This window comes from Sarcophilus harrisii, chromosome 1, assembly GCF_902635505.1.
Source record: "Sarcophilus harrisii chromosome 1, mSarHar1.11, whole genome shotgun sequence".
Taxonomy (NCBI): Eukaryota; Metazoa; Chordata; class Mammalia; order Dasyuromorphia; family Dasyuridae; genus Sarcophilus; species Sarcophilus harrisii.
The window spans coordinates 132763378-132907206 of NC_045426.1; the positions used below are offsets into that span (position 1 = coordinate 132763378).

Sequence of the window (143829 nt, forward strand, 5' to 3'; positions counted from 1 at the left end):
GAGAGCTGAAGACTTTGGTTTAAATTCTTTCTCCAACTCTTACTTGTTGTGGGCTCACTGGCACATCATTTAAGATTTCTAAGCCTCAATTTTTCATAAGTAGGAAGGGGATAATAATATTTATGATATAATGTATATAAACTTTGAAAACTTTAAAGTGAGAAATAAACATTCGCTATTATTAAAAAGCAGACTGTCTATTTAGTCTCATTTATGTAGGCAACAACTGAGTAAACAGTAGGTTATCTTAATCAAGTGTAGGGTCTCACTCCCTTAATGGAGCTCAGAAAGATTTGGCTGTATCAAAAGAAGTGAATTTCCCAATCCCGATTTCAAGTACTAGATTAAGAGAGTGTTGGTCCTCTAGGTTTTGAATAATTGCTTAGAGCAGAGTTTCAAGATGATGATGATAATGGTGGTGGGATATCTGTGTAAGGATGGGGTGGAGAGAGAAGTCATATCTGTTTCATTGAATGTAAGTTAAATATGCTATGGAGTATGCTTTTATCTATGGCAATGAATACTTTATGAATATAATTTTCCTGCATTATAGTCTATAATATGCTGGCTTAAAGCTGAAGTCAAATGTACTTTATATTATAATGTAATTGGAAAATATTTAATAAAACAAATAAAAATATAGTAGAAAACAGATAATGTTAATATGTAGTTTTCCTAGTCAGTATGTAGTCTCTAGGGATCCTTATACATGATTTAGTAGTCCTGTTTCTATTTGATTTGACATCATTGATCTATAATATGGTTCCAACTTCTTTTTCAGTGTTTCTAGACTTTGGTAGACCATAGGCATAGTTCCAGTTTGCTCTCTAGAATGGATATATCATTTCACAACTCTACCAACAATGCATTAGTGCCCCAATTTTCCCATATCCCTTCCAACATTTATCATTATCTTTTCCTGTCATCTTAGCCAATCTGAGAGATGTGAGTTGATACTTCAGAGTTGTTTTAATTTGCTGTTTTTAATGATGATTGTTTTTAATGATTTCAAATAAATATTTGAAATCAGGCAAGTCACAAAACAAGTAGTTGATACTATCATAGAGACTATCTAATACAGAATTTTAATGGAAAAAACATTCTCTATATAGTTGTGAGGTCCTCTTATGGTTATATTTGAGGATACCATACTGAAGACCCCTCTAAGTGAAATTTATAATCATTCAAAATAATTTGAGTCAATCATCCCCACAGGAAAAATCAAATTAATGGATATTTGGGGTCTAGTCTATGATATGTAGTTGGATGGACAACTCATTGGATTGATTTAGTAGCATATATTACTTGGAAAGACAATTTTTATCTTCAATAAAGTGGTATAGAATTTAATTGGAGAAAGTAGAATGGATTGTTTTTGGGAAATTGTACATTGTATATGACTAGGATTTTCTCTTTAAAAATTCATTTTTTATTATCTGTGTTTTTCTAGTAATTTTTATAGCTGTTAAAGAGAGATATATGATAAACATAAGCTACATCATATCACCAATGAATAATTTTTCAGAAAGAAAAACTATGTAAAGGATTCATTAGACACATTTATGGCCTAAAAAGGAAATGAGGCAGTAGATTTTTCTTAACTGGAAGTCATCAAGCTGGATGATCACTTGACATCAATATTGGATAAAGGTTTTTTTTTTTTTTTTTTTTTTTTTTTTTTGTTTTGTTTTTAGTTATGGGTTGGCTTAGATGTCTTTTAAGGTTCTAAGTCTTAAGATTTTGTGATTCTACGACACAGATTTTCCTTCTCTGTAACAAGATAAAATTGTCTACTCTAGATTATCATCTATGAAAATCTCCCTTTTGATATACACTCAATAGATGCATTCTCATGAAGATTTTAGAGAGATGAGGAAGTAGGTATGTGTGGGGTAATTACCACTTTATTTTCAGTTTCCTTTTGGTGCAGTAATATTATCCCTTTTCCTTTTTTGTTTATATTTTTCCCCTGTGAGGCTTAGAAAATTAGTCACTAATTACCACTGAGATTATGCTCTCTTAAAACATGGATTTCTTTTGTTTCCTTTTTTGTCAATTCCAAATTTTCTCCATGATTTAATTTTCTTGGGTGCCATTTCTACTTATTCATATTTGTAGCAAATTTCATACTCAGATATTAGTCTCTAAATATCCTTTCATCACTCTTTGTTAAGAATAGATCACTAGAGGAAATGGCAACTCTGGTTTAATATACATTTACTTGTGGTTCTTCTTGGGTTACCTGTACTTTGGATTCTATGTAAATCATGATTCATAATACTGAGATTCATGCTAAGATTCTTATAAACTCTTTCCTTTTTTTAGTCCTTTGAGATGAATATTAATCTTTTTTGATTTTTTTACTCGTCAGCCGATTCACAGAGCTGATTCTAAAGTAACTCATCTTAGAAATAAGCTATTCCTTGACTGTAAAGCTATAGTAAATTTCACTTTTGTGTACATTTTTATTCAGATCCTTTGCACTCTTTTCCTGAAGAAAATCCCCCTAATATATAAACATAATGTTTCTGAGTAAGTTTCAAGATTTTAGTTCTTTTTCTTAATTCTGATTCATATTTTCCAATATGTTTTTCCTTGTGCACATCTTCTAATTGATGTCACTGAATATCAATAAAATTGCATGTTGTATTGATTTGAAGGACTTTATCAAACTTTTGTAAGTGTTTTTTCCACTTATTCCCCTTTTGTAATCAGTCTTGATCTATTAACTGTATTCACTGTTGCCCCTTTATGTATGCTCATCATCAGTGCTACAAGGAGAGGACTAAATACTCTATGTAGTAGTGTTTATTCTAGTCCTTTCTTCTCCCTAGAGAATCTGTGAACCCTTCTTTTACACACACACACACACACACACACACACATATGCACATATTTTTTTTCCCTTATGTCCTCTGGTTTCACTTATAAGGAATGCTAATGTGGATAGACTAAGCTGACTTGCTAAGTTGTTGGAAAAGGGTATCATATTTAGACTATCAACTAATGTTGATAGGTTGTTAATTTCTACAACAGGGTAGTCAAGAGCCCAGAAACACCTTTTCTACTCTACCACCATCATTAGTAAAATAAAATGGGATCACACTAGATCAAAAGACATTTTTAATAAACTTTTTCATGGATCATAATGTCCATCATGTATTGGTCAACTTGTTGAAAACGAGCCTTTTCATACTTAACCTGGAGGAAGACTTGAAAACCAGAATCTTTTTAAGACTGTATTTTCTGAACATGTCAAGTGCAGAACATAAATTCTCTTCCCTTTACCATCGACTATCAAATCCTCATTCACTTTTTCTCCTTCCCTTCCCCTTCTCTTTCCCAAATGTGAAAGAATTTGGTTTGGGGTCATTTATAAAGTTGTTTCCTCTATAGCTAACATTTATATAGTATTTTAGGATTGTTTCAATACAATTTCTAATATTAACTTCCAAATAGGATCAATCATGGAATTCCATAAGTAGAAATTGGAGAAGATCCCTAAGGAAGATTAATGGCAAACCACTCCAATATTTTTACCAAGAAAATCCAAAATGGGGTCATAAAGAGTCAGACGTGACTGAAATGACTGAACAACAAAGAGGAATAAATAAGGCTGGAGAAGCAAGAGATGGAAAAGACATGAAGACTTCCAAATTCTAAGCTGGCCCTGGTTTTAGATGGAATTTTTTGTTCTTTACTAGCTCTTAGTTCTGTGTGTTTCCCTTGTCTCTTTTCATTAAAGTTTAAGACTATTAACAAAAATATATGTAAATTAGTAGCAAAGGAGAAAAAAAAACCCCAATAACAAGAAGTGAACATCTTTAGTTAATTGTACACTTGTTAGGGTGATACCCTTCTTTTAGGGTTTTTGATAGCTTCAAGTCATATCTTGTGCTTAACAATTCCTTCTAGCTCTAAGAACTATAGATACAGTGGAGTGAAGTATGGGTCAAATAAAGCTATCTGGAAATCTTTATCTGTAGACCCATTCTAAGCTTCTGCATTAGTCATCAGAAAAGGTTCATTTTCATTTTATTTGAAAACGATGGAAAATGTGTGTATAAGGCCAATTAAGCAATAGTTCTCATTTTTTTCTCTGACCTTTGGCTCCTCTTTGCTGCCAGAGTTGCCTTTTGAGCTAGGTCAGCCAAACCAAATGCTTGTGATTTACCAGAAGGCTCCTATCTCTCACTGTGGGGGTTAAAGGACAGGGTGCAAGATTGCAAAATAATATGAGGATAGAGATCTCTGAGGTTGTGCTGGACTTGTAAGTTGTCTGAGCACAAAGAACACAGCAAATACAATCTAAATATTACTTATAAACTCATTAAAAGGCTAAATAAGATGACAAACTCTAATAAGAGACTGAAAGACATGTGGCTGCTCTTCAGGAATAGGTTACTCTATAAATTTCAGCAAAATTCCTATAAAATTCTTACTTATATTATGATCCTGGAGGACAAATAGTGTTTTTCAGATGACTGTGGCCTAAAAGTCTGCTATTATTTTGGGGGGAGGTATCTTTATTTTGTTTTTAATTGTCCTTATCCTTGGGGTAGTTTTTCCACTGGGCAGTTCATAAAGTTGTTACCTGTCCCTACTTGCAAGCAGGCAGGCTATTTTCATTAAGACAAAGAGAAATGAACAAGTCATTTCTATTTAAAAACACTGGAGTTAGAGGTACAAGAACTTGGGCTTGAGTTCTGGTTCTGACTTTACTAGCTGTATGACCACAACCAAATTAATATCTCTGAATTTTACTTTTATCATCTGGAAAATAGGGATAATATTATTTGGATCACTTACCTTTTGTGAGAAAAGTATATGAAAACCTTAAAAACATACCTGAAGATATTTTAATCCTGTAAGTATAATCTCACTTGAACTCACTGTCAATATTTTCAGTGTCACCATACAGTATTTATATCACTTCTCTGAAATTCAGTCCTCTGTGCTAATCCCATGAGGTCTGCTGTGCTTCCTGCTGCCATTGACTTTTTTTTTTTAATTATATAGCTTTTAATTTACAAGATATATTCATGGGTAATTTTTCAGCATTGACACTTGCAAAACCTTTTGTTCTAACTTTTCCCCTCCTTCCCCCCCCTCCCCCAGATGGCAGGTTGATCAATACACATTAAATATGTTAAAGTATAAGTCAAATACAATATATGTATACATGTCCATAGTTATTTTGCTGTACAAAAAGAATCAGACTCTGAATTAGTGTACAATTAGCCTGTGAAGGAACTCAAAAATGCAGATGGACAAAAATAGAGGGATTGGGAATTCTATGTAGTGGTTGATAGTCATCTCCCAGAGTTCTTTCGCTAGTTTATTACTTCTCCATTGGAACTGATTTGGTTCATCTCATTGTTGAAGATGGCCAGGTCCATCAGAATTGATCATCATACAGTATTGTTGTTGAAGTATACAATGATCTCCTGATCCTGCTCATTTCACTCAGCATCAGTTCATGTCATTCCAGGCCTTTCTGAAATCATCCTGCTGGTCATTTCTTAAAGAGCAGTAATATTCCATATTATTCATATACTACAATTTACTCAACCATTCTCCAGTTGATCAACATCCACTCAGTTTCCAGCTTCTGGCCACTACAAACAGGGCTGCCACAAACATTCATGCACATACAGGTCCCTTTTCCTTCTTTAAGATCTCTTTGGGATATAAGCCCAGTAGAAACACTGCTGGATCAAAGGGTATGCACAATTTGATAACTTTTTGGGTATAGTTCCAAATCGCTCCCCAGAATGGCTGGATGTATTCACAATTCCATCAACAATGTATCAGTGTCCCAGTTTTCCCCACATCCCCTCCAACATTCCACATTATCTTTCCCTGTCATTCTAGCCAATCTGACAGGTGTTTAGTGGTATCTCAGAGTTGTCTTAATTTGCATTTCTGATTAATAATGACTTGGAGCATTTTTTCATATGCCATTGACTTTCAAATCCTCATTTGCTTCCTCTCCTGTCTGCTGCCAGGTATTGGCCTCCTCTTTCAAACACAGGCATCTGAGTAACCCAGGTACTAGTAGAGGGAATCTATGAGTTTCTTTCCCAGTTTTCCTGGAATTATAGCTACTCCTTATAGAGTGCACAGAACCTACTGTATGGTGGCTAAGAGAAACTATTATCTGTACCCTTTTTTGATCTCTACACACTTATTTTCAGGATTGCTTCCAAGACAACCCATTAAAGACATATTAAACCCATATTAATGATCTTGAGCTCACATATAATTTGCCTTCCAGGTAGTTGTAAGGGCTGTGGGAAGTATTAAAGAAGTACTCTCATGGAAAAAAAGTTAAGAGTCCAAGATGATTTTAATTTTCAGATCTTGGTAAATTGAGAAAATAGCGGTATCATTAAAAGAAATAGAAAACTCAGGAAAGAGCTGGTTTCAGGGGAGAGATATATAGTTTTAGACATATTGAGCCGGAAGTAACAGTATAAACAAAACAGGTAGTTAATATTTGCTCTTTTCTCTCTTTGTACTCCCACTACCATCCTTCATCCCCAAAGAGTTCCCTTCTCCATTTTGTAAGGTTTGTCTTCAGTTCTCAACTCACTTTTCATTTAGATATTTCCCTTAGCATAGCTTGGGTCCAAGTGCCCTCATGTCTCTCAGTCATTGACACAATGACTCAGCAGGATCTTTTTTCTTGACAGAATTGTCAGCATCATAACTGGAATTTTCCATTTTACTTCTCCTATTCTCAAGAAGGCAATATTACTTTTCAAAACTTTAGTTATTTTAGGTAGATATTGAGAGATATAATGTCTAAGGTTTCCTGATTGGCTTTGAGGAGAAAACTTGTACCTGAGAGAAGGGAGCATGTATAGAGATTATGGTAGCTTTTTTAATAGCTTTAACTGATATGTCTTTTACTTCTTTGGTCATGAATAAGGATTACATATAGCTTAAAAATATTTTATTGATACTTTTTCACAACTCCTTCCTGAAAGCCACAGCAAGTTTGGTGGTGTCTCCAGGAGCCTCAAAGGTTGAATGCCAGGGGAAGGAGATTAAACAAGTGTGTTATCATCACATGGTTAGCCTTTGATCACTACAAAGAACACCTACCTAGAATGGACACTTTCATAAGTGGTATTTTCTGCTAAACTATGGTATTTTCTGCTATCTCAGAGGCTTAACCCAAATGCCCCAAAGAAGCAGTGATATGAGCAAATTATTAGGAAATTAAGAGCAATAGCTTAAAACTAATGATCTTGCTTCTACATGCAAGAATATATTTCATCCCTACCATTCAAAAGACGTTTTGTGCTTTTGAGAGGAGTAGTACATTGTATATATTTTTCTGTGCTCAAATTTGTGAGCTAAAGCAAGTGGGTTTGTGATGGGTCTAATTAAGGATCTGAATTTTTGTCCTGGGTCTGTTGCAAACTAATTTTGTGATTTTGAGGGAAAGTTCTGCAGCCTTTCTGGGTCTTAGATTTTTTTTTCACCTGCAAAAGGAAAAGATTGGACCAGATGATCTCTAAAGTCTATTCCAACTTTAAAACTCAGTGATTCTGGGTTTTAACTATTAGTTATTCTATATATTCTATTATAAACTATTAGTGATTCTAATAGTGTCCAGCACTGTGTCGGGCAGATTGTGGTAAAAAGTTAATTTTCTACATTGTCTTTGATGGCCCATTTGGCTACTTTTCAAGAATCTGTGAAGTCCTACAGCAGTGGTATAAAACAAATAGAACAGGGTCATTAATCTATCCATGAGGATCCCTGTGGCTGAATATTAGCTTAGTTTTAAAATATATTATCTAGGTTTTAGTTTATTTTTATTTATTTTATTAAATATTTCCAAATTACATTTTAATCTGGATTAAACCACGCCAGGAGTGTTTTGGGAAGCCTCCATGCCTTATGTTTGACACCTCTGATCAAGTATACTTTACCTAGAAGAGTGGATTAAATGGAATAGTAGTAGTTCAGGATAAAATGATCACATACAATGGCTGTGCAAAAGAAAACAAATAGTTATTTGGCTCAAGTCCATTTAAATTCTACTATGTCCCCCAAATCCTAAAATCAAACGAATGGGTAGGCAACACAGCACTTCCTAATGTTCAATAAATACTAAATGGAATTAAAATCTATAGGGAAAGTATTACTAAATCCTGGACTACTAGAACAGCCTTTGATTTAACTGGATGGGAGGATAAACTGACCAGACAGGCAATTATTATTAATTGAGCAGTTATGTACACAAGACTGTGCGACACCATGGCAAGGCTTACTAAAGAAATTTAAGTCATGGAACATGTCATTGAATTGCTTCTAATCTTACTAGGTTTATCTTGTTATATGAGATGGTTGAATATAATCACATAAAGAGCTTTCACATTGTATCTTGTCATTCCTAAAAGTCATCTAACTGAAGGCAACCTGTGAGGCAGATCAGCTAAACTTTTATGCCCTGCCTCCAGTGCTCAGATGAGTCCCACTTATGGGGTCTTACTTGGTCCACTGAAGGGTCTGGGAGGCCAAACATATTCCCAGGGTTAGATGATTAGGTAGGGTTCAAACTAATAACAGAGTATAGGAAGAACATTAGGACAAAATAGAAAGGGAATCATCAATGATTTGGGGGGAAGAGTAGAGGAAAGATTGTATAGTCTTGGAGGCTTAGAAAAAAATAACAATACCACCATCACCACCCCCAATCCCTTACCACACTCTAGAATATATAGAAGCATAAGTTTTGGGATGCAAATGAGGTTATTGAGAACAAAGACCCTTTCCCCTTGTTTTGTACCCCCAGTACTTAATACAGTGCCTGGCACATAATAGACGTTTAATAAATGCGTACTGAATGACTCTTAGAGCAAAAAGTTTCTTTCACAGAAAACAAGTGATAAATCTTAGCTTATAAATTACATTTGAGAAGATAGAATGATATGCCCAAGTTGGTAGTCAGGAAGATGTGAGTTCAAATCTTATTACTTACATAGCTTGGTTTGAAACAAATAAGCTTTACCTTGGAAAATTGTTTGAGTTCTCTGAGTCCCAGGCAAATCTGTTCTTTTAAGGTATACTTTGTTGCTATCTTGGTCATCGCAGGAAGATCACATGATGACAGAATCACAAATCCTTTAGCTACTGAAGACTTGGGCAAATTAATAGTGATTGTAAGACTACTTGTTAAATGAGAGAGAGGTGTCTGGGTCACGCTGCTTCCAGTGGGGACAAAGATGGAAGAGGAAAAGATAATATGTGGAGAATGATCATGACTTCCACTTGATAAACTTAAAAACAATACCTTAATAGGCTTTTCTGAAATTTTCTGGAATTTGAAATTTCTGGGAGCAAGGACAAATCTGACAAAAACTTGTGGGAGAGGAGGTGCTACCAGATGAGTCAAAGAAGTGCTCCAGAAATGAAATGCTGGGGGCACTAATTGTACCAGAATTCAGACTGGCATGGTAGTGTCTGAATCTGGAGAAGAGTAAGCTACTATTGTGACAAGATTGCCAGCTCTCATGTGCTAGCCCTTTCCTGGGACACTGCAGAATTATGAGGGATTAGGATGAAGACTAGATTCAGTCATATAAAAAGCCCAGCAGTTTATTTCCTGACAGTTTATGAACGGTTGCCTATCTCTCTACATCTTCTCAAGAAGGTCTGCATGGCGGCTTCAGCAGCTCTCTGGACACTGACACAGGGATCTTCCCTAAGTGCCTGGAGACCTGAAATAGAAGAGAAAGGAAAAGTCAATGAATGAGGAGGCATTTAGAGATCATAACTGGAGAGGCAACAAAAAATCAGAGAAGCAAGTGTTGCCTTGTAGGGCCAATTCCCCAACTCAGGTCATAGGTATTAATGACAGCAATTCACGTTTATATAATGCTTTTAAGTTTTGAAAAATACTTTCCTCACCACAACCCTTTGGTAGGTACTAAAAGAATATTCTCTCTTTTATGGAAGAGAAAATTGAAGCACAAAATTATTCCTGAAGGAGTACTAGAAAGGAGATTCGAACCTAAGATAGTTCTCTTCCTCTTTCCTTTCCTTCATTCTTCCCTTCCTGTCTTCTTTCTTTTTTCCTCCTCTACTTTGCCTTCTTCCCTTCTTCCTTTCCTTCCTACTTTTCTTGCCTTTCCTTCTTCTTCCTTTCCTTTCTCCTCTCTTCTTTTCCTCCTTTCCTTCTTCCCTTCTTCCTCCCCTTCTCTCCCTCCTGTGATGACCGCATGTTTTAAAATCAGCTGGAGTTGGGAATTCAGGTTAGGGGAAAATATTCAATCTTTATTCTCAGTAGAGATGAAGAAAGATTGGAGGTAGAAGGAAATCGGCAATAGCAATGTGTGCAGCTGAGTCAAGAAGCTAGCCAGATCAGAAGCCACAAAACCAGCAGCCACTAGAACAGAACCCAGCCAGCCGTCTCTCCCAACCTCTCTTCCTGCCCCTCTGCCTCCACCCACCAAAATCATCATTTCCTATACAACACATCAGGACTTGCATAGAGAGTGGGCGGGGGCCATTCTTTCTCCAAGCATATATATTAATAGAGTATAGTCCAATTACTATTTAGCCTCATGTGCTTGGGACCTCAGTGCATCAACTCAAGCCTCAGCCCATTACACCCTCCTTTGCTTTTTTCCTCCCTTTCATTTCTTTTTTCTTGTGTCTATATCACTCCTTTCCTCCCTCCTTTCTTCCAATGTTTTTTATAGATATCTCTGTTATTTGCAATGCTCTCTTCCTCTACCAAAAAGAATCTTCCTTTAGAATAGAGAAGGTACAGCATAACAAATCCATCTGGAACACAAAGAATGCTTGGCTCTGGGTTTGTCATTCTTCCCCTGTATTCTTCTGCCATCTTTCTGGGGCAGGCATATTGATTGTAGCTATTTTGAGAAGTCAAGAATTAACATTGTATTGATCTGAGTTTAGATGTTTCAGTGTTGCTTTCTTTTACCTTATTATATTGTGTATCATCCTGCCTCCCTAATAGCCACCATAGCTCACAATGATGCACCACTTTAAGGTTTGCAGAGCAGTCATTATTTTATTAGTTTCTCACAACTCTGTAAAATAGGTGTTATTATTATCCCCACTCTACAGATGAGATCCATTACCTCACTTAACCTGTAGCAAGTGGGAGAAAGGATCCTCTGTTTATGGGTTGTGGGGAAGAAAAGAACCTGGCCTTAGATCTCAGTAATCTTGTAGGAAATTAGAAAGTAGAAGCAGGTTGACACTGACTGGTGGGAGTGGGGCTCAGTAATTGGTATTGGACTCTAATCTGAGTTTGGAGTTCTTGAGAAATTTCTCTCTCTACTTTCTCTAACTTTGATTCAAGTGCCTCAAGCAGTGCTATCAAAGCTTTCAGGTTCACCCAGAGCTCAAGTAAGTATAATATTACTTTTTTTTTTGGATACAGCTCTGAGCTAGGCAAAAATTGTATTTGGTACTTACATGAGTCCAATTGTTCTCGGTCCAGCATCTCCAAGAACTGAGGTGTCACATTTTGAATAATGGCATCTAAATTCAAGAGGATGAGGGAACATTTACTTCAATACTAGAGGTAACAAATGTTAAGATGTGGTGGTAGTAGGGGAGGAGGAAGAGGAAATGGGATCTTATTAAAAACTGAGCTATGATGTTGGTTGTATACATGGAAGGTAAATCTTCACTTTGGACGTTCCTTCTTAAGGAGATGTGAGGATTGATGCTCTAGCTGGAATCATAATAAATACTGAGTGGCTTCTATACGTCCAGTACTATGCAAGGAGCCAGGGAGAGGAGAGGTGTGTAATCAAGAAGAGTAATATAAAAAGGTGTCAATTGATTAGACTAATACCTATGGAACTATTAAGTATTAAAAAAGTTGTGGGAATTCAGATAAGGAATTATCAGTGTGGACTGGGATAATTGATGCAGATTAAGTAGAAAAAAAATGTGGAACCTGAACCTAGAGTATTAGAACCATCGGAGACTCTAAAAAAATCATTTCCTACATTTCACAGAGAAGGAAACTGAGATCAAAGTTATTTAAGCAATTTTTCCAAGATAATATAACAAGTGCTAAGTAATTCTTAGAGAACCCAGATATCCCGTTGGTTAATCAGTCCATAAGCATTTATTAAATGTCTGCTTATATGCTAGGCATTGTTCTAAGTGCTAGGGATACAAAGATCTCAAGAAGTTCACAGTCTAATGGGGGTGAAAGCTTGAAGATGACTATTATACAAATGAATTGTATACAGGATGAATTAGAGATAATCAACACAAGGAATCCATGAGCAATTAGAGAAATCAGGAAAGCTTCTTATAGAAACAGGGACTTGAAACCAGAAGTTTGGATGCAGTGATGAGGAGAAAGAGTAATCCAGATATAGATAATAGTAGTTATTGAAAATGCTCAAAAGTTGTAAGATTTTCTTATATGAGAAATAGTAAGGAGGCCAACGTCACTGAATTGTAGAGTATATGCTGTGGAGTAAGGTATAAAGTTGGAAAGGGACCAGGTTATGATGAACTTTGAATGCCAAACATAAGATTTTATACTGGATCCTGGAGACAGGACATGATTGCTGTTTACTGAGTATGGTAATGACAGGATCAGTCTGTGCTTTGGGAACAACAGTTTGGCAGTTGAGTGAAGGATGGGTTAGACTGGGGAGAGGCTTATGGATAGACGACAACCAGCAGATTATTGCAGTTAGTCCAGACATGACGTGATGAGGACTTGTATCAGAATAGTGGTAATGTCAGTGGCAATTAGAGCAGATGTTCATTGGAAAGATGTATCTTGGAAGTAAGGATTAAAACCACGGTTCTGGGAAACAAGTTGGATATGAGGTGGGGGAAAAGCTGAGGATAACACCTATGTTATCTTCCAGGTTCCCACTATGGTGGTCCTTCCATAATTGAGAGGGGAAGTCTTAAGAAAGGAAGGTATTTTAGTTTATAGGAGGGTTTGAGCATGTGTAGACAACATTCTCAAAAGACAGGGAGTTTGTATTGAACCTGGTATATCAGATGGACAGTGGAGAAAGAGATCTAACTTGAACTTGGAGTATAAAGTGGAGAATAAGAACACATATGTACATTTGAATTATAGCATAAGAAACAAGCCCCTCTATAGGGAACTATGGGTGGACAGTACATAAATACAATTCTAGTTGTGATGTAGGAAAGTTTCCTAATCATTGGAGCCAGCCCAAAGAGAAATGCATTGCCTCCAGGGGTTGCCTATCATTAGCAATTTTCTAGCAAAGAGAGATCAGTTACTTGTCAGGTACACTGAAGGGTATGGTGAAGATTCTTGTTTTGAGTCGAAATAAACTGCCTTCATGATCCCTTCCAGCTCTAAGCTTCTGGGATTCTCTGCTTTGGAGACATACTAAGGCAGTGGTCCTCAAACTTTTGTTCTCAATATCTTTATCCTATTAAAAATTGATTGAGGATCTGTCCAAAGAGTTTTTGTTTATGTGGTTTATAGTTATAGATATTGACCACATTAAAAATAAAAAAAACTAATTATGAATTTATAGACTCTCTGAAAGGATTTCAGAGATTCCCAGGATGCTTTGGACCAGACTTTGAGAACCAAGGGTACTTGCAAAGAAAGGCAGCCAGGAACTCTTTGTTGGGAAAGATCTTGCCTATTTTTCTGGGATACTTTATCATGGTAGGATTTCATTGGGACAGATTCCAGGAAAGGAAGGCTTTAGAAGCGAGGAACAAGAGAGTAACAGAGGAGACTTGACCTGACCTGTTAATTTGGCTGCACCACTTCGGATTCCTTCCCAGGAACTACTGAAATAGGCAAACGTGTGTGTGTGAAGGATCCAGAGGAGATCCTGGTTTTTCTTTGCCTAGGAGAAATGAACATTAAACTGGTAGGAGCTGGAAGAGGGATTAATTGGCTCTTTTCCTCTCTCAAATCCTGCAAGCAAAGATTTAAAAGGGAATGAAGAAATGTGAACCCTTATATAGCCTCTATTTGGCACATAAAGCTCCTCCTTCACTACTTCTTCCCTTCCTATCTTTTTAGTCTTCTTACACTTTTCCCCTTCACACATTCTGGGATGAGGCTGCACTTAAATTTCCAGGTGCTCTTGTAAAATCTTCTAAGACTATAAGCTGCAGAGAAGGTGACATCCTTCATTAATATGGAGATTGTGCTTCATCCAGTAAACCCTTATATCAGTGAAATCACAGGTATAGATCCTATCCTATACTGTCCTGAATTCAGTAGTGGCATTCTGGGGCTGGAGAGGTAAAAAACACTAACTTTAATTTAGCTAGGGTGTTAGAGTGGAATGGTAATGATGGCAAGAGTTCTCACTGTATGTGGTCAGTGTTCATTTATTCCATTTGCCTAGCTCTGATTTTCCCAAACCATTCTGGAGAAGAATGTAACTGGTCACCCTGATGGACTTTTTTTCTTTTCTTAGAACCTGAGACTTTCATTGGTACACCTGCCCCTTACTCACCAGCTTCATGCATAGATCTCTATAGAATTCCTTGTTCTTTGGCATCTCCTGGCAGTCAACAAAGCGGTCCAGTAGTGCATGTAAATCTTGGACACCAAGAAATGGGATACAGGCAGCCAAGGCATCACGACAGGCCTAGAAAACAAAATTTTCTGCTCTACTCTCTGACTTCCAACAATTAAGAAAATCTCCATCCCAGCCAGGAGAGAATCCTGAGAGGCAATGGGAATCAGGAACAGGAAGTGTCAATGACTCTAGGAGACTTAAGATCATTCAAATATCAAATATCATATCCAAAGGAGATTTGGAGAGACCATCAATATTCCAGAAATGACTTTTAGAGACCATGCCACCTGAGCAGAAGTATCATAGTTAGTTTTTCAATTGAGTGGGTTAGGGGGTCTGCAAGTTCTCTGTTCTCTCTCAGGAGGGAGGGGAGTAAAGAGGGTTGGGCTTTCGTGCTATTTCACTTACCGTACCTATCTTTGGGTTGGGATCCCAGAGGTGGAGAACGAATGAAATCATGCTCTTTTTAATTTCTTCAGTAAAAAACATTTTCCACCTTTTTCCTGTTAGAGATGCCAGATCTTCAAACAAGAAGAATGCAGTCAGCCTGACATCATCCTGCTCCTGTAGCCACAAACACATCCTCTAGGTAAATGAGACTTTCAACTCCTGGGCCCTCCTGTCTCTACAATTTGCAAAGGAGGTAATAGTCTAGGGATTCTAATCATTTGTGAGACATAGACCCTTCTGAAAGTCTAGTGAAGGCTATGACCCTTCTCAGGATGTTTTCAAAAGCCCAAAAAAAAAAATACATAGAAGTACTTAGGAAGACAATTATATATATACCTCTATATCTCCATCTTATATTTTCTTATATTTTTATTTTTTTATCATCTATCTATCTATCTATCTATCTATCTATCTATCTATATATCTACAGCAAATTCATGGACCACAGATTAAGAACCCCTGGCATAGAAATGAACTGTTTTCTCTCCACATCCATAACCTTGCTCCATGTGAATTTTAAAAAACTGGATCTGTTGGGTTTAGAGAATTAGAAATGTGAGGAAATGAGTGGAAAAGGGTGATATGAGACAGAAGGCATCGTTTTTGCCTTTGAGGAAGTAAGGAAAAAATTGACCATAGTGATGGCAATCTATTGCCACATGTGAAGCAAGAATCTGGGTTGGAACTATTGAATACTCATGGACTGTTCTGGTGTTGTAATTGGTCCTGATTTATCTGCTTTTACTATATTAGATTAGGGTTGATGTGAACTAGTGACCAAAGTTGTTCCAACAAATATGATCCTAAATATTCTCTAACAGTTGTCCAAGAAACTCAGAGATGATTTGTAAGGTCTCAGAGTGAAAGAAGAATTCAGTCAGTTAGAAATCTATGCCTTTCTGGAATGGGATTCTATGGAGCTGCATAAATAATAAATTATTCTATGGTCTTCTGTGTAACACTTCAGCCAATAATTAGAGCAAACTTTAACAGAATGAGGAAGGGGGTGGGGATAAGGGAAGAGCTGTTGGAGTTACAATTGAGATTTTCATTTTGTCAGAAAAATATGTTGTAGTCAAGAGTTCAGAGTCCTAAAAAGAGGGAAAAGTCAGAAAAATACATTTGAAAGATTTTTTTTCAGATTTTGAGATTTAAATGACACATTTATTGGAAGGAAGAGACAAAAATGGTCAGAGAGCATCGGCCATTTTTAAAGGAAATTATTAAAAGTACAATAAAAATTGTAGTAGTCTTTTGTTTTGCTTTTTTTTGGGGGGGGGATCTAATTTTCTTGAAATAGGCTTTCCTGGTTATAGTTATAACCTATTCCTGCCTAAAGCTCCTTTCATTTCTGAAATCTTTTATTTCTGGATCCTTCCAAGTTAGAAATTTTCAGCTCCACCCTATTTAGCATTTTCCTGTCAATGAGGTATACCTGCTAAAGAACCTGTTCCTCCTATAAAATACATAACTTTGTTCAGGGTCCCTAAGCTGCCCTGATGCATATATTGATGGACCTAAACGCACTAACCACTTAATCTGGGAAGGTTTGGAGTTTAGCAGCAACATTGTACCCAGTGGAAACAGTGACTCTTTAAGTTGGTGGCTGCTGCCCTTGCTTGAGGGTGGGTACTGCCCTGATATCCTTTTCTTGTTGCTTGTTATCCAGATGTTGCCCTTGCCTAACCCTCCATGTTCCCATATTTGGATAGCTTAAGTTCTTCTGTATGAGTTGAAATGTACCAAATAAAGGTCTATTGCTTTGCATTGAATGACAGGTCTAATTTTTCCACAAGGTATGCGTTAAATCTCAGTGCTCTCACATTAGATTGGGACAATACAAATACTACCTCATAATCATTGATGATTATTCCTATTGATATAAAAGATATACAAAGGAATAAAAAAATAGTAAAAAGCAGAAAACTAAAGGAGGAATTAGAGATTGTACAAGTTACAGTATAAAGGGGAAATAGGATAAAAAGAAACTGCCCCTTATTATTACAAGAAAAAAGAAAACAGTAGGGCAGCTAAGTGGTGCAGTGGATAGAGCACCAGCCCTGAAGTAAGGAATACCTGAGTTCAAATCTGGCCTCAAGACACAACTCTTCCTAGCTGTGTGACCCTGGGCAAGTCACTTAACCCCAATTGTCTCAGCCAAAAAAAAAAAAAAAAAAAAAAAGAAAAAGAAAAAAGAAAAAAAAACAAATAATTATACAAGAAAAAGCAGAGTCATTTAATCCAACAAATTCTATGGTTTCAAAATGGACAAAATCATCTAGGTTGGTCTACTGCACATAATTCTTCCTGTTGTCTTCTACTTTCTCCAGTCTGTTTCTCTGCCTTCCTATTTAACCAAAATCAATTCCTAATTCTAGATGATTTACACAGTTACAATTTTAGAGAAATCCTAGAGTGTTGGGGATATAGGTATTGAGGAAGGAACAGAGGGCATCATGTCTGGAAATTAGAAATGAATAATGTAGTATTTCTATTTTGAAAAGAAAGGCAATGATTCAAAATTACAGATTGTATTCCAGCAACATAACACAGTGAAAAATATAGGATGAAACAAATCACAAAATAAATTTGTAAACTCTTTGAAGAAAACAGGCTACATGCATAATAAACAAAATGGCTCTGTAAAAGCCCAAGACTTATCAAACTAATCCAATTTCCTCCTGTGGCAAACTGACAGCCTAGGTAGATGTAAGCAAAATGATAGGCTATAATTTAACTTGACTTCAATGATTCTTTAGAGTCTGTTTTCTACAATGATACTAAGAACATATCTATTCTAGAGTACACAACTATTATGTAAATTTGTGATAGGAAGGTCAGATTCAGAGAATTGTTATCAAGGATCAGTGTCAAATGGGGAGGAGGGGATGGGAGGAGAAGAGGAGGGAAGAGTATAACAAGTGGTTCTTTGTAAGAGTCATTTTTAGGCCCTGGATTAAGCTGATCATTAATTATCTATGTGAAGGAAGAATAGAAACATGTTCATTCATTTTGAAGAACATAGCATAGTGGATGGGATGTGGGCCACTTATTCTGGAGAACAGGATTCTAATCCAACTGATCATAAATCAGGATTGTAACACAATACCCACAAAAACAAACCAGAAATTAGGATGAGAAAGGATCCTTTCATTCTTCACACATGTAGCCCTATTGCTTAGCAGAGTGCCTGGAACATGGCTGGTGCTTTAAATAGAGACGTGTTGATTGACCGATAAATGAGAAAAAAATTGGAATTATGAAAGAATTTTTACCTTATAATATATTCAGTTCCACTTCAATCTTATCTAGATTGTTTTGTCTAATTCTGGGCTATAGAAACTTAGAAATTTAGAGAAGGCTCAGAGAACTACAAAAGACTGGGCAATTGGTGCTAGTAGGAAAATAGAAGATGAAACTTTTTAGTCTGCAAAGTAGGCTGATGCTTTAATTATACTTTTCAAATACTTCAAATCTTATATAGAGACATGACTAGCTATTTTCCATCTCCATTGATACCAGAACAAGAGGAAGAAACAGGATTTGAGTTGACAAATATATGATTTCCTGATTTTGAGGAAGGATAAATATTGGAATGCATTACTGAGAGAAGTTATTGAATCTTTTCCTCTGGCAGAATTTAAATATAGAATGATTCTCGCCTGTCTGGGATGTTTTTCAGTGATATTTCCTGAAGGCAGAACATGGAGTAGATGAACATTTCCCATCTGACAAAAATTTAGGAGAAGGAAGAGCTAGGATAAATAAAATAGGAGGAGGGATACCTTCCATCAGACCCCTCACTTAGGACTTAGCACCTCTGTGCTAGGTTTCCACACTTGTAAACTCTTTTTGTTGGGGAGGATTCCTGGATCTGAATCACTTACATCTTCAAAGAAGGTTCTCGTTTGCAGCACGATTTCTTTGAAGTAGAAGCTCACATCTTTGTCAGTGAGCAATTCTAGGATTTTTTTCAATGCCTTTAAGCTTTCACAGATGACTTCTGTGCGAGTCAAGTGGTAGAGGCCTCTGATGACTGTTTCTAATAGCATTTGCTTGTTTTTCTTCACCTGTTGAGAAAATAGGCCTCTTAATGATAATAATTGATGCAGAAAATAGGAAGTAGGGAGCAAGAAACCCAGAATTCTCTGTGGGATCACATAGATTCATGAATACCCATTTCAGTTTCATTTGGTAGTATCTTTACTTAAATTTTTGATAATCAAGTGGATACATTTGAGAAAAATAACAAAAATCTCAGCTTAAAAATGTGACATTTATTTATTTTAATACTCATAAATTCTTTTACCTTTTGTGGGGCTCCTATGGCCACATTCCCAAGTCCTCTGATTGCCATTTGTCTCAAAGTAGTGTTGGTGTCCCAAGCACTCTGATCGATTACAAACAGAACTTCTCTTAGATTCCCCTGTTTCCAAAGAAATGGCTCTTTCATGAGCTGAAATGAACATAATTACAATTAGTCTTAGAATTAGAGTTTTCCCTTTTTCAGAAGTCAAGAAGGCAAAGGAGCCAATTAACACATAATTTAGAAATGGGTTCTAAGTATTTTTGGGAGACAGGAGAGAGAATAACTGGACCTAGATGTTGGTGGCTGTTGACAGAAGTCAGGTTTCTGGATATGGACAGTCCCGAGGATGAATCTTCATTCAGAATTCTTTTCAGAACTTTGCAATACGGTAAGATTTGCTAGCAATTTTAGATTTAACAGCAAATTTAGAGCCTTTTTATCCTTTCCCCACCATGTACCATTGTCAGAATTCATAGAATCTTGAAAGACAGTCTAATTGTGAAGATAAGGTTTGGGAAATAGTAGTTTTTGTCTTTGACTTGGCCACAGTAATCTGAATCTAAGTCTTATGGTCTGAAAAGTAACTCCAAGGGGGAGAATAAAATTCTGTGAGCCGTGTTGGGCCTTGCCTCAGAGAAGAATGCTGTGCCCATTATTCGGAAGGTCTCTGAGGTTGAAGAAAGCGATGGGAACATGTGCTCCATGATGCCTATCATGATCTCCTGTTGCCAGATGATCAAACTCCTAGGAAAAGGCAAGGCCAAAATATTGACACAGAAAATGCATTTCTAAACATTTAGGACAGAGCATTTTAACTTTGGGTCCATGGACCCCTGAGAAGTTTGTTGATAGGTTTCAGGAGATGGGAGAAAATAGTATATTTTTCCTGACCTCTATTGGGAATTTCTTATTTCCTTTAACTAGTGGGTCTATAGGAATCACCAGAATGTCACCTATGATGTAAAAAAAGGCTAAGAAATACCTTGAATTAGAGAAAGCATTAGATACTTTGATGGAGACAAACTTTCCAGGAAAAAAAAAACTTAAAGGAAAGGGATGTCAGAATGGAACTTCTAAATGAGCTATCTTCTAGAATTTAAACCAACTTTGTAAAAAAAAAAATTGCCCATAAGTAACAACTTTTATTTTTACTGGATGAGTGAATAGGTTTTTGCTTTTCTGTTTCTTCCCAGTCCTTTCATTATTCTCCCTCAATTATTCTTTCTTGATCCTGAGTGAGGCAATCAATATAAATAAAGCTAATTGAGAGCCCTAATTGAGAGCCCAAGTTTATTAAGTTTTTCTTGTTTTATTTATTCATGTGCTTAACATTCATTCAGCAACACTGTGTGTAAAGCAATGTGGAATTAATAGGAAGCTTATAATTACTTCTTGTTCCTCCCCAGTACCAACCCTAGAGTCTCTAACCATTACCTGGCCAGCACACACACTCCTATGTGGTATGAATGGGGACTACTCAGAAGATTCCACAAGTTGTCTCCTTCTTCAGACTCTTTAGCCAGGCCCTCTTTTATAGCTTGGTTCTGCACACATTTGAGGGTGGTAGCTGAAAGCCTGAAGACAACAGGCAGAATTAGAGAAATGAGCTAGCTTAGGCTCAATTCTTTTCACAAATATAATTTGTCATCCAAATTAGTAAGAGATATGTGGTAGAAAATAGGAGACTCATCCAGATGGACCTGCTGAGATTAGTGGAGGCAACAAACCACATCACAATTTCTCATCAGCTTTAGAGGTCACCAAAGCTCCAAAGATGGAATGAAAAAAGTATTATCTTTCTCTTTCCCTTGGAATTCTTGGTTAGCAGTGAAATTTAACAGATCTGGAAAGTGGAAGCAAAAGGAAATGCCAAGTGCAATTCCATGGAGAAAAAGTTTGATAAGAATATTTTGAGTTCAAGTAAAAGAAAGGAGTGGGAGTGGGCAAGGGGGAAAGGAGAAAGAGGAAGTGAAAGCTAACTATAGATTTAATAATAATAAGGGGAAAAGGATGGACTAAGCCCATCGAAATAAAAGGAAAGGTGATAAGAGAAACCAGATGAGTTTGCACCAAGTTGCAAGTTTGCATCAGCCTTAGAGAAGAGAAAGACAGGACATATTGTTGCACAGGTTGGATTGAGCAAAGGGCCAGAGGCTATTTGTGGTCACTGACAAGGCAATTAAAATTATATGAACCCATAATTCATATAATTATATATACACATATAAATTCAATTATATGGATAAATATGTAATTTAGCTCATATATGTATTTGGAGGCCACTAGGTGGTGCAGTGGTTAGAACATTGGGCATAAACTCAGGATTGCCTGAATTCAAATCTGGTCTCAGACACTTATTAGCTCTGTGAGTCTAGGCAGATCACTTAATTGTTGTTTGCTTCAATTTTCTTATCTGTGAAGTGAAGATAATAATAGCACCTATCTTCCAGAGTTGTTGTAAGAATTAAATGAAATAATACATACAAAGTGCTTAGCATAGTTTATAAATGTTAGCTGTTGCTATATGTGTAGGATATTGTAGCTCTAGTTAGTAATTAGTAAAGATAATTATGATCTTTTCAATTAGGAGCATAAAGAATGATTTAATGTATCTTTATACACATCTACGTCTGTATATATGTATGCACGTATATACATATATGTATATTATAACATATATAAATACACATATACTATATATGTATATATATATATATATATGTATGTATATTACACAAAATAGAACTACAATGTAGATAGGGTGGTCAAAAAGGCTTAAGAATGGAGTATAAACCTTTCTTGGGGATCATTCTCTCTTCTTGAAACACAGTAAAACATCAAAGTAAACCCTTGCAAGAGAAGCAGCAGAAGTTTCTGCAGATATGAAACAAATTCACTGGGTGATAGGATTATAGTATGGGCATCAGAGGTCATCTAGTTTAATCCCCTCATTTTACAGATGAGAAAGGAATTTAAGTGACAGACATGTAGGTAGTATGTGGCAGAGATGGGATTTGAACACTATAACCACTGATGTTTCCATTCCTGGCCACAGAGGGATGAGTTCATCATTGCTGGAACCTAGAATCCACCTCATCCTGTGATCAGACATCACTTAATTTAAAGAGTGAATGAGTACTCCTTGGAAGTCACAGGGCAGAGAGGAATGAAAGGGAGCAATAAGAGCTGCTAGGAAAGTTCTAAGTTATTGTGGGACCATGTGCCTTATAGCCCTGGAGCAGAAATGAATTATTCCATGAAGAATATCTACTGTATCAGCTCCTCAGGACAGAGATAGTCAGAGATCATACACCCTTCTCTATCTTCTAAAAATCCAGTTATCTTTTAGTCACTTCTCTGCAGGGGTTCTGTGTAGACATTCTAGCATATAAAGAAACTGGTGGGGTCCTAGCTAATTTTATGATATTTATAAAGTGCCTATTTTGTATAAGGCACTTTGCTTTGCTGAAACAAGGACAAAATTAAAGCAGTCCCTGGAACTCCCATACTGTTGGAGCTGGTGGCGACTGTATAGTAGAACAGAGTCAAGAAAAACAAGAGATAATTATGATAATGTGGGCTAGAGACAATGAGACCCTGAATTAGATCTATGTGGCTGTGAGAGATGCTAGAGGGATGGATAGGAGAGATGGTATGTGTACACAATCTGTTTATAGAGAATCTGGTCTCTCTTGCTGAACTACTGAGGTCATGATTAATATGCTTGCTCAATAGACAGGTCCTTATATTTGTTCTGTTTCATGACAGGGACAAGGCCATCATCTAATACTCTAGAAAGAGCAACAAATTGGATATCAGACTTGTGTTTGAATCTGAGCTTTGCTATTTTACTGCCTATGGGACTTTGGGCTAATCAGGAAGCTTCAATTTCCTCATCCACAAAGTGAAGGGTTGTATGAGCTAATCTAAGATCTCCAAGTTCTTAATCTCTTCCAATTCTTCCAGTTCTTAATCTCTTGATTCTGTGATGTGAAGTCACCACTTATAGGAGCACCCCCTCCATATCTGCCATTTACCTGCAAGGATCTCCCTCTGGAAATCTCTGTGCCTGCTGCAAGACCCTTCTTCTCTCACTCAAGGTTGGGGTTGGCATTGGCATTTTCTGACCCAATGTGTAGCTAATGAGCTTCAAGAGCAGGTACAAAAGCTCAGCATATGAATCTCTGATAGGGATGCCTATTGATACCACCTCATATATAGCACAGGCCACCTAAGGGGAGAGAAGAGGTGGGTGAGTTCTGCTGGGGAATTCTGAGGAAAAGAACAACAGATATTATTGTGGTTCCTACTTATCAAGGGCTTTGGAAACTTTCTAATGATCTTCAGACCTCCCTATACACCTTGTACTAAAAATGGTTTAACTAAGATAGGCTTTGGTATTTTTCTTTCTCAAAACGGTCTAATCAATACCAGGGGTTCTTCCCATTTTTTTATAAATTTAAAAAGAGGAGGATTTTTGATGTTGCTATTGTTGTTTGTTTTTATAAGTTTGTAGACAAAGCAGAAAACTCAGGCTTTCTTTGGTCTGATGGACAAATTGGCTTCTCAATTTGAATTGCAAGGAGGCTTTATCCAAGTGAATCATCCACAGACAAAATTATTGCTGTACTCGTCCCATAGACATTGTTGCTGAAATGATATCAGCACTCAAGAAAGGGTATGAATAACAACAGGCTTCAAGCAGACAGAACTGGGGAGATTATTGAGCTTGGGTACTCATTCAACTTAGTGATGAGTAGTCTAACTTACTGCAATTGTCTCTGTTTCTGCTATGTCATTCTCCAGCCCACTCTCCAGTTTATCCATTAAGGCTTTTAAGAGCTGGATGTTGGGGGAACTATCCTCAGCCAGCGCCTTCCACAGTGCTTTTATGTCCCTAGAATTGTGAGGAAGTGGAAAATCCATGAGGTAGTTCCTGAGTACCACAAAACCTACCATTAAGTTACTAATTACATTGTTTAAATTAAATTTTATTTTTAAAATTATTGTTATTTTTATTTTTTAATTCCTTCTCACTTTTCCCTAGGGAAAGGGGAAGAAAAACCAAACTCTTATAACATATAAGCACAGTCAAAACAAAATTAATTCTTATATTGGCCAATGTGTGTCTCATTCTATATATTAGTTTATCACTTCTTTGTTAGGAGGTAGGTAGTATTCATTATTGGTCCTCTGGAATCTTGATTAATTTTAGAATTAATCAGAATTCATTAGCCTTTAAATTTTTTTTGATGTTATAAATAGTTCTTCTGGTTCTGCTCAATTCACTCTGCATCCATCTATATAAGAATTTCCAAATTCCTCTTTTATTTCAAACAGTATATAATAGTAATTTATTACTTTAATATATAATCAATCCTCAACTTTATCAGGGTAATGTTCCTAGAAAGTGGTGCAAAAATGAAAAAAAAATGCAAATGTTGATACATTGAACCTATGGAAAATAGGGGGTTAAGTTCTTATGACCACCAAAAAATGGTAAACTTTCCCTAGAGAATAATGAAAATACATAACTATATTTATAACAAAACATTAATTCTGGTATATATTTTCCCTAACAAAGTAACCATGAAATATCCCATAAGATGCAGTTCACAAAATAAAATTGGTTAATATGTAAAACATTTTTCTCAACAGTAATTTCCTAAAATTCTGTGACTTTTTGGGCTAATTTTCAATAAAAGCAACATTGATTTTAGACAATTTTCACACAAGAAATCTACATACTGTACAACAAATAAAATTCTTAAAACTAAACAGTTTTTTAAACCTGAATCTTACCTTTCAGTATGTCAGATGGTGATGTGAGGGCATTGTATTTTATTGCTGGAAAGCTCTCTACCTTGGCCACCCTCTGAAAACCAAGGAAGAGGTTGCTGGGACTTTAATTGCTGCTTTTAGAAGATATTGAGACTGATGAGGTCTCAATATTACCTTAGAAACCGAAGGACTTGCACTATGTTTTGGGGGGAGCATCACAAAATTTGAATTTTAAAGGCAAAAAATGAAAATATGAAACAACTGCACATGCAGATTTTTACTTTTAAAACAGCAAGGTGAATGAGACCAGTGAAGTATCTAGAAGTATACCTACCACTTCATAAACTTGTGCACATTATTACATCTCTCATTTTTTCCCCTCATAGCTACAAATATGCACAGTTGTCAATTTGAAAGTGAAATGAGGTTACAAATAAAATCACACAAATGCTTGAAGGAGCAAAAGTTAAATGTGTGAATGCTGAAGACTGAATGTATCATAATTTGTTCCACCATTCCCCAATTGATGGGTATCTCCCCATTTTCTAGTTCTTTGCCACTACAAAAAGAGCTGCTATAAATCCTTTGATATCCTCAGTGTACAAGCCCAGTCATGTTAGCACCCAATCAAAGGGCACATATGATATATTAATGACATTTTGAGGAGATGAACCATTCTCTCCAGATGGGAGATATTGACGATTTTTATTTAATTAAATAAAGTGTTCCCAAGAATTTATTGACAAGAGATGATTATCAGATCTAAATGTATGCCCTTAAATTCTCTTTTGATGTACAATTATGAATCACTAATTGCTTTTTCCAAAACTTGAACTGGATTTTCCATAGGCATCTTAAACTCAGCATGTCAAAAATGGAATCCTCTCAGCCTCTGGGATGGCTTTTACTTCACCTCATCCCATAGGCCCAATCTTTCTAAATTTTTTTCATTTCTACTTTTGCAACATCTCTCATTTACATGTCTCCTTCTTTCCACTCATATAGTCACCACCTTAATTTAGGTCCTCATTATCTTCTAGATTTTAATTACTGATCTAATTGTTGTAGAATGATTTTTTCCCCCCATCTGTATTTATCTGTCCACTAAGTTACCAAGATGATTTCTTTTTGGAAAGAGTGTCATTCTAATCACGTTACCCCACTGTTCAACGAACTCCAGTGAATGATTGCCTTTCAGTGACTCTAGGATCAAATAAACTCCTTTGTTTAATATTTAGAGCTCTTAATAATCTGGCTCCTTCCCATCTTTCTAGTCCTCTTCTCCTTATGCACTCTATGATCTAATTACACTGGCCTCCTTTTCTTCAAACATAACTGTCCATTTCCTATCTCCTTGTGTTTGCCTTACCTATCTAAATTTCTTGGAATGCTTTGCCCTCTCATATATGCCACTTGGTTTCCTGGCTTTCTCTCAGTTCACTTTTAAAGCCCATCATCTTTTCAAGACTTCCAGCTGCTAGTACCTTCCTTTTCATCTCTTTCATTTACTGTTCTGTATCTTCTCTATAATTACCTATTTACATGCTCTCTACTCCATTAAAATGTAAGCTCCTGGAAGGTAGGGAATGATTCTTTTTTTTTTTTTTGCCTTCATTTATATCCCAAGTACTTGGTACAATCCCTGGCACATAGTGAATGCTTAATAGATTGTTAATTGTATTTTTGGAGTGGCAAGGATGATACCCACAGTTCAAGGTATAGAAAGACACATCCCAGCTCAAAACAAGAACTTCCTAAGAATTAAAAAAACATTTAGTTCCCAACTGTTCAAAAGTGGCGTGGTCTGCCTTAGAAGGCAGTCAATTCTCCATCATTGGAAGTCTTCAAGAAGAGGCTAGATGGTCATCGGTTTGGCAATGTTGTGGAAGGCTTCAGGAAGGAGTTGTACTAGATGAATCATGAGGTCACTCCTAACCCTAAGATTTTATGACAAAAATCTTTATCAAGCATGGCACTAAGAAGGAGGAGGAATACATACTGCTAAAGATAAATCTTTAGGCTGTTTTTTTATATTACATTATATCTTATCCTAATTAGCATGTATAGGAATTCCCTCAGGAAAGTGTATTTGTATAAATAATACTGATGAGATATTTTCATCTAATGACTGAAGTTTTCCCACATTTTATATCTATTATTTGCCTTTTCTCAAATAATTTATTCTTTTTATCTTGAGGAAGTAGATGTCCATTACTTGGACAAAAGGTCAGGAATTAACTGATACCTACCTGTCAAAGGGTAGAGGTTTATTCAGGAGATTGCAAACAACTGCCTCAAGGTGAAAATTTGCTATCTGGGTGATAGCCTGTAGAACAAAATTGAAGTTTTGCTCCTTAAGTCTGAGGACGGGCATGTGATGATAAATTAAGCTCAAGATATCCAACAACTGCAAGGAAAAAAATAAAACTAATTACCATTTTTAATGAATGTCATTTTTGCACATAAACTTTGTTTTTTGCTGGATTTTAAAGGTACCACCCATTTTATGGATCCTATAATCTATAGGTTGTTAATTATCCCTATACATGCTAATGTATCTCTCAGTCATGAATCTTTCTTCTGAACCAACAGTTTGCACTCCAGACATAGACACCTGAAATAACTGAGATCATGACCCACTTAAAAATCCTACTATTCTTTACAAAGTTTTCGAATATAAGTTCACTATATCGTAACATTCTTGTGAAATCATCTGTGCTGATTGTGATTTGCAGCTAACTTTGGAGGATAGTTGTTATGTCATGCTAACCATTGGCACTTTTTTGGTCATTCCCATCACAAATCTCATTTGTCTGTTTCTAAGATGGCACTGCGACATAATGAAGGGCTGGTCCATTGTCAAGGACCTTACCTGTTTACTTGGTATTTCTTTTTTTTTATTTACAAATAAGGGGAAAATCTTTAGGGATCTTAAAGCTCAAAATGAATTGATAGATTATACCTCATTTCTGAATAATGATCACTATTTATGTATGCCTATAGCTGGGAACTGGAGATCCTTTCTACTGCTAGGAAAAAAGTCCTGAGTATCTGATTATGTAAATCTCTGGGAGATGCCAAAATGGCACATCTTAAAGGGACAATGTAACTTTCCTCTTACCATGGAGGATAGGATCTCTTGAAAGCTAGGTTGTGCACAGAAGTGTGGTGGTGAGAAGAGATTTGGGGTTCATGATTTGAGTAAATGATTGAGAGAAATGGGAGGGGTGTCTAGAAATCAGTTGACACTGCTGCCATGAATCACCAGAGGAGGAAGATGGCTTTCAGATTTGTCAGTTCTTGGAATTCTCTGTCCCATTCTAGATATATTTCAGATGACAATAGACTTCTCTGTTACTCAACAAGTAGCTGCCTGGGTATCCCCAACAGGGAGTCCCAGTCACTCCCACTTCTGCCTGCTATTGAATATTTCACTTACTGACAAGGCACAAGTAACTGCATCTTTCAAAAAGGTCCAATTCACTGAAAGGAATATAGTAGCCTCCCCAACCTTATCTGTATCTACATTTTTTTTTCTCTTCTTGATTCTTTCCTTGAAATCCTAGGAAAACTCAGAAAGCTGAGTCATGCTGTCAGAATAAGACCAGCAGTAATGACACACTGCCCCTTCCCATCTCCCCATTCCCCTTTCATTGGGAGTTTGAATCTCTACTAGCCTCTAGTTCCCCTGGGGTTGGGAGTAGAGAAGTCATCCCTTTTTATTACTACTATGAATTAACACCAGTCTTCAGGTCCAAGCTCCTTATTCCCTTCTCCCAATGCTCAGTGCTGTTAAACCAAAGAAAAACCCCATAAAAATTTATCAGGTTTGGGAGAGGGTACCCAATCCTTCCCAAGATTCACTAGGGTGTCTAATACAACCCAGGACTTCTCAGGGCATAATATGTTTTCATTTCCTCCCTTGACAGTCCCTCATTTTATATCCTTCCTCAAGAAAACTAAGTTTTCATTACTATCTTGTGAGTTCTATACTTCTTTGTATTGGACATTGGTATTCTAAACCTTTATAAATATGCATTAAGACCTACTTCCTGAAAGCAGTCTGGTAGAAATGAGGCATACCTCAACATCTCACACTGTATTCCAAGATAAGCTCAAGATGGTTTAGACAAACATTTTGACATAAAGGGTTATGTCATAAATAGATAAGTGGAGGAAGGAAAATTTTCCTGTCAGAACTATAGATAGGGTAAGAGTTCATGACTAGAGATAGGGAAGTTCACAGGAAGTGAAATGGATAATTTTGATTATACCAAAAAACAAACAAATGCAGCTAAAATTAGAAGAAAGTAGGAAAGTAGGGGAAAATGCATAAAAGTCTAATTTCTCAGGGAACAGTCAAATTTATAAAAATAAGAGTCATTTCCCAATTAGTAAATAATCAAGGACATAAATAGTTTTAGAGAAAGAAATTAAAATTATCAATAGCCATATGTAAAAAAGTCCAAGTCACTAATAATCAGAAAAATGCAAATTAAAACAATTTCAAGCTACCACTTTACACTCATTTAAATAAGTTGAGATAACAAAAAAGAAAGAAAAATTCCAAGTGCTGGTAGGGATGTGGGGAAATAGGTATACTATTGTTCTGTTGGTGAGGTGGTGAACTAATGCAACCATTCTGGAGAGCAATTTGTAACTATGATTCAAAACATATGCATACCCAGTGATACTACTACTAGATCTATGTCTCAAAGAAAGTAGAAAAATGCCAGTATATAGAAAAAATACTTATAGCAGTTCTTTTTGTGATGGTAGAGAATCAGTAACTGAAGGGATGTCCCTCTTTTGGTGGAATGGCTGACCAAGTTGTGGAATGTGAATATAAGGAAATACTATTATGCTGCGAGAAAAGATAAAGGTGATGGTTTCAGAAAAGCCTGGAAAGACTTGTATGCACTGATGTGAAGTGAGCAGAACCAGGAGAACAATTTATATAGTAAAAACAGTATTGTTCCTAGACAAAGATTATAGGATCATAAATTTAGTGCTGGAAGAGATAATGGAGCTAAATTCAACCTCTCATTTTACAGATTCTCTCTCTCTCTCTCTCTCTCTCTCTCTCTCTCTCTCTCTCTCTCTCTCTCTCTCTTTCTCTCTCTCTCTCCCCAATCTCTTCCTCTCTTCCTTTCTTCCTTTTCCTCCTTTCTACCACTTTCTTCTGCCCTTCTCCCACAACAGCCTTCACACTTACCTCATTTTCCAAGGCAGCTCCTTTTTCCTTTAGAATAGTGATTACCCACAAACCACATGCCTTTGAACACTCAGCATTGAGGTTCTCCATGCCATCTAGTGATTCTTCTAGGAATGCTTGGATTTCTTCATTGGGGATATATTTGCTAAGCATCTAAGATTTTAGTCAGAGATATTGGTGTTATTACTCATGCTTTCTCCCTAAATTCAATTTGACATTGCTTTGCTACCATAACATTTTTGTGATTTTTCTAAGCCTAGCCTTTCCTAGCCTACAAGTATAATACTTTGCAATTTAAATAGTATTTTGCACACAGTATACCCTTTGATTCTCATAAGAGGACTGAAATAAACAGGGCATTGTTATACTCATTTTACAGATGAAAAAACTGAGGTTCGGGGTTATTGGTCTCTGGCTCAGGCTCAGGAGCAGTGAAAGAACTGACAGATATCCTTCAATTGCAACTGATTTTTCTAAGTAGCTTTTTAATAGAATCATACAGGACCAGAAGAGGACTTACAGATCATATAATCTATCCCTTTATTTTTGAAATGGGGAAAGTGAGATCCAGAGATGTTAAATAATATATCCAACACAACACAGTAGTACATGGCAAAGTTTGGCTTCAAGACAGAGGTCTTATGTTTCCAAATCCAGCACTTAAGAAAATCAGGGAAATAAATTCCTTTTTTTTTTTTTTCAGAAAAAGCATAAAAACATTTTAAATCCTAATAATAAATAAGGTAAAGGGAAAGAAGAGTGGGGTTTTACATTGCAACTTAACTAAGAAGAAAAAAGGAAATAAATAGCAATATTAGAGGAGAAATAGAATTAAGTTTAAAATACTCGAGAATAAGAAAACAGGAGAGAAATAAGAGGGAGTAGTATTTGAAGGGGGACTTGAAGAGCCAGTGGGAATAAGTTGAACTAAAGTAGATTAAGCAAAGATAAAGAGTTGATACATTGTCTTTACAAAGAAGAACAAGAATAAGTTCTAATTTTGAAAAAAAATAGACATAAATGGAAGAAAATTAAAACCTTACTCTCATAACTTTTGACATGAATGGATAGAACAATACAATAAAATGAAAAAGTGACAGACTGGATAAAGTATATTCCATATGGACCAGGGGAACATATTTATGTGTTCTTTAAGATTTTGTCTTTGACAGATGAAAGCAAAATTCTGTGAACCTTTTAGGAGTCATATCCAACTAGAGATGAAACAAAATTTTCTTTAGGAGAACTGAGAACACCTATTGAAATATAAGATTTGATTATGCAAGGTTGACAACTTTAACTTTACCCTAATAATAAAATCAAAGCCAGTGTTGGGGTGGTTTTCACCCCACCTTTGCATTAGCATTTATACAACTCTTAGTTTGAAAAGCAACTAACATAGATCTCATTTGATACATATAACAACCCTGAGAGTTAGATATTATTTTTCATTTCCATTTTACATATGAGAAACCTGAAACTTAAAAAGGTTAAGTAACTGGGTCAGAGTCACACAGATAGTGTCTGAGACAAGATTTTAACTAATATTTTCCTGACTCCAAGCCTGGTATTCTATTCACTATACCACCTAGATCTCTTTATTTCTGTTTGTTTCAGTCATTAGCCATTCAAAACCAAAGCAGTTGAATTGTGTGTATAGAGGACATTAAAGACTACTTGTTCCCCAATCACTTATATGAGTACAAAGTACAATATTTCTTGGCAAGTTTTATAGATGAGGAAACAGTTTCACAGCAATTAGCATCTAACACTGGGTTAAGAGTAAGGATAGAGAGATATCATTAATATAACTCTGAACAACTTTCCAGAAGATCAGAGAATCATAGATTAAGAGCTGGCAGAGACCTTTATGGTCATTGGGTCTGATCCTTGAATTTTGTAGATGAAAGAAATACAAAACTAAGAGGGTGATGATATCCACAGTTGGATTTTTCAATGAAGAAAAGTTCTTTTCAAATCTGACTTCTTCCAGGCAAGGGACTGTTAGCTTTTAAGTAACCAAAAATCTTTTATAGACTTAACTAGGAATAGTATTTTAGGACTCAAAAATTATTTTTCAATTGGCAAATGCTCAAAGTATATAAACAGGCAGTTTTCAAAACAATGATCTACAACAATTCAAAGGAGTTTATGATGAAAGAAGCTATTCATGTTGCAAGAGAGTGCTGATAAGACTCAAAATGTATATTGAAGCATATTTTTCTTTCTTTTTTTTCTCCCTCACCCACTTTTTGGGAACATGGCTAATGTGGAATGTTGTTTTGCAGGACTCTAAATATATTTATAATGGGTTTTTGTTTTTCTTGCCTTCTCAATGGGTGAAGGATATGAAGGAAGGAGGAGAGTTTTGGAACTCCAAATTGAATAAAAATGCAAAACAATCCATCATATTTAACAGTTAGGAAGTATTACACCTCCCATACTTTACCATTTTTTATATTTACTATTATATTTGCTCACTGATCTGGAGATATTTATCAGTTTTGTACAGCAGTTAACCCTTGGGCACCACCTAATCATTAAATTGGCCTTCTTTGTGGCCTTCTGGTTTCCTGCATATGACATCTTATCCTCTTTCCTTTATACCTTTGTACAAATGTTCCCCATTTTAAGGGCTCCTGAGCCTCATTGATCTGCAGTTTTATTCAAAATACAGATAAAAATCTGTATTATATATGAAGTTTTTCTTTGTCACTCTAGTTATGAGTATTCTTTCCTTCTTAAAATAATTTTATCTCTATTTGTCTTTATTTAGTTTTGTGTGAACTATATCCTCTATACTATCCCCCATCCCAGTTGCATGTAGAATATAGGCTTTTTGAGGGTAGAGGCTATTTTGCTTTTGTCTTTATATCCATAACTCTTAACATTTTGTCTTGCATATCATAGGCATATAATAAATATATATAGAATGAGTGAATTTTGCTTCCATTTATTGGTGGTCATTGTAAATATCCCCTCTTAATCCAGTAGATCATCTAGATTTGTGGAATGATTACTAATAAATCTGTGTTTTAGTTCCGTCAGAAACACAATTTAAAAGTGACTGTGGGTTAAAAAAATATTTTGTGACCTAAGGAAGAATTCACTTTGTTCTCTAGCTCTCTCTTCCCCCAAAGTTACCTTAGCCATATTAGATATAATCCAGAGCTGGACATGGCTATCAGTAGACTGCAGTCCTTCCTGCAAATGTCTTAGTTTCTCCATCTCCTGGGGAAGGTCTAAAATCACCAGAGGAAAAACTGGATCAGAATAAAAGACTGTTAAAGTGGAGGAAGAGTTCTTAACTTTTTGTGTGTGTATATCATGGGCCCTCTTGGCAATCTGATGAAGTTTACACACCCCTTTCTCAGAATCATGTTTTGAAATGCATAAAACAAAATACCTCAAATTGCGAGGGAAACAATTTTATTGTAAAACAGTTATTAGGATATTAAAAAAAGTTTATTGACCCCAGATTAAGAACCCATGGGGTTAAAGGGACTATTCATAATGTGATTTCTCAGCATATCAACTATAGCAAGATTTTGGCATCTAAGCTTAGGGCTGGTTTCTGTGTTTATTATCTCTGCTGGACACAGTGGGACACATGAGATCTATTTCAAAAGCAATTGATAAACAGGCAAAGGTCATTATGATACTTGGTTTCCCAGAAAATTTAAAAAAATTGAGTACCATGAAGCAAATTAGTGTCTTGCTAATTATCTAAAATATTCTACTCTAGTCAAGACCAATTGAGATTTCAACTTTTCTCTTGATGAGTCCTTCAAAGATCTCTCTTTGCTATAACATTGACCAAGTGTGTTTCTATTCTCCTTTCTTTCTTGACTCAGAAAAACCATTTCTTCAATAAGTAAATAATAATAGCCCCATTTTCAAAGGGAATTTTGAATTTTATCTGTTTATTCTCTTTCACTTTTTACCCTACTCTCTCAGATTGTGTAGGCTGAAACTTCTAAGTAGACTATCAATACCTCTGAGCGATCAATCCCACTTAGAGGTACAAGATCACTGGTGTTTGTTTTTTCCATTTAAATGTCAGAAATGTGTACTCTTTGCCTGCCTGTCTGTCTGTTGTCTGTTTCCATATATACACAAAAATGTGTACATATACTCATATATTTATATATTGTATATGTAAACTGAAATATATATTTATTGAAATCTCTTGCCTCCCCCCTGTATGCATACATGTATGTATATACTCAATGACACACATGTGTTTGTATATATGTAAATTTATGTATATTTACATACATATGTATATATATATGCATACAAACATATATATTGTGAGATTTCAATTAAATGGAGAAACTTGTATTTTTCCCCAACTTCTCACTTCTTGATCTAAATAAATGGTGAAATATGCACATCCCAGTGTATACTGAGAAATTGAAAGCAGAAGGCCTTTCTCTTTAATATGGCTAGACTCAATAGTAAAACTCTACTTGACTGTTGGATTCTTCATCTGGCTTCTGTCCAGTGCCATATTTTGTTAATTTTTGACTGAGTACATTCAGTGATGTATGTAGGGTCATGCTATTCAAATAAAAAAAAATCAACAAAGACATTTTTTTCCAAATTTACCTTTGAAATAAATTTAGTCTTTGAAAAGTTATGCAGTTTTCAACTTAAAAACCATGTGGCAGAGGAAGTTATGATATGACCAACTGCATTGTGCTTTAATGTGAAATTCAACATTTAATATAGAAATTTGCAATGCTTGCTTAGAAAAGAAAGGAGATGGGAGGAAAGGAGGAGGAAAAGAGGAGGAGAGACAGAACATTTGACAGCAGAAGAAAATAGTTTTTTTTTTTAATAGAGTAGTTCTCTCATGTTTTTTTTCTCACCTTTGAAAAAGAACAGACCAATAACAGCATCAGCAGCCCATAGACGGATGGTGGCTAGGGTATCGCAGCAGTGAGGTGCAAAAAGTCCAAGAAGAGGACCAATTCTAAATCTCTCCGGTGACTTTAGAGAAAGAACAAAAATAACCTTAAGATTTCTCACACAGGAGAAGTGACATTCCATCATATCTTGGACATCATATTTAATTCCACTAACTTCTTTTGTACAAACTCAAGGATTAAAATGAGATTCAAATTTTTCCTTAAAAAGAGTTAGTGGTTTCCTATTATAGCAAAAATCATTTAATGTTCATGGGGAAAAATCATCATTTTGTGTCTATGTTTGTAATTCTTGAGTTCATGAGTTTGGGGAAATTTCCTCTACAGTAAAAAAAAAAAAATGGAGATTAAGGCTTTAATAAGTAAGAAAAAAAAACTTGCTAAAGCATTTTATATTTCCCTAAAGATTCTTTGGCTAAATTTTCTTCAGATTCATTCACCTAAAATATTTAGAATACTTACTTCATTACTATTGGTCAACACCTTTGAACAGATCTGCAAGGCTCTTTCTCGTTCCCATTCTTTTGATGAAGCAAGCCAGATTCGCAGAAGCTATTGGTAATTAAGAAAAAGAAGTATATTCTTTAGTAGTTTTTCTTTTCTTCATCATGGAACTCTTTTTCTTCCTCTCTCTTTCTGTCTCTCTGCTTCTTTCTTTTCCCTTCTTCTGTCATTACCCTCTATCAAATTATAACCAAAGGGAAAAATTCTGCAATGTTAAGTGTTTAAGTAATGAGATACTTAATTTTTTTTGAATGTGTGGAAGGAATTTTCTGCTCCTTTAGCACTGGAGAGAGAAGGTTGTTCTTTGTATGAATGTGTTTTCTTCTCTTTTAGGTTGTAACAATTGAGGACAAGAACTATGTTGTTTAATTCCTCTTTCTCCATTATATCCCAACATCATGCTGAGCCCTGAGCTTAAAATAGGGACTTAAAAGTTTTTCAGACAGATTAGTGGAGTGGCAGGAGCTGTAACATAATATAAAAGGAGGATGATATTATTTCCCCCTTTTCCTACAAGTCAAGAAAGCCTGTGAAATTAGTGATATGGAACAGGAAGAGACAGAGTTTTGGACAGAGGGGGATCATAAAAGAAATAGAATAAGTTTGGGTTAGTGGGTGAAGAGTCAGAAAGAAAATGAAAGAGAATAACCATCAACTGCAATGGGGACAACTTACATTAAACATTTCTTGACATTCTTCTGGTTCTTGGCATCTCCACACCAGAGTTTTCATAAGTTTCCCAAGAGCATCCATAGATCTTCCATAGAGAAACTGAAACCAGAAATGAATCTGTGAGGCTCAGTTTGAATTAAGGTAGCTGTGTTACCATGATTTTTTTCAGAAAATGCTAAAGATTATAAAAGCAAGACTACTGGGCTTATAATTGGAAGATTTGAGTTCAAACCCTATTTCATTTTACTGTCTATATGACCTTGTAAAAGTCACCTAAGATCTCTGGGGTCTCAATTTTCTCTTTTGTAAGACAGTGGGTTGAATTAGAAATCAAGAGGTTCTTAACCTGGGATCCATGAAGTTTTTAAAAATTTATAACTTTTAATTAAAATTAATTTTTCTTTGTAATTCTGTGAATTTTATTTTATGAATTTAAAAACCTTAAGAAGTTTATAATCTCCTTGAGGTTGACAAAGGAATTGATAACACACACACACAAAAGATGAAGAATCACTGGACTAGAAGATTTCTAAAACCCTTCCTTCCCAAGATCAGTCCTGTGATGCTACTGTCCTGGTATGGGAACCCAGACCTCTTTCCTTCATACTTGGATGTGTGCTTTGTCTTCATCAGTTTGTCCATCTTCTATGATTCGGGTTAAGTGAGGAAGGAGAATAAGACTCCGAAGACTCTCTTCAAGGATATTTAGATTGTCATTTATAGGTAATTGAGGTTTCAGTTTGCTGAAATGAGAAAGATGTAGGGGAATGCATGTCAGATCAAGAATTATTAAAATCAGGAAGTTGAGATAAGTGGTATACAAGAGTCATTGCTCTGATCTTAAGAAGAAAGAATATTATTTTCTTACAGATGGGAATGGGGAAGAAAGTTATAAGGACAGGAATAAATATATAAATTGGGTGATAATTGTGGCAAGAGACCTCAGATGATAATAAAGAGAGGGCTACACCTAATCCTTTTGCATTTTTCAACAAATTTTTGTTACAGTTCATATTTCTTTTACTGCTAATTTGTCTCTGTATATTTTTTTAAACAGTTACAATCTTAGAAACAAGGATCCTTATTTGTTTTGTATCACCAACTGTGCTTAGACCAGTATTATGTATATTATAAGTAATTAACATAATGCAATGAATGATAACATTTAGACTAGTTTTCTTTTTTAGGTAAACAGAAGTGAAAGGAATGAGATCAGGGCAAACACCTTTTAACCTAGAAGATTAAAGTTTGCTCCTGAGGAGATCATATTAAGAATGTGTATTTGTACTCTGTACTTCATTAAAGCTGACTCTTCTGACTGGCTGTTTGCTTCTTGATAGTTATGCCATACATATAGTTTGCTACCCTTCTGGAAAGACAAGCAGTTTCCAATCTAAACAAATCACATTTATAGGATTTTGATTTTTTTGTCAAAGTTATCAAGGATCTAGGATGACAAAGGAGGACAAGAGCAATAATAGTGGGTTCTATACCTTAGACATTGAATAGCAATTACTGCTTTCCATCGGACAGGGCTAGCTAAGGAATCCAGGGGTTCTTCTCTGATTAAATCCTGAAACACAAAGAGGTGAAATGGGCTGTAAGGAATATATTTTGGGGGGACTCATCCCCTTGATTCCTACTTCAACCATCTTGGTATCCCAGATGCTGCTGCCTCCTTGAAAACCCAAGGAGGAAATCTTAGTGGGAACTGATACACTCATCAAATGAAATAATGTTTATAAAGTACAGTGCCTGGGACACAGTGAGAACTTAACAAATGCTTTCCCCCCCCCCCCCTTTTCTCTGTCTTTCCTTGGGGTTGATCAATTTCAGTGTTTCATATTTGTTAATTTTTAGAAGGGAACCCTGAATTTTTGTCAAACAAAAACAACAATAACAAACAAAAATCTAAGAGATTATCCAGTGCACCTTTGTACACTCACCAACATATGTCCAAGGAGTACTTCCTTACTGGTAAAATTAAAATTCAGTAGTTCTTCAGTGTCCCGAATAGCAATGCAAATTTCAGTGACGCTTTTTGTGAAGGTCATTTGCAAATCCACGTTCTAAAGGGAAATGAAGGTACTCATAAAGGGGAGGTAATCTAAAGGGAAATGAAGTCCCTTTGATATCTTTGATATCTGTCCCAAGAAAATCGAACCCACCCCTTTCACATAGTGGATTTGTTGCCTTGTTTCTACATAGAAGAGTCCAACTTTCAAACTCTACTAAAAAGTTGTGAAGTCCTTTGCATTGCTTTAGAGCAGCCTCAGGTTCCATGACTCCAGAATAGGAGACATCCCTAATCTGATGATCCTATTGTTGGGAACCAAATCAAGATGATATATAATTTTGAATGATTTTTTATAATAGACCTTAAAATAGATAGAACAACAAAAGTATTGAAATATAACTCACCTTGTTTAAAACAGTTATTCCCAAAACCTGAAAAGTTAAAGATGAAAGCAAAAACTCAGTAAGTGGTTATGGAATAATCAAGTCTTCTTGAAACTAGCTCATTTGCCTGACAGAGAACACTGACACATGATTCTATAACCTATCAGTGGCTTTTCTCAATCCTCTCAAATTTGTGGTCTTTGAGAGCCAAAATACCAAACTACCATTCTCAGAGTAGTTCTTGACTAACTAACTAACCAGTGAAATGCAAGTCAGAAAACTATCCCAGAATTTCAGTTTCTGGCGTCACATGATTAATCTAAAAATTATTTTGTATAATCTGAGAAAAAAGGGTATTACTATATGGGAGGAAAAATGGATCTGGAAATTTATGAAATTTAATGCAATTGGGCAAATGAGCAAAAGAGAAACAAACAAAACTGAAGCTTTGAGTTACAAAGTTACATTAATTCAAAGAAGCGATATGAAAATATCTCTGCCTTCTTTGCAGAAGTGGATAGGATGGTCCATGGTTATGGCACAGTTAGTGTAAAGTTAAATTTGATTGATGAGCTGGTTTTGTTTAATTTTTCCCATTTTTTGTTATAAAAATGACTTTTCAGTGAGAAACTATTTTTTGTTTTTTAATTTAGAGCTATAAGGTAGTAGACAACTTTAGGATTTTCTTTTGGAGCAATTTGCGATTGTGACTTGCTCAGGACCACATATCTACTAAGTGTCAAATGTCTGAGGTAAGATTTAAATTCAGGTCCTCCTGACTCCAGAGCCTGTGTTCTATCCACTGTGCCATCTAGCTGACCCAAATTCAATATTATTGATTACTATAAAATTTAAACTGAAATTTTTCAGAGAGAGAGAGAGAGAGAGAGAGAGAGAGAGAAAGAGAGAGAGAGAGACACAGAGAGAGACAGACAGAGAGAGAGAGAGAGAGAGAGAGAGAGAGAGAGAGAAAGAGAGAGAGAGAGAGTGTTTGTATTGGGGCATGATTATTTGTAACAACAACTTTTTCCTTTCACAATTTTCAAATAATATTTACCATGTCTATATTTTCACTTTTTCACTATAAACAAAAAAATTCACAGATAGTGATTAGTGTACTGTGCTGTTCTAAGGAATAAAACATAGTTTTTGTCCTCAAAGAGCTTAGAATGCAGTTGGGTGAACAAGACATAGATGACTGAGATAAGTTTTTTAAAAAGCTCACAATATAAGATATATCAATAAAAGACTCTTTGCTGAAGGAATTATATGCACATAATAAGTGCTGAGATCAGAGTAAGATTAGATCAACGTGAGTTAAATTTCTTTGGGAGAGCATCATGGGTAAAATCTGGTTTTTGAAGGAGTTGAGTAACCTTCAACATTTTTTACAGAATATTTTCTTATGTTTTTCCCATTCTCTTAGGTTCTTGATTCCTTGAGGCTTAGTCATCAGGACTCACAGCCTGAACAATCCTCCTTTGATTCTTAGGAATGCCTGTGAATTAAAAATCCTTGAACTTTATGTGGAAAAACACTGAATTAGACCCCATAAGCATCCTGATGTTTCTGATTGTTACCTGACAGCTGGAAGTATAGAGATTCAAGACTGGGGTCACAATCTCTTTTTCCACAATGGGGAGAAGTAGTCTTTTAGGAGATTGGAGAGCTATATTTCCATAAACTGCAATGAGGTCAATCTTGGTCAATATCTTCTTTCCATACAAGATAGTCTAAATATTAGAAAAGGAGAATATGAAAAAGATTATGGTCAGTTTCTTTTTTCTCAGGCTATTTTCTAATTTAGAAATCCTCTTTTCCAAGTAACTATAAAAGAGTTCCCCAAACAAAGAATGAGGGTGATAACATTATTATCCTATTTATAGTACCTATTTAGGGTGAGGTAGCTTATGTACAGGTAATACCTGGAAATTAATAATAATTATGCTGGTTAGGATACTCAAAACCTTTTTCAAATTGGATTTCATGGTTCCTGAAAATCTCAGAAAAGACAGACATATCAGTCTCATTTATCCTTTTTTCCCACTAGTATCAGTAATAGAAATGAAAGGAAAATTTGTTATTTGTCATATAATTTTATATAATATCACTGGAAGAATACCAGTATTTGGAACAGTGGGAAAAACATTGGACAACAGAAAGACAGTCAGCATAAGTAGGTTCCATGTTATCAATCATTTTTTGTGAGGGGGAGTTCTCTCAATATTGTTTTTATGATATATATGATTGGAAAAGAGAGTAGTTCTCCTACTATAAATGAGAGAATTTATTCTAATAGATATTTACATTAGTGCCTACAAGTATCCTAGGCAGTGGATAGGAAGCAACATTTAGATAAGAAACAGTCCCTACTCTCAAGGGTCTTATAGTCTGGCAGGAGAATAAGAAGCATAAAGAGATAACTATAATATGAAATCTTTAAAGGAAGTACATTGTTAGTACATAAATCATATTAATCACGTGCTACATTGAGACTTAAGTGTGCTACTCATTTACCTAACAAGGATTATCAGGAAAGATAGCACAAAATATGAGGGATTTGAGTTGGGTTTTAAAGAATAAAGAGAAATTTTTAAGAAAAGGAGGAGGGAGGACACTCCTGGAAATTCCACTAAAAGACAGCATAAGCCATGAGAATAAAAGATAGAGAATAGGATAATTTCACTGAAGTGTGGCATTCATGGATTTTAAAAGATGGAGAAAAAATCTCTAGCAGATTAGATGGACTCTCTGTAGAGTCTATATGGAAGGACATTATCAAAGATGGCATAGAATGAGAAGTTTTAGAGATGAGAAGTTTCAGAGAACTTTAATCTGCATTGATGAATTTATGATTGTACCCAGACACTAAGATACCATCATCCAAAAATTAGAAGAAATGTTAGAGGATATCTATTACTTGATTCAGGCATCCTCTTTTATATTTTCTAGCAGATAGCCTTCTATTCCCTATCTGAACACCTTGGTGGTGGAGAACACACTACTACTCCCTGAGGCCATCCATTTCATGTTGATAGCATTTGTGTTGTTAAATTCTTCCTTATAAATAAACCTAGAGGTGATGCATGTATTTTCAGACCATTGATTTTTGTTAATAATAGCTGACATGTAGATTCCATTTAGCATTCTATCTATTCTCAGCCCTCTGCAATCTGGCTTCAGATTCCATTCTTAAACTGCTTTATTTATTTATTTAATTTTTACTTAAGTTTTTTTTTAATTGCTAAATCTGGTAGACTTCTTAGCCATGATTATTGATCTCTGCATCTTCCAATACTGCTAATTACCCTCCTTTTCTACTGAATACTCACTACTCTCTGGATTTTTGTGACATTGTTTTCTTCTGGTGGTACTTATATATTTGACAATTGTTTTTCAATTTTTGTTTTTTGTTTTTTCTTTATCATTTTTTTCCTCTGAATCATCATCCATGTGCTTTCTCCTTATGCACTAGTATATCTTAAAGATCTGTTCTTCCTCAGCCAGTCAGTCAAGTAAATCAATAGACATTTATTAAACACTAAGTGCCAGATACCATAGTAAGTGTTATTACAAAGAAGGGCTAAAAAAAGTCCCTACCTTCAGGGAGCCATATTTTAGTGGAAGAAATGTGTAACTATTAGGTTTAAAAAAACTTTAGAAATTTATATGTTTTGTTTTTACATAGCAAACATTTACAGACAAACCTGAGACACACATTGTTGCACATATAAGACCTTTTCCTATTTCTTTGATCTCTTTTCAATGTAGAACTAATAGTGGTATAATTGGGTCAATGGATGTACTGTTTAGTAACATTTTTTGTGTATAATTCCAAATTTCTTTTCGAATAATTACACACTCACAGGTCCACTAACAATGTAGCAATGTGCCTATTTCTCTGCAGTCCCACATGCAGTTATTCTTTTCCTTTATTGTCATCTTTGCCAATTAGATGGATATGAAGCAGAATCACAAAATTGCCTTAATTTTCATTTTCCTAATTAGTAGGGATTTGGAACATTTTTTTTTATATGACTAGAAATAAACCTTAATTTCTTTCGTTGAGAGCTGCTTGTTTATATTCTTGGATTATTTATTAATTGGGAATGGCTTTTAGTGTTGTAAATTTGACTCAGTCCTCTATATATCTTAGTCATGAAAACTTTATCAGAGAAACTTTATGCAAATATTTCCCCAGTTGTTTCCTTTTTGAAATCTTAATTAATTTTAATTTAATTTTCTATAATTTTACTAATGGATTTGTAAAAAAAATTGTAAAAATTGCCTATTTTATCTTTTGTCTCTTTTTTGGTCATAAACTTTTCCCGATCCATTAATATAACAGGCAATTTCCTACCACACTTCTCAATTTGTTTCTTATTTGACCTTTTATATTTAGGTCACGTATACAAATGGAGTCTGTCTTGATATGTGGTCTAAAATATTATTATAATTCTAATTTCTTCAATACTGCTTCTAATTTCCCCAATAATCTTTGCTAAATAGTAAGTCCTTATCCTAGTAATTGATTTTTGTGATTTGTAAACATTACGGTACCAGATACATTTGTTTCTGTATATTGTCTTTTCCTTTAAACCTTCTTTTCTTTCTAATTTCCCTATTACTATTCCCTATTACATCCTTCCAGTCACCTAGGCTCCCAATTAAAAATGTTTCATCCTCAATTTCTCAGTCTCTCTTTTCCCTCTTTTCCAATTTGTTGCCACAGCCAATTAACTTTATTTTCATAACAGCTCTCATTTATTTCTCCTTCTCTCCTCTGATACTACTGGTTGTCCTAGGTAGACCTCAAGTGTAGACTATTACAATTACTTGCTGATTTTTTTTCTCATGTCACAAGTCTCTCTCTACTCTAGTCCATTCTCTACTCAATTGTCAGTGATATTTCTAAAGTATATGTTTGACCATGTCATCCTGAACCTTATACTTTATTGCTTGAAAGGTGGTGATGGGGAGAGCTCATGGTCTTCTGGCTTCTAGTATCTAAAAAGATGATTCAGTTCCAGAGAGATTCTCTACACGGAGAATTCCCTGGAGAAAGAGAGAGAGAGAAAAAAGAAGAGACAGAGGGAGAAAGAGAGCGAGAGAGAAAGAGTTTGTGTTTAGGAATAAGTTGACATGTAGAGGAGCTTGCACCTTAATTATGTCCTCATCTTCAGTGTATTACAGTAGAAACTTTAGGGCATTTCCCTGTAGGTAAGATCTGGGACTCTCTCCTAGTTAAGCCAAGATATTTCACTCCCAATGGAGAGCTCATTGTTGGACATATTATCATTTACACATATTCTCTGAATTCTTGTTAATTGGTTTGTATAAGTAAGTTTATTTGCTATTTGCTCTGTGTAATCATTGTGGAGCTGGCAATTTGTTATCTAGAGAGTCAAGCACTGGGTATATAGCTTGGGACACTCCTTCCTCTTTAAATCATAGTGATTAGGACCTCAATTTGCAAAAAGTTATCGTTTCTTAATTTTTAATTGAATTTAAGTGCTTTTTGATACCATTACCATCATGCTCTTACAATGGATACCTTCTACCCCAACTGTCTTTTGTGTGTGTTCTTTCCCCAATATATTGCAAGCTTCTTGAAGAGATTATCTTTCTTTTTTTCATTTGTTTCCTCAACACTTGACACATAGTAGACATTTAATAAATGTTTATTGAATTGTACTGTAATATGAAATCACCAGAGTTTAATAAATAAGGGGGTGACATGATCATACTTATATTTTAGGAAAATCCCTATGGCAGCTGAACAGAAGAGAGATTGAAGTGGGGAGAAACTTAAGGCAGGAAGACCAATTAGAAGGCTACCTCAGTAGTCCAGGGGAGAAATGATGAGAGCCTGAGCTAGGCTTGTGGCTGTGTGAGTAGAGAAAAGGGGTTGCAGGCTAGGACATTAGTGGAAGTGGAGAAACTTTAGTTAATCATCTATATTACTAACAGGGGCAGTTATGAGCTAAGAAACTATAGAGTAGACCTGACAAAATTTGAGTTACATTTGCACCCAGTTTAGATTGATTTGGACCAAGGTTTGACTCATTTAGATAGGGAAAATATAAAAGTAGTTTTTAGGACTTTGATGGAGGAAATCTAGGTGACTGGGAAGATGGTGGAGACATTGACATAGTAGGGACATTTAGAAAAGAGGATATGTGTGTTTGTGTTTGTGTGTGTGTGTGTGTGTGTGTGTGTGTGTGTCTAGAAAATGGATTGTGTTTTTCTGGTTATTTCCACATGGATATTTCATAAACATCTTAATTATAACAGCCAAAATGAAAGTCATTTTCTCCCAATTCCACATAAACACATTCATGCTTCTACTTCCCTTTTTCTGTCAGGGTACTACCATCCTTCTAATTAGCCAGTTTTGCAGTCCTGGAGATATTTTCTTCTCTTCATTTTCTTTTGCTTCATACCTACTCAATGTAATCAGATGCCCATCTTTGTTGACATCTTTCATATATACCCTTTTCTCTCTCCTCACATATCTATTACTTATTTCAGTCCCTAATTACCTCTTATCTGGACTATTTAATAGCCTCCTAAAAACAGTATCATTACATCAAGATTTTCTTCTCTCCAATCAATCACACAGTTGCTGAAATAATATTCCTAAAGTTTAGCTATTATTATATTACTATTATATTAGAATTTTTGAAGTTCCTTTTATGTTTAAGAGGGAAAATAGTAACTAATATGTAGGTCATTTAAAGACTTTCATTTAAAAGATTTCATATGATTTCAAATTATCTTTCTTGATTGATTTGACATCACTTCTCATATACTCTATGTTCTAGCTAAATTATCATTTGCTATTGTACATAACATCTCATTTCCTTCCTGCTTCTATACTTTTGTCCAAATTTCCCCCAACTTTTTGATCTTCTTCCCTCCTGATAAATCCCTCTCCTTCCCCTTTTTGACTCTGGGAATCCTTAGTTCCCTTCAGCTTAAGTGCTTCCCCATAAGTATCCTAGAAGCCAATTTTGGCTCCTACTTTGGTAAAGTGTTCTCCCCACTCCCACCTACTTTTACATTTATTTTCCGTATAATTTGCATCTATTTCTGCACCACTGTTGTCTCTTCCCCTCCTGACCCTGTTCCTTGAGGACGGGAATAATATATACAAGAGCCAATATGGTGCCTTGTACAAAATAAGAACTTACCAAATACTTGTGAAATTGATAATAGACTTAGATAGACTTAATAGACTAAAAATAGCCTTACCAAATACTTGTGAAATTTCTTCATCATTAATGTGAACATTAAAATTATGTTCACATTAATGATGAAGAAATTGAAGTTCAGATAGTTAAGATAACTATTATCAGAAATAGGATTGATGCATAGATCTGGAAGTTGCCATAAGGACCATTTAGTCCTATTGTTTTCTTTTGCAAATGAGGACATTTGAAGTCCAGGTTATCTTTAAGCATGATGGCCAAAATTATATAGGAAGGAAGTTTGATACAATCTCATCATTGACTCCTTCCCTCCTGAAATATGGTGCCCAGAAGGGAATGCAACACTGGCCAATATAGAATACAGTAGGAATATTTCCTTCATTATATTAGACTTCTTTTTTTTTATAACACAAGATCATATTAATTTCACAATGTTAATTCTTATTAGTTACAGTCAACTCACATGAACTCTGTTCTTTTTGACATGAACTCTGATTTAGCCACATCTCCTTTATTCTGTACTCACACTTGGGACTTTTGAAGTTCATTTGGGATACCTATTCTGTCACTCAATGATTTAAGCATACTACCCAGCTTCACATTACCCACAAATCTCAATGTATGTCAACCATGCTTTCTTGAAAGTTAAAGGCAAACCAAAAAAAAAAAAAAAAAAAAGGAAAAAGGACAAAGGACAGAGTCTTACAATAAGCCCCTAGAAATTTCTGTCTAGGTCAGGAATTCTTGTTTTTGTGACATGGATCCCTTTGGTAGTCATGTGAATAAAAATAAAAAGATAGAATTCTATCAATGAAACCAATTTATTGAAATATAATTATCAGAATAATTTTTTAAAAACCTAAAAGTTCACAGATCCCAAGTTAAGAACTCTTGCTCTAGACAATAGTGATTCATAAGTCAAAACACTTTGACTTAGATCATTTAACTGGTTACCCATCTAAATTGACTGTACAGTTTAATATTCCCCTATCTTGACCACAAGTATATAATGATGCTAACCAGAGAATGTACATTCTTATTTCACATTCTCATTTCCAGACTACTTGTTTTTGGCTATGTCTCTGATATGGTGTAAGAACTTAGATGCTAGGCTAGGAAACAGTTATGGTATATGCCTGACATTACAAAATAGTTAAATGGAAAATTATGTCTTTTACCTTACAGCGATTTGAGAAGGACTTTCGATCCACTTGGAATTCTTTAAGAACCTTTAGAACAACATCCATATGATTCTTGGCACAATATCCCAGAACAGAAACAGTTGCCTAGGAATTGAGTCAAAGAATATTTACTGTTACTAAATGCACAACAGATTTTACATGGGGGGATGGGAGGTGTTTCTTCTTATACTTGATAAATCTTTTTGCACTTATCTCTGACTTCCCTTGGACCTTGTTGTCTCATCTCCATACTTGCCATTTTTTGCTCTCCTGCTGACAGTTCATCCTCTAAATTGGACCTCTAAAGACCATACCACAGGGATTTAATATCCTCAGCTCTGAACTGCCTGGTTCTATGCAGTCTGCTATTTACTTTATTCTTACCTTTTCCTTTTGTGGTTCTCTCAAAAATATAATCTGGTCAACATTATCATGGTCTCTGGAGAGGCCATGTCAATGGATTCACTGATCTTTTGCTGGTCACCACTTGCCTATAAAAGTCCTTTCTATTAGAAGTCATATTCTTTCATCATTATTCCAGAGGACTGGTGAGGAAATATGCTGACCAGTTCTTGACAGAGAGATAATAGACTCAGAATGCAGAAGACAGAAATGTTCTGACACAGCTGATATGAGAATATGCTTTATTTGTGTATCTATGTTTGTTAATGAGTGTTTTATTGTTATTTTCCACTGGGCGTTGAAGTGGGGGGCAAGGAAGATAGGGATAGTTCTGCAATAACGAGGAAAGGAAAGAAAAAGATAAAAAGAGAGAAAATGGGAGCATTGAGGAATATATATATATATGTATATATATACATATATATATATATATATATATATATATATATATATACATTTAAAGCAGAGATAAGAAGGAAGTCTGGAAAGAAACAGAGACAAGCAGAGCAGCTTTGAAACTTTAATATATTTAAACAGAACAATGAACTGTACATATGAGAAAGCAACATTTTCATGTACAACTCTCATACCATTCTACTATGTTTATGGAAATACTCATTGGATTTGATGTTTAAGTTCAGAAAAAAAGAATTAAAAGTCATTAGTATTAAAAAAAAAGTGCAAGCTTCTCACTGAGAGCAGAGAGCATTTTACTTTACGATTTTAATGGGCTTAGTTATCTAGCTTCCCAATTCAGCAGATTAGCAACAGCAAATTAGGTGAGGTTCTGCTTTAGACAGGTACACCAACAATGGTAAAAAAAGTAAGAACTGCCAGTCTATTAATAATAGAGGAAGCAGGAAAAAAACTATGAAAAAGCAGGTACAACTCAAAAAGCATTACACTGGGGTTTCATGGAGAAGAAAAAGAGTTCTCCAAACTTCACTAGTTTTTGAAGGCATCACTGTATTACAATAAGTAACAGTAGTTATATTCTTTAGGACTGAATGATCAAGATACAGTTTATCACCATATCCTATTGAGGGCAGAAAGATGTGCAATATCATTTTGTGCCATTCCCATGAAAACTGGAAATGTTGTACAAAGTGGTATGCTTCAGCTTTCTGGAAAATTCCCTAATATACAATAGCTTGAAGTATGAGATTTTATTGTCATTTCAGTGTGAGGTTTGGAAGATATGACTCAAACCCACAAAAATAAGCTAGTGGTGGGAAAGAGAGAGAAGGTTACTCTACCTCTCTCTGGTCCCCCATCTGGTTGGCATTGATTAAGGTGTCCTTCAACTGTGCAGTTACAAAGTTCACATCCTGGCAGCATGCTAAAGTAGTTCCCAAAGCTTTCCAAAGGAATTTCTGAGGGGAAAAAAAGAAAAGACAAGTATTAAGATGTCAAATGCTTCTGCTCCTTTTAATTGTTATTCTGTTCTCCTTATGCCTTTCATTGCTTTGTTTTAACTCTGTAAGTCATCTCTAATGTATTTTTGGAAGAAGGTGGGGGATTATGCATGAAAGAATAATCATTTTTGAGGATGAAAAAAGTTGTCAGGGGAAAAGCAAAGAATTAGAATTATCATTTGAAGAGAAAAGCTGTGGTTTAATTTAATAAATGTTCGACAATAGGATTATTTTAAGCAGAATTTTTACCAGCTGTTCTCCATATTTACTGAGGATGAATAAAAATAGTAATCTGAGCCTAATTTGGGGCAGGAAAGATTTTGTTTGCTCTAGCCTTGATGATCATAGCTGAATTCTGACGGCTCCACATCCATCTCTACCCCAGGAAGGGAATAAGACAGCTGGAAATGTTAGGAGTTGATGCTACCAGAGTCTAGCCTGTGCCACATGCCAACTATCTTTCTAGTTTTTAAGCTACTTTGTTCTTCATAATGACAGACATTACTAAGAGAAAAGTTCATAGCAGAGGAAAAACTGAGGGTGAGGAAATGATATGAAACATTCCTGTTAGTTCCACTCTCTTTAGAATTGACTGTAGGTTTGAAGAGAATGGTTCCATCTGCCCCATCTGCTTCAGCCCCTTCCTGACTTTGTCCCAGATCCTTCTGCAAGTTTCTAAAGGGAAAGAAGCCAAATTTTCTTTTTCTCTTCTACCAGAAGACATGAAGTATTCAAAGATAAAGCATAAGAAACCAAAGCAAGACTTGGCTTTTGCTAATAAGGTCCTGTCATAGGTTAAAAAGTTATTTTCTTGATGATGTTAGAGATGCAGAACTTCTTCATAGGATCATATTTTTAGAACTAAAAGGGAAATTAGGGATCAGCCCCTTATTTTACAGATAAGGAAACTGAGGGACAGAAAAGCCAAATGAGTTGTCCAGCATTAAATAGCTGATGTGCCAAAAAGCAATTTTTGATACCCAGGTCTTTCTGATTCTCAGCTCAGTGCCTTATCCATTACACCATGTTGCCTTTCAAAAACCTTAGCAGAGGAGGATTCCTCACAAAAATGCTTATGGAATTTAGGAAATGTTCTTTGGTGGAATTTTTCAGTAATACGGTGAGAGTCCAAGATAGTTTAGGCACAGGTGTTTTTGGATACTCAGAGCTAAAATTGATGGCTTCTTATTTTTTAATTAAGGCTTAAGAGTCTATGAATTTATTTCAATTATATTGAAAAACAATCCTTCTTGGAGCTAGTCCATTTAAATCTGAGGACGACCCATCTTAAACTGGAATGATGAAAAACAGAGGTTGTCAAAAGAGTTTTACTTACTGGTTTGACAACATAACTGGAAACAATAATTTTATATTCCAAATAAAATGCTGATCTCATTGCAACTACTTTCTTGAATACTAACTTGCTAGCATCAGGAGTTAATTTGGGAATTTTAGTTGAGAACTGACCTTCTCAAGTGAGGTATTGTAATAGGCCCCCATCTGTTGGATGAATTCATGGGTCAGTTGAATGCTCCAATTTTTGTCATTGATCTTCCACAAAGTTTCCCTTAAAATCTGTTAAAGGAAATCAGTTAGAAATAAAAGTTTATTGCCATGCTCTATTTTCATCTTTCTGGTACCTTTGGTTTTAAAAATTATAAATATAAGAAATGAGAGATATAAATAATTCTACTGAAATAAAGTGTCATTTTGGAGCTCTTTTCTGCCAATTTCCCAGAGTCTTCCTTGCTAAGATTTCATTTTCTACAGAGAGAAAAAAATGAAAAAGAGACCTCATATTTTGACTGTGCTTCTTTTGGGAGAAGTCAGCAAATGGATTAGAAATAATATTTATCTGAATTTCTGAATCAAGTTGAATTTCTTCAAAGCTGGAAATAATTTTGGGAAAATGGTTTTCTTGATGTTAAGATTTTTTTTCTTACTAACATGTAAAAAAATTTCTGAATTATAATAGTAATAGCAATAGGTTTACTAAACACTTTATATAAATAATTTTCCTTACCAATTAAGAGTCCTCATTACTCATCTTTTAAAAATAGAGGAATTTATTTCACTAAATGTTTCCCAATTACATATAAAACTTTTAAATTCATTTTTAGAAATCACACATGAAATACAGAACCTACTTTTCATATTATCCATGTTGCCAAAGAAAGCACACACATACCTACGAAAATAAAGTAAAATAATTCCTTATTACTTATCTAATGATAATTGTCCTGTTCTTTTCACCATTTTTGTGAAATCCCAGGTCATGCCAACTTTCCCTGGTCACACTACTCTTCTGTGTGTGTCCTTTCCTTAGTAAGAGGGTAATCTCTAATGTTCTAGTTTTCTATTTTTATTCCCAGTGTTTAGCATAGTACTTGACACATAGTAAGTGATTAATAAATGCTACTTATTCATTCATTTATGGTACAATTGAATTCAATGATCAATGCATTTGACATAAATATATTAGGTGTTGGGTATAAAAAGACAAAAACAAAATACCCCTTAGGCTCAAAAGAGCTTATCCTTTTATTACATTTAGGGATAAAAAAAATCATTTGTATTTTCCAAAATCTTTGATTCTTCATTTTTAAAAAATTCAATCTAAATTCAGAAAAAAAAACCTGTTACAAAATGGGGAATATTTCCAGATTAAAATCTCTGCTTACGAAGATAACTTGATTAGGAAGCTATTTTATAGACAGTTAAGAAAAATTATTTACTATGAAGATTAAAAAAGAAAATGTTTGACAAAAAATTCCCTCTATGGTAAAATATTGATATTTAGATAAAGCAAGCTAAGAATTTTCCATAAAAGAAGAAATAGGATGAAATGAACTGTGGAGGTTACAGAACCATTTTTAGATGCCACAGAATGAGAAGTTGTTTGGAAGTGAGAATCCTCTCTTGACTTACCACAGAATTATCAAATCTGTTTTAGACAAAACATCCTTTTGCTGTCACCAATCATTTTTGGTTTATTATACTTTTCCAAAAGACCATTTTGAGGACTGTGATTGAAAGATTATTCTATGTTAGGAGTTTTGATTTGTGATTCTCTGTGATTCTTGATTGTTGCTGAGAATTGATTAAGAGTTTAAGCTCCTTTAGGAAAAGAATTGCTTCATTTTTATTTGCATTTCCTATTTTTTATATATACTTATACAAAAACATTTGTTGTTGCTGTCCAGTTGTTTTAATCCAGTCCAACTCTTTGTGACCCCATTTGGAATTTTCCTGGCAAAGATACAGGAATGGTTTGCCATTTCCTTTTCCAGCTTATTTTACAGATGAGGAGCAGAAATAAACAGTATTTGTAAAGTATCTGAGGCCAGATTTGAACTCAGGAAAGTGAATCTTTTATATTTCAGAGCTGGTACTCTTATCATGTCACCTGGCAAGCATATATATATATATATATATATATATATATATATGCAATATACATATGTATACATATACATATATTTGTATATCATAAAATATTTGTACCTATTTCTTTTCTTTTTGTGAATGGATAAAGAATGTGTATGTAATGAGGAAAAAGCTAGAAAAAAGAGGAAAGACAACAAAAATATATAGGGAGCAAATTAACATTAAACTTCAAGAGTCACTATATCAATGTGAAGGTTTTAAGTTGTTGTACAAGTTGTATAAGTCTGTATCAACTGGGAGAATCCTTAAACAAACAAGTAGACCCCAAAGGCAATATGACTGATAGTGTGATAAGACTTCCAAGCAAGCTAGCATGATAAGTTGCATTCAGAGAGGCAATATCCAGAAGCAGGAAGGTGATTGTTTTTAGTACTCTTCCTTGGTCAGACAGTATGTGGGATAAATACTCTGTTCAATTTTAAGTGTCATATTTTAGGAAGGACATGAAACAATGGGAGATGAAACAATAGTTAATGATCCAGAAGAAAACAACTAGTTCTGGGAATGACTTTGGGGTTGTGCCATGCAAAGTTAAAAGAATGGAATTAAACTTGATCTGCTTTGATGATTTTTCTGTAGAGAAGATTCTTGATCATCAGATTATACAATCTTTTGGGGTCCTTCCAAATAAAAGATTCTGTGAAAGACTTGATATCACATCCTATGGATTACATTTGTTTTAGACAGGAGGTTTATCCATTCTTTGCCCTGTGGGTTTGAATTCCCTTGTGTAAATATTAATCTCTACCTGACTTGACTTGAAATCTCTAGCATTCTAACTAAAATCCCCTCTTACCTCCAACAGCATGTTCTCCCACAGTCTGACTTTATAACAGTTTCCTAGAAAAAGAAGTTGATTTGATGAATGCAAGGTAATTAACAATTAGATCAGATTCACAATTTACAGTTTCTCATAATAAGGATTCCTTTATATTTAACAAAGTTAGAGGAAACAGATATATTCATTGATGTTAAAACAAAGGACAAAAAGATTTTGGCATAGTTTGTGACAACCTAGTTTCCCTTTGTTCAAAGAAAATTTGGACTAACCATAGTACCTAGGAAGCCCAAGCAGAATCTGTTCAGTTTGTTAAGATTCTATGCTGACTTGAGTAATTTTTCAATGTTGTCATAATTGGGGGCATGGAAAATTCATTTGTATTTTGCAGCATTTATGTTTCTTTTTTCCTTCTTTTTTAATTTAACTTAAACTCAGGGAGAAAAAGAATCTATTATAATAGTCAGTGAAATTGGATCCCCCATTCCCCCTCTATGATTTAGTATATCTGGAACCTTTTGTAAATGCATTATTCTAAAGCAAGCTGACCTTAGAGAATCTTTGAATATATCTATCATGACTAAGTTTGTTATGGTTATAAATAGAGGTAAGTAAAATTCTTTTTGGTGCTCAGGAATTCTACTTATTAAGTCATCAGCCATTTTGTCTTGTTTTTGTCTATGTATCTCTGCTCTTCTCTTTGGTGGAAGAAGCCTTGACTAGCTAGGTGGCTTCACTCATTGAGTATAATTTATTCTAAACCTTCCTCCAATTTAAGAACAACTTCTCAAATCATATCAATTTGGGAATCCGTGGTTTTCATATTTTCTTATTTTCTATATTGACCATAAAATGACTCTCTGTATAATGATAAGAGTGCTTTATTAAAACCATGACTTCTGTCTCCTTAAATTACCATTTCCTGAATACTGAAATCAAGAATCCTCTTCTTGTGAGTAGGCAATTATCTCCAGAGAAAGATATATGTGAAACTATTAGTAGAAACAATTGGATTTATTCAGCCCACATAAAAATCCATTGATATTATTATCTAAAAGTAATAAGATTATTTTAGTCTTGAACTCATGATGTCACTGAATTCCCCTGAGTTCTTTTTTCCTTTGTACCTTCCAAAGGGAGAAGCAGACGAGGGATGAGATCTTTCCACAATTCTATCAGGTTTGGATGGATTATACTGGACAGATTCTTTAGAAGACCTATTGCTCCAGTTCCACATGGTAGTCCCTCACTGGCCAGGACAGAAATCACCTGTATTTGGGAAAAGAAAATGGTTGCAATTGTTCTCCTCTAGAATGCCCATCTCATTTTCATCATAAATTCTACTTAGGATATTTTTAAATTGTAATATCTGATCTTTCCTCTTGTCAAAGAATTAATTGAAGGAGAAAGATCAACCAACTCACAATCTATTTTTGCCTTCCCTTCTTTTTTCCCTCCCAAGAGGATTATGAAAGTTTTTAGTAAGATATAGACAATTTGAAAGCAGGAATTTTTTTTTGTCTTTCTTTTTGTCTTCAAATTTCTAATGCCCAGCATAGACTTTTCCTTTAAAAGTACTGTTGAATGACTTGAACTACTAGAATCAAAAAAGGTAAAATGCAAATGTAAAATACTCTGAGAGTTGTCATCACATAAGTACTTTTATACTTGGAAAAAGAGTATCTGAGAAATTAATTCTAGAAACACAACAGAAAACACATTCTTCAATGGAAGAGTTAACCAACAGCAGTGGGGAGTCAGTTATCAGCTTATGCAGATATTGATTTATTTTATTTTTGGAATTTTTATTTTATTTTTAAAAATTAATAATGTATTTTCTCTCATCCCTTTGCCCTCATACTGGACCTGGAGTCAGAAATTTTTGAGTTCAAATTCAGTCTCAGGAATTTTTTAGCTATGTGACCCTGGGCAAGTCACTTAACTTCTGTCTGCCTTAGTGTCCTCAACTGTAAAACAGAACAATAATAATGCCTTCTCATAAGGTTGTTGTGAGAGTGCCTGGCAAAAAGTAGATGTTTAACAAATGGTTGTTCCCTTCCTTTCCTATTACTTCTTCACAACCACATTGAAAAATAACTTGCAATAAATACGTATAGTTTGATAAAGTAAAATTAGCTATTTCCCAGAAAGTGTCTCATTTTGCATCTTGAGCCAGTTACTTGTCAGTAGGTGGGTCTCATTTTTCATCATCAATCCTTTGGTCACATGATTAGCCACATCATGGTTAAAGTTCTTAACTGATTTATTTATTTTTGGGTTTTTTATATTTTCTTTTTTGTTTTTATTATTTTATTTTTCTATTTCTTAATTTCTACTTTATTATTTTTATATTATATTTTATTCTTTTAGCTGAAATAAAATGGAAGAGTCCTCAGAGATTAATTGATTTAATTTAATAGTCATCCTGCAACTGTTCACTACTAATTCATCACTTAAAAAATTTATAATTTAATTGGTGTGGATCATTTTTCCATAGATTCATATCTATGCCTTAGGAGAAAGTCTTCATGAGCTACTATGACTGCATCCATCTCCCACTTTGATGACCAATCCTCGATAAACCTAGCTCATCTAGGCTCAATTAGCTGAATACAATGATGGCAGCCTTTCAAGTTTAGTGGGACTAGGTGGGGTTTGCACCCTACTGATAAAAGGCTGAGGCCTGAGTAACCATAATGACAACTTCAAGTAAGACATATGGAACAATTTATTTCAAGTATATTTAATTAGGTATGTTTATATACTAATATAATATAACATAACAATATAATATAATATAAATATACCTATATATAAATCGGGTATAATTAAGTAGATGAAAGAAAGGTTCCATCACTCTTGACAAGACTATAGATATAACAATGCTTAATCAGTGTGATTGGTACAAATGATGATTCTGCTTATGTAACACTGAACAGAGATAATTTAGCACAGACTTGCCTGGATCCTGAGGTCATGGAATTAAAACTGAGATAGAGATCATTTAATTTTTTTCCTTTATTCTTCAGGGGGACAAATGATTTCTTCCAATGGAGTCAAGATGATGGAGAGAAGTCAGGGCATTGCTGGAGTTCTCCCCAGTTTTCCTCAGAATTAATCTCTGAATGGATTTTGCAGTGACAGACCCCACAAACGTTCAGGATGAAAGAATTTTCCAGCTTAAGATATCTTGGAAGGACTTCAGGAAAATCTGTCTTGCTTGGACAGGGGGAATGTGATCCAGCACAGGTGCAGCATGGGGAATCTAGAGGAAGGCTTTTAGGCAAAGTACTGGCCAATAGTGTTGACTCTTCTGGCCTGGTTCACAGTGTCAGTGGCTTAGCAAGCCAGCTGTGAGATCTTCAACACAAGCACAGAAGTCAAATTGTGAACCTTTGAAACTAGGCACAACAAGCTGGACTAAGCCAGGACAACTCAGCACAGTGGAAAACTGGCAACACCTTAGGCCCCAGCACAGATAGTCAATAAGAGGTTCCTGTCTCCCTATAAAAGATGATTGAGAAAATCTCCCCTGTGCCCTAGGAGCAAAGCTTATCTTTTAAAAATGTGCAAAAAAAAATCGACAATAGAAAAAGCTACTATGGTGATAGGGAAAATCAGAACACAAACCCAGAAGAGGACAGCAATGGCAAAATGTTTACATATGAAGTCTCAAAGGGACATATGAACTGATATCAAGCTCAAAAAAGTTCTCAAAAAAGATCTCAAAAAGAATTTTTAAAAAACCAAGTAAGAAGAAAAATTGGGAAAAGAAAAGAGAGCTATGCTGGAGAATTTTGAAAAAAAAAAAGTCAACATCTTAAGGAAAAAGCCAATGGCTTGGGAAAAGAAGCGCAGAAATTGATTTAAGAAAGAAACTTAAAAATTAGATCTAGTGAAATGGGAAAAATACATTGACTCTTTAAAAATAGATTTGATGAAATGGGGAAAATGTATGTACTGAAGAAAACAACTCTTTAAAAATAGATTTGTCAAAATGGAAAAAAAAATATACTGAACAAAGCAACTCCTTAAAAAATATAATTGACCAATTGGAGAAGGAGATAAAAAAAACTAGTCAAAGAAAACAATTAATTAAAAATTAGAATTGAAATAATGGAAGCAAATGAGTCAATGAGATATCAAGAATCAGTCAAACAAAACAAAACAAATAACAAAACAGAAGGGAGAAGGAGAAAGAGAGGAAGAGGGAGAGGGAGAAAAAGGTGAAGGAGGAGAAGAAGAAAAGAAGAAAAAACCTGGATAGTGTCTTTCAAAAAATCAATAAGGAAAACTGCTCTGATATCTTATAACCAGAGGGTAAAATAGCCATTGAAAGAATTCACTTATCACTTCCTGGAAAAGATCCCCAAAATTAAAACTTCAAGGAATATTGTAACCAAATCCTGGATCAGATCAAAGAGAAAATACTGTAATCAGCCAGAAATAAACAAATCAAATAAGGCAATCAGGATTACCCAAGAGCTTGCAGCTTCCACATTAAAAAAATTGGAGGGCTTGGAAAACAATATTCAGAATCACAAGAAAGCTTAAACTTCAACCAAGAATCAACTACCCAGCATAATTGAACATTATCTTTTAGGGGGAAAGATGCACATCCATTAAATAAGGCATTTTATAATGATTTCTGATGAAAAGACCAGAGTTGAACAGAAAAGTTGATCTTCAAATACTCAAAGAGAAGCATATAAAGATAAACAAGAAGGGAAAAATGTATAATTTAAAAGTTAAAATGTGTATATCCCTACATAGGAAGATGATAGTGTAATTCTTGAGAATTGTAACTTTGTGAGGGCAGTTAGAAAGGTTATATACATTGTAGTGTGCTTTCTAGGGCCCTCAAATTGGGGTGCCAAATGTACTACGGTTTCTAGAGTCCTCACGCTGGGATGACAAAATATGCCATCTGGACTAGCTCTGTGGAGTCTTAGTGGAGGAGTGATTGCAGGGGGCCCATGAGGCTGATCAAAGATGGAGTCCATTTATTTCAAGTCCTCTCAGCCCCTAAATACTTTAGTACGATTACATCCCTCCAGCACACTGATCATATGCTAACTATAGTACCATTATATCACCACAGCACACTACACAAGTGCTAATTATAAGCACCCTGCCATAAATATGTAAATGCTTCTTTACTGTAAGTATCCCTTGTTTCAAGTGGAACACAGGTGGTCAAGCCCTCCTTGACTTCTCAGGAAGGATGAGATGTCCCAAAGGGAGATGGGGAGCTGAACCAGACATTGTCAGCAGGTTCCCTCTTTGATGAAGGTCTTATACCTTACCCAGAATCCTCCCCCACTATCTGTGGTCCTCTACAGTACATAGATAGAAGTAGAAAGAGGAGGCAAAATGGGGTAAATTACATGACATGAAGAGGCACAAAAAACCTATTACAGTAGAGAGAAAAAAGGAAAGGGCATTGGCGTTGTTTGAACCTTAATCTCAGATTTGGCTGAAAGAGGAATTAACATATGCACTTAGTTTGGCATGGAAATTTGTCTTATCTAATAGAGAAGGAGGGAGAGAAAGGGGAAAGAAAAGGGGTGGCTGATAGAAAGGAGAGCAGATTGAGGGAAGTGGGGATCAGAAGAAAAATACTAATGAGAAGGGAAAGAGTAAAAGGAAAGAGAAAACTATATGCAGGGAAAAATAAGACAGAGAAATACAGAGTTGATATTCATAACTGTGAATGTGAATGTGAATGTGATGCACTCTCCCATAAAATAGAAATGGATAGCAGAATGGATTAAAAGAAACACATTTGAAGCAGAGATACATACACAGAATAAAGGTAAAAGGTAGTAGCAGAATATATTATGTTTCAGTTGAAGTTAAAAAGAAAAGCAGGGGTAGCTGTCTGATCTCAGACCAAATAAAGGAAAAATAGAACTAATTAAAAGAAATAAGGAAGGAAACTACATCTTCCTAAACAGTATCATAGATAATAAAGTACTATTAGTATTAAATATATATGCATCAAGTAGCATAGCATCTAAATTCTTAGAGAAGTTAAGAGAGTTGCAGGAAGAAATAGCAAAACTGTAATAGTGGGTATCCCATTCTTCCTCTCTCAAAACTAGATAAATGTAACCACAAAATAAACAAGAAGTTAAGGAGATGAATAGAATTTTAGAAAAGTTAAGGTTTGATAACCCTTGGAGGCTACTGGATGGGATTAGAAAGGAAGACACTTTCTCAATGGTACAAGGCATTTACACAAAATTGACAGTATATTAGGATATAAAAACAACACAATCAAATGCAGAAAACAGAAATATTAAATTCATGCTTTTTAAATAATGATGAAATAAAAATTATATGTAATAAAGAGCCATGGAATAAATAAAAATTTATTTGGAAACTAAATGATCTAATCCTAGAAAAATGTGTGGGCCAAACAACAAATCATAGAAACAATAACTTCATCCAAGAGAATGAGATAACATTTTTATGTTATCTCAAAACTTAAGCATGGGATGCAACCAAAGCAGTTCTTAAGGAACATTTTATATCTCTAGATGCTTACATAAATAAAATAGATGAAGGGGAGATCAATGAAAATTGGGCAGGCAAAAAAAAAAAAAGCTAGAAAAAGAACAAATTAAAAACTCCCATTAAATACTAAATTAGAAACTTTGAAAATCAGAGATATTAATAAAATTAAAACAAAACTATTGAATAAATAAAAGTTTTATTTTTTATGAAAAAATCAACAAAATAAATAAATCAATTTGATTAGAAGAAAAAGAAAAAAGAAAACCAAATTGCCAGTATCAAAAATGGAAATGGTGAATTCCAAAAATGGAAACCAATGAAGAGGAAATTAAGACAATAATTAGGAGTGATTTTCCCCAACTGTAAATATGACAATCTAAGTGAAATGGATATTTACAAAATTATAAATTTCAGATTAACAGAAGAGGAAATGAAATACTTAAATACCCCCATATTAGAAAAAGAAATTGAATAAGCCATCAATGAATTCCTTTAGAAAAAAATCTCCAGAGCTAGATACATTAAACATTTGGTAGAATTCATTTGTAAAAGAGAAATTAATTTCAATATCATATAAACTATTTGGGAAAATAGGGGAAGAAGGAGTTCTAACAAAATCCTTTTATGACACAGATATGGTGCTGATACCTAAACCATGAAGTGCCAAAACAGTCAAAAAATTATAGATTGATACAAAAATTTTCAATTAAAATATTAGTAAAGAGATTATAGCAATTTATAATCAAGATAATACATTATGACCAAGTGAGATTTATACCAAGAATTCAGGGGTGGTTCACTATAAGGAAAACTATCACCATAATTGACCATATCAATAACAAATAGCAGAAATTTGATTGACTGTCATCTAAATAGATGCAGGAAAAGAATTTGACAAAATTTAAAACACATTCCTAATTAAAAAAAAAACACTAGAGAACATAGGATAAATGATCTATCCAAAACCATCAACAAGCATTATATGTAATAGGGATAAGCTAGAAACATTTCCTGCAAGATCAGGGTGAAACAAGGATGCCCATTATCACTACTATTATTCAACATTGTACTAGAAAATTTAGTTTTAGTACTAAGAGAAGAAAAAGAAATTGAAATAATTAGAACAGGCAATGAAGAAAGAAAACTATCATTCTCTGCAGATAACATGGTGGTTATTTTAGAGAATGCTAGAGAATCCACTAAAAACAACTTGAAGCAGTTAACGACTTTATTTGGAAATTAACAACTTTTATTTGGAAAAAATAAAATACTACTGAGAATAAAAAAGATATTCCCCCAAGGTCCCACACATATGTACAAGCCACAAACCTGGGATTTAAAGCTGCTTTCTCAATTTCATTGCAGTGTTTTTCCCCACATACTCCTCCCCTGCTTTATTAAACCATACTCACCAGAAGTCTGGCCAGTAGCTGTTGAGCCGAAGGAAGTTTCACTAGAAAGAGAAGTTAAATAGTAATATTAGTCGAACTGGAATGATTCTGTTTAGATTCAGAACATGTTTTCACTTCAATCTAGTTGGATAGCATGAAGGAACCGTGCTTTATATGGGAATATGTCCATGACAAGAAAAACAGTAGGGTTTTTTAAAAGTACAAACCTGGTCCAGCAGAGATGACAAGAGCTGTTGACTCATCAGCATACTGCTTCTTCTCCTCTGCCATCAGCAGAATCCTAAGGATATTAAACAGATAGGGCAGAACTCCAGTATATTCCACTGGTACCACAAAAGTTAGGAGTTTTGGCCATAGCACCTGTTGAAAATATAGTGTAAGAGATCAAGGCTGGGTTATACCTTTCCATTTTTCTCTATTTATGGTTTTCTTCTTTTACTATTAGAAAGCTCCATTAGTATTTTTTCCCCTTCTATATCTCTGTTTTGTCTCCCTGTGTCTGTCTTTCTCTCTGTGTGTTTCTGACTCTCATCTCAGATGCATAAGGAATTTGTGGCATAGAAGTATAGATCAATAACTATTTTCATGAATTATAGTTTTGGAGAGTTGCCTCGATGGAAAGGAGAGATTAAGTGATTTATCCACAGTGCCTCAGTCAGGGTGTGTTAGAGGTAAAATTAGAATTCATGTCTTTCTGACTCCAAGCCCAGTTTCTATTTATTATGCCATAATACAATCTGTTTTTGGATATACAAGTCAAATCCTGTTACTAGCAAATACTATAAAATGTCTCTATAATTAAAAAAAAAATTTAAACAAGGGATCCTCGTATGAAAACTAGGTAGATGGAATCATTAATAGAAGTCTTAGTATTATTTCATTCTTGATGTTCCTAAGGGAAACCACCAGGTGTATGGGTTACCTTAACTATCAGCTTAGCCTCAATCTTTTTCAATTACTGAAAAACAGTAATAATTCAAATTCACAACTGGTTCTATTTAAACTTTCAACTTTGTTTTCATTTGGAATGGCTTTGTTTCCAGTCTTCCATATCTGATGTTACAGTCTAAACAATTCTTTCTTCTAATGTCTTTTTAATGAGTCATTTCTTTTTTAATTTCCTCATAATCCTACCAGTGTAGTCCAATGTCTCATAATTTCTTGCTGAAACTTGCTTGAATCTAGGTTACCATAGTAGTTCTTTCTTAGGATCCCCAATTCTAATTCTTTCTCTATCCATATTTCACTTAACAAAATATCCTTCTCAAACATAAATTTGTATTGAGTGAGACAAAGAGTTGTTTTAATTTGCATTCGAAACATTTTTTATTGTGGTCATTTATAGTTTTCAATTATTTGGAAAACTTCTTTTCATGTGGCTATATATCATTTAAGGATGTATACACAGTTTCGTCATTTTTATTTGCATTACTTCAAAATTGAAATTCAGAACAGTTAAGCTACTTCATAGATTTACTGCTAATGCATTAGTATATTTATTTTTCCATAATCCTTCTGACACAAACTGTTTTTTTTAAATCTAAACAATCAAAGAGGATAGAATCAGAAAAAAATGCGAGAGGGAAAATCATCAATTCTGTCATCCAAAGTATGTTCTAAATTGAATTGTTCTAAAAATATACAGTGAATTGACATTAACAGCCATTCTCAATAAGTTATTGATTCAGTTAACCCTTTAAATTTAAGATTGTTCATTCTAATTCTTTCAGTACCAAGTGCAGTACCTTGCAAATTAGACCCATATTAAATTGTTTCAAGCACAAAGTATGAGACATGTTCTTTTTCTCTATAGAATTGCATACTACAAGCAAAGTCCTTAAGAAAGGTTTAAGAAATAGTCAGTAAGGAACTTGCATAAACTCTTCCAAATTCACTTCCAAACTACTGTAATATCTCAAAATGAATTATAGAAGTGCAGAACTAATAAAAGGATGGATGAAAATTCAGAAGATTAACATGAAAAGTTTATCTCACTCAAGTAAAGGCGAAGTGCATACAATGCAGGTGATGTCCAGGTAGGCCAGCAGCCAGCCATGCCCCAGCAAGTTAGTTGTGAAGACCTGGTTGGCACAGGTCTGGAAAAGGCCTTGTACCTCTAGCACAATAGGTCAGTAGCAAGGGCTCATATCCTTTGTACAAGAAGCTTGGGATAGTGTCTCCTTTCCCTCAGGAGCAGAGCCCAACTTTGATATAAAAATTAAAGTCATGAAGTATGCTAGAAAAGTGAGCAAAAAATACAAACAAAAAAGAATTTGACTACAGAAAGTGACAGGAAGATCAAAACACAGTCAGAAGAATATAACAAAGTTAAACATCTCCATGTAAAGTCTCAAAGAAAAATTTGAATTGTTCTCAGTCATAAAAAGAACTTCTGGTAAAGCTCAAAAAAGTACTTTTAAGAATCAAATAAAAGATGGAAAAATAAAAATTTGGAAAAGAAATGAAAGTGAAAGCAGAATAAAAATGTTTCAAGGTCAGTGATAAATTGCTAATATAAGTATTATTTAAAAACAATCCCTTTTGTAAACAGTCATATTACTCTGTTAAAAAGTAGATTTTTTTTGAAGCTTATTTTCCATTGTGAACCACAATGAAAACCATATTCTAACTTCCTATTAGATCCTCCAAATTGGCTGCTTTTGTAAGTGTTTAAAAATAAAACACACTTGGAAGAGGTTTTTTAAAGAGAAAAATGTGCTCAATTAAAATAAACAATCATTTATTTATAAATATTTTATTTAGAAAATTTGTGTCAGATTCTGTTAAATACAGTTACAACATTGCTTCAAGAGAATGTCAATATCTTTTTGTTCTATAGTTGTGCTATATGGAATATTTCAATAATCTAATGGATTTGATCTCATCAACAACAATCCTATGGGATTCTTATCAATAAATACGTGCATTGTGGCTACTAGTACACAACTATTGAACTATCCTTTACTGTTCATGCGATTCTTTACTTTTCTTGCTAGAGATCTTTGGCAATATCTTTCATGTCACATCTCATACATAAGTTATTTTTTAATATTACAACTTACTTATGCCCAATATAGATCTGCTCTTGTACTTAGGCTACTTTTGATTTTTTTGTTTTTGAGATGATAGTATTTCATAATTTTGGGCCATCTTAAATGTCACCAGAAAAATATTCATATTATAAAGATGAACTCTGTCCCTCTTGGAGTGGAAATTGTCCTTTTGTATCCACAAAATTTATGTTAGCATGTTTGAAAACAGAGTTAAATTATCTGATTACTTTTTTGCAAGTGGTCCCATATTAACTCTCATTGACTATAGATAACTGATTTAATACTTTGATAAGCTGAGATTTCTCATTTGGCAAAATTTTGGAGTCACTTGCAAAATATGGATCAGTCCCAGCTGCAAAGATACTAAAATCCCTTTTCTTAAGATCTTTTTCATCTCTCAGAGTTTAAAAACTCCAAAGACAAGGGCCAGAATTCTGACAATACCATCACACAGATTAAAAAGTAGGTGAGGATAATATATAATAAAGGTTACAGGAGTTGAGAAAAAGGAGATATAGTTATGGTCTGGGTGACTTGGGAAAGCTTCATAAAACAAGAAGGGATTTAGATCTTGAATCTTGAAACTTTGCAATTGTCTTTTGTTCCTATCTTTTTGTTTTCCCTTATCCAGTTAGTGACAAAATTCCTATTGCTTTCTCTTCTGAAATATTACAATTTGTCCATCCTTTTCTATCTTACTTTTTTGTTTTGCTTTATGTGTTTATTTTTTTACAAAGTGTTTTTTGAAGGGGGTGGTGTATATATATATGAGAGAGATACTAATAATAATGGTGCCCAAAAAGGGGAATTATTGAAGCTATTCCCAAGTGGAATAGGGTATCTTTGGAGTAATTTTCCTTTTATTCCAGATTTGATAGGAAAGCCTAAATGAACACTAGATTAAGAGAAATTTGTAAAGGTTTTTGATAAAGATATAGACAGCTATAGCTTTAGGAAATGTCAAAGAACTAGAAGGAGGAAGAGGAAGAGCCATTGAAAACAGAAAAACAAACATCTAGAATATAAGGAGAATTTGGAGGATGTATTGTTATGGAAGACAGAGAGGACAGAGTATGAAGAAGAAAGAGTATTATAAAGTTGCAAATGTTCTGGTCGGTGAAGGGATTATTGATGCCATCACACACACACAAAAAATTTATTAATTTCTGATTGTGCCAGGCACTATGCTAAGAACTATAGCATGCATGTAAATTAGACATTTTCTGACATCAAGGAGTTTATTTTTTAAGGAAGAAAGATAAAACATAAATGGAAGATGGGAAGGGGTGGAGCATGATGACTGGGAAATAAAAGTAGAAGCTTGACTTTAGGGAATATAAGATGAGAGCTCACCAATTAGAGCCCAAGATGGTTCTAGGAGCAAAGTTCATGATCTCAGTGGAATGGGAGAGGAGATTTTGTGGTCTAAATACAGGGGGGACATGGTGCAAAGATGGCTAGAAAATGCTATTAGAAAGAACAGCCTTAATGGAGAGTAGAAAGGAACAGTGGATTGGGCTGAAGAATGGTGAGAAGGAGTAATCATTAGGGATTGGTCTACTTTTTTCAAGAAGTTTGGGAGAGAAGAGACTAAAAAAACTTCAAAAAGTGTTATATACACACAAAAAATGCTGAAATATTGAATGGTGAATTATCTGCTAATTAATATCTATTTTGACTAAATAAGTAATCTCAGCTTGTCAAAGTATTAAATCAATTATCTATAGTCAACAAGAAGGATCTAGATGATGTAAGTAAGGGAAAGAAAAAGGCTATGAGTGGGTAGGACACAGAGAAGACCTTGGGGCCTTGAACTAAGGCAAATTAGGACCTAACTTGCCTAGGTCACTAAACTGCTGTTATTCCCTCTAAAAACAAATCTAAGATTCCTGCAACAATGTGACCACTTACTTCATGATAGAGGCTCAGATAATGGCTCACCAAATAGAGATGAAATGTTTGTATATTTCCAGCTGAGATAAATTCTACCCAAAGTTCAATCCACAGGAAAGGGGTATGCCCACGAAATATTTTATCTCTAGCTCAAGGGCAACAAAGATAAGATTACTTACTTGGGGCATTCCATTAACTAGTGGGTCCAATCCCCGTAGGACTTGGAGAGAAATTTCTAGGACAGAATTTTCTGCCACCAAGTACTCCTGGTTGATGGGCCTTATTGGATCCACCTTTAAGAAAGACAAAACTGGTTACTTCCTAAGAATCAGATTCTTTAACTCTGTCTTTCACTTTGGCAAATCTTTGGTGGAGAATATATACTTGGTCAAGAATTTAGACTAGGTTTAAAAGGGTTGGAGATTCATGGGTAGTTCTGTAGACATAGAACCTTGTCTCCAATGTCAGGCTCCCCACTTGATTAAAAAATACTACCATTATTTGATACTTACTTTTTATGTTGATCCTTCTCTATTGGAAATTTTGTGACATTTCTCCATAGAATAAGAGCATTATATAATCCCAGAATTGAAAGGGACTTTGGAGGTCGTCTAGTCCAACCTGAAGAATAAATTCCTCCTACAGTATCCCTGACAAATCATTAATCTTAGATTTATCTCATAAAAAATGGGCATAGAGAAGTAGTTAAATTACATATATAAGTATATGCATATATATGTATGTGTATATTTGTGTATGTACATATATATATATGTCTGTTTGTATGTATACATTATTCTCTGTGATACTCGAACTAAATAGAATTTTTATATAGTTTAATGATGCCAGAGGAAGTGGGTGTTACTCAGCTATTTTTATAATGGCCTAGAAGATTCTGTCAATCTATACAACCAAGGACAAGATGGTTTTCTTGACCTTTTGTTTATGTGGTGAAAATATGCTAGAGAGAATAAAAGAAGATGGTTTTTATTGAAATAGAGAAAAACCTGAGTTTAAATTATTTTGACTCTGGTCTTTCTTACATAGCACTTATACCAAAGAGTCATCAATCAGCCAGGGTTCAGTTATAATCTCAGAGAGCTTATAGTAAGCTTCAGTTATTTTACTGAGACAATTCCTTTCAGTATGGTGGTGGTGGAGAGTCAGATATAAATGATGAATATTACTGGCATAAGCTCTGGACCAGTAATAGTCTGAAAACATAGTACTCAGAATCCTACCAAATTCCTCCTGGAAAATGCAAACTGGAAGAAGATATATTCAATCAGTTGCCACCCTTCACTTGCTTCCAGGTAGCCCTTTTCACACATGCTCTGGATGAGGAGGAGAATAGAAGTCCTCACCTAGAATAATGAAAATGTGTATATGATATATGATGTTAAATGGAACAAAACTTGATTTCTTTTACTTTCCTGAGTCACTAAAATAAAATATTCTTCAAAAGTAATGTAATGAGAAAATATTACTTCCTATTCCTTGAACATGAACCTCTATATCTCACCTCAGGCCCTTTTTGTTTGTCTTTCATACCTGGGATGCTCTTTTTCCTCATCTTCACTTCCTAGCTTCTCTGCATTCCATCAAAACCTACCTCAAAATTAGTCTCCTATAGGAGCCCTTTCCTGCTCCCTCCAGTTACTTTCATCCATTTTGTGCATTTCAAACTTTTCCTCCATTAGAATTCTATTTGAGAGCAAGGCCTATTTGTATCACCAAAACTAACTCCCTCCTGCCATATCATTTGGAATTTTATAGCTAGAAAATAACTTTTTTGTAGGTAAAATATTACTTCTTTTTAACAAAAGCTCAGAATAGTAGAAGTATGCTCAAATATTATTAGTAATTTACTACATAATAGTGGATTAGTTGATTTGATTGGTATTCTCTCAATCGGAAGACAGCAGAAGAATATCTGAACACAAGACATTGACAAGGGAAGGCAAGGTCAGGCAAGATACCACAGTAGGCAGCATAAGCATGGCATCCTCAGAAAGGAAGTACAAAGGTATCCTATCCCTTACAAATTTTCCTTGGCCCAGCACTTTGCCTTTAAGGATTCAGTGAATTTTCCTTTGGCCCCAAATTCTCCCCAGGAACTCTCTTTGATCTTTCTCACATAAAACATAACCTGTCTATTCACTATACCCGACCACTGTGTAGAGTCAATGAAGCTATGATTATTTTAAAATCAGTTACTATATATCAGAAAGAAGTTAGATGCTAAATGCTCTAGAGAATTTTGGTGAATGGGTAACCTGGAGATTTGATGTACTATCTTTACTTAATGTGACCTAGTAAAATGCCTATATCTTCTTCTAGAGCTGAGGCCTTCATCCATCAAACATGTATCCAAGCACTTCCTATCTGCAAGACTCTTTATTCTATTTATGATAAGTACAAAAATAAAAGTTTCTTTACTAAGTATTAAGGAGAAAACTTTAATGTCTATTAGACATTTATTCAGTACTTGTTTCTATGCTATATATGTTAGGAAAAGTAAGACAATTTATTAATAATTGAAATTACTCAGTGATATGATTAATTCAAATATATCCCATAATGTTTCCTTCTGAGGTCTGTTTTTTCTATAGAATTTCAGTTTTGTGGAATATATATTTTTTTAAAGAAAAAGGTGAATTGAATTTTGGGCATTATGATTCTAACACTTTTCTTTTTGTCATTCTAATTTATAGTTCAAAGTCTCATGACCATTTTATGCAGTCCTTTTCTGACAAGCAAATGAAAGATCCTATCCAACCTCTTACTTTTATATTGTAATCATCCATGGCGATTTTGACTGTCCTTTCAATTAAAGTAATATAATCCCTCAATTTGGGCTCTGAAAAACACAAAGACAAAGAGACACTATTAAAGAGCAACCTAAACTATTCTGAGACTCAAGAGAATTCCTCAGAGAATTGAAGATAATCACATCTTCCTGTTATAAAATCAAAAGTAATATTTGTTAATGCTGTTTTCTCTCATTTTAGTTCCACACCTTTTCACTAGTTTTGATTGTTCTATTTTGAACCAATTCTCATCAATTTCTCGTAATCCCTTTAAAGTATGGCATCATTGATGCATGTTAGTAGATGCTGCTGGGCAATGGTACTGCTTTTATTCCTCTGGGTTCTTCTTGGTGGTTAATTTATTTTGTTAAGTCCCCATAACTATATGCTACAGCGATTTCAAATATATTATTTGTGCTTAACTTTGTTAGTAATAAATAGGCTGCAATTGAAAGAACTTTTAGTTACTTGTCCATTCAATGATTCTTAAGTCCAGCTCCAAATATATAATCCCTTGATGCTATCTCAATCAGCTGGGTTTTTTTGGGGAAGGTGTGGAGGGTTCCTTTATGGTCTGTACATGATCTATTTATTTGAATATAATCTGATTCTTGTTTAAAAAAAAACAATAACACTAGTATCCCTAACTTTGCTTGGTATTGATTATTTGAACTCTCCATTGTAGTAAATGTTTAAGGTTTTTTTCCCATGTATGATTTTATCTTCTTTTATTCTTCCTATTTCTCTAATAAATTCCATCCTTCTGCATTTTAATCCTTTCTCCAATATATTACCACCTTGTCAGGAGATCTGACTTCTAATTGTGGCTCTAGGATCAAATATAAAGTACTCTACTTGACATTTAAAGTTCTTCATAATTTTACCCCTTCATATATTCCAGATGTCACTAGATGTGGGATCTTAGGAAGACATCAAACTCTCTGAGACTCAATTTCATCATCTGTGAAATAGAAATAACAAAACCTGCACTGCTTTCCTCAAAGGGACACCATGATGAGCCAATATAATACTAAATATTTAAGTGTTTTGAAAAGTTATATAAAAGTTTAGTGACTTGTAATCAGCAATGGATCTAGCAGTAGCAGCAACATTTTTTTCTTGATACTCACAGAATTGTGAAAATCTTACATCTATTTTGAAAACTATTCTATACAAATTATACATACAGACATGCAGAGGTTATGGCTGAACATGGGTAAAGTGGGATGTTCAGCAGGTGCTCAGTTACATTTGCTTGGGGAATGGAATGGGAGAGGCTCAAGTACTGCAGTCAAGTCTTGGTGTAGGGATGGAAGATTAGGGGTCAGAATACTAGGCTGGACTGAGTAAAAAGATGGGTAGAGGAGACTGGTTTCCTTAAAAATATATAGGTCTTTATGGAAAAAAAGTAAAGATTTGTTTAGCTATCCAATTAACAATTTTCTATGAATATGATAGAAGAAAAAGTGAAATAAAATGTGTATTTTAAAGAACCCAAGAGTTAGAAGCTCAATAATGCTAGAATCATGAAATAATAAAAAATTAAAAATAAATCTATTAAAGAGGTAAAACAGGCACTAAGAAGGGTATTATGAAATAGATTTGGGAGAGCAATGGAGCAGAATGTACAGGAGTTTTTTAGGTTTTGGGGTAAGCTTCTGGATCTAAAGGAAGCCTTTCACATTTTAGTTTTCTCTTACTTACCATCAGCATAGACAGCAGATCTTAAAAAAGAGAATGTTCCCACTCTGATATTCTCATCACCGAATCTCACTTGTTCTTCAAAAAATTCCAGCAGGTCTAATGTATTGGAATGCACTGTAGGAGTGGAAGAATCCTGAGATCAGGGAGGATTTAACTTCATATCAAATTATACATTTGAAGAAAACAGCAGATTACCAAAGCAAAATCCTAGATTGTGGCATTATAGTGAGTAAAATTACAGAATCAGTATCAGAAGTTATTTCAAAAAAGGAAAAAAGGAATTTATAGGTGGAAAAGACCTTACAGATAACAGTTCATAGGATCATAGATTTAGAGGTGAATAGACCTTAGTATTAGGGACATACAACCATTAAGTGTTCAAGGCAGAATTTGCTCTTAGGACTTTGACTTCATTTTTCAGGAGGAGAAAACAAAATGAAAGAGTTAAAGTGATAAAATTACAAAGCTAAGTAAATAGTAAAACTCGGTTTCTAATACAGGGAACCTGATCCCAAAGTCAGTGTTCTTTGCACATAATGTAGCTGTCATCTAACAGGAATCAAGACAGAAATCCTGCCTATATTTCCAATCACAGTCAATCTAGCCTCTGCTATATTGCCAGAATCTTCTAGACAGTCTTATTCTACTTCAGGACAATCCAATTATTAGGTTTGCCTTATATTCAGCCCATGTTTTCCTCCAATCTCCTGCAAAGAATAAGCATCATCCCTCCTTCAGTAATTTTGTCACGTTGGATCACAGTTTTTTCAGTGTCACAGAGTCATGGAGACATGTTTGGTTTCTGTTCCCACCTCCAATCTCTGCTTGGTGATTTCCTAGTAGTTCCAAAGAACATGATCAAAACAATGCTTTGCTCACAGTGAATGCACTTTCATACTTTTCCTGATTAGGGAGAGCCAGATAAGAAGGAAGGAATTTGTTATGCACTTCTGACTCTGGACTGATACAGTGCAGACATGGCTCTCAGTCCTGTACTGTATCCAAGCAGTTCTATGGCTTCTTTATTCCTTTGGTCAGTGCCACCGGCCAAAGATTTAAAGAAAGAAGTTAAAATTTATCAGGGTATCTATGAAAAACAACAATCTACATTTCACTGGATTCTTATGGAGCCACTGGAGTGTTTTAAAGTCACAAGTAAACCATGCTTTTTTTTGTTTGTTTGTTTGGTTTGGTTTTTTTGGGGGGAGGCAGTGACTTGCTCAGAGCCATACAACTAGTTATGTGTTAAATATCTGAAGTTGAATTTGAACTTAGGTCCTCCTGACTTTAGGACCAGTGCTTTAATGTTCCATCTAGCTGCCTCTTTGATAATTTTATTTTTCTTTTTTAAGCATGTGTATTTTAAAGAAGGATACGGGAACTGCTGTAAAAGCTGGTTGAGTAGAAGGAAAAGATTCAATTCAACTCGATTTGAAAAGTACGTTTACAGTGATGCAGATTCAGTTCTAGCTAGGTGACTACAGACCAGACCTTTAATCTCTCAACTGAGTAGGTTGTTTTAGATTATCTCTAAAGTTTCTTTCAACTCTAAAATTGTATGATGCTATTATTTTTTTACATTTGGCTGGATAAACTCCTGGCACATAGCAATGAAATCTTAAGAAATCAGATATTAGTTTTGGGAGAAAGTGATGAATCTTGGTGATATATGATTCCTCATTTAAGGGAAATTAGCTAAGAAAAGCAGAGAGGATAATTTGTTGTTTCTTGCAAATATAATTTTCATGAAATATGAAATCTGCCAAAAGCTACACACTTTTTCTAACATATGTAAAATCTATGATACTTATAATTACCACCCCCCCCACCATCTTCTTCTTCTTTTCTTCTTCTTCCTTCTTCTTTCTTCTTTACCCTCATTCTCATAATAGCTGACAATTATATCAAACTTTAAAAAAAAATCAGGAAATATCCCTAATGATTTAACTCCTGGAAGAAAACTGAAAGTTTGGGGATATGTGGGTTGTGTTTCCTATCGCTTTTTAAAATTTCAGATGGAGGAGGATTCTGGGAAGATGGCAGAATAGGTCAATAAATTTCGAGCTCTCCAGATTTCCCTCACAAACAGAGCAAATTTGCACCTCAGGGTGAACACAGACTAGTGAACAATTAAAGATGCTGGGGGAAGGGGGTAGAACAGGGGTTCTCATGATACAAACAAGAATATCTGAAAAAAATAATCTCCAGCCTGGGGATTAATTGTTGTGAAGGGAAAATACCTCCAAGCTAACTCTGCAGAAACACTAAGAGGGGACCCCTGGGGTTATCTGGGTTTGGCTAGAGCTTCAGCAGGAACCACAGAAACTTTCATCTCCTGGATTATGTGTGCAGAGTAGCGGTCTGAGTCCAGAAGATAGAGGAAACCTCTGCTGATCAGAACACCAAGCTTACCAGTGCTGCAGAGATGGCTCCAAGAGAGAAGGAACCAGTACCCTGGTTAGTGCAGAAGCAGTAGGGCAGGGAAGCTGCTGGCTTCAAGCATTGGAAGGAGGGGGGGAAGCTGTTAGTTTGGATTTCCAGTCAGAAAGGAGAGCTGAAGTAAAACTAGAGGCAACATCCCCAGCATCCCACGGTTAGAAGTGCTTATACTAATACTCATTAAAAAATGAACCAACAAAGCAGAAGAGATCCAACCATAGAAACTTACTATTAGCACAGGGAAGATTGGAGTTCATCTTCAGAGGAGGATACTGAAATAAAAAGAGCTTCTTCTACCCCAAAAAGTAACGTGAAATGTCTCCCTGCCCAGAGAACTTACAGAAGAACTCAAAAAAGAATTTAAAAGGCAAATGAGAGACATTGAGGAAAAACTAAAAAACTAACTAAATCAAAACCAGACAAGAAAATAGAATGTGAAAAAAGTTGTCCAACTAGAAAAAGAGACAGAGTCTTAAAGATGAAAATAACTCTTTAAAAATTAGAATTGGCCAATGGAAATCCAGTGAAGCTGTAATAGACCAAGAAATAAAACAGAATATAAAGGATGAAAAAATAGAATAAAATGTGAACATGTTATATATAAAAAAACCCAACAGATCTGGAGAATGGATCAAGAAAATTTAAGAATAATTGGACTGAAAGCTGTGACCAAAAAAAGGACATTGACACAGTAATACAAGAAACAATTGAAGATAATTATTCTGAAGTAATAGAACATGTGGGAAAAGTAGAAATAGGAAAAAAATTAACCAATCATCACTTCAAAGAGAAAAACACATAGGAATATTATTGCCAAATTTTGAAACCCCCAGATCAAAGAGGAAATTTTGCAAGAAAAAAGAAAAAAAATTCAAATATGCAGGAGGTAAATTTGAATTATACAGGATTTAGTAGCAACCACAATAAAAAGACTGTAGGTCCTGGAATCATATATATCAGCAATCAAAAGAATTAGGTTTATGGCCAAAAATATCATAGCCAGCAAAATTATCTATAAAATTGAATGGAAAAAATGGACATTCAATGAACTTGCACATTTTTCAGGACTTTATATTTTCAACCAAACCTGAACTCAATAGAAAATTTAACATATAAGAACCAATATCCAAGATTAATTTCAAGGAACTTAACATGGAAAAATCATTTATGTTTTTTACATAGAAATATATACTGTATGTTTAAGATTGATATCAGTAATTGGGTAGCTTGAAAAAAAAGAGTTAAATGAGATGCAGAGGAAGAATAGACACAAGAGGCATTAGAAGGGGGAAGAGGGCTTGTTGTTCTGAAAACTTACATCAAGAATGCATTAAATAAGTAACACCACATATATACCAAGAAGGGTATAATACTTTCCAAGATCTATAAAGATCTGTATAAAAGGAGAGAGATGGATGGAAGGGGAAACAAAGGGTGGCATAAGAAGACAAGGGAGGGATTTATGGATAGGAGTTAAATTTAAGGCAAGTTAAGGAGTAGAATTAAAGTAGAAGAGTCAGCATAGGAAAGAAGAGATATGCACAACCACTACAACAAGAAGTAGGAGTGAATATAGATATATGTATATCTGTGTGTGGGCCTCTGGATGGGTGTAAATGTGTGTGAGTGTGTGGGGGTGGGTGGGTGGATGTGTGTGTGTGTGTGTGTGTGTGTGTGTGTATCTGTGGGTGTCTGGGTGGGTATATATGTGTGTGCCTAACTGTATGCTTGACTGTGTATGTGTGCACATATATGTGTATGTATATATCTATTAAATATACCTGTGTTTAAGTATAGCCTGCTTGAGGGAAGTGAGAGGAGATGAAAGGGGAAAAAAGAATAAAGTAAAAAAAAGTATACATTAGAAAAAAAAAAAGAACAACCTGCAAGGAAGCAAGGAAAAGATGGGCACTCATGAATATAATTCCTTCTATTATATATGCTTTGAATGGAAATTTACTTTTACATATTTTCAATCATTCCTGATATTTCCAGGTACATGACAACATTCTGTTTTTTTTATTGTTTTGTTTTATTTTCCTTTTCTGTCTTTCTTTTTCCTATTCTTTAAAAAAAAACAAACCCAGAAAATTAAAAAAATCAGATGGAAACTTTGGAATAGAAAGAAGTACTTGGGAAAATAGTATCTCCATAAAGACAATGCTGAAGAAGAGGGTTTAGTATATTATATACCATGGGCTTAAGATACTGGTTCCTAGTTAGGAAGAGTGCACATTTAACAAAGACTGGAAACAATATTTTTGGTTGGAGACTTGTTAATTTGATCCAGTATTATAAAGTGAAGAATAGATAAAAGGAGGCAAATACCCAGGTAAAGTTATCAAAAATATGAGGACAATAGATATGATGAGGAACAATGGGAGATCTCATGAGGAATTCACAGACATAAAAAAGGAAGAAAGCATTTATTTCTATATCATGAATACGTTCTTCAAGAAGAGAATCCAAAAGTGTTGAACATAGCAAAGACCAAATAAAATGAAACCAAATGAAATTGATTACATTCTCACAGGAAATGACTGATAGAATCATTTACAGTCAGACCATTAACTTATTAGAAAAAAGGATAAAAATCATTATCAAATGAGGAGAACAAAAATTTATCTGTGAGTTCATGAATATGGAAAGTACTTTTATTAATGCAGATCATAATCCATTATTCCTGTCTATTCTTTATCCTGCCACAAGAATGTACCAGCACTGACTGTGTTAGAGGCCCCTTTCACTTTCTCCTACTATCTGAGGATACCAGGTTACATACTAGCTATCTACATGAAACATAGGAAAATAAGATGTGTTCAATTGAGGCAATGCTGACCTATTTAATCAATTTTCTCATAGGAGGGGGTCTTTATTGAGTCATACATTCTATTATCCTCTTGTCACTTTTCCCTCCCATACTCCACATTTGTTGCCTTGCTCTTACATAGGTACTCTCCCTATATTCTGCTCCATCTTCTTTAGTTACAGACAACTTGATGCTTTAAGACAACTCCACTCTGAGACTGTCTTGAAATGAAGGAATCTATTTATCATAAGAAAGTTCAGCCTCATTGCTTACTTGTACTATCAACCTATTCTTTTACAAATGATGATAACCTATCAGAATTCATTCTTCAGTAATTAACATATTCCCATCCCATCATACTTTACTCATTCCAATGATTTTGAACCGTCTTCTATCACTGTACACATATCATATAACTGTCCTTCCCTTCATCCCCACTAGTATCATTCCAAATCTGCCTATCCCTTCCACTGTGCTCTCTGGAATATGTGGTTTATAGGTAAAAACTTGCTTCTATCTTGAAGCTTTTACTTTCTTATCCTTTCTCTCTTCTATTATTATTGTTTTAATCATTTAAAAACAGAAAAAATTATAGAATAGTATAATGACTTTGACATAAATACCTAGAAATATTCTACAATAGATCATAAAATAGATCATCTTCAAGGGCTCAGGAGGAGGGAAAGTTAACACTTAGAACTAAATGAACCAAAAAAAGATAGCAAATTAATCTCAGTCTCCTTTATATATTTATGCATTTATTTGTTTGCTTACTTATAAGTTTTTGTATAGATCTAGCAGACTGGAAGATGAAAGAATTATCTCTGATAAAACATATCTAGATTTTATCAGGGCATTTGACAAATTATTTTCTGATACAAGATTCTTGTGTGCGAGATGAAGAAATGTGGACTGGATGATAGTAAAATTGAATGGACTCATACCTTGTTGAATAACCACTCAACTATAAAGATTGTAGTTTCAATGGATTGATGCCGATCTGGAGGGACATCTCTAGTGGCACACTTCAGGGATCTGTCTTTTATTTAGTTCTGCTCTTCATTTTTTTTTTATCAATAATTTAGAGGAAGATGTGCCATGCTTACCAAATTTGCATATGACACAAAGCTGGGAGGGATAGTTAATTAATGGAATTCACAGTCAGGATCCCCAAAAACTTCAATAGGCTGAAACAACGTGTCAAATCTAATAAAGTGAAATTTAATAGAGAAAGATACAAAAATCGTACACATCACTTTAGGAGATGGAATGATTTAGAGCCAGTTCATGTGTGCAAAGTTTTAGGGATTTAATCTGATTGTAATCTCTCCATTAGTCAACGATGTAATATGGATGTCAAAAATGCTAATACATTTTTACTACATTAGGCTACATTAATAGAATTATATTATGTCCAAAATAGAGGAGGTTATGATTTTGTAGAACTCTCTACTAATCAGAGCACATTTGGAATATTGTGTTCATTCAGTTCCGGATGTCACATTTTAAAGCAGATGTTAATTAAGGGGAACACATTCACAGGAAACCAACCATAATGATAAAGGAACTCAAAATGATGTTAAAAGAAGAAAGATTGATAAACCTGGGAGGTATTTATTGTGGGGAATGATGCACACAGAGGGAGCATAATTGCTGTGCTTTTAATATTTGAAGGACTGTCTAATGGAAGAAAGATTGACTTTTTCTGAATGGTTTTAGTGGGAAGGACAAGGATCAGTGAATAGAGGTTAGAAGGTGCACAATGATATTATATACATACATACATACATATATATATATATATATATATATATATATATAAAACAACAAGTTGTTATATTTAACTATCCATATTTGCTATAGGCTTCCTTCCCTCTCCCTTTCTCCTGCTCCCTGAAGTGGGCAAGTGAAGGGAGAGAAATTAAGATTTTTTTTTATTTAACTGAAAAAAGGCTACAGGGGATATGGCCATACTTTTCTTAGCCAATGGCAAATTCCTTTTCCAGTACCATCAGAAAAATGCCTTTATCCTTCATATAGAAATAATAGGGCACTAAGAAAATTTTCCAGTGACTTGGATGATAGCATGGATTGTGCACTTTGCAAGTATCCATAGTACAAGAAAATTAGGATCTAAAAAAATTTTAAGTTGGAACAATGGGCTAATTCCAATAACGTGAACTATAATTGGGATATAAAGAGTCATCTGTTGAAGAATAGGCTGTGGGAAGGATGTCTAGACAACAGTTAATATTAAAAGTATTTTATTATTTTAGTGGATTGACAATTCAATATTTTATCAACAATGTTGACTAATCACAGCATTATAGAGACAGGGAATTTAGAAAAAGGAAAGCAACAACATGAGTAAAGTGTTCAGTTCCCAACAAATTTGAAAATATCCAGTAAGGGTATCTGAGATAATGAGATGATTGCAATCCAGATTAAATGAGTTCTGTTTAGAAAAATTGTTTGTTTAACCTGGTGGATAGGAGACTGGGAACTATTACCAAGTATTTGAAGGGCTGCCATATGGAAGAAGCCTATATTTGTTTTATGTGGCCCCAAAGTGCAGATCCTGAAACAATGGATGGAAGTCACTAAAAGGCAGATGTTATGTTACTATAAGCAAAAATTTCATAACCTTTAGAGCTGTTCAAATGTAGAATTGATAGTGAGCTATTCATAAAAGAAAATCTTCAAGTGGAGTTTGGATAAACAGAATTTTTAGGGATGTTGTAGAGAAGGTCTCTTGTTCAAATTGGATATGTTTACGTTTCAGGTGGGATCAGATTGGTTATGAAAATCTAAAGTAAACACTGAATAAATGAGGAGTTGCTTTGGAGACAATCACTGGAAGCATGGAAGGATATAAGAAGGAATCCAAAGGAGGGACAGTATTAAGTGAAAAAAAAGCTAGTGATATGCCTGTCAGTGTTTCTTCATCACTGCTAGTCAACATTTTTATTGAGAATGCACTAGGGTCCCATTTACATTGAGTGCTTGGCATTCAGTTAGCTTTTTTTGCTTCCTACCAGATGTTCTTACCCAGAATGAGGAAACATTGTACAGCTTCATTTTCATTTTCCTTAACTCTAGACTCTGAGATGCCACAGATCTGTGGAATAACAAGGGACAATTATGAAATGGAAACTAAAGAGGAAAAGCAATACTGTTAGAAAAATAAAGACAAAAGTTTACTTCTTACCTGTTTCTGTAAGAGAGTAAAGATGGAACTTTTTGTGTTCTTTGGAATGTAGACTTCATAAAAGTCGGCTGCAGCCAATAATTGTTTTAGACTCTGAAATAATGATGATTCATATTTATTTCTAAGTCTAAGATGGAAGCTGCTTAGATAGATTACCTGACAGATAAATGTGGAACAAGAGTAAAATGTGCAACAAACAGGGTATTAATATCATTTTGGCAGGCACAGGAAGGGACAGAACCTGCTTGGGATACAGGGCTTGTGTTTGGCACTTCTAATCATTTATGTAATATTTCCCTACCTTAGCAGCCTCAGATATAGAAACCCCATGAGGTAATAAAGAATTTTGGTCACCTAACCACTACTTTTTATATTCATATTAATTTTATATTTATTTTAAGTACAAGTGTGCAAACTACCCAAACAGAGAACATTAAATTTTTATTTTAAGTGAGAAGGGGAGTTAGAGAAATATAATAAAATTTTTACAGGTGGGAAAATTGAAGCCTGAGAGGGTGAGTGACTTGCTGAAGCTCACATAATAAGTCGTAGAGCCAGAATTCAGGTGCATGTCATTTCTTAAAAATCATATCACTCCAAGAATGCAACTCTGTAGTCCTCAGTATGATCTGTGGGAAGGTCTAAGAACTTATTCCCTCAGTGATTGACTCCTGGCCTACCTGAGTGACATAGAAATCTGTTTCAACATCCTTATATTGGCTTAAAAGCCAAGGTACATGGTGCAAAGCAAACTCCTGGAGGTCTTCCCGGTGTAGTAGGAGGGCCACTGCTGGTCCATGAGCCTTGATGATTGCTTGGTTGGTCTGCAAATATAGGGATAGAAACAAAAACTTTGGTGCTCAACATCCAATTCTATTATCCTTCCTTAACAACTGTGGCTAGGTGAAATTAGAAGTCATTCTCCTGATCCAATCAATGAAAAATATGTGACTTTTAAAATGATGCTTAGGCTAGTTCCTTTATGTGATGGGAGATAGTGTAGAGAGGTTAGGAAAGAAAGATAATATTGTCATAAACTCAAAATATAAGTACTAAGTAAGCATCAAGTAATTTACAAATGAATATTTTGATCATTACCTCTGGCATTATATAAAATCAGAATCGAAACTTTACCAGACATTCAATTTTTGTAGTTATATTTTAAAATTTTTTTTTAGTCATGTTCCAAGGGAAAATAAAGCCATTGAGGGTTTTAAAATATTTTTGTTCATTTGTGAAAAGAGCCCAAGATGTCCTAGTAAACTTATTGGATGACTTAAAATGTGAAAAACAAACTATCCTATATAAATCCCCATTATTTCTAATATAAAAAAGGAAAAATGTAGATATTGCTATAATTATATGAATTCACAGGATATAATTAAACACTCTTAGAAGATATTACAGCAATAAAACAAAGTTGAGAACACATAGGTAGAACAGTACATCCTCTCATATACCAAGATCTAAATGACTTAAATTTCCTTTAAATGATATATTAATACCATTCTTATTATTCATTTAGTCAGTCAAATAAAACAAATATAATAGAAGGAAAAATAAAGAAATTGTTGTAATTAATAAAGCAAATCCTATAGTTCTGAATGAAATTGAATGTTGATATCATTATAGAAGGACAAGAAAGCTGGATCATGCCATAGAAAAGCAGTGTTAAAGCCACTTACAGCTCCTACTTACTTCATAGGTCATGTCTGTTGTCCACTTGTCCATTATGAAACGAAACAGCATGTAGATTTTATCAGAGAGCCGGTTGGCATTCATTTTAGGATAAGGAAATTCTTCCCAGTGGTTGATATATTTGAAAATGGCCTTACTGAATTTCTCAAGGGCTGCATTTTAAAGAGAGAATTGGAGACAGAAGGAAACACAAATCAGGAAGGGATGGAAAAAATAGGTAGAGGGAGGAAGAAAACTGATTCAATAAATCAATATAACAAATAGCTTTTAAAGACCCATAGGTTGCAAAAGCAATATTAGGGTCCTCAAATTTGCATTTGGTACCAAACTTATTTACTGATAACAAATATCTCAGCCATCAGCAAACATAAAAGACAATTGATAGATAACAGTGCTTGTTTGCCCCTCAAATACAGATTCCCATGAAATACTCAGGAAAAGAAAGGCAAGGCAGAGAATATTAACTGTCTTGGCTGATTTCCATTCAGCCTGAAGTCTAATTTTTTTTGAGTTTTGATCACCTAAGTCAATTATTATTTTCATAATTTAGTAATAATGTTTTAGCATTAGCAAAACAGTACAGTCACAAAGTTCAATCTCTCCCAGCCTCCACGATCTCCAAAAACTCATTTCATCTGTAAAATGCTATTCTGTAATTACTACCTCCTCAGATCAATTCCTACATGGCTATAGGATTTCATCAAGTCCCAGGTCTAGGTGCCTTTCTTGTCTTTCCATTTTTTCCTCTATTAGATTGTGAGCTCCTTGAAGGCAGGGATTTGTTATGCTTTACTTTATATCCCCAGCTATTAATACAATGGCTACAGTAAGTGCTTTTAAAATATTTATTGACAATGCCCATCAATTGGAGAATGGTTGGGTAAATTGTGATATATGAATGTTATGGAATATTATTGTTCTGTAAGAAATGACCAGCAAGATGAATACAGAGAAGCTTGGAGAGAATTACATGAACTAATGCTAAGTGAAATGAGCAGAACCAAGAGATCATTATATATGTCAACAACGATACTGTATGAAGATGTAATCTGATGGAAGTGGATTTCTTTGACAAAGAGACTTAATTCAGTTTCAATTGCTCAATGATGGATAGAAGCAGCTACACCCAAAGAAAAAACACTGGGAAATGAATGTAAACTGTTTGCATTTTTGTTTTTCTTCCCGGGTTATTTCTACCTTCTGAATCCAATTCTCCCTGTGCAACAAGAAAATCTTGTTCTGCACACATGCATTGTATCTAGGATATACTAGGACATATTCAACATATATAGGACTGCTTGCCGTCTAGGGGAGGGGGGTGGAAGGTGGGAGGGAAAAATCGGAACAGAAGTGAGTGCAAGGGATAATGTTGTAAAAAAATTATTCTGGCATGGATTCTGTCAATAAAAAGTTACTATAATAAAATAAAAAAAATATTTATTGACAGACTGTGATTCTAACTCATATTAGGATCACAGTTCACCTCAGAAAATTTTGTGTAGTGAAACCAGAAAATGTCTTTATTAATCCTCTTGTCATCTTAGTTATTATGTCAATTGAATCTGGCCATTTTGAAAAACTAATTAATTTACACAGATATGATACTAGGATATTCAAACCCAAAACTTTACTCCTTTCTTTAGCTATGGTCAAAAGTGGCATTTATCTAGGTGAATTTGTATAAGGAGAATCCTAGCTATCTTCAAGGCTAGAAAATGTAATTAGTTAATCATTCTCCAACTTTACTGAGAATGACAATTAATGGGCCCAAGTTTAAAAGAGTATATGTAGTTTATTGGCAGGGAGATATTTCATGTCATTTCATTATAGTACAAGTGGTTTCTTGAGCATTAGCATGAATTCTGGGAGGGAAAAACACCTAGTGATTCTCTTTTTCTGTAGAATTTTAATAATAGAATAAGCATCTATCTGCTTGGAAAAAGGTAATGAATAAGATAATTTCTGGGTACTCCAACCTTATTTTTATTTTATCAATATTTTATGATATTTTTTCTGAAGTGGAATTGTTAGTCATATACTAACAAAACATTGCATTCTGAGATCTGGATACAGAGTTTACTTTAAATTTTGAAACCCACTTGATTCCTGTAACTATGAGAATACAATGTTTTGTGGTTAAAGTAAAGAATAAGGGATAGTAGAAAGTATAAAAGGTGAGTAGTAGAAGAATATAGATTTTCACTAAAAATAAGGATAAACTTTTCAATTCCTGTTACTCAGAAGAAAAAGAAACTGTGTACCTTGTGAAATTTTATTAAATGAAGAGGAAGCTGAGGAAATACTTACCAATACAGAATGCTTTCTTCATTTTTTCTTCTTCAGCCAACTTTACCATGGTTTGAATAGTAAGTAAGGTCATAGTCATGAATGGTATGCTCTCAGATACTGCAGAGAAGAGATGGAAGAGAACAATGATATTACCTTCTCCCACTGGATGGTTCTTCATATTATTCTGCCTGTTCTTAAGTCTCCTATTAATACCAGGAAGGGTTAACAACATAGTTCTTGGTACCGAAGGAACTGATGAGAATGGATTAGAGAAGTTAGCTGAAGAGTTTAACTGGTGGACACCCTTACATTGTCTATGTGAACCTCTTCATATCATGCTATAATTAGAGAATAAATTGGACCTTAGTTACATTGGCAAAAAACAGGTGTATATATACTTTGTGCAAATTAAAAAACAATCCTATGTAGGGAGACAAAGTTTGCAGATGTATGTGAGAGCTACTTCTCTGCCTCTTCTTGGGTGGCTTTCTCTCAATTCTCTGAAGTGAGGATTGTTAGGTCACAGCTAATTAGCTCTATTGGTCAGTGACCATGTTAATAAGGATTGTTGACTTAAAAATAGTTAGCTTTGTTTTGATGATAGTAATAATAATTGTCATTGATAAAACACTTTGAAGTTCAGAAAGTATTTAAGTCTCTTAACAACTCTGTGAGAGTGCTGCTTCAGGTATTTTTATCCTCATCTTACAGATGAGGAAACCAAGACTTGGGAAGATTAAGTGATTTGATAAGTATTTCAGAAGCAGTAGTTGTACCTAGGTTTTGCAGATTTCAGGGTTAGCACTATTCCCTATGACATGGAAGTGCTCCCAGCCCTGAGCAGCTACTTTATAAATACATGTCACTAGAATTTGGCCAGATAGAATCAATGAATCATCTCAGAAAATATTTCTCCAATACTTGTCCAGTGAAAATCTCCATACTTTATTGATGATGCATCAACACTGTCATCTTTATAGATGAAGGACAATATGGAACAACTCTATGATAGCATCTTAATCTATAACACAAAAGCAGATTTTTCTTTCTCCTTTTACATACAGCTTGCCATCCCTGCTTAGGGGTATATGGAAAGGTACCTGAACCACTGGTAATTAGTTTAGTTTGGGTTATTTCCTAGAGAAAGTATTTCCTTGTCTTTTTTCAACAACCAGATGGCAGGGCTGGCAGAAGGACTATACCATGGCTGGTTGCCAGTTCAGCCAGGGCAAGGACGGTGAATTCATCAGGGAGCTCCAGGATCTTGAAGTGTCTTTGTACTTCATCCATCACAGAGTTGAAATCATGGTCAGCAAGAGACACTAAAACCTCCCCAGCTAACATTCTGATTTCTCTTGGGGCCTGTGAAATAACCATAATGATGACCATAATAAGAGAGATGGTATCTTATAATTTCACATTAATACTCTATGGTTTACAGAGACTTTATATATTTTATCTGAGTGGATCCTTTCAGCATCCTTAGGATGTATAGGGACCACACTGACAAAACAAAAACAAAAACAAAAACCACTTTACTTACATCATTGTTTCTCATGTCCTTGGAGGCATGAAAAATCATTCTTTGAATAGTTGAATTACTCAAGTTGTCATTATTCTGGATAATGGTAGCGAGACTACTGTATATGTCTTCCTGTGAATACACAAGTAGGAAAACAGAAACTAATGTGAAATTATAGTAATCAGATGAGATTCAGAGATATGTCAATAACAATGCTTATTGATCTCCACCAGAAAGAATAATTTTAAGTTTCTATATCATTTCCTAACTCTTTTCCAATAATTTATATTCACAGATTGAATATGAAGATGAGTTTAGTATTTATTGTTGTTGTTTAGTTATTTTTCAGTTATATATGACTTATGGTTATCCCATGTCAGTAGTGTTCAAAGGTGACTGGGGAAAAGGAACTGTCCCCAGGTTGAATGCAGATGTGAACTTGTTGTTCCATTGTTTTCAGTCATATACAACTTTTTCTGACCCCCTTAGGAGTTTTCTTGGCAAAGATACTGGAATGGTTTGCCATTTCCTTTTCCAGCTTATTTTACATATAAGGAAACTGAGACAAACTGTGTTAAGTGACTCACATAGCTAATAAGCATTTGAAGTCAGATTTGCTTCACATAAGTCTTCTTGCCTTCATTCCTGGCATTCTATCCACTAGTTGGTTGCCTCTTGAGTTTAGAATAAAGAGTTTTCAAAAATAGCAAAAAATTTCCATCCTATTGGGATGATTTAGGACTGAGAAGGAATTAGACTAATTCTCAAGTCTCTTTAAAAATTTAAAGCAATTAATCGTGTGAATTAGATTTAAGGAAAACAAAGTTGTACAGAGTTGTTAGTTTCACTCTCTCTTCCAGAGTCAAAGAAGTTCCATGGCAAGTCAAAAGTCAGTACTAATGGCGTTGGCCTGGGATGCATTGCATGATCTTAGCTTCTTTGATGTCTGACCAAGCTTTCAGCTTTCTACAGCATCAGTTTTGATGACCTTCATGGCCATTGACACAAATTGTATCATCTCCCATTGCAGTGGGGAAGGTCTTCACGTGCTTGAGACAGACACTCTCCTAACTTTCTAGGGAGTTTGAAGCCTGTTGGTTACTCTACCCTAGGTTGGGAATAACCTCCTTATTTAAACCCGTGAAGAGGTACAGTAGTACAGTAACTCTTTTAAGCCTCATCTCTATAGCAGATCAAGAATGGAAGCATTGTGGAATATTTATTTTGGATTTGGAGACAGAGAATTTGGGTTCAAATTCTGATTCTGTTACTTAAATAAATGACCTTAAGCAAGTTATAAGATAGTAAAGATTCTCTGGAGCAGATGACATATGAACTCAGATTCTGTGATCCTCTCTGGACCGTCTTAGTCTATAAAACAATCACTTGGTACTAGAATGTAAACTCCTAGAGGATGTGGACTGTTTTGTTCTTTGCATTTGTATCCCTAGGGCATAGCACAATATCTAACCTATTGCTGTGGCTCTTCAATGACATTACTTGGGGTTTTCTTGACAGACTTAATGGAGTAGTTTGCCATTTTCTTCTCCAGCTCATTTTACAGGTAAGAAAACTGAGTCAATCAGGATTAAGTGATTTCCTCAGAGTCACATGGCTAATAAGTGCCTGAGGTTAGATTTGAACTTGGGTTCTCCTGAGTCTAGGTCCAGCACTCTATATGTTGCATAATCTAGCTATATGCCTAGTCAATTAGTGCTTAATAAATATTTGTGGATTGATTTATGAATTTATAGATAATCCCTAAATTCCTTTATAGCTATAAATCCTATGATCTTAGATGGCTTCCCATGAATCATGTTTGTTCTCTCTCAAATCCAAGACACAGCAGAGAACTTTGGACAACAAATATTTAATGCTTAATAAATGTATTCTAGAGCTCATTTGGTGCTTACCAAAGAAACTAGCTTATTTTCAAAATGTGACTCAGCCACTAGTCAGAATCTAAAGTATTGAAAACATAAAAATGGCAGACTTCAGTTTTTCTAAAAATAGAAACCAGATAAAAATCTTTGTGATTTTCTTTTAGCATTCACCACAATAAATTCTTTTTAAATATTTAATCAATAGATATGAGTTTTACCTTTTAAATATATATATATATATATATATATATATATATATGTCAGCCATGTGGAAATATAAGTCCCTTTGATCAAGACATTTTAATAAATTTAAATCAAGACTGAAATGATATGTACACCTGACAGAAAGGCTCTTATATTGAGGGCTACTGCTTCAGGAGAGAGATTTGAAGGAGCAGAATAGACATTTGGAGAGTTATATCATGGGAGTGAAGGAATTTTTTCACTTTTATTAAACAGAGTGAAATTGTAAAGAATGTCTATATGCTTAAAGGAATTCTTTTAATTGACCAGAAATCTGAATAAGCCTGCTAGTTTAGATATCAAATCAAATCAATTCAATTTAATGAATTTAAATACCCATTTTTTGTGTTAGATCCCGGGGGCACAAAAGCAAAAACAAAACAGAATCTGCCCTTTAGATGCTAATATTCTATTGGGAAGAAGAGGAAGCTTTTAGTTAAGGAATAATAACATGATTTCAATGAATGTAATAACCTTAGACAACTTGACACATGCTCTTTGCACCAATATTAATGCTAAGCTTCTGTTTATTAAACTTTTGAGTGGTAAAGGTTGATTTAGGCTGCAACAAATTTACTAAGGATTACATTTCTCAGACATCTTTCAGGCTAGGGTGGTCTGGGATAGTTTGTAGCTGTGGCTACTGATTTGAAGCAATTCTCTTGGTTTTATTCTCATCCTCAAGTTGTTCAGCTTTCCTGGGGGTATAAAGAAGATGTGCTATAGTAACAATTAACAAAAGCTATTGATTGTACTTTTAGTATAAAGGCTGCTGAGAAAAAAAACCACATAGGTCTGGTCATTTTTACTATACCCATACATAGTAGGTAGGAGAAGCACTTTTCTTTCTACTCTGCTCCTTCACCCACCACCCCTTCTTCCAGCTTATGAAGGCAAACTTGTAAAAGTCTTTCCATATTTCCCATTCTGGGGTATTTAATATTTAATAAGGAGGATTCTTCCATAAAATCCTACTCTGATGTCTAATAGTGTGGAGGTGAGCTGGAATCACTGAAGACCATGCTAGTGATGTTAAAGTTATGACTGGATTCACCCCATTGCAAAAGTTTCAAGGTCAGTCCCCACTAAGTTAGAAGTCAGAGGACCAACCTGATTAAAAGCAAAGTGACTCACCTCCAGTAGGCTGACTACTGGCTGATGGATTTTTTGACCATGACCAAGCATAGAACAAAAAAAGCAGAGAACATCTTGATCTCATGTACCATTGTCATGCTTCTGTAATGGAGTTGTGAAAATAGGACAGGAGACATTAAAAATGTCACACTTTTTAGGGGCAACTAGGTGGCACAGGGAGAGAGTGCTGAAGCTGAAGTCAGGAAAATTCATCTTCCTGAGTTAAAAATATGACTTTAGACATTTATTAGCTGTGTGACTCTAAGCAAATAATTTAGCTCTTCTTCAGCTGGGGAAGGAAATGGCAAACTACTCTAGTATCTTTGCCAAGAGAATTCTAACTGGGATCATAAAGTCAGGTGTGACTGAAAATAACTCAACAACAAATATTGTTAATATTAGCTTCATGGTTAATATCAAATTTCATTGTTATTCAAAATTTGAGATCTTTCTCCAATGACCAACGAACTGACATACTATTTGAAGAGTTAATGACATTACTATTGACATTATTCTGATAAACAAAATCAGAAGACAAAAGCAGCCAAATGGAAAGATAACTGACAACTTTTCCTTAGATAGATAAAAACAAAAGAATTCATGAACTTGCTCTTATTATATACCCAGACATTAATAACTATTCCATGGTACAGTGAGCATAAGCAAGAAGTGCACTTTGAAAAGAATTAAAAGTTTCTCTGCTAACATTTTTGTTAAAGGCTTAAGAGATGGAAAATTTTTATAAACCATTAGATATAGTCCTTTAAATTAAGAAAAAATGTAACGATACTCAGAGTGGAGGAACAGGGGAGGATAGTGAAAATTATGTTGGAAAATATGGTTTTGTTTAAGAAAAGTGATTAAAGACTTGTAGAGAACTGAGAAGTTTCAAACCCATATATCACAACTACTTTTTTGAAGAAAAACATCAGGAAGTAATAGCTATAGTAAGCACAAGACAATAACACAAGAAATGAAAGTGACTATATCTTAAAGGATGAAATGCTACTAATTTCTGGTGTAGGAATTGTATCAATATTAGTTGTGGTCTAATCATCAATTAGAGCAAAAGTAATATCAACATCAAATTTGAAGAATGAATGAATAGTGGGTTATATTTTTAGCACAAAATCATAAAGTTGAGTAAGAGGCAAGGGATCACAGTGTGAACTATGGGAAAAAGGTAAACTGGAATCATGGAATCAGAAGGAACAGAAGGATACCCAGAGAAGGGAATTGAGCTCTCAGACACCCAATGGTGCAGGGGCTTCTGCTTGCTCAAACTCAAGGATGAGACCATGGATTTAGGAGAAATATGATAGTCAAAGACAAAACTAGCTTTGTTTACAAACTTATTTATTAACTATTATTGAAAAGAATGGTGGAAGATTATAAGCAATATTGCTTCATTAAACAGTGAAAGTCAGTGGTGGCAAGAAACAATTCATCAGAAAGCTTTGCATGAGAAAGCCATACTATTTCAAGAAAGGCATTCATATATAAAACCCTCAGTAGGACAAATAGATGAAAAATATCACCTAGCTGTCATTGATCCTATAATGATATATTTCCATCATTAAAAACAATGGAATGTACATTTTGACCAAGATAAGAGGAAAAAGAAAAGAATATAAGATTTTGAATTTGGAAGAAATAGATTGGATCAACTACACAGGTGAAATTCCATACTAGAGACAACATAAATGTGAAATCATTGAGCATTCATTTTAAATAATATCTTAAGCTAGTAAAGATAGCAAAAGCATGGAGAAAAATACACCAAACATCACTATTCCAAAAAGATGGCAAAGAAGATATCTTTAACTAATGATTCATATTCCCAATTTCTCATCTTACTATAATATTCTTTATAAGAATGATCTACAAATGTATGTAGGATATTGGTGATAAAAGTACGAAGAGTCATATAGACAGGTATTTACAAATAATTCCCTATAGCAGATCACATATTTACAGCCACACAATTGACAAAAAGATAGAATACAAAAGTCCATTCCTTATGTTATAAATACCTTCATGCCTCAAAAGCTTTGACTTGATAGAGCAAAAGCATAGCTCTAAAGGTTCTCCTCCAACATTGCTTAATGCTCACATTGAGATGATGTAGGATTATTTAATAAATCCAAGTACAAAGATTATTCCATTCAATCCTTCCAGTTACTGAAGCATAATAAAAGTAGATATATGCCTGTCAGGATTTTCAAGATTATGATGAAAGTCATCTGACAGTTGAGGTCTTCCAAATGATCAATTTTTGTGGACAGCAACGTAATAATTGTTACCAAGACCCCAAACATTATAGTACCTCATCAATGAGATGTCTGATTATTCAAAAGAGATCAACCTAACAACTCATATAAGAAAAAACAAATTTGTGAAAATTCTTGAGACTATGACATCCAATTGAATGGTTAATATGTTTAGTTAATCCATTTGTAATATACATATCTCAACTAGACTCTGAATATGAATAAAAAGTTGGTTTGAAAATTGAAGAAGATTAAAATAGCTCAAATTGTGAAGTATTTTTAATGATCTCAAATTGCTTCTCAATACAGAAATCTATCTTTTATAACAAAAATATTCTTCTTATGATGCTATATAGTTATGGGTCTTGTAATACCACCAGCTCAAAAGAAATAAAGTTGCAGTTTGCTCAAAAAAAATGGAGAAATCAACTGTGTAATGAATTTAAATCAACTAGAACATTTTCTAATACTTTTTATATAAGAAATAGTTGAGACATGGAATTTCAGTGATGCATGGTTCTGTTCTACAACTTAGAGCTTGAGTTTCCCAAAGGACTGAAATGTTATATGTTATTTCTAGGATCACATAGCCAGTAGATGTCAGCTCTGACTCTTAGACCAGGTTTTTTTTTTTTTTTTTTTGAAACTGTCATTTTCATTAAGCTCACCAACTATTTTAAAATGAAGATTTTAATGGTGTGATAAGCACATTTAAAATATAAGAAATTTAATAAGTACATTCAAACAAGTGCATGATACATTTACATTCATGAGAAATATATGAACTCATATATTTGTGTATGCTTTGTATCTGGTACCTTTATATAACCAGCACTTACTGTGCCTATTTTCTAAATGCATTTTATATATGATCACTTGACAATTTACACAATTTCCCCTCTGAAATAGAATTCTGTACATATTCAGTAAAAATAAGTTATTCTCAAATGTTTATTTTAAGCTAATGTTCTATCAAGTGAAGCTATCATATTTGTAATACATGGATTTCTTGGTATCAGACTGCCTTGTTTGGTTTATAGTCTTAATTGGTTCGTAATAAATGAGGTAATAAAAAGAATGAGAGGTTGATAATTCTGTCATGCCATAGACGAAATCACAACACACAATGATCTCAGATAATTATGCTAAAATTTGATAATTTTAAAAGCACCCTTTCAAAATGTTTGTTTGTCATTTTATAATGTGATAACTTAAAAAAAACCTACAGAAATGTTGAAGCTGGTATAAACATTATTAAACTAAGACATTCATTAGGTTTTTAAATCTGAACAGTTCTAACATCCAATTATTGTTAGACCAGGTTTTAACCTATTATACAGTGATGTCTCTAGCATTAGAATCATCAGTTAGAACTAGGAAGAGAAGTAGACCTGACAGAGCCAGGAACAACATATGGATAATCCAAGTGATACAATAACATCTCTGAAATATATTGCTTAAATAAAAACTTTGTAGAAGATATATAGCAGAATATGACTTAGAATCACCCAGGACAAGAGAGCACAAATGAGTTGTAATCCGCATTGAGAGAGGGACTGTTTATATCAATGAATGAGGTCATGAATCCATTGAAGAACTGGAGAAGGGTCTCTTAAGAGTTGGAACTAACTTGGAAACCCAAAAGAATGAATATCTGATGAGATTTGCAAAACCTATACAGGACGATATTTTGGGATCTTTCCAGGAATCTCTTAATGACAAAATTAAGGAGGCTTTCTATTTGGGTTATTTGATTATTGGTGATTTATTGGCTTATTCTCCCCTTTCTTGCTATAAACAGCTTCAATGGAAGTCTTAATTTTACTAAATGAATAATTTAATTATTTTTAAGCAACACATAATATAGTTCTCACATACTTCAATGTTTCAATAGTTGATATATTTCTATGCCTCAAAAGATCTGCAACTTCTTCAAAGTGGCTACTTTTTTCTTCTAAGAAGACAAAGCTTCTCCACTAAAAGTTAAAAATTTCATGAGCTTCTAAGTTAAAAATAAAATAAATAAAATAACTACCATTTTATGGGCAATTTTTTGCTGATGAGCTTGTATCTCAATTTAGCTACAGCCAGCCAGGGGTTCTCAAACTACGGCCGCAGGCCAGATGCAGCAGCTGAGATCGTTTATCCCCCTCACCCAGGGCTATGAAGTTTCTTTATTTAAAGGCCCACAAAACAAAGTTTTTGTTTTTATTATAGTCCGGCCCTCCAACAGTCTGAGGGACAGTGAATTGGCCCCCTATTTAAAAAGTCTGAGGACCCCTGATTCAATCTTTTCCACCTTGGTAAGACATACTAGAGCTTATATTCTACTACCCTTGCTTTTGAGAACATAAGAGCACCTCACCACTGTGATGAAGGCTCAATCAGAACATAAATTTAATGGTTTGAAATAAGACATCAAAAATGGCACTGGAAAGGATGCCATTTGCACTAAGTCTGAAGAGAACTGGATTCTGTGATTGTTAAAATATCATTAAATGTAATCATCTGAAACTAATTAAGATTTCTATTAAAGCTGCTGTTTCATGGAAAAGATAGCACCATATGAAGTATCACTAATCTGGAGATAAATGGAATTTGGAAAGAAATTACAGTGTCTAGGTGAAAAGGGATTGGTATGAAATTTTACAACAGATCTGAAAACTGTGAACAAGGATGTTATTTTTCTTCAAATTTCCATTCTTTTATATATAAAATGAAGGGTGCCTTTTTAACCAAACAATCTATGATTCTACAATTGCATTTTGTTGTAAATTTACCATACCTTGCCTTCATTGTCCTCTTTGTCCAGCATACCAAGAGTAATGTGAATATCTCTGGAAATTTCTGTAAGGCAATCAAAAGGAGATGCTGAGCTCTCTGCTGAAATGTCCCAGGGATAATCATTACCAAGTTTAATTTAATTTTGGCAAACATTTTGACAAATATCTATTGATCTTATGGTCTGTGTGATGGGTATTCTGCAGAAAATGGCAAGGATGTAGATCTTGCCTTCAGTGAACTCAGAATGTATTAAACAGCAATCCTGTTGGTACAGACCCATGGTTTCATTAATGCAGAGAACTCTTGGTTCTGAAGCTTCCTTCAGTAATTCATCAGAAGCACATCTCCAAATGTACTCTTGGAGCATTCCCTGGGGAACTGAAAGATTAAATATAGTTTTCATAGTCACACAGCTAGTGCGTGCCAGAGACAAGACTTGAATCAAGCCTTCCAATGTCAAGAACTGCTCTTGATCTATTATGTCATGAGGCCACTTGGGGAATATGCAATTCATAAGTCAAGGTATCCAGAAGAACAGACAAAGTAGGGACAACTAGGTGGCACAGGGGATAGTCCTGGAGTCAGAAAGACCTGAGTTCAAATCCAGTCTCAGACACTTACTAATTGTGTGAACTTGAGTAAGTCACTTATTGCCTCAAAAAGGAAATAGACAAGGTGCTCAATTTCTATTCATCGAGCAGGCAAGAGCCTACTCATTTCTTCTTATTCTGACATTCAAAAGACACTATCCCATGGGAATTTTAATTCTCCTGCCTATAACTTTATTCCTGACTACTTTAGTCCTATTAGTCATGACCATCCTTATGGAAAATGAGTAAAATCATCTTTGGCAATCTTTCATCTTCCCCCTTTAATATCCTCTCATACCCATCCCTCAGTTTCTGTCTAGGCAGCTCTTGTGTGTTTTGTTCCCATAATATCTTGCTCTAAACCAATCATCATTGATGTTAGTTGATAATATCTTAATGTGTAAACTCTTCTTGGTAATTACTATCTTATTAAAATAGTCTGAAAGACTATATAATCTTCAATGATCAAAGAAATAAATTTCCTGGTGTGTTGGAATTTCAGACCTTGGTATGCCTATTCGGAGAGGTGTTTGAGTACAAGAAGACCCCTCAAAGAAACCAGCAACATCAGATCATGTAGGCCTCCCCTATCTATCTTTAAAACTGGACCTTAGTGGTCCCAAAGTATATAGATTAATCAAGGCAGGCAATAAATTTTCCCAATACATTTTTTCACTCAAACTTGAGATATAAAATTCATGAATGCCATTGCACAATCATATTTCTGGATCTCACCTCCTTGTATATACCAGATATGTCCCTTTAGGTTATACATTAATCAAATCACAATTAAAATTTAAAAGGGAGGTTCACTTTTAAAAAGAATTTAATCATTTGCTTTCTGGAAAACATGACATTCCCTAATTTACTTGTTTTCTGAATCTGGAATTTTCCATATAATATTAGACTTCTTAAAAGAGACATACATTTAGGCTTAGCAATTATGTAAATAATATAATCTTGTCAGTTGGAAGCCATAAAGGGTTGTAAAGGCTAATTAATGTATTCCAAGACAGAAGTATCATTTTCTTTACAACTTCAATTTAAGTATGAAGAAATGAGGTACATGGTGATAAAAGGTTAAAATTATGCTGAACCTCTCTTTAGGTCATTTTTATGGGCTAATTTTTTGAAATCAAACAACTGTTAATTAAATCTACTATCAGGCTCTGTTTTATGGGTGGGAGGAAAGAATAGGGCATAGATATATCTTTTCCCCCACCATAAAACATGAAAGACTGAAATGGGCAGTATATTTTTGGTTAAAATCTGTTTTAAACAATTTATTTTGGAAATCCACAGTCTCCAAAGTCCTACACATGTCTCATTAAGGAGGCTCTTTTTAAATAGAAAAATACTTTTTTAGTTTTCATTTAGAGTTAATTTCAATAGCTACTTAAACCAGATACACACTTCCTCAAGGTGGACAAATGGTTTTCTGTTTCTCTTCTAACAATGTTCTAGTTAAAAGACTGTTTTCTCTTTCTGTTTGTTATATACTTCAGGGAGAAACAGGTTAGAAACTGACCCACTAGTTTGGAACATTCATAATTGTACTGACTGTATCATTTCTTTCTTTTTTTCAAATTCTTCTCTGCTTGCTACTTGAAAAACCTCCTGAACACTCTCTCCTTTATTCAGTTATCTCCAGAGTAGTCACGAATAGTTAAAACTAAATCAGGAATTTTTATTTTAAAAAAATAATCCCCTGTTGGTCTGCAAACCTTTAAAGAGAAAGAAAGCTCTAAACAGTGTCTGAGATGTTTACAATTGCATACAAATTAACATTAGTCTAGATATGCTGTAATAAAAGGAGTAAAATTGGTTACTCAATCTCCCTTTAGCACATAATGTATTAAAACATTTAAGGCTCAGAACTTCCTACTTTCTTTCTTCTTTTGTCTCTTTTTTTCACTGTTCTTTTTGCTTTTTCTGTTTCTCTTCATCTCTAGCTCTCTTACCTCTCTCTCCATCTTCCCCCTTCCCCCCCACACACATGAGATATGTCTGAGAAAATGAGGTTCCTCACCTCCACTTTCCTCCATGATGCAGGCCATATCTGGTTGTTTCACTGTCCCCCTTTTACTTGAATCCAGAGGCAGCTTTTTAAAACACAAATGATTAGGTTGAAGAATCAAAAAAAAAAAAAAAAAAAAAAAAAAAAGCAGGTTCACAAGTTTCTCACAAATTGCTCACGATATTTTCTAATAGTAAGCCCTGTCTCCACTGGCCTGACACTAAGGTCTGAAAGCCATCTGGGATGTGGGTGCTGGCAAAGAGCGCGTTACTGGATGTTGCCGCTAAGACATCTTGCTTCTGAGCTGCTGCTGACCAACAAAATGGCTGCATTTCACCTTGTATTGTCCCTTTAGTGGAGACCACAGCATCCAGAGAAGATGATGGTAGTATAGAGAGTGGGGCTCGGACCCAGGGTGCAGGACAAAGGAACTCTTCTCTTTGAGCCTGGGTCCATTAATCAAGTGAAAACAGAGAGATATTAGACACAATTTGGTTTGGGAATCATTTTCCGTGATTGTTTTTCCTGGCTTGAGTGTTAGGGAAGCCTCTCCGGTGGTCTTGTAGGTTGTTCTACTTGGTGACTGTCCCACAATCTGCTTGCACTCAGTGGGAATAGAATTTCTAGAGTGGGCAGTTGAGAGGAACGTGTAACTGACGGCACAGTAGAAAGGCCCTCACCAGACCTCCCTCAGGGACTGTCCCTTGGCCTTGTTTCTAATCTTACTATATGACCACTTAATATCTTAACCCTTTAGCCCTAACTCTGTCCTGTGTCCTCACTCTCAGTCAAGCTCTTGGCTTTCCTCTCCAGTCTTTTGTCTCTTTCATTTGTTGGCACTAGAAATGGTTATAGCTCTACTTCTGGCTCCAGTCCTTGTTGCTCATCCATAATTTCCTCCAGAGCCTGACTTGCATGCCTGAGTTATAAGGTCTGGTAGAGGGCCATCCACAGGACTGGATTTGGAAGAAGACTCGAGATAAGTATATGAGGGCCACTCTCCTATGCTATCTATCATCTCCTGGGACCTCAATTGCCTCCAGAAGTTTTTCTGATGGACAAAGGGACAGCAATAAACTTGTATTTAACTACAGTACATTGATATTATGAGAACCAGCTATAAGATAACATCCAGTCTAGAAGATGATCTATGATAACAGCTCACTCTTTCTCTCAGGGTCCCTATGTCTGGTTCCTTATTCCAAACATCTAGTAAAAAATTGAGGATTGGGCATGAACTAAAGGAATATTGGAAAGCATCTTTCCTTTACCTTTCTCTATCTACCATTCTTATTTTTCATGGTTATTGGGCCAATTGTGAAATGCATATGTCTGGGAGTATCTCCCTTAAAAGGTAATACAGAATCTGATGTGTAATATTTTAGAACTTTTGAATCAATGCTATGTCTATTCTAGGAATCAATAAAAAGATACCAATTTATGTACTTATTATGATCTGTTTTATAGTAACTTTGGGAATGTTGGCAAATGGTTATTTTTGCTTAACTGTACATAGAGTTCATTTACTTTAGAGAGCAGAAAAGGAGTCAACTAACTACACTATTACTTTAGTTCACCAGTGGATTAATATTTCACCATTGTGAGTACTCCTTCTACTGATGCAGGTTGTGATCTATTCACACCTTCTCATTCCATATTGTTGTGTTCTGCTTTCTAGAGCCCCCAAATTGGGGTGATTAAAATATTGAGTCCTGCTCTCTAGAGTCCCCAAGTTGGGGTGACAAAAACATACCATTGCTTTCTAGAGCCCCCACACCGGGGTGATTAAAATATACTTTCCTAGTGGAGAAATGATGAGATGGGACTCCTGAGGATGGTGGAAAAATGGAGTCCATTTATTTCAAGGGTTTTCCCCTTTTTATAATGTAACAAAACCTTAGCACATGGGACCACATAACCAACTTGCTATTGCGTGTAGTTTGCCACCTGGTATCACTCTTCCACCTAGTATCACTCTGCTTCAATCTCAACACAGGTTGTCACCACCCCCCTGACTTCTCGGGAAGGCTGAAAACCCTTAGGGGAGATGGGGAGCTGAAGCAGACATTGTTAGCTGGTTCTCTTTGGGCTGAAGGGTCTTATACTTTACCCAGAGTTTTTGTTTTAAATTGAAGCAGGTATATACCAGTGGTTAAATCCATTACCATTGGAGGAATCACACAGGAAAGTTGTAATATCATACAAGCAAGTAGTAACACAACAAACAATATGAATAAACAAAATGCTATAAAGATTCCATGAGTCCCAGAAGGAAGGTGTAAAAAATAACTATCAATTCACAATCACATATACATCTCCTTTAGCAGCCAAGACATAGTCCAAAAGCAATCTATTGACTTAATTGTCAGGGAATCCAATGATTCCTGCAGGTTTTAAAGTCCTACATCAGTCTTATTGATAATTATTTTTGATGTTCATGATTACACAAAGGGTTAACTACCAGGCTACCTCACTGGTGGGCACAGTTAGTGATGGAACCACCTGATGCCTCCTGGGTCTTCCCCTTTGCCTCGTCTTCCACCTCTCCATCCCTCTCTGATGGACAATTCAGACATGGCTCATTGGTAACCCTCGGGTTCCTTTTCCATCTGTTGAGATACAAGCAAACTCTCTCCCTCAAGGAGTTAACCTATCTGGTCCCCTCCATTAATTACTTTCTGGATCTCTCCACATCACCCGGTGAATTATCTAAAGTTGGTGGAGTTGCTCTCACTAAAAACTGCCCTTTCCATGGGTTATGAAACCTGTCTGCTGGACCGAGTGCATCTCCATCAAAAATAAAAAAAAATTTCAATACATAAAGTTAAATTTAGAAGTTCTCTAGGGTTATCTGTGGCTCCCCCTCTCTTTTATTTCTGGAGGAGCATCTTGATCCTGGATTCTGTTATTGGGAGGCAAAATCTGGATAAATATCACCAAACTGCATTTCAGGAGTGTATCAGTAGGCCTGAATTTTTTCACTGATTAAGGAACACTGTTCCATTCACACCAGTGTATTAATTTTCCATCAAATGGGAACAGGTGAGAATGCTGGCAGGCTGCTTACTGCAGCCCTGCCTAAAAAGCTGAAGTACTAAATTGTTTCCTAACTGTTATAAGATGTCTCTTCCCCATAGATTGATGGGATCTTTTTTTTTTTACACTAAAAAAGGAGCAAAATCACCTGCTCCATCCCCAAATCTCACCCCAAAGGGGCAGCACCAAATTCAGTTGCTATTGATCCTCCTATGCCAGACACATAGGCGTTTACTGTAATCTTTGGCCAGCAAAATCAGTAAAAGGCTAAAAAAAAAAAAAAAAAAAAAAAAAAGCTTCCTTAGCTCTTTCCCAGGTGCTGTACCCTCCACGGCTACAAGCACCAATCTTCTGCTTATTTTTCTCCTCATACTTCCTGGTTTGACCATCCAAGTTAAAATCTTTCCTTGTTTTAAAACTTGTGGGATTCACTCTTAGGGTTGTCACTCTTAGAGGGCTCTCTGGACCACTAAGGTGAAAAATGACTTGCCAGGGTTGAATAGAGGCAGAATTTGAATGTAGATATTCCTGACCCTGTGCCAATTCTCAATTCATTATGCTACAATGCCTCTCTCCTCAATTATATAAATATATGTGTATTACATATAATGTATTTATCAAGATAACTTGAATATATTATTTCAAAATATATTCATTCAACAATAAACGGGGGGAAAACATAGTTAATCGTAACTGCAAAAAGAATTTTGAAGCAAGTTTCTCTGATAAGGTTTTATTTTTCAAATATAGAGGCAACTGAGTCAAATTTATGAAAAATTGGATCCATGCCTAATTGATAGCTGATCAAAAGATATGATCTATGTCCAAAGGACTATAAATTCATGCATTATCATTTAACCTAACAATATCACTACTAGGCATGAATACCAAAAGAGATTTTTTTTTAAAGGAAAAAAACCTGTACATATATTGGGGAATAGCTGTATAAATTGTGGTATGACATTGTCATGAAATATTATTATTTTATGAGAATTTATGAGCAGGATGCTTTCAGAAAAAAAAAATCCTGGAAAGTCCTCTATGAACTCAAACAAAGTGAAATGTACTACACCTAAAGTAATAGCAATGTTCTGCTATGGCCAGCTGTAAATAATTTTGCTGTTCTCAGTAGTACAATGATCCATAACTATTATGTAGGACTTATAATGAAAAATCTTATCGGTACTCAGAGAACTTTCTCTCTTTCTTAAGGGTTTTTAAAACTTAGGATGGGAGATTTATACTTTCTTTCACAATATATCTTTTATGCAAATGGTTTGCATAACTTCACATGTGGTTTCCTAATGGGGGCTGGGTGTGTGGATAAGAGAAAGAATATAGAAATCAAAAGTTTTAAAAACAAATGTTTTAAATGTAACTGGGAAAATGTTAAATAAATAAAATTTTAAAATGTATTTATTCTTCCATTTCTATTTTGAAAACTTAATTTTGCTCAACTGTTTACCCCTTATCTTCTTGAATTGTAAAGAAAATTAGGATACTAACAAAGTTCCTTTTGGCTTCTTTGCCACATCCATCTTTTTTTTTTTTTTTTTTTTAATCCATTTTATGAGGCTAGAAGAATAAAGGTTTTGTTTTTCCTTTCTTTTTTCTATCTTTTGATACTTTTTTGGTAAGTATCAAATTATAAGTCTTAACAAAATGGAACATACACTTAACAATGAAGAATGTTTTTCAAGATATTTTATCGAGGTCAAGAACTTTCAGGTTACCTGAGAGAGAAAATGCAAAAGGAATTTTCCTATTTCATTATATAATGCTAATGACAATATAAATTGGGAGATTTGATTTTATTTCTTTATATGATTAACAGACCTCGGAATATTGAAAAAATAAGAGTATAAAACAGGACAAGTTTATGATAATGCCAGACATCCCCAAAAGCTTTCAGAATATATTTTACACATAGCTTTTAAATCAAAGAATTGGTTGTAGAATTCATAAAATGATTTTTTCTATAAATCTGCTCATGAATCTATTAGATAAAAAACCAGAAAGATGGAAAATTTTTAAATAAACTTACAATTCAGTAAAAATTTAGTCAATCCTCAGATAGAAGAGATTTTTTCCTTGTACATTCCTTTGAAGAAGAAGCATTTCATTCAAAATTATACTGGCATCACTCTTTTAAATGCTTGGATATGATCTAAGCAGAGGAAATATTTTACCTTCGGTCCTTATTTGCTTTAATCACACCTCAGTGTTCTATAGGAAAGAAGAATGTAAACTGCTACTCAGTGATAGATGGCACTGCTGTCCTGGCTGGTCAGTTTACTACTTTCTAGGAACGAAAAATTGACTAATGAATATTAATGTGCATATTAAGAAGGATATCCTGAGAAGGTTGAAAAAATAAAGGCTTTATTCTGAATCACAATTAGCTCTAAAACAAAATTTTAAAAAATTCACATGTATGAATATATATTTACGCAGTACATATACACAATTATATCTGCATATGTATGCATGTATAGTTACTAATTATATTTGTGTGCATGTATATACATCTATGTGTATGTGTATGTGTATAGAGATGTGTATGTATGTGTAGAGACATATCTGTGTGTGTGTACAAGATATGTATTGCTTGTGTAAAAGCATTTCAATTTCATATAACCAAATATCTATTTTATTTTTTGTAATTGCCTCTATCTCTTGTTATATTTAGAATACTTTTACTTATAACTATAAAAGATATGTGGATTAATTTTTTAAACAGTGATTTTTGATATTTATTTCATATATCCAATTTGTTTATTGTGGAATATGATGTAAGATGTTGTTCCAAGCTTAATTTTTGTCAGACTACAAATCTTCTTAGAAGTTATCAAATTACAAGTCCCTACATAATTAATATTCTTCAGTTTATCAAACATTAGGTTATTGAGATCTATTGTTACTGATTCTCCCTTGTCTAGTTTGTCTCATTGATTTACTTCTCTATTTTTAACCAACAAGAGGTTTTGATGATTGTTATTTTATAATGTATTTTGATCATCAGAAGTGCTATTTTGCCTTCATTCCTACTTTCTACCTAATTTAATAATTTCCCTTGACATTCTAGACATTTTGTTTCTCCAAATGAATTTTGTTATTGTTTTGTCAAATGCTGTAAAGCATTCTTTTGATATTTTGATTAGTGTAGTATTAAACTGTAGATTTGTCAATTTAAAATTAAAAATTATTATTATTTTTTGCCATATTAGCATGGTTCAGATACCATATTGAATGTTCTTCCAGCTATTTAAGTTGGGTTTTTTAAAGGAATGTTTTGTAATTAAAATAACTACCTTTTGGTTTGTCGATCATTTCTCTAGTTCTTTTATCTCTGTCTTATCTATTTCTCCTCTGAATTTTTGTTATTTCCTCTTTTGTGTTTATTTATTGACCACTTTTTTCCAAATGCATAGTCATTTCATTTATTCTCTCCTTTTCTGTTTTATTAACATATGTTTTTAGGGATATAAATTTTCCCCTGAGGAGTACTTTAGTTGCATACTAGAAATTGTAGTATGTTGTTTTATTATTATTATCATTTTCTTTTACATAATTGTTGTTTTTATAATCAATTATTTGAACAACTTGTTATTTAGAATTTCATTAATAAGTTTTCATTTGGGTCTGTGTCTCTATTTGTTCTTTTATTTTGTTATTATGATTATTACTTATTGCTTCATTTATTTTTTCTCCTTTTGTTATGGTCTGCAAAGCATATATTAGCTAGTTCTGCTTCTTAATATTTATTAGTAATATCTCTGTGCCCTAAGTGCACTAATTTTTAATAGAAATTCTGTGTGATGCTGGAAAATAATTATGTTAGTTACTACTTGGAGATAAGTCTGTTAGCTCTACTTTCTCTAGCATGTTGTCCAATTTACTTAGCTTTCTATTTGATTTGTCCAAAACTGAGAGAAGAATATTTAAAATCTCCTGCCATTCTTGTCTATGTCTTATATTTTTATTTATGAATTTAGATATATTTGGAGTTTATAAGTTTAATATTGATACTGATTTATTATCTATCCTTTCTTTGTTTAAGTAAAATGAAGTTCCTTGTTTCCTATTTTTTGTTCTTTTTTCTTTAAAAAATGATACAGAAAATGGAAAAAAAAAACCTTAACAAAACAAGTTGGGGAGAAGAGAAAGGTGAGATTTTGATTCCCTATGAAACTGAGTAGAAGACTGATAACTAGATAAAACAAAAAGAAATTAATGTTAGGTAAAACTTCCAAGCTAAGGGAAAAAAGAAGAATTTGGAAAGGACTCGAATTTTTGTTTTCACTTTGATTTCAACTTTTCTTTTTTTGGATTCACTTGACGCATAATAATTTTGTTTCATTCATTCATTTTTATTTTATGCATGTCTTTGCTTTTTATACATATTTTTTGTAAATGAAAGATTGTTGGGTCTGGTTTTCATATCCAATTTCTCTTTTTGTTGTTTTTCATTGGATTGGTTAATCCATTCATATTTAATGGTATGAGTTAGGTATTAGTATTCCTCCATGCCATTTTCCCCTCTGAATTTGATTTTTTTTGTTCCTTTTTTTTCCTGCAAAGATAGGAGGTTTTTTTTTTTTTTATCTTTTTAGTTATTTTAGTTTAACTCCTGTAAGGCAATTCTATATTTACTAGTTTTCTTCCTTTAACCCTCAAGTGCTCCACACTTTTGTTATCTGTGAAATTTAAAGTTTTACCTAACTTATTAATTTCTTTAAGAAAATTTTTTGTATACTTATCTTCCCTTCTTCCCCCTTCTATTTCATAGTTAAATAAAATCTCTCTTTATTTGTTAGGTTTTTTTTAAATTTTCTGTGTCTTTTTCTAAAAAGAAAGGAAGGAAACAAGTATTTTTGAAGCACCTATTATCAGCAAAGCACTGTACTAAGTGTTTCTAAATAGCATTTTATTTGATCCTTACAACAACAGTGGGAGGAAGAAGTTGTTATATCCCCATTTTGTAATTAAAAATATTGAGGCAAACAGAGGTTTAATTCTTGCCCAAGTTATATACTTAATAAATATCCAAGTCTCTATAAACATTTTTCAAGTGTTTACTTTTCCCATTATTGATTAGGGCATGATACTTTCTGTTGCATTGTGAGCTTTTTTCTTTTTTTCCCCAATGCATTATTCAATTCCTTCCTCTAGTTTTTGGTAAGTGCAGTATAATCTTACATTTTTCAAAATTTCTTTTCTTTACATTTTAAGATCTTTTTGATTTGTCATTAGAATTGTTAAATTTCATGACAATTTGTTTTGTAGTTTATAGTGTACGTTTTTTTTTTTTTTATCGTGATGATTTGTTAATTCTTTTCATTATCATTTTGTAATTTGTGGCCAGAAATTCTGAGATACTTTTCATATTATTTCTCACATTATAGTGTTCTTTTTTTAAAAAATTTGTCATGTTCTTCTGAAAAACTTATGATTCTTACATTGTTTTTATATGGTCTTTCTTTGAAATTAATATTTTACTTGTATAGAGATCATGCTTTCTTTGAACAATTATTGCTTTTTGCTTCTTTTCTTCTAGATTGTCCTTTATTTTCTATATATTTACATTCCCAAGCAGTTGCTCTTTTATTCCTAAGGAGAGATTCATTATTGTGTGTCCAAGCTTTTCTATGTTACCAATTATTTCTGCTGTGTAAAAATTAATTATGCCTTCACAATTATACTATCATAATTCTTATCTCTTGAACTGTTTGGGAATAACCTTTTGTGATTTTATCCCCTCTTGGGAGTTAACAGGGTTCTTTGTCTCATAAGGAATTGATTCATTTTCTTTTGCCTTGAAATATTTATTCAGAGATGAGTAGATCCATTTACATGTCCCAAAGGCATCTTCCTTTTTGTTATTATATCTTCCCTATTTATTTTTTCTTATGATAAAGGTTTTTTTTTAAACAGTTTTTTCCACTTGAGATTTTTAGCTATTTCAGTCTTCCTTCCTTATATAGTTCTATTACCTTCTTTCTGACCCCTTCCCTTTTGCTGATTGATCTCTGGAGGACTGAACTTCAAAGTTATTTCAATTTCTCCTAGTGCAGTAGATTGCATTTTTCACTTTACTCAGAACCTAATCTAAGTTACTTCTGGAGGTGGGATGGAGGACAGAATTGATCCCACCTATTGATAAATCCCATTTATTTCAGACATGGTGGATCTTCTCATACATGTTGGGAGTCTGTTCCAGTTCCTTCTATTTTTAATTCTCTGGCTGAACACTGCTGCTCAGTATTGTTCTGCCACAACTAGGAACCCTACCTTCTCCACAAAGGGTAGGGTACTAAGTTGACTTCTTTGGCTTATTGTCATAGAATAGCAGGATGATGATAGAGGGTCATGTTGATACTCCCAAAAAAGAAATTGCTAAGGCACAGGACAAGCCAATGTGTTCCTTTGCCATAGAGGGTGCTGAGTGAGAATATAAAAGGTTAAGATTTGACTTTCTCTGCTGCTAATTTATCAAAAAAGAATTTATCAATTTTTTTACCTTATTCTTATCTTACATGGTCTTAGCATCTTTGCCTGTGTAGATTGTTATAAATATTTGTACGTAATTCTTATTTTCAAAGATTTTAACAGTTCTAAGAATTGAAAATATAAAGATAGAAAAGAGAAAGATAGAAGTGGTTGAAATTTATTTATTAATTTTTAAAATTTATTTATATCTATATCTATCTAATATAGATATAAATAAATTTTAAAAATTAAATATGTGTATACATACACAATTACATTTTGGTAATCATGTGATCCAAAAGTATCTAAGATCAAATTTATCAGAACAGTCTATTCTCCAAATATTGCACTGCCAAGAGTTTGATTGATGAACTTTTCTAGTTTTAAGAAAAATGCATATATAATGGGTGTTACACAGCCATCAGCATTTTCTTTCTGGGATGTGTTTTCTCTGAATAATGTCCCATGAACAACTTTAATGATATAGCACTATATTTACAAACAAGAAGATTTTTTAAAAGCTAGATTTATTTCAAAGAAAAAAGAACCCAGAAACTTTATAGTGGGTTATGTCACTATTTTCCTCCTAAACATGTAGGTTATAGGCTACAAGGAAACTTGAAAGGCAAGAGAATTTTATAAAAGGGGTTGAGAGTTATGGCAAATGGAAGAGAGACAGTCACATTCTTTTGCTTAGTGGCGAAGATAAAAATTGTCCTTTACCTTTCTTTTTATCCCCAGCTTCTAGCATAGTGTCTGGAACATAATTGGAACTTGATAAAGACTTATTGATTTACTAACTGATAATAGGAGGATTTACTAGGGGATATTTTTTTAGCACTATGTACACTAATCACCTCCTTTTTTCCCTCACTGATTGCCTCAAGTCACTCACTTGATCGTCTCCTAAACACAGGGCTCTGGAGTGATCAACCTGACTTGGTTCCAAGAGGTTCTGCCCAAACGCCATTCCCATTGCCAAAATTCTACTTCTGTTTTTGGATTACTCCCTCTTCAGCAAGCATTGCCACCTGTCTTTTCTTCAGTAAGGATATTTTTCCTAAAACAATAACATTTAAGTTCAGAAAACAGACACAATCTACAGCTGTGGTATAGGTGACATCTGCTTAGAGATGAAATAGACCATGGACCTGTACCTGTAAGTCTGAGCATGGATCTTAGTTTCTTAGAGCCTTTACATAATCTTATCCTTAGAACACATTCTCTTCTCATAATTGTCTCTTTGAATCTTTCCAGGCTCATCTCAGATGCTGTCTCCAATGAACAGCCTTCCCAGATTGCCTGTTGTAATTTAGCACTTTCTTCCTTTTCAAATTATATTGTATTTACGCATTTGTTTAAATATACTATGCCTTCCTTGTAGAATGTAAGATTCTTGAGGGAAAGGACTTTTTTTCCTTTTGTTTTTCTTTTCTTTTCTAAGTGCCTAGCATAGTACTTTATAGCTATTTGATAAATACTTTGTTATTTTGTTAAATTAAATGGGTAGAGTTGTCTAGCTATTTGGATCACCATATGCATATCAGGATAGATTGAAGGCAAGAATATGAGAATGGGTCCATTAACCTTCTTATCATCCAGGAAGCTAGAGAGGAAGCTTTTAAGTAGCTGTAGCCTGACAAATATTTAACAACCAGCTTGGGAGGAGAGGGATATACATAGGGTACACTTTAAAGTTTTAGTCCGAATTATTAACATTTTCTCCATTTTTAAAAGTCTAGATAAAATTAGCAAAACACTAAATCGAGCTCTTACTTTTAGCATTTGTCAATTTCTATAGTGAAATGCTCACGATCAAAATTTAACAATAGGCTGTCAGAGCTTCTGGTTTTAAGTCTGAATGTTCCCAATTTCATTCTTCACTATTTCTCTTCCATTTATTCATGTGGGTTACTTCATGCCTGAAATGCATTTCTTTTATGTCTTTCCCCATTGAGATCCTTCTCTTAATATGAAGTCTAACTCAGTTGTTAACTGTCTCTGTGAAGTTTTTCCCTTAGCTAAAAATAATCTACTCCCTTTGCCCCCCAGATTTTCTTGGACCATTTTGTATCATTCTCTTTTGCCCTTTTTACACTCAGACTCATTCCTTTTTTTTTTCTTTTTTTATACACATAATAACCCATTCCCCTTCTTAATCTTTTAAAGAATTTTAACAAAGAATAGCATCATGTTAGCAAGATAAGTACAAAATGGGATAAGACAAAATGGGACAGTTGTGTGTGTGTGTGTGTGTGTGTGTGTTTGTGTGTGTGTGTGTGTATAAAAGAAAAAGGCTCAATAATGTAGTTTTCCAAAAGTCTTACTCCTTGCTTCTCCTATGTAGGCTTTACTGAGCTGTTGAAATAATAATGAACTTCATTAAGAGTATCCCAGCAGAAATCAAGGAGGATACTGGAATGCTGCCATCAGTAAGGAGCAGAATTTAATAGAATGAGAGAAAAGCAGTGATGATCATATTGACATCACCCCAAATTTATAGGACAGCAAAGCAAATATCAACCAGTCCTAATTTCTCAGATGAGGCTGCAAAGGCCCAGAGAAGCGTGACCCCTCTATGTCAAGGGTGAAACTCAGAGTGGTTGATTACAAATTCACAACTCCTTCATTTCTTTAGATTAAACAGAAAATCAGGTTTGGATGTCTGCGATTCTTCACATTATTGGCAATTACATTCATAGAGAACCTCTCTACACATCTTAGAAATACAAATTTAGGGAAATATTATATTTATTGGGATGGGGAAAAATGGACCAATTTTATTATAGTGTTCCATTGGAAACACTTGCCTTACAAATGTCCTGTCTCAAAGGTCTTTCTTCTTAATATATTGCCATGCTATGATGTATGCTTACAGACTTTAAGATCTAACATGATTTCTTTGGCATTTAAATCTAGGAAACACAGACAAGGTCTACCTCTATGAAACAGATATCTTATCTTCACAATACTTCTATTCAGTAAGCAAGAAAGTTTTTATCAACCATACAGATAATTACAGCTAGTATTTACAAAGTACCTTAAGATTTGTAAAGCACTTTACATGTTATCTCATTAGATCCTCACAACTCAGGGAGGTGGGTCACTATTTCTATTTTACAGGTGGGAAAATAGAAGTTGAGAGCACTTAAATGATTTGATTAGAATGATATAGCTACAAAATGACTGAATCAAAATTTGAATTCAGGTCTCCTGATTCTAAGTCCAGCATGTCAATCCACTATACCATTTGGCTGTGGCAAGATGAAGAAAATGAATTTCACAAAAGTGAAATGATTGGTCCAAAGTTACATAAGTAGTTAATGGCAATGTTAAAGACTACAATCCACCTTTCTCCTAATGATCTATCTATCCATCATTGTTGGATGACCTTGTTGATGACAGTAGATAACCAACAGCTATGAGACACTGCTTTTAATTGGTGATTCCATGATTAGAATTTTCAAATAGAGAGAAAAGAATGGGACTTCCTGAGAACTAATAAGAGGAAAATAAAGGAAGGCTTATTTAGGTAGCAAAGAAAAAGTAAAGGAAACAGCAGACAGTAAAGGGGTAACTTGTTGTGAGAGATGGCAGCCAGATGATGAAGCCTTATTTTATTTATAAGAATAAGTGAATAATAAAAAATTAGAACAAATTGATATGTATACATTTTTGAGCCTCCACAAAACATAAATATACAAACATGAATACCACCCAATCCCCAGAGGTTTGTCTAATTTTGAATTACAAGGGATTATATTATTCAACATTCAACATTCAATATATATATTCAACCCTGCACCCCACCAGGAAAACACTGATTCTTTTCATGTGTATCTTGACTGTTGGCAAGGCAATGGCAGTATCCCAGAATCCTCCTTAGTTCATGCTGGGCAATGGCTGCTGGTATACTCTTAATGAAATTCATTATTATTTCAGCAGCCCTGTGAGACTTATGTGGGAGAAGCAGGAAGCAAAATTTTTGGAAAATCATATTATTGAGCCTTTTCCTCTTATTTATATATACTACTTATCTCGTTTTATAGAAAACCCAGTTAGAGCAAAATTAATGTTATATCACTTTGTATCCATAAAAGGCTGAATTCAAGTGCTTGGAAGCTGCTTGGCTGACTGCCTCACTGGAAATTCTTCAGGGAATGCTCTGGTTGCACACCCAAACAGAAGATTGAAATTAGACCTGGAGAGTTTGGAAATTACTTGAGAGAATGACAGAACAGAGTCAATCGAATCTTTCTGGCATCCACCAGAGAAACACCTAAGAAGATGACTATTCTCCTTTGAGAATAGAATATATCCTAATCTAATCCTGAGGTAATTAAGAAACCCTTCAATCGAGATTCAGAGTTTTGGATAGAGGGCAAGGATCATTGCGTTATAAGAATGACATATAGATTCAATTCAATTCAAACAAATAGTCATTAAGAGCATCCTGTGTACAATAAACTAGACTAAACCTTGTGGATAATAATAAATAAAACATGACTCTTGTATTCAGAGTATATTCAAAATATAGGTCTGTATGACTTAGATTTTTTTTTTTGTCATGGAGACTTTTTGTACTAGAAACTCCCTCTATCCACGTAGGTGGATAACTGCTGTGTAACTTATAATTTTAGTTTCCTGAATCACTGGGAGATTTGTTAAGTGATTTTGTCCTTGGCCATATAACTAGTATGTTTAAGGTAATACTTGAACCCAAGTTTTCCTAACTCCAAGGTGGACCCTCTTTTTTACTTCTGGGCATCTCTCACATCCCTTTTCCTTTCCCACAAATTGATCTACTTACTCCCCTCCCATTACATACACACTCACTACACACAGAGCAGAATTAGTGCATTGCCAACATAAAGAGATCACTTTTAGATAGGAGCAGGGAGCAGAAGGAAGAAGATAGTATCAGAGAAATCTTCATGGAGAAGAAGGCAATTTGGGTCTTGAAGAAAATATTCTAAAAAGATACAATGATCTTTCTTCTTTAAGTCTTTCTTTACTCTAGTCCATCCTCCATTTAGCTCTGCATCATCTCAAGGATCATGTATAATATGCTATCAGTTATCCATTACCATGCTCCCCTTTCAGCCTTCTCCTTTGATTCAGTAACATTGGTCTCCTTGATGTTAATTGTACAAGACGTTCCATTTCTCAATTTTAAGCATTTTATTACCTGTCCCTCATTCCTGGTATGCTTCCTTCTCATCTCTGCCTCCTGCTTTTTCTGGCTTCCTTCAAGTCTCAGATAAAACTCTACTTTTCTACAAGAAGCATTTCCTGATTCTCTTAAATTATAGGGCTTACCCTCTATTGAAAATGTTCAATTTTACCTTTATATAGTTTGTACATAGTTGTTTACATGGTGTCTTCATCCATTAAGCTGTGAGCTCTTTGAGAGCAGGAACTGTTTTTTTTTTTTTTTTTGCCTTTCTTAGTATCTCCAGTTCTTAACACAGTGCCTGGGATACAATAGATGCTTAAATGCTTATTGTCTATTTCACTCAGCAGCCTGTATGGTGAGCTTGAGATATATGTGAAAAAAAAGGAACCAATAATTTACTTCCCTCTCCAGAGAAAGCTCAAGATTTCTCAAAGCCAGAAAGCGAGTACTTACTCATCACAAATTATTTGAATACTTGAATCCCCAAAAGAGACTGAAGATCAAGAAAATTTTGGAATTTGAAGTAATTTATATTTTTTTACTAATATTAGAATGATTATAGGGGATGTCCAGCTGACTGGAGATGGTATAAATGACCCATTAATGCTGTACAAGGATTGATAATGCTGTACAGGGACACAAAGAGATTCAGGGACACATAGCCAGATTTAAACTCAAATTCAGTACTCTAGCTACTCTGCCCCTTCCTTGCCTTTCTAAGATGTGTGTGTGTGTGTGTGTGTGGGTGTGTGTACAATATGTATATATAAATATGTGGATTATCTTGTGGAATACATGGATAGCTATGTCTAGAATTTGGACCATCTTCTGCCAAAATCCTTTGATATGTACTTTGAAGAGAGCAGGAGAAGGAAGAACAACCCTATGAATGGGTACTTGTTCCTTTCCTTACCAGTCTCAAAGAAGGGTAGGAGACTAAAATGGAATCTATTTTCTCTCTTTACATATTTGGCATAGGAGATATGAGTCTAGTACAAAACAAAATCTGGATACTAGTTCTTAGATTACATTAATTTTTTTCTAAAGAATTTAGAAAGCGCTGGATATGCAAAAGACTATAGAGAATAGTGAATAAACAAATGCATATTTCCAAGCAAATAGCCAACCAAAAATCAGAAGTTGTAGTTTAGTTGTGTCTAACTCTAGGTGGCCCCACTTTTTTTTTTTTAGTGTTTTGTGTTTTGTTTTGTTTTGTTTTTGCCATGGTATTGGAATAGTTTACCATTTCCTTCTCTAACTCATTTTATGGATGAAGGAACTAAGACAGACAGGGTTAAATGACTTGTCCAGAATCACACAGTGAGTAAATGTCTGAAGCCAGATTCAGATTTAGAGTGATGAGGCTTTCTGGTTCCAAGCCCACTGCTTTACGCACTGTGCCATCTACCTATCCTCCCCAGCCATGTAGAGTCAAGAATAAAGGGTTAAGAATCAAGCTCCATCTGTAAAAAAAAAGGGTGAAAAAGCTAAAATATCATGTAAAGATGAATTGGAATTATTTATAAGATGTAAATTTAAGGAGAGAAATTGTGTTTATAGGAGTGTGAAAACTGTTTGAAACATTTTGTAATGTGGATTTTAATGCTCAAATAATCACAAAATCATTCATGGGAAAGAAGAATTACACTTGTTCTGCCTCTGTCCTAAGGGGGAAGTTATAGGGAAGTGGATTTTTATCGAGTATAAGAAGAAATTTTCAGATAATTAGAGCTGTCCACCAGTGTAATGACCTTCCACATTGTAAGAAGCATTTAAATAGAGTATGGATGATAGAGTAGAAAAGGATCTCAGAGACCATCTAATCCAGTTTCCCTTCTCTTTTTATGGATGAGAAATCTAAGGCCTGGGAGAAGCTGCTTAAAGTCACACAGCTACTAAGTGTCTGAAGCCAGATTCATGGTGATGAGTCAAGAATAAAGGGTTAAGAATCAGGCTTTTTGTATGAGATTAGGCTGACAATGCTAAAACATCCTGTAAAGATAAATTGGAATTATTTATAATTTAAGGCCCAGAGAGGTATACAGGTAGGAAGTTACAGAGATATAGAATTGAACTCATTGACTCCAAAGTTAATGTCCTTTCCACTATATCATTCTGCCTCTTTTTGAGGTCCCTTTGAGTTATAGTTCTTGCCTAGGGGCAAATGATTCTAGAAGTCATTTACAACTGATTCCATCTGTGAGAAGTTATTATTTTGTTATTTTTAGTGATGTTTTGTCCCACAAAGCATTTAATCTATTTATATAGATATTGCAAACATTGCATCGTCTTCTTCCTGCCCTAATTTTCCCCTTTTGTCCTATATATTCCACTCCTAGATGAAAAACTTCTTCTCTGTGTTATTATATTTGAAGTCCTTTCATCTCTTTGTTTTTGAAGTAGCCTGAGAAGCTTATTTGCTTCTGTTTTGCTTGTGTTGTTTTGTTTTTGAAGTCTTTTGGAGGTAAAATTATTGTTAGTGACTCTCAGAAAATTTTTTTCTCTCTGAGGACCCTGAAAGGCCTGTTTTAGAGAAAACCATGATGGTCCTTAATGAATGTATCTTTTTCCTTAGGAGTTCTCTTCTTTTCTTTTCTTTTCTTCCCTTCTTCTTCCATTGTTCGGTCCAATCTAATTCAATCAGCATTTATTAAGTACCCTACTATGTGCCAGATAACTGTTCTAAGTACTGCAGATACAAATAATTTTAAAGAGACAGTTTCTACTCTCTAGGAGCTTACAATCTATGGTCTAATGGTCTAATGGCTGCCTTTGTAATTTTTGTTGTATATCTATCCTCTATGTACCCAGTGTGTGCTGCTGCCATAATTGTTCAGTATTACTCATACTATACCTCTTCCTGGTGACAAATATCTAATCTGATGAACTAATTTGTTTTTGCTCTGGACTTATGATTTTATTTCTAGAGGGATCTCCTAGTGAAGAAAGAAATTCATTCTTACAATGCCAAATGGCAATTAGTTTGCAACTTAGAAGTTCAGGGAATTCACTGGACCTCTGAAAGGTTAAATGATTTTTTTAGGGTGATAAAACCAGTATATATGATATAATCATAGAGAGCAAACCAATGATAATATATACTCAGGATTGGCACTGAACTCACTCCACTCTGCATCTGTTCTCCTCCCCACCCCTATCTCCCCCTTTGTGATTCCATGGAACTTGATCTCTTCTTGTCAAATATTCTCTAGGTTCCTCCCACTTTCCTTCACTTTGTGTTGTCTTTATGCCTCCCCTCTCCCCCCACTAGACTATAAGCTCCTTGAGGTAGAAACTTTTATTTTTATTAATTGTATTTCCACTGCTTTGCATAGTATCTGGCACATGCTACTTGCCTAACAGGATCAGAAATAAGATTTAAACTCAGCAACTTTTGATGCTGAAGACCAGTTAAGAATTAGAGAAGATAGAATATGGAGCTTGGAGGGAAGAGACTCATTTTCCTGAGTTCAAATCTAGTTTCATACACTTACTAGCTGTATGACCCTAGGCAAGTCATTTAACCCTATTTGTCTCAGTTTCCTCATCTGTAAAATCAAATGGAGAAGGAGATGGCAAACTATGCTAGTATCTTTGCCAAGAAAATTCCAAAATGGAATACAAAAAGCTGGACATGACTGAAATTACTAAACTTCAACAAAAATTTTCTTAAAGCTGACACTAACTTTATATAAATTTACCCCAATCTATTTCTCTAAAGTCATCTGTCCTGTTTACAAATGGGCAAGGTAACACAAGCAACTTTGTAATTGAGACTTCCTGAAGACAATTACTTTGACATTTTCATCTAATTATTAATGACCCTAATTACAGGAATTTCACATTGCAGATAAGTGAGCATTTGGGGGTTAGGAAGCTAGTGGTTATGTGCCCATATATAGACCTGTATAGTCTTGTGTTTATTTAATAAGTTCTTGTTTTGCTGACAAAGTGAACTTTTTTTTAACGCCTAAAAGAGTTAATGCTTAAATTCCTAGATAATAGCTAGTTAAAGAAAACAGTGTGATTCCCTATGTTTCTCTGATTTTTGATACTATTATCATCTTTTCATTGTACCATGATGACTGTAAATTGAAGAATTTTCCTTTCTCCATTTTTTTAGTATGAAAGATATGTACAATGAATTTTTTCTTTCACTGAGTTGTGTCTAATACTATATCAGGCTGAACCTTGCTTCTTTTAAAGAATGTATGAATTTAGCTTTGAGGAAATTAAATGGGGGAAAAGTTCTATACATATATACTATGATAAGTCATCATACATTACATTATATGATGATAATTATTTACATTTACATATTACTTTTTATAAAACTCTCATCCATTCTCTCCTTTGATTTTCATGACAACTCTGTGAAGTCAATGGAACTCATTTTAATGTTGACATTTTATTGATGAGGAAAGTGACGTACAAGAAGATTAAAAATTAAAATTATTTAAAATTAAAATCTTATAGCAAGTTAACAGCAAAGAAGGATCAAGAATTAATGAGTACTAACTCTTGTGCAGGTAAGTGGCACAGTAAATAGGCTATATGAGTCAGGAAGATTCATCTTTGCAAATCCAAATGTGCCTTCATATGATTACTTGCTGTGTGACTCTGGACAAGTCACTTAACCCTGTTTACTTCAATTTTCTCACTTGAAAGAGGAAATGACAAAGCACTCCAGTACCTGCCAAAAAAACCAAAAAAAAAAAAAACCAAAAAAAAAAACCACAAAAAAACTCAGGTGTCACTAAGAGCAGACAGGACTGATCAACAACAAAACTCCTATGCATTAGCAAAGTGTGTTTTAACTTTTTCATGTATATAAACCCTTTTAAAAATCAAACAATTTTGCAGATTCCCACATGATATCCTGTTATAATATATTGATTAAGAAAATGCATAATGATTAAATGACAGTGCTTGGTGGGCATGAGCATTTACAACCACCTTATTACTCTGGGTCAGAACAACTATACTAAAACAACACTGAAAAATTTGTCCTCCATACAAAATGGTATTTATAATAGCTTTCAAATGAGATATTTTGTTCTGTTGTGTAATTGTTCCCCAATTAATGGGTAAGGAATATAAATGAATATTTACCACATATTTGTCACATTGAAACCAATGAGGACTCAATTTGCTTTGGGACCAGCATTGGAAGCAAAGAAAGGACTACACAGTAAATTCAGTTTGAAATCTACTTATTAAGTGCCTGTTCTATGTGTAGACTAACTGAGAACAGAGGACACAGAGGCACAAACAAGATAGTCTCTACCCTCATGAAGCTTCCGTTTTGTAAGCCTATAGAATTACATGCAAGCACATACAATGAATGCACTAAAGGACTTATTTTTCCATCCCACTTATCTTGTTTTCTGGTCTTTATAAATTTTCCTCATATTGATCTTTACTCCAAGGAGTTTCAGTTTGCTTGTTTTATATCATATACTGCTTCTCTTTTAATACCATGCTTCTTTCTTTTTTTATTTCTTTACTTTAAAAAATTACATTTAAGTATGGGGACTGATGATATATAGTTCATTTTTTATTCCCACCCCAAACTATGTAAAAGAGGCAGTAATTCATTTACAAGTTTTGATCCTACAGTGGATGCCTTTGGTAACTATTATACAAGGATCAAATAAATCCGTTAAAAATAAATAAATCCATAAAAAACATTTAGCACATTAGAAATGTTCATTATAACTGTACTGTTTAGATCATATTCTACTTCTTTTTCATCATTATGTGGTCTTTGTCCCACATTTTTTCTCTAGACTATCTATGTACATGGCCCTGGAACATGGTGGCTGTGATGGTTCCCAGTGTGGGTTGTCTTGTGTACCCTTATAAACTGGAAATTATTTCTTCTGATACTGAAGGTGGTAGGGAAGATGAATCTTTCCATCATGCTGCTGTTGCTTTTGCTGATTGCATCCTTTACAGATTTGGCCACAGATTCCCAGTTTTCAGGAACAGGAAATTGACCTAGTGATAGCCACTCGCTTAATCATTAGGCACTAAAAGTTTCTTTAGTAGGGAGAGACTCCTGGGGGCAGTAGAAGGCTTGGTCATTATCCTTAATTTAATCATTGTCATGTTTCAGGTTTTTCCCTTGGGTAGACCAAGAATAAATTTCCTCCCTGGAAAGTAGCATGCAGAAATACAACAGCAGTAATAAAAAATTAAAAACAAATCAGGATTGTAGTAGCTGCTATTAAAAAGTATGTTTCCCCTGGGTATTTTTTATTTTATTTTTTTACTTTGAGTTTTGCTTTTATTAAGCTCTATAAAGATTTTCCAATGTTAAGTTTCACAAGAAAGAGAACTGGAACGGGCCGATGTCTTTTAAAATATATATACTTTGATTCCCTGGAGCACAACTGCACTCTGCATAGTAGAAGATTACTGAAGGGGGCAACTTAGGCTTTTACTCTTGTGAAACAGAGTAGTATGTATGACTTTCATCAGTTCAGAACTAAAAGAACTCTAGGGGAAAATAGCTTGATATTGAACTTGAAAGTTTTTCTCCCTGCTATGAAAATAGTTGTTTTCAAGCCTTGGGAGTCTGCAGAATCCTTTTGAAGGATCCCCTCCTTATCTCTGATCACAGTCTTCAGCATCACATCAGGGCAGGATATGGCAGTGATGAAATAGAGTCACACTGCTGCTCATTTCCAAAAGGACTTTATGTGTCCATGTTGTTGTTTTAAAGGAACTAGTGAAGAGTTTTATAGAATCATACAAGTGCAGAACTCATAACCTCATATATATATACACATATATATATATATATATATTTTTTTTTTTTCCTGAGGCAATTGGGACTAAATGACTTGCCCAGGATCACACAGCCAGGAAATGTTAAGTGTCTGAGGCTACATTTGAACTCGGGTCCTCTTGACTTCAGGTCTTTATTCACCTACCTGCCCCAGTGGTCCTAGCATAATCTGGAAACACTTTTTTTTTAGCTTATTCTTTCTCAATCTCTTCTAAATGTTATTTATTTTTTTGGAGGGGGGGTTGGGTAGAGACAAGGACCCCTTTAGGAGACTGGTGAAGATTATAAATCCTTCCCAAAATAATTGCTTTAAAGATATAAAATTAAATTTATAGGATTACAGAGGAAACCAATTATTTTGAAATAGCTATAGAAATATTTTTAAAAAATCAAGTTAATGGACTCCAGGTTAAGAACTTGTAATCTATGTCCTAGTCATGTTTTTCCTGTTGCTTCGTATCCTTCTCTGCTATTTTTCCTTTATACTGCACTGTATCATTATATGACTTCCTTTCTCCTGAACTCTCTATATTAGGATCTTCTCTGTCTGGATGGCTCTAGGCAAGATATTTGTAGTTTCTTGACTGATTGGCACCTCCATGCCCATGCTCTCAGAAATAGAAAACCAATTAAACTGACTTGAATAGGATCCTTCTTCTCTATAAAACAACTGAGCAGTCTGACTTTGATGTGTCTTGATACATGGAATAAAGATGAACCTCCAGGAGTTCCAAAGAGAGTTTGGTGTAATGAAGCATCCATATACCAGAAGTAGCCATCTATATGAAAGATCATTGTGTGGGGCAGTGGATAGAGCACTGGCTCTGAAGTCAGGAGGACCTCCATACTAGTCTGTAACTCTGGACAAGTCACTTAAACCTGGCTGCCAATATGCATTCCCTATTTCACCATGGTTTGAAGATCATTATGCTGAAACTCTTTGCTAACATCTCTTAAGTATGTCCCTTTCTTGCTCTTCTTAGCTTTCACGTTAGAGTTTATAGTTATGACTGAAGATTGTGTGTGTGTGTGTGTGTGTGTGTGTGTACTAGTGTAATATGTGCTGAAGATGAGTTTCCCTAGAATTTTTCCCTTCCCTTGTTATTTTAGCCTCCTTCTTTCTCTCCAATTAAACCATATGACCTTCCTTAAATATGCCAAAATAAAGGATATATTCATTTCAGCATCGATTGGCTTCTCTGATTTGAAACTCATTAGTCACAGCTACAGGCACCAATTAGTCCTTTGGTTTGTGCCCTCTTAATTCAGTAATAAATCAGTAATCAATGAATCACAAATATGAAGCTGTCTTGGAACCTTTCATGATCAACTAGCAAAAGGTCTATTAGCGTCACATCATTCCAAAAAAAAATCTTCAATTTTTATCCCAAATTTATTTTCAGACAGCTTTCTAATTTGTTCAATTTTTTTTCTGGTCAGAAAATTCAAGGCTCTGGAAAGAATTATGATTTCTAATGAAAGCCATTACACCTCTAAAAATAAATATGCATTTCAGGCAAACTGTTCATATTCCTCTTAGTTGCCAGCAGACTGAAGTTTAAAATAAAAAAAAAAGACATTGCAACTTGCAGTCACATTAGATAATATCTGTAACCAAATTGATATAGCAGACCTGGATATGAAAACTGGAGAAACAAATTTGTTGTTTTTGCAGAGTTGTCAAGAGCTATATCAAATTTCCATCCACACATAAAATCAGTGTTTAGAGGGAATGTTTCAAGAGTGTTAAGAGCTTGGGAAAAGTCATTTCTAGTTAAGAAAGGGGATCATACAAGACCCTATGTGAGGGAAGGAGCCAAATGAAAACAATTCTTTTACACGAAGTGGATAAAATGAACTTGGGGGAGACACATCTGTTTCTAGTGTTATCATCAGGATCATTTTAGTACCTTTTCATTTCCTGGATTCAGCATTTTAAAGATTTTCTACCCAACTTAGACATGGAGACCAAGGGGCCTAATAACCAATTTCATCAATTACAGATGAAAAATCTTAAGTTTTGCCTACAATAACAACAATTGAGGAAAATTTATGCAAAGAGAATGGAGATCACTTGAGTTTCAGTTTGCAACAGTCACATAATTCCATGGCAATCTATCTTCAGACCTATCTATATTATAAAGGAGGAAGTAGATCAGATGTAGTTCAGTATAATGGAGATAAAGATTTCAAGGGGGTCTTCCTAGGTGTAGATAGAATGTCACAAAGCAAAGAACTTTTCCCACTTGCAACCTCCTTTTACCCAATACATTTTTATGTGACCCTGGATATAGTATTATGTAAAGTAGGTATACAAATCAAACATTTACTCATAATAAACCATAATATCACAACCCCCACATTCCCATATGGAATCTGATATGGGGTCCTGAACCACAGTTTAAGAAGCTAAAGAGAACAGATTGGGTTACAAGTCATTAAAATTTAGAGAATGCTAATGAATTAGAAAATGCACAAAGTCCACCAGAGCAAGGAGGCTGCTTCATTTAATGAAGAACTGAAGGATTTTCACTTATGGCATATCTGTTAGCCCTCAGGACTCATAAAACTGTGGGCTTACTGTCTCATTAGACCTTATGGTTTTCCTACTCTGTGCAGGCTGTACCAGCCATCAGCCACTCTCTCAAGCATCATTTCAGAGGATGAAACTGGGACAGGAGAAGACTTTGGCATTCAACTGAACCAGAATCAGAATGAGCACCTTCACTACCTATTGACATTTATTTTGCTTTGTATTCAATGCCTGTATCTTGATGATCTAAGTAAACTTGTTTTCTTTTTTATATGGAGTCATTCATTTGCAAGATCCAAATACTTAACCTATGGAGCTGCCTTGCAGAGGGAGAAAAATAATAGTGCAATAGTTTCAGCAATGTCTAATAACATATAAAAATTTTCATTCAGGGGCTTTCAGGATTATTCTTATGGAGCATGAGAAGGTCCTTCATCTTCCTGTTAAGCATTTTTAAATTGAGAGAAATGGTTTTCTTTATTTGCCATTTATATGCCCTAATCCATATTAAGTACAAATATTGTCTTATTTAATTCTCACAGTAATCCTGAAAGTTAGGTGCTATTATTCTTTTTATATAATAGTTGGAAAAACTGAGGCTGAGAGATTAGAGGGCTTGACAGTATCTGCCGCAGGATTTGAACTCAGGTTTTCCTGACACCAGGATCAATACTCTTTTCATTGAGCCACTTAGCCATCCTATGTATGTGCCTTAGGGCACAGAAGACCTGCCTCCAGTGATCTCCCTCTCCAACCATTCCAAGAATTAAAATTCCACTGGGAGTTATCACTCCTTAAAGACCTTCCCTGTTATGTATGTGAGTGTTTTAATTGGGAGTTAAAGTTTAAGTGGGAGAAGTGGTACTTTAGCAACAGTAGCTTCCACATTTTAGCATATTTTGGTTGTATCTATCACTTCTCATTGCCACTTCCCTTGTTACTGGCTCCTGAGGAAATGGGACATACAGTGAGACAGTTTTGATGGGGGAGGAGGTAGGGAAAGCCTCAGAGTATACAATGCTGATCCCAAATGATGGAATGCCAAAGCAGTACGCTTGCAGGCTCAGGACACTTGGAGCCCAGGAGCTAAATGAAGGGATTGGCATTGGTGGGTATGATGTGGTAGTAGGGAACCAAAAACTCTCCTAATAATCTTCCCAGAGTTGGCTCATCTCCTATGGCACAATCTCAAAAGGATATGATTTGTGGAGTGATGTGGAAGCCAAGAATGAAACGTAAGGCGTACCAAGGGAGGTTTAGTTTCCAAGAGTTAGATGGCAGAATCAGGCTGGATTCTTCCTGTTCAGACCACAATTAGTACTGTGTTCAAGTTCTCAAAAGTAAGGACATTTCCTGCCAAACTGAATGCTTGAACATGAGCCAGGATGTTCAGCTGCCCACAGCTGTTCCCTAAGTTCACACCAGATTAATGAGCAGGAAATCCAAGAAGAAGTTAAATGATATTGCCCACCCAGAACTGTACAAAGTCAGTCAGAAGCACACTGGTCATAGAGAAGGAGGATGCCATAGCAGTGCCGGTGGGACCTCAGAGAAGATGCGTAACCTGTGCCATCTTGTGTCTGGCGACACCAAGAGGGTAAGGCTCCACTGAGAAACCTCCAGGATAGGAAGAAAGCTCCAGGTGGAGATTTTGGAAGTGCCTGCAGAAGAAGAGATCATTACAATGCTCAAACCAGAGGACTCAGACCAGGGAAGCTGAGTTACTCAGTAGCATCATGCTTTAGGATGACAGAGGGGAGGGACCCTGAAGATTTAGCATTATCAAACTCAAAACCACCGGAGGCTGAATCCCAAGAGGGAAAGATCCCAAGAATCCAGTGTGCAGAACTGTTATAGTACAATCAGCCACCCCACTCAAACTCTGAAATTGCACCCAAGTACCCACCCCACCCCCACACCCATCACCCTCCCTTCCTTCCCACCTCCCACAAAGGAACTGATGAAATGGGCAAACTAAGGAAAATCAAAGACCATGAGGAAATGTTTGCTTTGAGAAACACCCAGGTGGTAAACCCTAAAGAAGATTATGAGTCTCACAACAGATCAAACTTCAGAGAAAAAAAAATCTCTCATTCAGAGAGAATGCAGGAGTAACTACAAGAAAAGAAATAATATATAAATAAAAATGGCAAGGAGGATAGTTATCTCAGAAAAGACAGTTGAAAACTTCACTCAAAAGCTAAATGTTCTCAAAATTAAAATAGACCAGACAGAAATCAATGACTTAAGACAAGAAACACTAGAATAAGATCAAAAGATAAAAAGCAGTAAGAAATATTACTTCAAAAACAACTTACCTGGAAACAGATTAAAGAAAGAACATTTAGGAATGACTCACTGTAATATCTGAAAAATAATTATATAAAGAAATGGATACCACATTTGAAATGTATATATGAAGAGAGAGAGAAAGAGAGACAGAGACAGAGACAGAGACACACAGAGAAAGACAGAAACAGAGATAGAGAAAGAAACAGAAAGACAGAGAGAAAAAGAAACAGAGAAACAGAGAGAGAAAGAGAGAGAGAAAGAGAGAGAGAGAGAGAGAGAGAGAGAGAGAGAGAGAGAGAGAGAGAGGGGGAGAGAGAGAGAGAGAGAGAGAGAGAGAGAGAGAGAGAGAGAGAGAGAGAGAGAGAGAGAGAGGAGGACAGAGAGACAGAGAGAGAGACAGAGAGAGAAAAGAAAACTGACCAGAAATTTTAGAATCAGAAGGTGAACATAGAATTTCCACTGGTCATCAGCTGAAAGAAAATTCAAAGTGAAAATTCTCCATTATCATTGCCTCAAATCTAGAACTTTTAGGCCAAAGAAATACTATGAGCAGTCCAAAAGGAAGAGTTCAGATACCAATTAGCCACAGTAAATAAAAATAAGATTTGGTAGTTGCCACTAGAAAGGAGAATAGAGCATGGGGTTCAATATTCCAAAAGGCAAAAGATAAGGGCTTTCAACCAAGGAAAACCTATCCTGCAAAACTAAATATGATCTTATTCGAAATAGAGTTGTATGTGTGCAGTAAATGAATCTTTAATGACACAAAATATTTTCAAGTATTTCTAACGAAAAGGCCAAAACTATCTAGACATTTTGAAATAAAAATTCAGGTGCTAAAAGAAACAGAAAAAAAAGTGCTTGATTCCCTGGACTTGTATTTGGGGTCACTTTACCTCCCTGGTCTGGCCTTCCAATTTGACTGAGATCAAACTAATTTGTTCATTCAACAACAAATATATTTTAATATAAGTTTTTACTGAAGTCTTTTGTTCTGTGTTTTCTGGATATCCTACTCCTTTCTCCAAATTCAGATTGAACCCTCATTTGTAATAAGGAAAAATCATTAAGCAAATCACTCAATGTAGAAGGATTACTCTGAGTATGTATACAATATTCTTCCATATTATTTCTCTTGGCTCTCTCCTCTTTGAAGAGACAAATATTGGAACACAAATATTGAATGAAAGTTTATTGTGTAAAAGAAATTGTGATCTTATGGCTATGTTTATGGTTGAATTACATTTTAACTACTATATAAGTGAGGTAATGAACTGAAGTACTGTAGTTCTTAAAAGGAGTAGATGGAGAACTCCTCTCTGTTTTTCTTTTCTTCCCCCAGCAGTAGTAGCAAGCCTGTTCTTTCAAACCTGACAAAACATGGTCAAAATAATTTTTTAAGCCATGTAAGAAAGATTTAGAGTTAGAAGAATTTTAGATCTGGAGAAAGAATCAACCACAATGTCCAACATTTCCACTTATAGCTAGTGAACTCAGATTTTCCTGAAGAAATTGAGGCCTAGAGAGGTTAAATGATTTGTCTAAGTCACTAAACAAATAGTAAGTGGAAGAGTCAGTATAATTGTCAATATATAGTCTACTATACTATGAAATTAGGTGACAATAATAATGGGTTTGAGGCAAGACTTGAACCCAAATATTCCAGCCTCAAAGTCCAGCTATTTATTATAAAAATGCTGTTTTTTTATAGTCCCAGTAACAGAATTTAAATACCCTATGAGAATAAAATATATCTGAAAGTAGACTTTTCTTTATATAATGGAGGGCCATAGTTTTTGGAGCCAGAAAAGAACTTTTGAGATCACTTAGACAAAATTTCTGATTTTTAGAGAAAAAGAGACATAGACAAAGGATATAATTTGCTCAAGATACCAAACTGGGGTTTGAAGCAAGGTCCTTATGATTCCAAGTGTAATGTGTTTTCCATAATTTCAACTATCTTTAAAAAAACAACTTACTTTTAATTTTTTAAATATTCATTTAAAATATGTTGAGTTCCATATTTTCTCCCTCACTACAGTCCTTCCCCACTCACTAAGAAAGCAAGCCATATGATATCAGTTATACATATGAAATCATCCAAACATATTTCCATATTAGCCATGTTACCTTCTCCTCCACCTCCCACTGTACTAGAGGAAGAAAAAGAAAGGAAGTTAAAAAAAAAACTCCAACAGTATGCTTCAATCTGCACTTAGAGTTCATCAATTTTGTCTCTGGGAGTAAATAATATTTTTTTTTTGCCATGTGGCCTTTGAAATTGTTTTGGATCAATGTATTGATTAACTACTTTCAATAGATGCATTTCTGGAACATTTTTAAAGCAAATCAAATAATATTTAAAGCACATTTGGAGCTCGACTTTAAAACAATTCTGTAATGACTCTTTTGATAAATCTTTTTTTAAAATAGGAATTTTAACAAATTAGATTTTATTGGTAGATTAGAACATCCATGTAAAATTTCAATATACTTTTCCCTTCCTATTTTGTGTAGAATACATCAAATCATTTCTCACTCTTACAATTTACTTATCCCCCACAAAAAGATACTATATTCCACTTCCTGCCATTGTTAATAAACAAATTGGCCTTGCCTTCAAGGATCTATTTTTTGTTGCCAGGAATAAAAGTGACATTGTTATAATACTATAGACACTGAGGGACGGGGAACATGTGGATTTATAAAAATCATTTTAAAGATAAAATATTTTGGGAAATCCCTAGCACAGGAGAGAAACTGATTCATTACAACTGAAAAGAGGAAAACTAGAAGGAATCTGATGGGAGTTACCATCACTCTCTCCTTTTTGAGCTAGGGGCTGTGTGAAAGTTGCCAGAAGGCACTGAAAGCAAATGAAGCAAAAATCAATTTTAACAGTGTGAGCTTGGGTTGTCTGTTCAGCACCACCCAAGTTCCTGAACATCAGAAACATAGAGAGATGAAAAGAGCAAAGATGTCTTTTCTTATGGGTATCCTCAGGTTCATGCTATGGGATGGAAAGAATTATATGTAAGGAGAGCACTCTGGAACTCCTGTTATTCACTACTTATTGATGGAGTTGGAGATGGAATTACTGTATACAGAAATCTCAGCTGAATCAGGTGATATGTTGGTGAGGATTTGTGGTGTTTCTTTTGCAGTGCTTGCAAATGATTTTAACATGACTGAATTCTTCCCACTCAAGAACTTACACATCCTATACCTATACCAAGAACTACGTTATCCTGTGTAATGGTGACAGAAAAAGCTACCATATCTCTTCTATAGATACTGTAAGGCTATCAGGATCACACATGGTTCATTTTGTGGGAATCTGTGGGAATGGTCACCAGCCCTCATTTCTCCTTGATGAAATTTATTAAGCAAATTAAAATTTCTGTGTTGGCTGTGTAATTTCTGTAAATTTGAGTTTTAATTTTTGTGTCTAACTGCTAGCATGTCTCCTTCCTTTTCTTCAAAATGGGAGTAAAAATTCTGATATCGTTTATCTCATAGGCTTTTTTTTTTTGGAAGACCTGAAGCTGACCAGTGAAACAAGAGATAACACCATTGTTCATTTACTCTTCTTGGCGTACCAGAAGTTTGCATATGGGACCAATAGGCATCAGGAACCAGAACAAAAGTAGGAGTAGGGGATATTTCACACAGCACCAGACCATAGTGGGAGTTGGAAACTGAAGAATCAGAACAAAATTACAAACACAATTCTCTTTCTACACATTGTTTAGGGAGGAGGCAGTAATGGTGTTATTTCAAAAGTCCAAGTATACAATAATTATAAAGTTTGGAAGGGACTTCAAGAGATGAGCTATTCTATTTCATTTGCCCTAATCTCTCTTCACCTAGGCAAAATTGGTGATCTTAGAAAATTACAATTTCCAATGGTCATTATATAGTATAACCTAGTTTGTTCCCACATGTGATGAATATCGCATATACAATAGGACAGGTGCAAAGGTGAGTCCTACAAGTGGACTCTCAGACCATTCAATTACCTCCTTAATCTAGGCTTTTGTCTAAGTTATTTATCAAATATTGACCTGGCCTCAGTGTATCAGCTATTCATTCTTTTACATCTAAATATCAATTGATTAAATTTTAATATCATAGTTAAGAAAAACAGTCTAAGGGAAATGTAAAATAATACAAAAAAATAGAATCCAATATCTTTCCCTCTTCAAAACCTCCCTATGACTGTTATGGGCAACATCATTCTCCAAGTCACTCAGACTATTCACTTGCAATTCCCCAGTTATCCTATCTGTCACTGTCTTGTCCTTTCTATCTTCACAACATTTCATATGTATATATACATCCCCCTCTCTACACTCATATAGTCATAACTCTGGTTAACTTATCACCTGATGTCTGTATGACAATAGTCATAAATACTGATTGGGACCCCTGCCTCAAGATTATTTATTTCCATTTCAAGCCATCTTCCACTCAGCTGCCAAAGTGAAAATTCTAAAACATAGGTCTGTCACTACCTTCTCTGCCTACTCCCAATGTACTTTATGGCTCCCTATTATTCCCAAGATCAAATATAAAATCATATGTTTGCTTTTTAAAGTCTCTTACAACTTGGTCTTTCTTATCTTTCTGGTCTTCTTATACTTTACTCCCTTAATTTACTCTATGATTCAAACACTGGCCTTCCTAGTATACAATGCTCTATCTCTTTGAATTTTGTGAGTTTAAACTATGCCTCCTCATGTCTCAAATACTCTCCTTCTTTACTTCGACCCCCTTGGCTTCCCTTAAAAAATCAACTTTAATGCTGTCTTCTGTGAAAAGTTTTTTCTGGGCTTTCTCTAACCCCCTTTATCTTTAAGATTATTTCCTATTTATACTGCATTTACATCTTGCATGTACAGAGTTGCCTACATGATGCGTCCAGGGACCACATTAATCCCCATCCCCAGGGTCCCTGATGAAAAAAAAATCAAAAGAATTAACATAAATTTTGCATCTACGTTAACCATCAACTTTCATCTTCTAAGTAATGTCCCTTTCCCCACTGAAGTACCAAATTAATCTCTCTAACTTTATCCTGACACTGTCCTAGGTCATAGCACTATGAACATGGGATTGACAGAATTTTAGGCTTACCATGTATACAGGAAGTTCCTGAGGAAACATCAAGCCAAGATTTCAGGTCTGCATCTCAATGGCCATGTCCTGTATCTACAATATCCCTAAGTACTGCTGAATCAGATTAAAATGTAATTGGGAAACATTCAGCAAATAAAGAAAAATACAAAAAAAATGTAGATAAGATTACATGGGAAAACTATCGATATTTTCCCACAGGGATCCAATGAGTTCTTCACTTCTTTCTCTAATTTTAAAGATGAGGAAAATGAGGCAAACAGTTATCTAGGGTAACAAAGCTAGTAAGGCCAGTGAGTGAGACCAGATTTGATGAGGGAGGTATAGAAGGATTACTTCATTGCAATGAGGACTGAGTATAATATAAATCTGTAAAGGTTCCAGTCAGAAAAGTTGTATGGTTTTCTCCTTCACTGAGTTATATGTTTTTGGAATGGTGGGGGTCATCCATGGTCTGAGGCTTGGCAAGGTGCAATATGATAAGGGACATAAGAGAGGGGGACAATGTAGAGTTGTAATGATTTACCAAAAGGTCAAGATGGGGAAATGAGGAGAGAATGTCTAGAGAGTGCAAGGGAAGTGGCATGGGAGTTTTGAAGGACAGGAGATCATAGTGTGAACCAAAAAATAGAGTTTGGTAAAGAAAAGCAGAGGGAAAGCTGGAAAGTCAATAAATAGGATCAGATAAGGAGATCTGTGAATCTTTGAATATAGAAGTTAATGGAAAGATTGTGGCTATGACCATCTTTGTGTATGCTTGAAGTGGGATAAAAAAGTAGGTCAATGGAAAATGAGTATATTAAAGAACTGAATAGTTGAGTATATATTTATATGGGTAGATGTGTGTGTGTGTGTGTATGTATATATGCTTGTAAGTGTGTATGTGTGAGTGTGTTTAATTTATGGACATGAATATGCATATAGAATTTTCAAATTTTAAAGTACTACATGAATGTTATCTATTATTATCTCACTTTGCCATAATCATGAGGACAATAAAGGGGGAAAGATGATAATGGTGATCAAATCTTTTTGCTAACATTTGTCAGAGAGGATGAGAAAATCTATGTATAGTGAACTTGAGGACTCTCCACAGACCAAGTCAAAATATTTCTTGATTTGTAGTAAATCCAATAGAAAGGAGGACTCAGGATAGAATAGGGGAAAATGTGTTCGGCAATTAAGAGACTTATAGGTGACTCAAAAATATTATGTGTGTATTTTATAATTTTTTTTTCAATAAGAGGCTTATAAGGCTGGTCATGAATATGATGAGCAAGAAATGGCACAAAAATGTGAGATTTTGTCTTAATATATTGGAAATGACTGATTACCGATTAGGAAGTCATTTCTTATTGAGCTTTTGCTGTGCAGTAAGACAATTGATAAGAAAGAGCAAAGGTCAAAATCAATGCTAAACCAGAAGAGAGGAAACAGATTAGAAGACTATAGTGCATAAATTACAGTAATTGTAACTTGGCCAATTTTAATTAGTTGTCAATAGTGAGAGTAAAACGAAAAATGCATAACACAAAGACAATGACTCCAATAATCAACATCAAAATGACATTTAACTGATGAAAAGCAATCATGATAATTGAAGGTCAAAAGAGCCCACAAATCACCTCAACCAGACAACATCTGTTCTCTTTGTCAAGTAAAAAGAAATGGTGACAGAAAATTATTGAGGTAGTTGATAGAAAATTATACACAGAACAGCAAAAACACAGAAAAAATATTATACACAGAACAAAAAAAAACAGATTCAGGGCAAAGATTCAGAAAGATCTGCTTTAAACTCAAGTGAGCTGAATTAATACAAGAGCATAAGAGGTGAAACTGGAAGAAGGACAAATAAATAGATGTGAAATGGAACAGATTTGCCAGCATTTCTGTAGTGATCCATTCTTATCATTAGTAAAGATGAATCTTCACATCTCAACACTTACTCCTCAATAATTAATATATTTTAATAGGGAGTGAAAAAAACCTTAAGATGAAAGAATGATTGGATCAGACCAAATGTCTACCAAATGAATCCATATTAGAAGTGGTGAAATTTTGAAAACCTCAAACTATCTCCCCTTAAAACATATTTTCAAGAGGAAAAGATACTAAAAGGAATGGAGAAATTATGGATAATATTAATAGAATAAAAAAGACCAAGAAAACAGAAGAAATATTAAAATTTTGGTCCTATCATTGTCATCCTGTCAGATGTGATTTCCTTTTTCTTTTTTTTTCTCTGTACTTGATTTCACTCTACAACTCCTTTTTCTTTGTTCTTTTACAATTCTGTTTTTATTCTTTCCATAGTATTTCCTGACATATTATCTTCTATTTTAATCTCTTGCTTTTAAAACTTCAGTCTTTATCACAAATCATTTACCATAAGATTCTTGGGTTGTCCTCTACCTCTTTATGTCCAGCTATTCTTGCTTAAATGTTAAACTTCCCACAATACCTAGTTCCACTCCCCATCTCCTAACTGACTTCCCATCAAATATTTGAATATAGGCTGGACTAAAATAGCTGCACTGGAAATATAGTACAACTATTTAACCTTTGGTAGTAGTTCTTTGACTACTGCTTCTTAAGAGGATCCTTTTTAAAAAAAATCTATAACACATCCCCAAGACTGGCCCAGAATTCCACACCAAATCAGAAGATAATCCGCTAAATTTTAAAAGCACTGAGACTCCTGTCTATGCCAGATACCCCCAGGCTACACAGGCTCAAGACTTGAATGCTCATCTTTATATATCATGCTACTTTCCTTAGTATTTTGAACACATACTTGCTTTCTTTTGTGATAGTTTAATCTATTATCTAGGTGGACAAGCATGTCCAACAGACCCACAGGTATAAGATGTTCTGCAAGGCAGTCTAGGAATCCAAAATTCAATAATCAATTATAAAAATCAATAATTGATGCAAGAGGGATTTATAATTTTATGTGGGAACTCTCTTCACCTAGATAGATTCAATCTTCATGTGATGAAATAGATGATCCTAGAGATTTAGCTGAGGCATATAGAGATTAAACAACCCTACCTAGAGTTACAAAATTAGAAAGTGCTGGAAGAAAATTTGAACCTAGTTTTTAATATATCTACTGCCCTGATATTACCTCCTAATATGTGATAAGCTTATCATGAACAAAAGAGTTGGGGAAAAGATTCATTATTAAACAAATAGGAAAATTGGCTGGAAATTTTGTGATAAATAGATTTAGAACCATATCTCACACTATGCATAGTAGTGAATTCTAACTGGAGAGATGTGTTAACATAAATCAAACTATAGAAAAGAAAAGAAATAATGGAATAATGTAGTTATCTCTATAGGAGAAAGCAACTTTTTAAAAAGTTAACAAATAGAAGAAATTCTTAGAGACACTACATTTGAATTTTTAAAAAAATTCTCAAGAATGAAACCAAGATAAGGAAAATATTATTTATAAGAACATCAAATAGATAAAACTGATATCTGACATGTTTATGCTGATCTCAATGTACATTTATATACATGTCTATATTTGTTTCTATACATTTAAAAATTGACAGTGGCAAAAGTCCCACTTTTCAAAAAAAAAAAGATAAAGAATCAAGAAATGTTTACGAATAATTTTCAAAAGAGAAAACACAAATTGTTAATTATCCCTTGAAAAATCACTTGATTAAGCCAGAGGATCAAATGATTTTTGGTATGGAATCAAGAAAGCAGAGGAGATAAAGTCTCAATCAAGCTCTTCCAACATCCCCCTTCACAATTTAAAAATAGTGTCTTAATACTAAACCTATGCACCAAATAGCATAGCTTCTAAATGCCTTATAGAACGGATTACAGTTAAAATAACTAGTGGGAGACCTCAATTTTTTCCTCTCAGAGCTAAATAAATCTAATCATATAATAAATAGGAAAGAAGTTGAGGAAATGAATAGAATTTTTTTAAAAGTTAGATATTATAGACCGCTGAAGAAAATTAAATGGAAATGAAAAGGAATATACCTTTTCTCAGCTGTATATGACACTTTCAAAAAACTGACCCTGTGTTTGGACATACAAATTTCACAGATGCAGAAAAGCATTTTTTGCTTTCACCCTTTCACCATGCATCCTTTAAGATGATAATGCAATAAAAATTACATTCAATAAAGGGCTAAGGAAGTATAGATTAAAAATTAATTGAAAACTAAATAATTTAATCCTTAAAAATTATTGGCTCAAAAAACAAATCACATAAGCAATTAAAGATTTCATTAATGGGGATAACAACAATTAGATCACATTGCACAATTTATGGGATACAGTTAAAACAGTCCTTAGAGAAAAAATTATGTCTCTAAACACCTACATTAATAAAAGACAGACAGACAGACAGATCAGATAAATGAATTGACCATGCAAGTAAAATACTTGAAAAAAGAATGAATTAAAAATTCCCAATTAAACATTAAAATGGAAATCCTGAAAATCAAAAGAAAAATTAATAAAACTGAAAGAAAAAAATAAACATTGAACTAATACTAGGATCTGATTTTATTAAAATAACAACAACAACAAAAGAAATAAACCACAGATTACTCTGGTTAAAAAAGAATAAAGAAAAAAAGCAAATTACCAATATCAAAAATGAAAAGGGTGAATACCCCACAAATGAAGATGAAATGAAACTCATTATAAGGAGCTACTTCTTTTTATTATACACCAGTAAAAATGACAATCTAAGTGAAATAGGCAAATATTTACAAAAATATGAACTGCTCAGATTAACAAAAGAGGGAATATAATTCTTAAATATCTTTCTTTTTTGAAAAAGAAATTGTATGTTACAAATGAATTCTACCCCATCCCTTAATCCTTAGCAGCAGATAGATTTGCAAGTGAATTCTACCAAAGCTTTAAGGAACTCAATGCCAATACTGTGTAAAATATTTGGAAAAAATGAGTAAAGAAATAGTCGTACAAAATTTTTATGATGCAAATATAGTTTTTATATTTATGCCATGAAGAACAAAAATAGAAAAAGAATTATAAACTTGTTTACTTAATGCAAATTTTAAAATAAAATGCTAGTAAGGAAATTACAACAATATTTCATACTGATTGTGGGATTAGTACCCAGAAATTGATCAATCAATAAATTAGTTAATTAATGTGGGTGGGATTAACATTAGAACGCAATAGGAATAAAGAGTGCCTTCCTTAAAATGACAAGTTGTATCTATATGATACAAAACAAATATTATTTCCAACAGAGATAAACTTAAAGCTTTCTCAATAAGATAGGGATGACTATTATTCAATATTTAACTAGAAATGTTAACTATAGTAATGGGAAAAGAAAAGAAAAAGAATTCAAGGAATAAAAAGGAGCAATGAAGAAATAAAATTATCACTATTTGCCTATAATATGATGGTATACTTAGAGAATACTAGAGAATCAACTAAAAACTCAATTGACAATTAACAATTTTAGTGAAGTTGCAGGACAAAGTAAACCCACATAAATTATCAACATTATATGTTACTAAAAAAAGACCAGTAAAAAGAGATAGGAAAAGAAAATGGTTAATTTTGATATAAAATTGAAAAAGATTTTGCACAAACAAAATTAATCTAGTCAAAGAAAAAAAACCAGGAAACATAAAAAAATTATTATACCTAATTTCTCTGATAAAGACTTAATTTCTCAAACTGAGACAAATTATACAAATAAAAGCCATTCCCCAATTAATAAACAATCAAAGGAAATGAACAAGCAGTTTTAAGACGATATTAAAATTAGCACTATTCATAAGAAAAATACTCTCAATCACTAATAATTACAGAAATTTAAATTAAAGCAACTCTGAGATACCACCTCTCTCCTATCAGACTGGCCAATGTGACAGAAATGGAAATGAGAAGTGACAGATGTGATGTGAATAAATTGGGACAGTGTTGCACTATTGGAGTTGTACATTGGTCCAACCATTCTGAAGAACAATCTGTAACTATGTCCAATGAACTATAAAATTGTGCATAACCTTTGACCCAATAATACCATTCCTATGTCTGTATCCCAAAGAGATTAAAGAAAGGAAAAAGGCCTATTTGTACAAAAATATTTATAGCAACTCTATGTGGTGGCAAAAATTGGAACTTTATGGAATGTTCATATGTGGCATATGACTGTGCTAGAATATTATACTATAAGAAATGATGACCAGGATGATTTTTAGTAAAACCTGAGAACATTTATATAAACGCGGGCAAAGTGAAGTAAGCAGAATAAGGAGAACATTGTACATGGTAATAGCAATATTGTAATGATGATCAACCATGATTCAAAACAGTTCCAAAGGTAAAAAAATGCTATCTACCTCCAAAGAGAGAATTGAAGAGTTGAGTATAGGTTAAAGCACACTTTTTTTTTTTTAAAACTTCCTCTATTTTTCTTTTTTTGGTCTTTTCTTTTGCAAAATGTCTAATATGAAAATATGTTTTGCATGACTTCACATCTATAATTAATATCAAATTATTTGCATTCTCAAGGAGGAAAAAGGGATGTGAAGAGAGAGAATTTTGAACTCAAATTTTTTTGTAAAATGAATGTTAAAATTTGTCACGTAATTATGTAACATTTGAAATATATACATATACATATATATATATATTTTGCTGCAGCAATTGGGGTTAAGTGACTTGCCCAAAGTCACACAGCTAGGAAGTGTTAAATGTCTGAGACCCGATTTGAACTCAAGTCCTCCTGACTTCAGGATTGGAGCTCTATCCACTGTACCACCTAGCTGCCCCTGAAATAAAATATATTAATAAAGAAAAAATTCAGTCTCACTGATAATCCAAGATACATAAATAAAAATAAGTCCCATTTCACATCTATGAAATTGGCAAAAAATAGTTTTTAAAGAAACCAAATAATGCTAGCAAATTTGGGAAGAAACTAGCAGCTGGTATAACGGCAAACTTTAAAAATTATTCTGGGAAATAATCTGATAGTACACAGTAAAAGTTACAAGAATAATCATATCTTCTTCCTAATAAATCTATTGTGACAAATAAATATTGAAAACATTATCAAAAACAAATAAGTTATTTGTCCAGATATTTTTATAACAGCTATATTTACAAATATTTAAAAAACTGGCAGCAGCTTAAATGTCCAAATACAATGAAATGAAAGGTTAAATATAAAATGGTATATTTGCATAATATAACACTATAATGAAATTAAGACTGATGAGTATGAGAAATTAACAAAAACCCTATAGAAATAATTTGTAATATTAAAATAACACTGTAAATATATTGCTAAAATATAATACACAATGTAAATATGTTTAATGCATCATAATTTATAATAAATAATTACAAATAATATATTTAATAATTATAAATATGACAGAAATAAAAACAAATCAAAAGCCAAAGGAGATAGTGATCTCATGGGAGGAACAGTGAATGAGTTCAAGTTAAAAATGAATCTGAGGAGAGAGTGAGTCTTAGAGATTATAGATTTAGAGCTATTAGAGAAATTAAGAGGTCATTAAATTCAATTGTCCCATTTTACAGATAAGGAATATGAGGCAGACTTATCTAAATTCACACAGGTGACACAGTTGAGATTCAAAACATAATCCTGTGGCTCAAACTTTTTACCACACTTCTTTAGAAAGTTGTTAGGATATTTGCTCTGCTAAAATTAACTTAGTTGTAAATAGATACTAAGAAAGCTTAATTAATTGTATTGATGTCCAATATTAAATTTCAGTAATTTAATTAGTTAAAAGTCCATCCTTACAACACCTTTCAAGCTAATAATGGCAATCGAGTGCAAAACTTCATTCAGATGGTCCTGCAGGGGTTTTTAATTTTGACTGATGCACAGTTGCTAATGCAGCTTTCTGTGATGGTTAAGGACATCACAACACAAATCTCGATAGAATCAGTAATTCTTAGCATCTGCAGTTACCAGAAAATAGTTATTTCTCTCACAGGTTCGAGTCAGCGCCTTTTTCCCTCAATTTCCTAGTAAAAAGTATGGCTAAGTAAATATATTTGATTACAAAAATGCAGAGTGTAGCACTTCCCCCAGATTCCAACTTCTCTCCTGCTTCCTTCAGATAACAGATCAAACTCTTCTACATCAGGACTCTCCTCATTCCTGATTCAATATATATTGGAGGTGGGCCAAGGGAATTAAATGGGATTTTTGCAGGAAGTTTTGCTTCAGAAACAGAAACTGCAAATGACAGGCAAAGGCCAGCAAAAGACACATACTTAACTTAATTTTACAGTAGATTATTGTAAACACTCCAAAAAAGAAAAAGAAAAAAAAATTCAGACTTCTCTGATAGGGAGGGTTAAAAATCTTTGTGTATTTTCCAGATCATGTGGATGCTGTATCCCTAACCCTTGCAATTTAGAAAGGATAATTATATTATCAGTTCTATAGGATTTGAGGTGGATGGATGAACAGAAACTGTTAGACTTTCTGCTTTGAATTCCCAATATTTAGCATAGTATCTGGACCATTAAGACAATTAGTAAATACTTGTTATATGGAAGACTTGTTGCTTTTCAGTTTGTCATGCCCAATATTTTTCTGGATCCCATTTGGGGTTTTTCTGGAGTGGTTTGCCATTTCCTTTTTCAGCTTTTTTTTTTTTTTTAACATATGAGGAAACTGAGGCAAACAAGATTAAATAAATGACTTGCCCAGTCTGAATTTCAATCTGAGGCTGAATTTGAATTTTGGTCCTCCAGATTCCAGACCCAGCTCTCAATCCATTGTGTCACTTACTTGCCCTAGATATGAGTTTAGTCAGGGGGAGAATCTATGTATATTCTTTAAAGATTGGACCAATCCCTTAATCCTTATAGCTCTTGTGTATCTTAATTGAAGATTGCATGAAAATCTCCATCGCAAGCTCCATGTTGATATATGGTGACCTTTTCCTTATATTTAAATACATTACAGATGAAGATTCATTGATGAATAAAAAAATAACCAAAGGAAATAAAAGAGATCTCCAATCTTAATTTTTAGGGACTGAAAATGAGTAAGAAAGGGAGAAAATCAGTGTCTGTCACTCCATTAACAAGTAGAGCACAATATATAAGAAGACAATCTGCAATTTCAGCCAAGTTTTACAGAAAATAGACACCAAAAGACTATATACATATATATATATATATATAATATAACATATATGTAATATATATTCCTTTAGAAAGCTAACTTAATTGTGCCAGTTTAATGGGTCAGATTCTTTCTTTTTATTATCATTTAAATTACTTTTTTCTTTACTTTTAAAACATTCATTTAAAAAAATCTTGAGTTCCAAATTTTTTCACTCCCTCTAGCTCCTCCCCCACACATCAAGAAGGCAAACAATATGATCCCCATTATACACATAAAATTACAAAGTGTATTTCTACATTATCTGTTGTAAATACAAGAAACAAAGTAAGCAAAGTATGATTCATATATAGTATATTACAGATGTACTTGAATAATATATACATAATGTATACACATATTACTATATATACATATATTACATATATATTTAAGAAATTAAGCCTTTATCAAAAATCTTACTATAAAATTCTTCTTTCATTTTTGTACTTATCTTTTATTATTGGCTAAATTGTTTTTGTTCATGGGAAACCTTTCTAATTTAATTATCTAAATTTGTATTTGTTTGAAAAGTGTTTTTTAAAATTATGTTCATAGGGTTAATATGATGTTGGGCACACTGAAATATTTTATACCATCTTGGCAGGCACGTTGAATTATTTTATATCATGTACAATTATTTTAAATGGAATTTCTTTTTCTATCCTTTCCTGCTGAATTTTGTTGGTAATATATAGAAATACTGATGACTTATGAGAATTTATTTTGTATCCTGAAACTCTGCAAAGTTGTTAATTGTTTCAACTAGATTAAAGTTAATTTTGTAGGATTCTTTAAACATACCATCATATCATCTATAAAAAGGGTAGTGTTGTTTCTAATACAAAACTGAATAATAATGGTAATACTGAACATCCTTGCTTCCTCCCTGACTTTATTGGGTATGCTTCATACAGATAATATAATACTTGCTCTTCATTTTTGTTAGAAAGATATTACTACTTATTATTTTAAATAAAGCTACACTTACTCCTATGCTTTCTAATTTTTTTATGTTTTAGTATTAATTCAGTGTTGGTCAAAACCTTTTTCTGTATCTATTAAAACAATCATTTAATTTTTGTTGTTTTTATTATTAATGAGATTTATTTTGCTTATTTTTTAAATATATTAACCAGCTTTCCATTCCTCCTATAAATCCCACCTGGTCATAATGTATAATTTTTGTAATATATTGCTATTTTGCAAGTATGTTATTTAGTTTTTTTGCATGAATATTTATTAGGGAAAGTAGCATATAGGTTTTTTTAGAAGGTTTCATATACATCTAAGAAAGGTATACTCTTTTCTACTTCCATTTAATTTTCTCTAGAAGTCTATCACAGCTAACTTTCTTAATATTGTCTTCATCTCTTTATTTCTTATATAATATCTGATTAGATCTAACTACTTCTTAGAGGATTGAATTGAGGTCCCTACTAGGATAGTTTACTATCTTTTCCCTCCTATAACTTCTTTAGCTTTTCCTTTAAGAATTTGGATACTAGTTCATTTAGCACATATGTTTTTAGTATTGATATTACTTCATTGTCCATGAAACCTTTTAGCAAAATGTAGTTTCCCTGATTATCTCTTTTAATTAGGTCTATTTTTGCTTTTGCTTTTTGGGATGGTGATTGCCATCTCTGGCTTTTTTACTTCAGCTGAAGAATAATTTTGATTCTGCTCTAGCTCCATATTTTAACTCCGGATATATATTTCTCTGTTTCAAGTAAGTTTCTTATAAACATCATATTGTCAGATTTTGGTTTCTAAACCATTCTGTAATCTGCCTTTTTTTATAGTTGAGTTCATCAAATTCAGATTCATAGTTATGATTAATAATTGTGTTTTCCCCTCCTTCCTATTTTCTTTTGCATTATTCCTTCTCTTTTTTCTGTATCACTCCTCAAGTATTTGTTTTGCTTTTGAATGCTGTTTCCTTTAATCCACCTTTCTCTTATCAATCTCTCTTTCCCTTAGTTTCTTTCTTTCCTACTTCCCTAATAGGTAAGATAGAGTTCTATATTCAAATGAATTTATGAGTAGATATAGAGATCAACCTATATTTATCTATATCTAAATCTTCTCCCTCTTTAACTAGTTAAGATGAGTGAGGTTCAAGCATTAATAGCTCCTCACCCCTATCTTCTCTTCTCCTGCTCCTTGTGTGCCTCTTATTTGTATTGTATTTGTATTATATTTTTCCTTATTCTTTCTTTCCCTTTTCCCTTCTCTTAGTGTAACCATTTTCTCACCTTTCCATATTTTTGGAGATAATTCCAAAGTAATTGACTTGCATATATCCTCTGTCTATGTAGATTTTTTTTCTAAATGATAAGATAATGATAAGTTCTTAGGAGTCATATATATATCATCTTCCTATATAGGAATGTAATCAGTTTAACTTTATTAAATATTTTTATAGTTTCTATTTCATGTTCCTTTGCCTTTTGGAATTTTATAACCTAAGCCCTCCATTTCTTTATGATAGTAGCTGCTAAATTTTGTATAATCTGTGATATTTGAATGTTTTCTTTCTGGACGCTTGTGGATGCTTTCTGGATGCAATATGTTCTCCTTGGCTTGGAAGCTTCAGAATTTGGATGTAATATTCCAGGGATTTATTATTTGGGGATACCTTTTAGGAGGTGATGGATGCATTCTTTCACTTTTTCTCTATCTTTTGACTCTAAGATATTAGGGAAGTTTTCCTTTATAATTTCTCAAAACATAATGATAAAGATTTTTTAAAATCATGGCTTTCAAGTAGTCTAATAATTCTTAAATTATCTTGATGTATTTTCTAGGTCAACTGTTTATCCATGAAATATTTCACATTTAATTTTATTTTCATTCTTTTGATTTTGTTTTACTGTTTAGTCTGTTTTAATTACCTCCCATGTAGCCAATTCTAATTTTTAAGGTATAATTTTCTTAAATGCGTTTTTGTACTCCTTTTAGCATCTGGCCAATTCTGTTTTTTAAGGAGCCACTTTTTAAATCTCTTTAACAAGGTATTAATTTTCTTTTCATAGTTTTCTTTACATTGCTCCATTCATTTTTCCAATTTTCCTCTACCATTGTTATTTGATTTTTAAAATAATTCTTTGCTGTTTTAAAAATCTCTCCTTAGTTTTTGCAGAAATTCTTGTTGGTCTTGGATGCATTTTTTTTTAAAGATTTTGCTTCTAGATATTTCATTTTGTTGTCTTTTGTATTTGTCTTCAACTTTCCTCTCACCAAAGTACCTTTTTTTTCTTGTTTTTTTGTTTCTTGATTTTGAACTTTATTTTAGAAGTGAGCTCTCTTCACTTCTGGGGTTGGGGGGAAAACTTCATTATCTGCTGTTTTCATAGCTATTTCTGAGGGATCTGTAAGTTTTTGTTCCAAGTTGTGATCTGGGAAGAGATGCATTCATTGCTCTCCTGCTCTGTGTTATGGTCCTTAATCAGAAAGGGTCCCTATTCTTTTGTGACCATAAGGTCTAGTGCTAGCACTTCTAGCTCTAGTACTTCTCTTCACTTTGGAGTTGCAACAAAGGCCTCTGTCACTTTGCAACTGAAAGTGTTCTCTCTCTCTTCTGGAGTTGCAACCTGGAATTGAATAATGAGCAGTAGAATTGCCAAGCAGTGTCCAGTCCTGCACCTAGTGCCAGGTGCTCCTGTGATCACTTTTTGACAAGTTGTCCATCTCCTTACCTATCTGGGTAGTGAGAGCTCCTAGAGCTACCCTCCTGCTGTTGCTGCTGCTGTTGCCACCACCTGAAAACCCACTGATGCTGTTGCCACACCCAATGCCACAGACCTTTCCTTCCCACCTTAACGTTGTCCTGGGCCTGATCTTTTGCCACTTACGCTGCTCCAGAACATGATTGTTAGGACATTATTTTTTAAATGAAGGGGATGTTGTAATGTTTGGCTAGAATGCTACTTCTGTTATACCATCTTGGCTCTGCCTCTAACTCAAGTGTTTTCAAAGTATTTACAAAACTCTTTTTTAGAAAAAAATATTTTTTTTGAGGCAATTGGGGCTAAGTGATTTGCTCAGGGTCATACAGCTAGGAAGTTTTAAGTGTCTGAGACCAGATTTGAACTCAGGCTGGTACTCTATCCACTGGGCCACCAAGCTGCCCCTTTATATCACTCTTTAACAGTTTTAGTATGATTGAATTTGAATTTATTTTTGTTTCCTAAACTGAAAAATTGATTGTATTTTTCCTTTCACTGAACATAGCTTTCACAAGTCAGCATGTAGCATGCATTCAGAAAGTCTGTCCAAATGATCTCCACACTTCCTCCCGTTACTTTGATAAACTCTGTATTTATTACCAAATTCAGAAATGATTCAACTGGAAGAACTATTTAAGCTCAGAACTTTCCCACCATAAAAAACCAAAGGTTTCTTAGCATTTCAAGAAGCTTATGAGATATGTGCAAAAGTTTCTTATCAATCTGTCATTTTTAAAAATATTTTGTTTCCTGTTGTTGATTATCCAGATGTCACTATATAAATAGCAGCTTCTTCTTGGTAATCAGCCTTCTCATCCTCCTCCTGCCTAATTTCCTTAGTCATAGCACCATGATCCAGTGTTCCCAGCATTGCAAGTCAAGAGATTAGTAAACGAATAAGACAGGGTGATCAAATTAATTATAAACCTCCATTTAAAACAAAAATCCTCAAGCTATCAGAAAATAGTTGCTTTTTTCATATTAAAGTTGGAAATGATATGGGTTGCTTATATTCCCTGGACAATGACAAGAATACAGAAGAGACATGATGAAACCAGATTGATAGCAAATGTGTCAACATCAGAATTTGGATGTTATTGAACAATGGGCTTTGAATGAATGATGATTCAGATCAGTGACTTCATAACTCAGATTAATTCCATCTCCCAGGCCCACTGAACAACCTTTTTTCTCCTGGATCTTCCCTAGCAGTTGAGGAACTTGGGCCTCGAATGCTTTTGAGATTATAATTTTCTTTATTTTGCATGTGGTAGGAATCAAAATGTATTGTTGCTTCCATTTAAGACTTTCCAGATTACTGGATGAGTCATTTAAATTAGCATGACTTAGGTTAAGACCCTCACCCTCTCTTACCTTTCCTTGTACCATTGCCTCATAAGGCATATTTATGGAAGAAGACTGATCCCATGATGAATCTTATCAGTGCAAGTCATGCGTCTTCTCAAAGACAGTAAGAGTTAGATTGTTATAAAATTGGACTTGATGGTTTCAAGACCACAATGACAATCTCTCCTTAAGGGAAGCTGTAGTTTTTAGAATCTATGTACAGAAACCATTGCTATTAGATTAGATCTGACTGATCTTCCCTTAAGAGGGGTTATAAATTTACTGTAAATCTTTTTAAACTGTGGGTTGCAACCCCACATGGGGTTATGTATTTGAATATGGGTACTGTGAAAAATTTGGCAACAGTAAAAAGTTTCTGTATGCACAATTTCCTTTAGTATCTAATATTCCATCAACAATTAATTCTTTAAGTAAAAATAAACAAGCACATCCATATCATTAGTATTCAAATTTGTTTTACTCTTTAACAAAGAAGTGTTTTAAAATAAATTTCTTTATCATTTATTATTAGTAAATTTTTGATTTGTATACCTATTTTATATATCTATATACCCAGGATTATGTGAAAATTTCTTGTGCAAAAAAGGGTCATGAATGGAAAAAGTTTAAGAAGCCCTTGAAAAATATTGACAATAATACTTTTTGAAAGTTACTATAACTGTGAGCCCCAAGACATGTTTTATCTACCACCAACTTTTCTCTTTGATAAATCCTCCAAATAATATTTTGCCCTGACCCTTGAAGTGCAAATTGGTCAATTGGGGAGGGAGCATTTGAAATCAGAGTATAAGAACTCCATTCTTAGAAGGGCATTATGGAGTATACCTGCATACCTTTCTACTGCAGTATGCTTTTCCTGCTGAATGGACTCTCTGCTCCCAATAAAACACAATCATCATATGAATTATACTGCATATTAGTGTGTATCCTTGAGAAGGATGTTGGGTTCCCTTTTTTCTCTTTTCTTTCTCCTTTTCTTCAATGATTGCAATAAAGCTTTGCATTGAACTCATTTCTACTTTTTTACATGTAATTCTCAGCATCTGAATTCATAAAGGAGTTGTCTTCCCCAGTGTCTCTGGCTCCAGGTCTTCCTTTATATATAAATTGGGTACTTTGGCAAGGACTTAAACTACTGAACACATATGCCACTGTGATCCCAATGTTAGAAAGCAAGAATCAATAAGGGAAACCTACATTCTCCCAGGAGGGACTCCCATATGCCAGAGGACTGTCTTCAATCACTTTTTCACTCACATATTTATTAAGCACAAACCATGAGCTAAGTATCATGCTAACAATGTTCTGTAGACAGATGTGAACGAGACGAGATCTCTACCTTTACATATTTTACTAGGGAGTGAAAAGCTGAATTCATAAATAATTATAACAGAACAGAATGTTAAAAATATAGTAAAATTTCAAAGGCCTATGAAGACAAAAATAAAATAACACCAAAGTAAACCAGAATTTGTACTAATATATAAAATGCAACTCTGAATATTTCTTGGTGATGGTTTAAAAAATCTGGTATGTTATGGATTTTGGAGGTATTATTTTTTTAATTTATTTTTATTACCTATTTAATTTATTTATTTTTAATATCTAGCCTGAGAGGGTGAAATGAGCAAAGACTTTGATTGGAGTCTTGCCAGACGTCCAGCAATGAGAAATCCAAACTTACAGACTTCGAGATAACCTCTGTCTTCTCATAATTGCAGGATAAACAATCTTGGCTCCTTATAACAGATGATAAAACACACTTCTAAGTAGACAGATGGAGGAATATGGAAACAGAATGTGGAATATGCTGTCACACAAAGTTAGTTTGCTAAACTAGGTTTTTTAGGGGTTGGGGTGAGGTTGTTTCAAGTTGTTATAAAGGAAGACTCACTGTTTCATTCTGGGTGAAAATCAGAAAAGATGGGCATAAAAATAAAAACAATATTCATCAATAAAATTTTAACACTTCTCCAAAAGTCATCATAGGATAAAGTTTTGGGGCTTTACCATTCCATGTTGTCTTCTTTTGAAGTTCTAGGAAGCTAGATGATTAACAGTGTTCAAAGTGCTTGACCTGGAGTCAAGACCCAAGTTCAAATCTAGGCTAGCCAGTCATTTAACCTCTGTCTAGATTTCCTTCTCTATAAGTTGGGAATAATAATAATAATCTTATCTGCTTCCCAATGAGGATTAAATAAGATAAAATTTATAAAGAGCCTGCAGATCTTAAATGATACATAAATCATCAGCATTATTTTTTGTTCTTAGAACTACTAATAGTTAGAAAGTGAAATAGAATTTATTTTGAAACTTTGTACCTGAATACAACTTCCTTGCTATTCAAGACCAATTACCATGCTTTGGACTAAGTAGACTGAATAATAATTTCTGTGCTCTACCTCTGTGCAAGAGAGGAAGTTTAGACCTCTGAGATGGCTTTCTTGTCTCTCTGGAGAGTCACAAACTTAGCAGTTCAGAAATCTGCTTAGTTCTGGGATCATATCACAGATCCAGAGTTAAATGAACAGGCTTAATAGTTCCATTTCATAGACTT

At 34.3% G+C, this 143829-nt stretch overlaps 1 protein-coding gene across 3 annotated transcripts; it reads right to left on the bottom strand.

Moving 5' to 3' along the window:
• Window positions 1-8794: 8794 nt before the first annotated feature.
• On the bottom strand, window positions 8795-96151 carry MROH2B (maestro heat like repeat family member 2B). Of its 3 annotated transcripts, XM_003759915.3 has the most exons (42): window positions 95544-96151; window positions 92926-92987; window positions 84632-84742; window positions 84291-84450; window positions 83107-83205; window positions 80800-80951; window positions 79782-79925; window positions 79102-79194; window positions 78942-79011; window positions 70646-70759; window positions 68918-68991; window positions 67373-67495; window positions 66311-66424; window positions 61392-61545; window positions 61186-61226; window positions 54382-54523; window positions 53273-53316; window positions 50497-50604; window positions 48871-48987; window positions 47210-47317; window positions 40401-40553; window positions 38842-38868; window positions 38367-38489; window positions 37914-37993; window positions 37028-37163; window positions 36424-36519; window positions 35707-35796; window positions 35188-35308; window positions 33458-33555; window positions 30314-30466; window positions 27348-27505; window positions 24088-24214; window positions 23355-23548; window positions 20752-20892; window positions 19947-20061; window positions 19318-19464; window positions 18896-19078; window positions 14967-15122; window positions 14493-14627; window positions 13769-13871; window positions 11467-11532; window positions 8795-9737 (listed from the first exon to the last, which is right to left on the bottom strand). In XM_003759915.3, exons 1-42 carry the CDS (start codon window positions 95569-95571, stop codon window positions 9631-9633), a joined length of 4767 nt encoding a protein of 1588 aa, XP_003759963.1. In that variant the 5' UTR covers window positions 95572-96151; the 3' UTR covers window positions 8795-9630. The 3 variants fall into 3 exon arrangements, with proteins under 3 accessions (XP_003759963.1, XP_031820382.1, XP_031820388.1); XM_031964522.1 differs by lacking the exon at window positions 20752-20892; XM_031964528.1 differs by lacking the exons at window positions 84291-84450; window positions 84632-84742; window positions 92926-92987; window positions 95544-96151 and adding an exon at window positions 84189-84261.
• Window positions 96152-143829: the final 47678 nt, after the last annotated feature.

What these genes read in the sequence shown, in the direction of transcription:
- MROH2B (XM_003759915.3), bottom strand. Translation starts at nt 95,571, where the DNA reads ATGGCCTGCATCATGGAGGAAAGTGGAG. An exon ending in CCTTCTCAAATCGCTGTAAG is followed by an intron (nt 40,554 to 47,209) that starts GTAAAAGACATA and finishes TCTAATATTTAG; the next exon opens with ACTATCTTGTATGGAAAGAA. An exon ending in GAGATCTATGCATGAAGCTG is followed by an intron (nt 13,872 to 14,492) that starts GTGAGTAAGGGG and finishes CATTTCTCCTAG; the next exon opens with GCAAAGAAAAACCAGGATCT.